This window comes from Mustela putorius, unplaced genomic scaffold, assembly GCF_011764305.1.
Source record: "Mustela putorius furo isolate JIRA1106 unplaced genomic scaffold, ASM1176430v1.1 tig00003901_pilon_pilon_pilon, whole genome shotgun sequence".
NCBI lineage: Eukaryota > Metazoa > Chordata > Mammalia > Carnivora > Mustelidae > Mustela > Mustela putorius.
The window spans coordinates 8193956-8304478 of record NW_025422049.1 but is presented as its reverse complement, the minus strand read 5'-3'; the positions used below and the strand labels follow the sequence as shown (position 1 = coordinate 8304478).

Genomic DNA, 110523 nt, shown 5'->3' with positions numbered 1-110523 from the left:
AAACAGGGGAACAAATCCACATAAACACCCATTCTGAAAGAGCAATGGAGGCTAAAAATGCTATAATACTAAGATCTAGCCAAAATGAATTACAAGATTTTTTTTTTTTTTTTACTGGTACCAAGGGAAAAGTCAAAGGACTCAGCCAAAGGAACGCAGCAATAGTTGTAACTGACACACCCTCTCCTTGCAGGATACTCACTGGGCTCACCCATGCTAAGTTTCCGAATACTGAAGTCTTCGGGGTTTTTGCTTTTTAAAGAGGTGTGGGAGCAGAGGAATGGAAACAATCATTCATTTTTAAGCTAGGGAAGGTGAGAGATCCTTTAATCTTTAAGGGAGCAAGTGCCACCCTAGATAAACTTGTAATCCCCCCCGTCATTTTTTTAGAGTTTTAATTAACCCAAGGAAGGGAGCATATCTATGGCAAACCATTTTCCACTCAAATCCTGAGTTAATGCTGCATGCTTTAGTTTCGTCTTCCCTTTCAGTTTTATAAGAACCTTGAAGTCACGTTTGTGATCTTTCTTTGGCTATTTATACTTTAGATAGACAGTACCTTTAAGTAGCAGTGTGGGACAAAGCTTGTACATGTTTTGTCTAATGTTCCATTGTCACCTTTTGTGCATTTGTCACTCTTCTAAATCTAACTTTGCACAAGTAACCCATGTAAAAAATGTACATTTTTCAAAACTTGTAAATAAAAATAACCTTAAAATTTTGTAGTCAAGGTATAATTATATTTTAGCTCACTATGAACTTTTAGTATTAACTTACTGGAATCTCATATCTACTCACTTTCCCCCTTGAAATAAACATGATAAAAGAAAAATACACATGCTGGGAGAGGGAAAAGAGTAAATACTGTTGGAGGGGACCTTCTTTCTTGTCATAAGTGTTAATGCTTTGTTCTTTTTTTAATGTTTTAATCAGAATGTAAAACTGTTAAATAGAACAAAGTTCCCTCAGCACATAGTACGGTCAATCAGGCCTGTGTTGGGAAGGGGGGGGATGATAGACACCAGTGCCCCCAGGGAACAAGATCTGCCTTGTTGATCCTGACATTCCACCTCTTTAAGAAGCCCTAGCTTAGGGTGCCTGGGGGGCTCAGTGGGTTGAGCCTCTGCCTTCAGCTTGGGTCATGATCTCAGGGTCCTGGGATTGAGGCCTGCATCGGGCTCTCTGCTCAGCCGGGAGCCTGCTTCTCCCCCATCTCTCTCTACTTGTGATCTCTCTCTGTCAAATAATATCTTTTAAAAAATTTTTTTAAGAAGCCCTAGCTTAAAAGCAAATAGTACCAAACTTATAAAATGGCATTTTAAGGGGTGCCTGGGTGGCTCAGTGGGTTAAAGCCTCTGCCTTTGGCTTGGGTCATGATCCCAGGGTCCTGGGATCAAGCCCCACATTGGGCTCTCTGCTCCACAGGGAGCCTGCTCCCCCCCCCACCCCCGCCCCGCCGCCTGCCTCTCTGCCTGCTTGTCATCTCTGTCAAATAAATAAATAAAATCTTTAAAAAAAGTTTTTTTTTAAAAATGGCATTTTAACTCCCCAGTGAAGTTTGGGAGTACAGGTATCCTCAATCTTGTTTTAACAAAATTGCTTTCTTCTGGGGAAGAACTGGTCTCATTTTAAAGAGCCAAGAACAGTGACTGTAGAAACACTTGCCTCTTGTCTGGGGTAGGGGGCTAAATGAAATTAAACTAAGTCTTTATATGGGGCGCCTGGGGAGCTCAGGTCATGATCTCCAGTTCCTGGGATGGAGCCCCACATCGGACTCTGCTCAGTGGGGAGTCTGCTTCTCCCTCTCCCTCTGTGCGCACTCTCTCTCAAATCCTAAAAAATGGGTCTTCGTGGGGTATGTACTATATTCATCCTTTAAGACATGGCCCCTAAAGGAACCCTAGTGCAGCAGAGTTCGTTCAATGCACGTACTGGTTGACCCCACCTAGGAGCATCAACCTTAAATGTGCTTCACACTTTCCCTTAAGTCCATTTCTGCTTCAGAGTAGAACCACATTAAATTGGTCTTTATTTGGTAGATTAGTTTTACCTTAACTTTTTCATCCTACTGTGGCTGGGTACCTTAAATAGTGACACTATTAGTCACACTTTTAAAAATTAAGGTGAGATCCACAACGTGCAGATTTAATTTTTTCTTTTTACACACCTCCTGAGAAACACCATCTTTTCCATGGGATTATCCATGTCTCCTTACAACAGCTGATCTCTAAAAGCATCATGTCCACTGTCAAAGACACTACACAAACCAAACATTTAATGCTAATTTGCCTTTTTTTCTTTACAATGTTTTTTTTCTTTTTAACAAATGCGACAGGCTGCCTGCATATAATTAGAATAGTAAGGTTAAAACAGATTTGTAAGGTCCCCTTACAAATGGAAGTCTGATTGGAACCTGAATCTTTAATTCTGCCCCTTCTGATATGGGGAAGGTGGCATGAGGGAGAACCATGAGGATTGTAATCAAGTTATAATCAAGAGTCTTTTATTTAAGACCCATCTCCAGCTTCAGGGCTTACTCACAGCAAAGTCCATGCACTGTATCCTACTTTAAAAAAAAAAAGTTTCCCAAAAGAATGCACGAAATTCCCATTAATTTTGCAATCAAAGGAGGAAAAAAAATCTAAAAAGTAGATCTGTGAGACTCGAGGCTATATATGTAACTGAAAGAGTTACTTCTTCAGTATAACTTTTTAGTTCAAATAAAACTTGAAGCAGTTCATTTATCTGTTGTTTTACAGCAAAGTTACTGAGCTACAAATGACTGCTCTTTACAAGAAAAGGAAAATAGAGGAGCCAAGAGAATGGGGAACAGAATGAGGACAAAACAGGACAGCAAGGTTGTCAGCAGCTCACTCTCAATGTATTTTATTGTCAAGCAGAGTTAAGTGACTTCAGCCTAATTCCACATCAATACCAAAGCTGATCTAAGAAGTCAACAAGAGCGCCTGGGTGGCTCAGTGGGTTAAAGCCTCTGCCTTTGTCTCAGGTCATGATCCCAGGGTCCTGGGATCAAGCCCCACATTGGACTCTCTGCTTGGCCAGGAGCCTGCTTCCTCCTCTCTCTCTGCCTGCCTCTCTGCCTACTTGTGATCTCTGTCAAACAAAATCTTAAAAAAAAAAAAAAGTCACCAAATCTGGACCCTCAAACCCAGAACCAAATGTACAGTTGGCCCAATTATTTGGGAGCCCTAACCCTTACTATGTTAATATTGTTCTGTTAAATTTAAGAAAACCAGATTTATGTCCCTAATCCCCGCAGGCCTTCCCCTGTCCAACCATTTTGGAAAGAGAAAAGAAATGTAAAGGGAGAAACGAGTTTTCACCCCACCCCTCCACCCGCCCTCAGCTCCCCTTGGGAAAAGAGAACTCTTACTCAAAGCCCCTCTTACTCAAGAGAACTAAGGCTGGCTTTTCTAACTTGCTAATTGAGCCACAGCTTCTCCAGGTTGGCATGAGCCCTCTAGGTTTAAAAAAATCCTATATATCTTAGCTTATGTTCCCTTTGCCATTGTTAAAACAGTAAGTTCCCAAATAAAATGCACACCTCATTTCTCTTCCTGCCAACATTGGGAAAGGGCAAGCATCGTAAGAGAAAGGGAGTTAGTAAAAAGCAAGTGTCACACAGTTTGAATAGCTGTAGATGACTAAAACCTAGAGATCCAGGTATAAAAGCCAATCCCTTTTTATTTTTTAAACTACTGATTTAACTACTGATTTAACTTTTTCATTCTAAAATATAAGAGAGGAGAAAGGAAATTACTGCTTATTGTGGGCCAATTACCTGTCAAGTGTGGTGCTAAATGTTTCCAGACACTGTGAACAACCTAATTGTTCTATCATTTCACTGGCGTGTTTAACTCTCGGTATTACTATTCATCTCTGAATAGTGACACTTGATTTATCGGAGCTGCAAGACCAAAATCACATAAAAGGACACAGCCAAAGGTTTGGTTGCGCCCAGTGTGTTGGTCCATAGGAAAGTGACGGACACCAGACCAGACTGATTCGGCTAAGTCATGACATTCACCCACGTGTGCTCTGGTGTTGAAACATTTTGTGCAAACGCCACTTCCTGTCTCCTGATAACCCAAAGTGTGGCTCCTAGGCTGCTGCCCAAAATAAGCACGCTGCCATTTTGATCAACATCAGCTCCTTTTTATTCAGGAAGCATACACTAGTTCTTTTTTATACATTTTTTTTTTTACATTCCAGAAATAAGCGAAAATAGCAGTTTTAAATATGTTACAAAGTTGGCTTTCGGGGCTTAATAAGCTGTGTGAGAGAGGGACCGGCCGACTGACCTTTTCGTCCAAGCACCAATGTGTCTGCGGTCTTTCACCCGGTCCTGCCACGGCTGGGCTGTGCCACACGCCCGGGCGGCAGGACGGCTATAACGCGGAGTTGCTGCGAGGCCTGCTGCGAGGCCCCAAGGACAAACAGCTCCAGCTTCCTTCCTTCGGGTTGGGTCAAAGTTTGTGAAACTTCTCAACGGCTCTCTCAAGTAGTGCTCTCTCGGCATGAAGACTAGGATTTGTTAAAATTCATATACCACAAGGTAACAGTAAATCACTTCCAATATTCCGGAAACCACATGGTAGAAGTTATAAATAAATGAACACTAAAATTACTTTAAGAAAGTTTTACATCATTTAGTCGGGAACGACATTTACACGTACAGCACAATTTACCGTTAAACATTCTTGAACTGGCTTCACACAAAGATGAAAATAGTAATACAAAACGACCCGGCATCTTCAGGAAGTCTGAAGTTCAGACTGGAGTTTGACCGTCATCGCGGTCAATGTCACTACTGTTGCAGGCTGCTGTGCTATGCCCTTTGAAATGGGAATTTCCTTCTCGGGGTGAAATTCCACTGTGATACGTGTTCTTGCTTTGTACAAACTACTGAAATCGGAGGGACACAGCAATATGAAAGACACAAACAGTAACTGCACAATATCATCTGCGGGACCCAAGCTAATACGGGCGGACATAATTCTTCAGGTTCCGATAGCTAATAGAGCACTATAGGAAATGAACAAGGTGAAACATCTTAAGAATGAATGTACTCTGCAACCAGGACATGTGGCATTTCTTTAATTCACAAATCTGCCTCCTTGGGTGTTTACAAAATAAATTAGTTAAGAGCTCAATTGGCTTGAGGCATCACGAGCTCGTAATGCCCCACTTGGCCTTCCTGTTTGAGCTGATCTAGTAGGTCTTCCTTCCGTCTTTTTCTTCCTACCACCAGGTACCTATCGTGGCCGACCCCATGCGACTTACTCTTAAGGCCGTACTTCTGGGCAATCTGGTGTATCTGCTTCCGCTCGTCGTTAGTCAGCTCCGTGGAGAAAGTCAAATCCGTGTGGCTCTCAGAGCGGGCGTAGTTGCGGATGATCTGCTCAATATCTCTTTTGGCGATTTTGTTCACCCTCTCCACGTCAAGACCGAGCCCTTCTCGCTTATGCTGCTCTTTGACAGAGATGGGTTCCCGAATGCCCTCGCCAGATTTACCTAAACCACCGCCCGTCCAGCCCATCTTTCTCAGCAGCTGGTTTCCTATGTTGTCTTCTTTGATCTGTTGTTTGTAAGCCTCCTCCGCTGAGCGGCCCTGGATTTCATTTCTGGAAATCACATCTTCGATAGCCCCCTTCTTCAAATTGTTGATGACGGTCGGCTGGGTCTTCTTAAGGGTTTTCACAGCTTCCCCCGCGGCTTCATATTTGACCGTTTTCTTCACCCCGACGGCTTCTGCGATCACTTCACTCTCGAGGATCACCTTGCATTTCCACCGGAGGCCGGTCATTCTTTCGTAGACGTACTCGACCGTCATGCGGTTGAACTGGGCCGTGTCGTTCAGGGTGCACACTGGATTTGAAGAATTCTCGTAAACTACCAGATCCTTTATATCTTTCTTCTTTCCAGATCCCCTGGGTGAAGAGCCTGTCTGGCACTGTGAACTTTTGACCGAGGGGTAGGTGGGCTGTGTTTTCTGGAGGATTTTCAAGGCCTCATCAGCAGCCGCGTGTTTACTTGTTTTTTTGGTTCCGTAACCTTCAGCTAAGCAGTGGTCTTGCAGAAACACACGGCAACGCCACGTGCGGTTTGGCATCATCTCATACTTGTACTCGACTGACATCTTGTTGTAGGAGGCGGAATTGTTGAGGATGCCGATCGCGTCGTTTGCGTTTTCGGTAAGGACAAAGTTGGTCCAGTGTTTGGCGGAAGCGTTAAAAATCGGCTGCCCGGAGGCATCTTTAGCGAGCACCACCAGCTCCTCCGGCGGCTTCAGGGCCGGAGGAAAGTCGTGGGTGGGCATGCCGACCTGACATACCACAAGGTCCTCCCCGACCATGTGCTTGAACTTCCTCCGGACGACTCGAACTTCAATACGCTTCTGTAGGAGTTTCACAGCTAGCTCAGTAGCTCGATCCCTGGACCCATTCTTGCTGCCGGCGTAACCCGTGGTTAAGTAGATATTTTGGCATCTGACTTCACACGCATAACCGTCTGTTAAAAGTTTTTTATTTTTGGGGATGTCAGCAGGAGGGATCTCTTTTAAAGGAGCGTATATGTACTCGGGATTCGTCTTACATGCCTGAATACACCGAGTTAACATATAGGTGTAATTGATTTTATCAGAGCCAGAAGTCATCTCCGGGTTCGAAAGGTTCTTCCAGATAGTCGCTGTCAATTTTTCAATAAAGTACTGCTTCTCGGCTACCACTGACTCAGGAAATGTCTGTGACGGGGAAGGCTCAGGGCCCGACTGAGGGTTTGCCGGCTGCGACGTGCTGCTTGGGGCGGGGTTCCCGCTGTCAAAATACATGTTGGCTGTTACGGGCTGCTCTTTTGTGAAAATAAATCCTGATGAATCACAATACTGAGAATTCCCGTCTTGCACACTGAAAGAGTCTTGAGTATAATCTTGGTAGATGTCTCTTGGCATGCCGGCAAAATGTGTTTGTTCATTTACCTCTTTTGTTTGAGGGCCATAGGGATCTTCCTGTCTCTCATCCTTTGAACTACTAGCTACAAAATGCACAGGCTCAAAACGAGGTCTCGCATGCAATTTGGAACCGGCTTGCTTTTTAGGAGGATTTTGACCTATAGAACAAGTGAAATTTAGAATTCATTAAAAATGAAGTATTTCAAAAGAAGCAAACAGCAAGACAGTACCAACTGTGTCATTTGCAAATTGCACTGTTGGTACAAGACACTTCCCATCACAAAAACTTCAGGGTATTTAGGGGAAGGGACTCAAATATCAACGTAGGATTCTGGCAGAAGAAGGGATGTTGCCTGTCCCACGTGTAAGGGAAGAAAGTTGACAGAAAATATGCCACCGAATCAGGTATGCAGGTCACCACCACATGTGACTGGTAGGTGCTTCTGTATCTAACAAGGTAAAGCACAGGTGAAGTGTACTGGCTAACAGGTTGTTCCAGGATAATCTCACCCCACCTGTGCTGGAGAGCGCCCTTCATAAAAAACTGCGAACAGAAGAGACGGCTCTAGCGCAAAAGAGGTGACGGCCGAGGCGTGTACACAGCCTCTCTCTTTGGCAGCAGACGTAACTCTGTCACAGTTCTTTATGTGGTTGTGGCTAAAAATCAAATAAAAAATAATAATCAAAAGATCCCAAAGGTTTTTAGCTTCAAAATCTTAGTTCTGACCCATTCTGCACAAAAGGGTAGTTTGGTCTATTTTATTTCTAGAACCAACAGCAGCTGGAGACCCGTGATTTACAGGGGACAGCGAATTGAACGCTGTGGAAGGACTCTCTGTTGAGGCTAGACCAGACACTGGAGCTTCCTTCCAACACCACTGCTCAGTAGAAAGCTGGTCTGTCTTGGACCCCTCCAAGAGCATTTAGTTACTTAGATGTTCAAATGATCAGAGTATAAGGTTGTTCTGCTTAGAGGGAGGTTCCATGGCATGGACTTTACAGATAGCATTATCGTTTGAATCCATATTCTTAGTTTTCAGTTCCTTTCAGCATCCTCAACACAAAACTGTACATAACTAAGTTAAAACTCTTTCACATTTGTGTAAGATCCAATGTTCCCAATGTTACTGAAGACCATATACCACACTCATACCATTTTTTAAAAAAGCCATGTTGTTTCTTCAAACCCCACCTTCCAGAAACAAGTATACTCACCGTCACATGCTGAGAGGTGACGTTTTTGACCTTTGGAAGGTTTGGACAGCATCAGGTCATATGAAGGCATCTCCCCAATATCAATACCTTCAGCCATTTGGAGAATTTTTTCCATCAGGCGTGGGCTGTACCTATTAATTAATAGAATCTACAGTTAAAACAGGTATGAATGCAGTTTTTAAAAAGCTTCTACATGAGCTCATCTTGTAATTGCTCCCATAGGACTATGTCAACAGATTATCTTAGCTCTAAAACTGAAGAATGTGGCCTATAATATTTACCTATCAAAATTTACCTATCTTACTGTCATTAGAAGACATAGGAACATAAAAGCAAGACATTTAAAGGAAGATCTTTTAATTTGAATTAGAAGCATCCATATCAACTCATGACTTCTATCATATATGTATATCCTGTGTAAATAACTGCATCTGTGTGTTTACAGAGGTACTCAGGTACTAAGAGTGGCTGGGATGTTGACATCCAGACTGCGGTCTTTACCATTTCCCATAAAAAAGAGAATCAGGGTCCTTACAGAAATGGCTGATTCCAAATCTGGGGGAGGAAATGTACAAGATGAACCTGGGAGATATTCCTGTGCCTGGAAACAAGGAAGCTGTGAAAGGCCTCAGGAGTTGTGTCAAATAGACTCAAAAGCCAATGTGAACACATTCCTACCGGCAAAGTGAGCCAACCAGAGTAGCAGTGAGAATAACGACCTGCAGTGGATTCAGACACAACAAATACACTAACAATCTGTTAGTTTACAATAATACTTACAAACTCATTACTGGTCACCTTTGGAAGACGGCAGGGAATCAAGTCATTACTCCCCAAACAGGTAATATTAAAGGAAGAAAGCAAGCATTTATCTGGTATTTTTCTGTACAAATTGTACATCAGAGTAACTAAGAGTCAATGAGAAAAATCTCTTTTATGGAAGCATTCCAGCTAGTAACTGCAGGAACAATAGACTACTGCCATTCTGCAACCCATCATAAAATAATCATCATCGATGGCTGCTAGGCCTATGAGGTGAAAAGCTGATGGGGAAGAACCCAGAAAGAGACCCCCAGAAACATGTTCAAGTCGCAAAAGCAACTCAGTAGAGGTGGCCTTGCTTTTCAGTAAATGGTGCTGGAGTAATTGGGCAACAAACCCCAACCTCACTTCTCATCCCAAAATTCACTGAAAATGTGTCACGGACCTAAATGTAAAATGTAAAACTAATTATTTAAAAAAAAAATAGAGCGCCTGGGTGGCTCAGTGGGTTAAAGCCTCTGCCTTTGGCTCATGTCATGATCTCAGGGTCCTGGGATTGAGCCCCACATCGGGCTCTCTGCTCTGCGGGGAGCCTGCATCCCCCCTCTCTCTGCCTGCCTCTCTGCCTACTTTGACCTCTGTCAAATAAATAAATAAATAAATAAAATCTTAAAAAATAGGGGAAAATCTTCAGAATCTAGGGCTAGGCCAACAGTTCTCATACTTGACACCAAAAGCAAGATCCATAAAAGGAAAAACTGATAAAATGGACTTCATCAAAATTAAAAACTTTTGCTCTCAAAGTCCCTGTGAGAGGACAAAAGACAAGCTACAGACTGGAAGAGTTATTTACAAACCAAACACCTGACCCGCCCCCCCTAAAACCCCACAAAAACTAGTATCCAGTATAACAATCTCTCAAAATGCAACTATATGTGTATGTGTGTGTGTACAAAAAGACATGAACAGAACATTTAACCAAAGACAACACATATATTGCAAATAAGCACATGAAAAGATGGTCAACATCATTAACCAGAGATGTAATTTAAAATCACAATGAGGTACCACTATGCACCCTCAGAATGGCTAAAGTAAAAAAGAGCCACAACATCAAATGCTGGCAAGGCCCACAGAGGAACTGGACCATTCATCAACTGCTGGAGGGAATGTAGAATCGTACGGCCACTCAGGAAAACAACTTGGAAGCGTCTTACAAAATTAAACATGCAATTACCACATGACCTAGCAATGACCCCCTTTTCGGGGCCATTTATCTCAGAGAAATCAAAACTTACATTCACACAAAAACCTGTACATGAATGCTCACAGCAGTTTTATTTGTTAACTGCCAAAAACTGCAATCCACTCAGAAGTCCGTCAACGGGCAGATGGTCAAACTGGTACACACACCCCTCAGAACACTACTCAGCAATACGAAGGAGTAAACTACTGATACACACAATACCATGGTGAGTGGGAAGGAAACGGATGTGATTTGTTTGTTTTTAAAGATTTTATTTATCTGTCAGAGAGAGAGAGAGAGCACGTGCACACAGCAGGGAGAGTGGTAGCAGAGAGAGAAGCAGGATCCCTGTTGAGCAAGGACCCTGATGCAGAGCTTGATCACAGGACCCTGGGATCATGACCTGAGCCAGAGGCAGATGCTTAACTGACTGGGCCACCCAGACGCCCCGGATGTGGTTATAAAAGCGTGATGTGAGGGATCCTTGTAGTACTGGAACTATTCAATATCTTGACTGTGACAGTGGATATACAAATCTCCACATGCAATATTGTTTCAACCAAACACACATGCATGCGTGCATACACACACACATACACACACACACACACACACGAGTACTAGTAAAACTGGGAGACTGAATAAAATCAGTGGATTGTTAACAGTATCACTGTCATAGTTTTGATATTACACAATAATTCTACAAAACATTATCATTGGGGGAACTGGGTAAAGAATGCAGGGCTTCTCTTTGTATTATTTCCTACAACTGCATGTGAATCTATAATTATCTCAATAAAAATTTTGATTAAAAAAAGTTGATGGGGGGGCACCTGGGTGGCTCAGAGGGTTAAGCCTCTGCCTTCGGCTCAGTTCATGGTCTCAGGGTCCTGGGATCGAGCCCTGCATTGGGCTCTCTGCTCAGTGGGGACCCTGTTTCTCCCTCTCTGCCTACTTCTGATCTGTGTCAAATAAATAAATAAAATCTTTTATTTTTTTATTTTTTTTTAAATTTTATTTTATTTATTTGACAGACAGGGATCACAGGTAGGCAGAGAGACGAAGGGAAGCAGGCTTCCTGCTGAGCACAGAGCCTGATGCGGGGCTTGATCCCAGGACTCTGGGATCATGACCAAGTGAAAGGCAGAGGCTTTAACCCACTGAGCCACCCAGGCGCCCCAATAAATAAAATCTTTTAAAGAAATAAAATAAAAATTAAAAAGTTGATGGGAACTTTATAATCTTAATATCACTAAAAAATGAGACAAGCAGACATGTGTCCCTTATATGATATGACAGGAAATATAACACACTATCTATAAAGTATTGTCCTTCAAATAACTGAACCTGAACCTAAGCAAGTCCTTCACTCCCAGAAATATATTAAACATCACCGTAAGAACATAGCCAGTGAAGGAAACAATCCGGTTTCTTTGTCAAATCAACAGCATGAAAATAAACAGATAGGGGAATGCGGTTATAGATTAAAGGAGACAGATAAACCAAATACAATGCATGGACCTGGTATGGATCATGAATCAAACCAAAATACAAATAAGGGGCGTTGGCTGGCTCAGTCCATACAGCATGTGACTCTCGACCTCAGAGTTGTTGAGTTTGAGCCCCATGCTGGGTATAAGAGATTACTTAAAAATAAAGTTGAAAAAAATATACTTTGTGACAACGGGGAAAACTGAACATGGGTTTTAAGAAATTACTGTTAATTTTGTTGAGTGTAAATAATGGTATTATGACTCTAGTTTTTAAAATATTTTATTTGACAGAGAGAGACACAGTGAGAGATGGAACACAGCAGGGGAAGTGGGAGAGGGAGAAGCAGGCTTCCCGCAGAGCAGGGAGCCCAATGTAGGGCTCCATCCCAGGACCCTGGGATCATGACCCGAGCCAAAGGTAGATGCTTAACGACTGAGCCACCCAGACGCCCTATTTTTAAAGTAGGCTCCACACCCAGCATGGAGCCCAACATGGGGGTTGAACCTACAACCCTGAGATCAAAACCTGAGCTCTGAGCTGAGATCACCCAGGCACCCCTATCAGGACTCTATTTGTAAAAATTCTTATCTGTGAGGCACCTGGGTGGCTGTGTTGGGCTCAAAGCTCAGCGGGGCCTGCTTAAGATTCTCTTTCTCTCCCTCTGCCCTTCCTCCCATTAAAAAAAAATAAAAATAAAAACTCTTGTCCAGGACAGATACATACTGAAGTATTCGCAGGGGAAATGATGTTAAGATTTTCTTTAATATACTCCAGACTATCTCCCACAAGAAAAACTGGGGGCACAACCGAAGACATGAGAAGGATGGCATGACATAAACTGTTGACACTGCTGAAGTTGACTGAGGGGACATGGAGGTCCACTAAACTCTTTAAAGTTTGTGTTTGATTTTTTCCCACAATAAATAGCTTTAAGATACACAATATTTAAAAGGCTTCCTTATAAAGTAGATTGGCTGCTTAACAGAAGAATATCCTGTAACTGCAGAGAAACAAACATAGAGGCTCAAGTGAAGTCCTTGTTTTTGGTTTTTTTTTTTTTTAAAGATTTTATTTATTTGACAGAGAGAGATCACAAGTAGATGGAGAGGCAGGCAGAGAGAGAGAGAGAGAGAGAAGCAGGCCCCCTGCTGAGCACAGGGTCTGAGGTGGGACTCCATCCCAGGACCCTGAGATCATGACCTGAGCCGAAAGCAGCGGCTTAACCCACTGAGCCACCCAGGCGCCCAAGTGAAGTCCTTGTTATCGTGGGGACCTACTCACCCTTCCTCCCTTGAGAGCCTTTCCTGACCTATGATCAAAAAAGAGATGCCTGGTGGCATTTGGGAAGAAAGTTCTGAATATGAGTTAACTATCAAGCCTTGACATGAATAGGTTCTGAACCTGAAGGAGGGTAACATCTTCCACTTTTGGCCCAACCGGTTCCACACCCAGCAGACATCTTTCCCTGCAAAGCTGAGAAGTCGGGACATGGTGGGCTTCACAGAGATCAGCACAAGCTAGCTCGGTTTTAACCCGCACTTCCCACTGATAATTGCTCCTACTGCTGCTGCTAACATCACTATTTAAATGCCAAGAGTAATTTTGTTTTCATTTTTTCTTATATAGCCAAAAAAAAGAAAAAAAAGTATAGCCTAAAACACTGTGCTTTCTATGTATCACTTCCATTCAGACTTGGGAGTCCAAATTCCAAGGCACAGGATGAAAACAGAAGATTATGAAAATGAAAGTCTATAAATGTTGAACTGGTGATGCCACTTTTGCTACCTGAATTGTACTACACTCAAGCCACTCACCGTGAGTTCCAGTTAACATTCTCCAGACTTCCACTCCAGCCTGATCGCAAATACGGTGTACAACTGTAAACGCCACGTATGTCAGACATACAGCCCGCACAAATGATGCATTTGGGGCTCATTCCATTCACTTTTCTCTCAGGCTTCTTCCAGCAGTAGTAATGATTATATACCTACTTCCTGTTCCCTATTCATTACATCTGCCACAAAATTCAATGTCACCCATGGGCTATAAAAATAAACCTTTGCGTAGGCTGTGAACACAGTCTGCTTCTCAGTCCTTTATTAGGAAGTCATAATACTGAGGAAACCCAACCAGCTCCAACAATAATGGAAAAGACTATTTAGCATCTGACTCTTGACTATTCAGAGAACAATGCAAAAATTAATCTAGAGTCTTCAATAAGACCACTAGGTCTTATTTTATTTTATTCCCATTTCTAAAATTCTTCAGAGAATAGCTATCCAAGAACAAAGAAGTGGTTCCACAAATTTTAAATAAGCCAAGCCAGTTAAACTTTCATTACTGGCTTCCATTATGTATTTTTTCATAGTAGATTTACTTGTTTTTAAAAGATCTGCTTATTTACTTTACAGAAAGAGAGAGTGAGCACCAGTTTCCATTATGTATTTTTTCATAGTAGATTTACTTATTTTTAAAAGATCTGTTTATTTTAGAGAAAGAGAGGGAGTGCACCGGCTGGGAGAGGGAGAGAAAATCCCAGACTGACTCCATTCTGAGTATAGAGGCTGAGGCAGGGCTGGATCTCAAGACCCTCAGATGAGGACGGGCTAAAATCAAGAGTCGTTCACTTAACTGACTGCGCAACCCAGGAGCCCATAAAGGCGTTACTTTGAAATCTGCTATAAGGGGTGCCTGGGTGGTGCAGTCGGTTAAGTGGTTAAGCATCCGACTCTTGATTTCAGCTGAGGCTCTGATCTCGGGGTCGGGAGATTGAGCCCTGCCTCAGCCTCTGTGCTCAGAATGGAGTCAGCCTGGGATTTTCTCTCTCTTCTCTCTCTCTCTTTGCCCCCACTCCTCCTCTCTCTTAAATAAACAAATAAATCTTTAAAAAAATGAAGGATCACCTTTCCTCCAGACATTTTAGAGAACCCACCAAGAAAAGCACCTACAAACCCAACCCCTGATACCTCATCAACATCTGGAGTTTACTTTCTTTCCTTTCCCTATGCTTTCCATATCGCCGCCTCCCCTCCATGTCTCCTACAGATCATCTATGTTGATCTGCACTCTGGTAGGGTGTGGGGGGGTGTTCTTAATTTATGAGATCATAGGTTTTTTTTTTTCTATGTCATTACCGCATGAGTTTTAATGGCTATATAATATTTTACCTTATGGAGAGACCATGATGAAAAGTATCATTAAGGCAAATCTAATACAGTAATTTTCAGATGCATGCATATTATATATTTAAAAGTCTGTTAATTTACCCATTTGATCATAAATGCTTAAAAAAACAAAACCAAGAAAGCCTCAGCAGGTCTTTAGGGTTTTCAAAGATAGCTTATTTTGTACCAAGCTTTTGGAAATCAGGATGCTATTCAACTGTCCCACCATGCCTGGCATACATAAAGATGAGTTATAATGGACAAAGCCATGTGACTTCATGAATCTTACATTCTTGGAAAAAGACAGGTGCACACTTATGATCTACAATGCACCTGAAATTTAACAAATATGTAGTAATGCTCCCCAAATTTTAAAAAATTTATTCAACTGTTCTTCTAGGTCCGAAGAACAGCTGAGGTTTGAAAACTAAATAAAGATCAGAATTTCCGAGTATAAAATTATTTATTCAAAACTATTAATAAGACTCTTAACATCATAAGGGAATAATCCACAGTCAGATTATTGGTAAATCTTTTGAAAACCCCCACTCCCATTTCTTTAGATGCAGGCCACCTATGTGCAAAGTTAGGTTCACAACATGAGCTCAACTGGCACCTGCCTTCCAAAAATCAGTCTCATAGCAACAAGGAAGAGACAATAATCAAGGCAGCAAACCTGGTTTCATTGTAAGATACATTTTTCCTATAAATATCTCATCAAAAATCAATAGGCCAGGATTCTGCTTCTAATCCTATTGATGAAGAACCATTGAAAACCTGAGGATAGATACATTATCTACAGTTTTTAAGTAAAAATTGTATGGTTCCCAGACATTCCTAGGAAAAATTACGTGAGTGCTATAGATACAGTTGCTTAGAAGACTGCACCTTTTTTTTGTTTGCTTGTTTCAGGGGTAGAATGTAGTGATTCATCAGTTGCCTCTAACACCCAGTGCTCGTTCCATCACGTGCTCTCCTTCACGCCCACCGTCCAGTTACCCCATCTCCCCACCCACCTGCATTAACCTTTCATTTGCCACAAGACATATCTTAGAAATTGCTTGCAGGAAAAAAATCTTTTGACAGGTTGTTTACTTTTATGAAACAGACAAACAGTGAAGAGAAAGAACTTCAGCTATTTGAACTTCCTGGTTTCCTAGACCATGAGGGGGGGGAAAAATGATCAAAAAGCAGACTGGAAAAGCACTGCTTTATTTTATCCTATAAAGCAGTGGTTCTCATGGTGTAATCACTGGACCAGCATCACCTGATCATCAGTATCACCTGGGAACTTGTTAAAAATGCAGATTCAGGGGTCCTGCTTCAGACCTACTGAATCAGAAAGCCTGGGCTGGGGCCCCAGCAATCTGTGTTTCAACAAGCCCGACAGATGACTGTGATGCTCACATAAGTTTGAGAACCACTGCTGCAGAATCAAGATAGTCAAGCTTGTACCATGAAAATCACTGCTATCACCAAAAGAAATGAAACACAGCTTGCCTCCCTGAACGTGTGAGCGCCTCCTGTCTTGGTCTTATGATGAAAGAGTTTTCAAAGATACCCCTGACCTAGGAGTTATTTTGGCCCTAACTAAAAGGGAACACAGAAAGCCCTTCATTTGGGCAGGGGAGGGGGGGAGTGCTACTGTTTACAACCTGTTCCCAAAGTCAAGGGATGAACCACAAAGCAACAGTTAAATTTAGAATAGGCTGCTACACCATGTATTCTGCAGTTCCCTTGAGAGAACAATCTTCTGTCATAGAAGAACACACCAGAAAATGAGCTCTGCCAACATCAACCTTAAGAAGTACTGGAATGTAGATTTACCCTCCCCCCACCCCTGAGCTGACAGCTGGATGAAGCCTGACTAACACAGAACACTGCACGTGGTCCCTGGCTTCCAAGATTCTTTGTTGCCCCTTCCCTTCTCCTATATCTATGCTATCAGATACAATGTAAACATTCTTCAGTTAAGCTATTTGATAATGTTATGGCAATTCTTGTACTGACAGAACTGACCTAACTAAAATGTGACATGGAATGCGTGTATGTCCGTGTACATATATATGTTCATTCATCTGGTTACACACCCACCCTACACACAGATGTGCTTGGGCGAGTGCACACACACACAAAATGTCCTGGATGCTTAAGCTTTTAACACCAACTACCATTGGCCTGCTCTGTGCTGGTTAATGCCCTGGTTATATAAAGGGCTGTTGTTCTTGGAATGAAATCCTGAGATATAATAATGATGAGGCTTGTGTCAGTTACTTGCTTTCACTCCTGGTCCATCCTTCCCAAATACAGCAGCCGTGTCTCAGTGGAAAGAGCACTAGAAGACCTGAGTCCTAGTCCCAACTGTGGGACCTTGGAAAAGTCACTTAGCTTCTTGTCCTCCGTTGATTTAGCTGTAAAAATGAGATACCACCTAATTCCCAAGGTTGTTGTATTAAGAGAGATACATAAATAAAATGTACATTATAAAGCTATATTCATCTGTTATCCCATACATATTTACTGAGTGGCCATCATGCAGAAGACACTGTTCTAGGCACTGAGGATAAAGTGTGAACAAGAGAGCAAAAACCTCTTTCCCAAAAGAGCTTACGTTCTTGTGGAAAGGTAAGATTTATTATTAACACAAAGGATAGCTATTCTCCCCCACGTAAATTTTTTTTCAGGATTCAGATTTCCCGTGGCCTTCTGTGATATCAAGGAGATGTATGATTATAGAATAAAGGTACCTTTTCAACTGAAAAAACAATATTGTTAAGTGAAGGTCAATTAGATTTATCCAAATTAATAACTGAGGCTTCCCCAGTTATAACCAGTTCCTCCAGTAAAATAATCATTGTCTCTGGAGGCAGAAATTATACTAACCTAGAGAAAATAGGAAAAAATAAGTTTTGGTGATCAGAGGAAAACAGTATACACTAGATGCTGTGTTCAAGAAATAATGGTAGACGTGGACAATACTATTTTTCTGTATCTGTTATGGTCATTCCTAGAACTGAATTGACTGAATTTGATCTGATCATTTTCCAGAATTTCTCATCCTTCCTAATAAAAAATTAACTGTGAGGCAGGAGTGTCCAAAAAAAGAAGCGTCTAGTCTTTCAAAGGAATGATTAGTCTAGGACCGATTTGGGGGTGCAGAAGGACAGAGGTCCAAGTAGTCCGTTAAAAAAAAAATGCGCTGGAACCATACTGCAGTATCCATTGAATTGCAAAGAGCTCTTAAAGAGGCCTGTTCAGAAGGCGCACCAGGTTCTAGGAAGGGGGGGTACACACGCGCGCACACACGCACACACCCCTAAAGGCTCACCCAGAGGCCAAATATTAATTCTCCTGATCACATTTATGGTAAAAGGAGAGCAATCCATTTTTAGAGTAAAATATATCCATCTCTTTGTTTGCGTCCAGACACATTATGCGCAAATCCACAAGCAAGGCGGACCCTGTGGCTGAGAGACCTCATACAAACCGCTTCCGCAGGAGAAGACAGTAAAACCCCGCCGGGGGGGCTGGTGCTATTTTATTTAATGGGGATGGAGAGAGGGAGTGGTCAGGAGGAGACTAACAGGGTTCCCTTCGTCCCCCACCCCACCCCCCCACTCCTCCCGCAGACCCTCGAAGCCCCTACTGTCGAGTATCTCTGCAGATACCGCATCCTTGCAAGGTCCTACGCAGGTCCGAGATTCTGCTCTTCGTCATTTCCCACGCCTTCCAAAACCACCGCCACAATGACCACCCCTCCACAATCCCCTTCCAGCTGCTGCTTCATCTCCATCCCTGGTCCTGGAGGAGCTGCTCCCGCGATCCCCGCACCCTTCCTCTGGCTCTTATGTCATCCTCCACCACCTCGCTCGGCCGATCCCCCAGACCAGTACTGAACCCTCTGGTGTCCTCCAGCACCTCCAGATCTCTAGCCTCTAAGCCTCCGTCCGTACCCTGCCCCCGTCTCTGTCCCGAATCCCAACCCCGAGACCCCTACCGGGTCCCTAAGCCGACCCTCACACTCTCCTCACCTGCAGCCCAGGAAAACGTGGTTGGTCCAGGCGGCGGAGAGAGCGAGGAGCTGGTCCAGGGCAGCCCCGGGATAGCTGTGCAGGTGGCGACAGATGAAGCTGCGCCGCAGAGCCCACTGCCAGTCACTTTCGTGGCTATAGCGCCACTGCTCCAGCACTGGCTCGGGCGGGGGCGGCGGGAGGGGCGGCAGCGGCGGCGGCGGGAGGGGGGGCAGCGGCGGCGGCGACAGGAAGTCGCCCCCCAGCAGCAGACGTCCGCCAGCCATCTTCTCCGCCCCCAAGCAGGGACCCCAGGGATGAAGCCGGCTACCCACCAGGAACGAACGGGGACGGGGGTCGGTGGGAGGAGTCGGGTGAGGAGGGGCGCGCCGAGGCGCGAAGACCAACTCGCAGGGGACTGGAGTGTGTGCGTTGCGGGGGGTGACCGTTAAAAAGGAAAAGGCGAGCACGAGCTCACGTCCCGATGCCGGGGCGCACGCCGGCGGCACTCCTCCAACTCGTGGAGGCGCAGGAGGACGCCCGTCGCGGTCACAAGCGCGCCGGGGAGGCCGGCCCGGCCCGTTGCTCCGCACCTCCAGCGACCCGCAGACCCACGCACTGCGCGGTGACCGGGGGACGGGGGAGACACCAGCACGCTCTGCTCCCCCTCCTCTGGGCTCTAGGCTACCTACCCGCGTGCCGCCCCGAGGTTGTGAGGCCAGCGCGCGTGCGCCGCGGCTGTTCCCTAACTTCGAAATCCCGTAGCTGAATCTCGCGCGAGGTCCATTTTTCCCTTCTGTGACGATGGGCCTTTGACGCACTACGGTGACAAGCGGAGGGCGGGGACTTTGGGAAGGGGATTTTGGAAGGTTCTCTAGAGTTCGGGAATATGATTCCCTCAAATCCCTGGAAGGCGCCCTCAGATGATTGTTGCCACAACGGCTCCCCTGGTGGCTTTTGCCTGGGTTTTTGAGCGGTGCGACAGTAGGACCGTGCCCTTTTTTTTGGGTGGGGGGGTAGGCGGGGACGGGGAGCGTAGGTTTGGATTTTACACTTTCTTTTTTTTTAATGTCAGCTCTCCAAGTCGCCTTTTCTTCAGAGGCTAGCCTGAAAACCTCTGCATGGTGTGTTATTAACTTTGTATTTTATTGTGTAAACATAAGGAAAATGTAATACTGTATTGCAAAGAAAATTACCACAGCGCTACTTCTCAAGTTAGACACTTGTATCATCCATATGCCATTCCAACTGCTGACAAATGCAGACACCATCTTTACACAGTTCTGATCGCAACTAATCTGATCGCAAATAATTCTGTATGTCATGTATGAATTTAAAACGTACAAAATACAAAACGAGCGCAAAGAAGAGGGTTAAAAGCTGCACAGCAGCAAATGGCTAACTCACTCGGTCGTCAAACGTATCACTTCACCTGTGGATCTGCTCGGGCAGTTTCTTCAGTCTCTGTCTGCCGCCAACCTGCGATATTCAAGTAATCAACAAATATCTCTCAGCGGGAATTTATACAGCACCTACTGTACGCTCGATATAGTAGAAATACAAAGGAAAAAGAAACAGGGTTTTCTCTGTTGTTTGTCCGAGAACTGACTACGATCTTGATGGGGAAAAATAGTCCTGCATAAAACTCAGGGTCCCAGGGGCAGCAGGACCATGGGATGAAGTGGTTTTGAACCATAGCCCTCCTTGCCTCTTTAGATGACATACTTTTTAAATGATATATTTCTCATTATATGACCCATCTTCTGTGTAGGGGTGTATTGGACTAAGAAGAGCAGAAGATAACAGTGGTTTTCACCCGGTTTCATAATGATTTATTTCCAGTGTCTGTCTCATTACACCAAGTGTGCTTTGTCTTTGACTCAATGGTAAGCATTCATGTTTATTGAAGTAATGGTCTGCAAACCATTGAATCAGAGAACTCGATACTGGGAAGGAAGCTTAGAGATCATACTCAAGTCATCTTTGTATAAGTGAGAAAAATAAGGCTAGAGAAGTGAACTGACTTGCTGAAAGCTGTAGAGACTATTACTGGCAAAACTTGAAATCAGATCTCTGTCACCTGACTCCTTATGGGGTGTTCCCCCAGTCATTGGCTATTGCATTGCCCTGGGTTGTTGTTCTTCCTCCTCCTCCTCCTCCTCCTCCTCCTCCTCCTCCTCCTCCTCTTCCCTCTCCCTCTCCCTCTCTTCCCTTCCCCCCTGCCCCCACCCCCACCCCCGGCTGCTGATGCTGCTGCTTCACAGTATGTATCAACTTGGGAGGTTTTTTTTTAAGTTTCACTTTTCCCACCCACCAAGAATGTGCACTTCATAAGAACAAGGAACTCATTCATCTTGCTTTTAGCACCTACACCTGGCTCCTGTAGACACTCTAGAGATATTTGTTGAATTAAATGAATCATGGAGGGAAGGAAGGAAGGAAGGCTCTTCCCAATGTCCCAACCTTGTGAAATTCATTTTCTTAGAGCCTACATTTTAAGCCGATTTGTTATTTCACAGCTGAATTAATTTCAGCCTAAACTGCCAACTTTGATCAAAATCAGCATTGTAGTCAATACACATAGGACTAGAAAAAGAGTTGAAAAAATAAAAACTACTTCCTGTCAGCTTGGATTAAAACATTTCCATCATATAGCAGCAAATAACTACAATCTGAGTTTTGAACTTGGATTACAAAATGAACGACAGTGAAACTGATATTAGAGGCCATTTGCTCTGTGACAGCCATAACTGGATTTCATGTGCAATTCTTACTATGGAAAAAGCAGTTCCATCCTCTAGAAAACAGAACCAAAATTTGCACGATTCCCCACGACCTTCCTTCCCTGGTAATCCATCTGATCAAAAAATCCTTCAGCCACAAACCATAAGTGACTCTTAATCTCACAAAACAAATTGAGGGTTGCTGGGGGGAAGGGGGTTGGGGGGAGTTATGGACATTGGGGAGGGTATGTGCTTTGGTGAGTGCTGTGCAGTGTGTAAACCTGGCGATTCACAGACCTGTACCCCTGGGAATAAAAATATATTATATGTTTATAAAAAATTAAAAAATATTTTTTAAAAAATAAAAAAGACACTGAAAAAAAAATCCTTCAGCCAACCTACATTCAGCTCATTCCATTCTCACAAGCCACAGATATTTTCTCAGTGAGCAGGAGCTGAGACCTCTAAGCAGAAATAAATTGTCTGAAACCTCTAAGCAGAAATAAATTGTCTGAACAGTAGGTGAAGAGAGATGTAGGAGGGAGCAATGATAAAGGCAGCCATCACAATCCTAAAATGATCCGGAAACTTCTGTTGTCATTCATCCTCTCCTCCATCATCTTTCTCTGCTTTAACACAGGCTCTTGCCACCATCTTTACACTGCACACATGGAGAGCTCTGAGTTTCCTTCCCTGCCCTTTCCTACGGAGGAGTCAGTGACTGTTCAAAGGAGGCAGACCTGGGGCTCCTGGGTGGCTCAGTCAGTTAGGCCTCTGCCTTTGGCTCAGGTCATGAATCCCAGGGTCCTGGGATCAAGTTATGGCTCAGTCTCCCTGCTCAGTGGGGAACCTGCTTCTCCCTCTCCTCTGCCTCCTCCTCCCTGCTCATGTTCTATCTCTGTCTCTCACTCTCTCTGTAAGATAAATAAATAAAATCTTTAAAATACATACATATGTATATATATATACACACACACACATAAGGCCCCGAGCCTGGCCCCAACCCCCATAAACTACCCCAGAAATTAACTCACCGAAAGTTCTTGACCAGAATAGTCTGCGCTGTAATATCCTCCTGAGGAATGTTTCCTGGAGGATTAAAAGCAAATCTAGGAGCTTCCACTGGCCAAATCTTGGTAATCTGAGCATCAAAATCATTATGGACAGCAATGACTACTGAAGAAATAGGGAGTCCTAAGTCCACAGTGCTACAAAGTAGCTAAAGAAGTAACATGGGACAAAGGAAGGCCTTGGCTTACAATAGAATACTGTGTGCTGATTGGTAAACATGAAGGGAGTGCAGGAGTTGGAAAATCATCATTTTGTTGATTGGCTCAGGCAAGAATTATCAATAGATGCTAAATCTAGGAGGAAATTTTTGATGAGGAATAGGATATCTGCATGGATTTATAGCTGCTTCCATACAGACTGTTTATTAGTAGCAAAGAAGGAGGGGGAAAAAAACCCAGTAATTATATAACTGAGAAATTGGGAAACACTTTTTTAAAAAAGATTTTATTTATTTATTTGACAAACAGAGATCAAAGTAGGCAGAGAGGCAGGCAGAGAGAGGGGAGTAGGGAAGCAGGCTCCCTGCTGATCAGAGAGCCTGATGCAGGACTCGATCCCAAGACCCTGAGATCATGACCTGAGCTGAAGGCAGAGGCTTTAACCCACTGAGCCATCCAGGCACCCCTGGGCAACACTTGACCCAAAATGAGAACAATCTATTTTTAAAATGGGACTTTTAAAATATCAATGTCATGGGGCACCTGGATGGCTCAGTGGGTTAAGCATCCAACTCTGGATTTCACCTCCTACACCGCTCAGGGTTTTAAGATCGAGCTCCATGTTGGGCTCTACATTGGGTATGGAGCCTGCTTAAGATTCTTTCTCTCCCTCTTAATCTGCCCCGCCCTGGCCCCCCCCAAAATATATATGTACATCAATATCAAAAAAGACAAAGAGGGGCACCTGGGTGGCTCAGTGTGTTAAAGCCTCTGCCTTTGGCTCAGGTCATGATCTCAGGGTCCTGGAATCGAGCCCCGCATCGGGCTCTCTGCTTGGCAGGGAGCCTGCTTCCCTCCCCCCTCTTCCTGCCTCTCTGCCTCCTTGTGATCGCTCTCTCTGTCAAATAAATAAATAAAATCTTTTTAAAAAAGAGCCATGATACATGTAAATGACCTTCAAATGGTTCAGAAAAAATATGTATAGCCATCTGTAGATCTATATCTGTATCTGTATATACAGAGCGCACAACGATAAACCAAAGGGGCCAAATGTTATCAGCTGGTGAATCCGAGTCAAGAGTATGCAGATATACTTTATAGCAGTCTCACAGCTTAATTCCAAAATTAAATGTTTGGAAAGTGCATTAGCTCCCTACATTGCTGAAGAATCTCAATCTTGCTACATCTTGGTGATTTTTGGTTGTGTGGCCGGCTCTTTGCGGAGCTCTCTGAAGGGCTGTAAATTATGTTCCAACCCTTTGGAAGCTTGACATCTCTTGAGGAGGGAAGTCTCTCAAATAGGAGGCAGAAAAGATCATAAAAGTTCAACTAGGAAGTTTGAAAATGGAGAAGAGATCAGGATATGTGGATGTGGACAGGATTAAGAAAGACTTCAAGGAGAAGTTGGGGTCTGAGCCCCGAAAGCAGGATTCAAATCAAATCGGTAGAGGGTATTTCAGACAAAGCCAAAAAATAGTTGCATATCTCCAGGAAAGGCTGGTGCAGACTGATGAGTGGAATGAAGGCTGGGTATTAGGAAGGACTGGAGAATAGTGCTGAGTAGATAAGATGCGCCCGGTCCGTGAGTTCCTCAAGAGCAGTGTCTACCTAGATCTCCTGCAACAGTATCCCCCGCAGCGGAGGGCACAGGGTCAAACTCATGGGAAGAGTTCAATATATTCTTTTTTTTTTTTAAAGATTTTATTTATTTATTTGACAGAGAGAGATCACAAGTAGGCAGAGAGGCAGGCAGAGAGAGAGGAGGAAGCAGGCTCCCTGCCGAGCAGAGAGCCCGATGTGGGGCTCGATCCCAGGACCCTGAAATCATGACCTGAGCCGAAGGCAGCGGCTTAACCCACTGAGCCACCCACGTGCCCCATCAATATATTCTTATTATTGGATTGAGAACAAGTAATTTAATCCCCAAACCAATCTAAGGAGTTTGGCCCCAAGTCTATATATAACAGGTCGATGTATAATTTTTTATAGATTTTGAGCCCAAGGCATGTTCCTTCTAAAGCTCAAGCCAGGCGAGCTAAGAGGTAGTGCAAGGGCTGGACAGACACCCATGTTAAGGTAGTTCCAGGTGGCAAAGCCACTGTGGGATTCTACTGTCTGATACACAGCTCTTTCCAGGGGAACCTGCATTTTAAAAGAATGACCTCGCAAGAAAGCTGCACTTTTGGTAAAGGGAGGAATCTCCCCAAGTGGGAGCATTTCAGATAGGAGAGGATACTGCTTAACCTCAGGGCTTACAGCTGGAGGCCTGGCTGCTAGGCTCTTTTGAGTGTTTTTGAGGCCCGGTTCTCTCCCTAGAAGCAGTTGGCATTGTCACCGGCTTCAAGAGTGTCCCAGGGGCAGGCCCACATTGCCACAGCAGGTCCCTGCCCACGTGTCCATGTTCTAGCAGAACTGTATGCAAATTTTAGTTAAACACGCCCCCCCCACTCACTTTCATTAAGTCTTCCGCCATTTGTCTTCATTTCTGATTTCTTTTATTTTTTAAAGATTTTATTTATTTATTTGAGAAAGGGAAAGAGAGCATAAGCAGGGAGAGTGGAAGAGGGAGAAGCAGGTCCCCTCGCAGAGCAAGGAGCCCAATGTGGGGTTCCATCCCAGGACCCTGGGATCATGACCTGAGCTGAAGGCAGATGCTTAACCGACTGAGCCACCCAGGCATCCCTATTTGCAATTTCTTTTAACTAGCCAGTTCCCTCTAATGCCTTTAGGTTCAATGATACACCAACCAACTCCCCATGGCTCACAGACCAAATCTGCTCCCCCTGCCTGCATTTGGAAAGCTTTTTGGAATGCTTTTTGCATTTTCCAGTGGTTGAAAAAAAATCAAAAGGATGATAATTCAGGACACAGGGAAATGAAATTCACGTGTGAATTTCAAATTTCAGTATCTACAAATACAGTTTTATTGGCACCTAGCCATGTTCATCCTTCTCTATATTATCTATGGCTGCTTTTGTGCTGGAGTGAACAGTTGCAGAGGCCACATTGCTGCAAAGCCTAAAATAACTTACTGGCTGGTCCTGTATAGAAGTTTGCTGATCCCTGGTCTACAACAATGGTTCTCAATATGGAACGATTTTGCCCTCCAGGAGACATTCGGCAATGTCTGGGGACATTTTGGGTTATCATAGTTTGGTGGGGAGGGAGAGTGCCAATCACGCTATAATGCATAGGACGGCCCCTACGACAAAGAATTCTCTGATTTATAATGTCAATAGTGCTGAGGTTGAGAAACCCTGGATTAGAGGAACCTAAGGTACTTCAAGTAAAACTCCATCCTTAATAAGGGATGTGGTTTATTGAACCAGGTTGTTAATTTTCATTTGCTCATGTAGATTTCACAATCACCCTGCAAAGCAATTACTTCTATTCTCCTTTTACGAAAAGTTTTAAACCCAACTTGCCCCAGAGCACACAGCAAGAGTGTCGGGCTCCAGCGCGCATATTTTTCCACACCCAGGGGCCTGCCACTGCTCAGTGACGTCATAGGCGAGTGTTGTCTGTGTCTCCCTACTACCCTCTAGTGGGAGAGCTGCGCAAACGCAGGACAGTGTTGTTTCCTCCGGCACGGGGTCTCCAGCCTCTGGCCAATCGGGAAATGAAACCGCGGAGAGAAAACCCCACCTCGACTGCAACCAGAATTGTAAAAAGCTGACCCTTCTCCCCTCTTGCCCACCTTAACGCTGGGGGCAAGAGGAGGCTTCCCTCCCTGGTAGACCCAGGACGTAAAGTCCTACTTGTTATCTATAGAATGCTTTCCGAGTCATGAAGCATGGTCCTATTCAATGAATTTCCAGGATGCTCACATCACAGGAATAAATGAAAGAAAGACATGCGGTGCAGAGTTCTTTTCCTGCAGGAATTAATACTCACCAGAATCTTGTTCTGCAGGATCTGGCATTCCACTTTCTCCACCTTTTATCCTAGGTGACAATCAAGCTCAATGCATCCGTTAAACCCATGCTAATAAAGGAAAACGGAGGACTTCCTGCCCCCCCCCCGTGGGAACTGTAGGCCCAAACGGCAAGATGGGGGCATGGCAGCCCGCTTGCCAAGATTATATATGCACTTGCCTCCCTGAGCCGCTGGGAGTCACCCACGTGGAAGGCAGCTACCCACTCCTCCCAGGGCAAATCGTGGTGGGACGCATCACCTAACGATTTAAGATCAGATCACACAGCCTTGGAGCATTTCTTTGAATTTTATTGAAAACTGACATGGACATTAGAAAGGTATCAAGCTAAACAGTGCTGGTTTTGGGGTGTTTCTCCTGGCAAATGAAAGCCCCAGAGGGGCGGTGACCGGTCACACTTTTGAGCAAAAAGAACAAAGGAGAAGAAAGAAAAACACACAGAGATTCTGGAAAACATGCAAAGAGGCTCTCTCAGGAGACACCAGACAGTGGAATGGCAATGATTGTAGGGATATACAGGAAAGAGCGCGCTTACATGGTATTTTGATGCAAGTTAAGCCAATGAATTCAAGGCAGATCTATTAACACGAAGCTCTCCTTGCAGACCCCAGGTTGAGCAGAAACCTCTCTCAAAACCCCAAATGGCCCTGGAGGGTTGAATGGAGTAGTTTTGCTCTTACTAACCTTAAAGCCTCTCCTGTCTCTCCCTTCCCCGCCTGAGGGTGAATGGATCCGTTTTCCCCCTTACTGGGGCAGGGGCGGGGTGAGTTCTGCAGAAGGCCTGTGAATGCTGAAGAGAGGACTGTCGCTTGACTTTCTCTTCCATATTCAGAAATATTTAACCGGCGAGTGGCCGTCGACAGTCAACCCACTGGACTGGAGAATTGGTGTTTAAAAAGGAAAACCAGGAAACTTGGGAACAGAGCTTCCACACCCACAGCTGTCTCCCGTCCTAGTCACTGACACTTGGGTGAGTCGTCCTGCAGCTGTCTCTCTCAGGTTACCTTTGGTCCGTTCTCCAGCTCGGAAGATTCTTTTCCTGCCTTGCTTAGGTTAGGACAAGACATTTCCATTTAAAATACCATGTAAGCCAGGAGAGCCCTTGTGGAGTGTGGTGTGTGTTACGGGCCCAGTTTGAGGGGAGAAGGGGATTGGTTGGTTTCTGGTTTGAGACAAGATAATGGCAGTCTTCTCCTGGAGACTTAGTGCAGCTGCTGAAGACAAGATTAAAAAAAGCTGGAGAGGGAGAGAGAAAGAGAAAGAAAACATGAAATTAGCCAAAGAGAAAGGACATTCAGAGTAAGACCAGGCAAGGGGCGTGGGTCGCGGGAGGCAGCACAGAGGATACTAGGAGAAGACAGGTTAGGAAAGGGGGTCACCGACAGACCGGAACCACCGGAAGTCTGCTGAGAAGATTTTTAAGAACACCACACACTGGTTTGAAGCTTCTTGTTTTAATTAAAAAAAAAAAAAAGCCACGTGTGAATGCCAAATGATTAAAACCAAAACCAAAAGTGATTTGCACCGCAGCGAGGAAAAGGAAACTTCTTGGCTTAAGAGGAATGGGGTGTGTGTGTGTGTGTGTGTGTGTGATCACATATAGGAATTTTTCAGGAAAGCCATTCCGTTCCAGTCTGGGAAAATACTGACTGGATTTGTCTCACCAGAGGTTAACAGAGTACTTAAGGGTATTTAAAACAACAACAATTGTACGAATTACAAAGAAAAAAACTGGTTCCGTCTACAGTGAGAAAACTACCCAGGAAAAGAACCATTTTTTTTTCCACGTCAGATGGGTAATGTGCCGAGGTCGTAACAAGGTTTGAGGGTGGCACATGTCACACAGGAGCGTGAACACCCTAATCATCATGCTTATGAACTACAAAAAGAACTATGTTAATCCTTTTAGTTGACTTCAGAAAGGCCTTCTGTTCCCTCGCAGGTTAGATTTTTTCCTTTACCAAACTTCCTTGATTACAAGGGTCCTGTAAGGCACCTATTCCACACTCACGTGCCTGGGCCCCCGTCCAGAGTTCCAGAAAAGCGGACCTGTTGTCTGGTCAACAGGCACCGTCAGCAGAAACGCTCAGCTCAGAAGTTGGCCTGGAGTCCTCTGCTTTGCCGGCCCCCACCCACTCCCTCCTCAGTTTCCTATGGGGGTAGGGGGAACCCTCAAAGGCCCTGTGATGTCAACTATCCGTTTTCTCCCAAAATCAAAAGACCTTGGTCTCCAGCAACAGAGAGGAACAGGCTGAATCCATTTGTGACACGGAGGCGGGATCAGGAGACACTGAATTTCGCCTGCTTTCCACCGCAGAACAGCACTGGGACATCGGGCCAGTCCCTCGACTTCTCCGGCTCTCCATTTCCTTTGGGTCGTATCTGTTTGATGAACCAAAATTTCTCCCTGGCCCTGACCTTCCCGCCTAGTCCCTGAAGTTCTCCCAAAGCTGGCTGGCGGGTCTACTACTTTTGAAGTTTTCAGAGCTCCTCAGGCCTCAAGTAGTTAATATGTAAACAAATGCAAATGAGAAGCCCCCCATTTGTGATGCAAATGATAACCCAGGGAAATGGTGATCGGCTGGTTGTTTGAGTTTGAGGTTCTTGGGAAAGAGCTGTTAAGACTGGACCCCAAGACAGCAAAGCTGCAAATGCAATGCCTTTCCCAAGGACACCTGCCAGCCCTAATGTCGGATCTCTCCGAGCTACTGGCGGAATATCGTTTTTTGTTTGTTTTGTTTTGAACCTCCACGCATGGGATCTCCTAAAATCCTCCCCTAGGAGACTTGGATTTTTCTCAAGAAACTCCAAATTTGCCTCTGGCCACTAACCAATGAGTGACTCACCCAACACTACACATAAAAACTGCACTCTTGCTCTGCCAACAAGAAGAGAGAACATGTGCGTACATTCGTTTCTTGTTGCTTCTACTTTTCACTTCCTGTATTATTTACAATCTCTTAGGGAAGAGAGGAAAGCCCCTCCCCATCCTCAGCACTTCGGAAAGCCCTGAAAATTTGGCATAGCCTGGTTTTACTATGTGTTTTGGGGGGGGGGGGGAAATGTGATACCCTCCCCCTCAAAAAAACCCTTAAAAAAAAAAAAAGTAAAGAAGAAGAAGGTCATGATCATTGCCAGCGGACTCGGAGGCAGAACTCAGAAGGAGAGGTGGAAGTCCGTGGCTGGGGTGGGGGTGGGGGGTGGGGGGTGGGGGGTACTGTCTGCCCCTTCCCCCAAAGGAAAGCTGTCAGTTAAAATAGGAACCTTGGCTTAAAAGGCTAAATGGAGTCCAGTCCAGCTGTAGCGGGGAATACTATTCAGTACACAGCCATGGATTACTGCAAAGGAAGGGCAGAGAAACGGCGCATTAGCCACACATTATTGCCACGTGACCTTCAGCTCGGTCTCTTGCTTCCTCTCTCACTGGACAAACACCAAAGGATGCTGTACCTTGTGGCCCTGACAGTGGAGGGCTCTCTACTTCAAAGGGGTTCCCAAAGCCACTATCCCATAGGCCCATTATAAAAATTGGGGCTGAACTACATTTTAAATATCACATCCAGATAAAGTTAGGGACCTTCCCAGACAGAACCCCTCTTCTCTCCTCCCCAGCAGACAGTCTCGCCTCTTCTTATGGGTGGGTGGGGGGGAGACACAGGTTAAAATTCATCCTATGCACCAACTAAAGACTGGAAGACGCATCAGAGCAAAGCTGAAAACATTGCTTCTTTGACCTTGCAGTCTGGCAGTTTCCAGCATGAACCTGCAACTAGGCCTGCCTGAGTAGAACGGAGATACTGAGACACCTCAGAATTCCAGAAGTCTATCATTGAAGACACTAGGTTGATAATAACATTCAGGTTTATTCTCCCTTCTGCATTTGTGGGTTATCTGGAATTAGAGAGAGCAGAGATTTATGTTCTTTTCTTCAGCAGTCATGTTTTCTGGAAAGGACTTGGTTCTGGATTTTTAACACAACTTGAGTACAACTTACTTGGAGCAACTCAAAACTGGAAAAGGCGGGGCTGAGAGGCCTGAAGAAAAAGGCACCAGAGGATCTCCTTTTGGAGCTCTCTGAGAAGGGGCCATGGCTCCTGTTGGGGGTTAGGAGGGGGTCAGGGAAGCCCAGTGCGTGGGGACTAACTGGGACTCACTGGCGCTTATGCAGCCACGGTGGAGGCAAATACTTCAGGGAAACAAGCAGCAATCAGAATTCGAACAGGGAAGCTGGTGGTGGAGAGTAGGAGATGGGACCCTCGAACATGTTCTAGTCTGGCAAAGATGGCGGGGGAGTGGCTGGCGGTGGTGGGGAGGGGCAGGGACTGGGATGCAGGAGGCATCTCCACTTCCAAGCCACGTGACCGCTGGCTTCTTGACCAGAGGCCAGACACCATCCTCAGACTCCCAGGCTTCTCTAAACTTTGGCAGGAAAAGGGGGGAGGGCATGGGTTGTGTGCCCCCTCAGGCGTGTTAAGAGGAGATTAGAGAAAGGGAGGCCCAGCTCTGTTGCGCAGGAAAAGGGCGTCTACAGGAAGCCCAAACTGAAAATGAAAAGAGAAGTTGGGTTAATGAATGGATGGATTAATGTACAACAACAACAACAAAAGGTTAGAAGGAAATTGTCGTGATGGCTAATGGATAAATTAGGATATAGCTATGTTAGAATAAGGTCTTATTGCATTGGCTCCTGGAAACATGCTCTCTCTCTCACATACCCCCATACCTCTCAGAGTGACAGGAGAGTGGCTTTAGCTAAGCAAAATAATTACCAACAGCCAAAGAATACTTTCTCTCTTCTTAATTACTAGGCCCTGATGCCCTGCCCCAAGACACTGTACAGGAGTCCAGTCAGCAAATCTCCAACCAGGGGGCCTCAGGCCACTGGGCAGAGTGCCAGGCTCTTGGCCACGGCTTGCCTTGTCCCACAGGGAAAGTAGAGGGGGTGGAGGTTTCTCCTCAGGTAGACTCTGGAGCAGCCCCACTTAACTAACTGGTACCCTGAGGCAGGACTGGGAAGTATCTGGAGATGGTTGAGGGGTGTGCAGTAGGGTCCAGACCACACTACCTGCCACTATTTTGGGAGCCTCAGTAAGCCTCTGAAATTCCCCACTCCTTCATCCATTTGTCTTGCAAACTAAAGACTATTCTTTTCTTCTCTGCCTCACAGGATTGTTGCAAGGGGAAAATAATATGTCGTCTGGAGAAACGCTTTGGAAAGTATTAAAATGCCACACAAATGCTCACCCCTTATTCTAGTCTTTGTCTACTTCCCGGGGGAGGAGAGACCTAAACAACATGGCGACGGCCTATGCTCGGGGCAGTGTGGGCGGGCGGACATATTTTGGTACGTGTATCCTGTCCACATCCTGTGTGTGCGCGCACACACACACACACACACACACCCCACGGGCCAAGGGGCCAGAAACCATTGAGATAACAGTATGGGCAACTGTGTAGGGGTCCCAGAGGAATATCTCTTGCAAGTGCAGACTGTGGGCCCCTAGAGCCTCCAGACATTTCAAAACCAGGGAGGAACAGCGAGCCTCCCCTTGCCCGTGCTGCAGTTAATGAGGGGTGGCCTTTGTGATCTGCCCCTCGAATGAGGGCTTTGGAGGAGGGGACAGGCTGCCCTTGTGGCTTTCAGATGCCCTGGAGCCCAGCCCCCCACCCTTACTTGGTTTGGGACTGTCCTCGCAGTCTGCTGGGGAGAAGCCTGCCAGGAAAAGCTGATCTACGTGGGGTTAGGGTGGGCTGTTCCCACTGGTTGCCAACTGTCTCTCACTTGCACAGCATGGCTTTAATTATAGTTTTGCCAGAATTCATTTTCGTAATGGCTACTAACAATGATTTACCCAGGAAAACATGAACCAAACTGTGTCAGGCCCTGGGCACTGCAACCAAAGTCAACCAAAGTCTAACCCACCAGGATTCGTCTTTGCTGCGGTCCTCCCTGAAAACAGGGAGGCAAATACGCAGAGCCCCTAGAGGCGTCAGACACTTTGCTGGAGGCATGAGAGCCACAGCAGTCACAGACGCTCTAGGAATTCTAAGTCTTCCCAAATGGAGATCTGCAGCTTCATACCCATCAACTAATAGGGGCTCCAAGACTTGCCTTTAAGCCAGACAATAAATTATTGCATTATTCTTTTAGGGTTGTTTCCTTTGGCCAAATTTCAGGGGCCTTGTGTTTCAGAAGCCTCTGGGGACTTCCTCCTGGAGATCTGCTTGAAATTAGAATGTCTTGCCAGCTGCCTGAAGTCCCCAGACCGATACTGCCAGCCACGGATTTGGCGAATAACAGCAGGCTGTCCATTTAAATCATAAACTACATTGTGGGGAGAAGCCTTCTTGATAGTTTACATTCCGTGATCCAGACAAGCCAAATGCAGAAGGCGTTTATGAGACAGCTGGGGTATTCGGAACACTGGCTAGAATGTGATGGTAACAAATTGTGCATTTTGTAGGTGTGGTAACAGTGGCGTTGTGGTTATGGGTTTTTTTTTTAAAGAGTCATCATCTCTTAGAGACCCCTGCATAAGTACTGACAGATAAATGATATGGCTTTTGCTTTACAGGAATCCAGCAGGTTTGGGATTAACAGATGAGATGGCATTGGCCATATCTGGGGAGTTTTGGGGGGACCGGGCTGTGGACACACAGGGTTACATTATACTCTCTTCTCTTGTTCTTGTCTGGAAGCTTCTATGGCCAAGTTTAACAAAATAGCAGTATGCCTAATTCTGTGAAACATATACTTATGTTCCCTTGCTACTCACAGAGTCTAGAAGAATAGATAAAAGGTGCTTAACCATTGCTATAATTAACTTATAAACTACATGATGCCAAGGACTGTATTCACTCCACAGACATACCAGCCCTCAGGAATCCATGCTGCCAAAGTTTGCCTACTTGCCTTCTTATCGAAGGAGTTCAGGCAGCTGGTCTTTATAGAATGACATGTAAGGAAATCTCTATAATATCTTAAACCTCATTTTCTTCCATTTTTATTATGGGTTTTTTTGGGAGGGGGGTGGGCACAGAGCCAAAGGCAAATTTGAGAACTTGAACCCCTTGGATAAGAAACGGCCACCAGAGGGAAACAGAGAAGCAAGTTTCTGTTGACTTGGAACAGTCCCAAACCTGGGGTTCAATGTCAACCCTGACATTACAGGACAGACCAGCGAGCCCATTAATCTCCCTCATCACTACCCATTAGTTAATTCTGAAAGTGATGATTAAGGGCATTTTTAAGAGAAAGAAACAGCTACAATTGACACCTCAGCTACCCGTCACAGAATCCACCTAGGCTACCCAGCCGTCGCAGCGGCAAGTCTGAAAACACTCCGCTTGTCCCCATGCAGGCCAACATTCCACACGTACCCTGGAGACTACAGCAAACTGTTGCTTAATGCTGTCAGTCACAAGAGCTAGGACCGTGAAGCAGCTTTTTGGTGACTGAGTATGCGTGTTGAGTGGAGAGAGGGATTTGGGGAGATGTGTTCTAGAAGCCACCGCCAGTTCTACTGAGAGTTAATAAAGCTTACCAGGACCTGGGTCTCATGCAGCATGCGGCAAACAGCAGAGTTAACTGTAAAACAGTAAGAGCTGATGAAGAGAGAGTGAGCTTGAGGACAAATCCAATTTTATGAGTTGACGCAAACAATGAAGGGTTAGCGATCAAAGGAAATGAGGAAGAGTGGGGTTGGGGGAGAGGGAGGGTGGTGGGTACGGACCCCTGAATCATGGGCACTCTTTCTTAACCTCTGGAGAAGACATGTCCCGCTATGGAGGGTCTTCTGCCTGGAGCGGGAGAGGGGGGATCTGTCCACGTGAGACCACTAGGAGGGAGCGCCTGGTCTGGGAGGAACTTCAAGTGAGCGTCGGAATAGGAAATATTTACAGTTTAGTGTCAGTTTAGTGTCAGGCTGTGAGGTTAGAGCTGGAGGACAGATTTAGTTTTTCCCAATCTTAAAAATAGGAACCCATTCTTGCTGGTGTGACTCACACACAATCCCAGATCAGTTCATAGACAGCGTGTCCAAAGACGCTTTTTTCTGGCTAGTTAAACTTTGTCCATCAGGTAACACCAAAACAAGTTCATTAGTCCGTGAATCTGACACAGAGTCTGGGGACTCAGTAACACAAATTTCTGGGCTCATGGGTGACAATGTTCAAATTATAGTTTTGAATAACTGGATTGGGGCACTGGGTGTGTTCAGATAGTAACTACTTCACTGTTGTGCCGAAGCCACTGTTTTATTCCTAAGTGATCAGTTGAGGCAAGAATAAGTCGCTAAGAACAGAAGGTAAAGATCGTGGACACCTTTTAGATCCTGGGGTCCCTTTGGTAAGGACGTGGCCCAGGACTCCCCGTGAGGGCTTCCTCACACTGTGTCACATTGTGTCACACTGTGCAAGCAACTACAGCATAGAGGACCCCTGGATAAGTCCCACTGGGAATCCTTTCCTCTCCTCTGGCTCCAGGATGCCGAATGGGGAGCTCAGGCCAGCAAAGCCACAAGGCAGCTCAGGGTTATGGGCCCGCACGGGAGCAGGAGCCCATGCTGTCCTGCCTTATCAAGTACCAGGGGGACGGACAGACTCTATAGTCACTGCCAGCTTGAGGTTGGGGCACATGGAGTCTACTAGCACCTGGGGGCTCCCCACCAAGTACTCACCACCCGACAATGATGTGGCCAAGAGGGAGGGATGGCACAAACTGGGAGACCTGGACTGGGCTGCAGCCTTCAGTAAAAGCAGTTAAACTGCGGGCTGCGGCTAAGTGAGAAGCGGGTCGGGGGGCTAGAGGCATGGGGAGGTGAATGCCTCAGACACGGGATGAACAAGCAGGCCCATAAGCCACATTGGCACCAAGCTCTTGGGGAGAAAGAGGGTGCCTGGGGGCTTTTGCTAAGGCGGGCTCTCTCCTCTGCCCTCTGAGTGCTCCTCTTCCTTCACCTGTTCCTTGCAATTCTGCAGATCTCAGGGTTTCCTCCTTTCTTTCTCCCCTCCCATGCTCCGTTTGCCCCACTTGGGTCCCTCCTTCCCCTGCTCCCTGGACCTTGCCGGGCTTTCCCACCCAGCTGAGCAGAGGGGCTGGGGCCCCTGGGACCACAGCCCGCCCCTACTCTCAGTTCCCCAACTCAGGGGACACGGAGACCAGTGATAGGGACTCAAACGCAAAATGCACCTGTCAGCCCACAGCCCTCACCCCCTGCCCAGTCTCCGGGCCCTGTGCTGAGGGGATGAGCAGGAGGAGAGAGAAGCTACAGCCCCGAGCAGCCCACCACTTACTTTTTCTTCTCTTTGTCCCTTTTCAGAGTCTGTGAGCCTCCAGCTTGGGAGCCCTGGGACTGGAGCAGCTCGGCCGCTGTCTTTCTCTGTTTGAAGGCGTTCACTTCATCGTCCAGGGACTTCTTCTTATCCTCCAGCTTCTTCTTCTCATCCTGGTGTAGCTTCTTTAGACGGTCAAACTTCTCGTGCAGCTGGCAGGGAAGCACAGGGGGTCTGAGGAGAGGCCCCCTGGGAGCGGCTCCTCATGGAGCCAAGTCCAGGGCAGGTGGGGACCGGCGGCACCGGCGGGGACCTGAGGAGACATTTCTGCCAGGGATTGCTGTGATGGCACCAGAGGGCATGGTGTCTGCGGTAGGTCCCTCCCCTGCCACCTCATCTCCATGTCTCTGCTCTTGAATGTGGTCAGGGGACTGTTATTAATGTCTATTAATTAAAAATTAGTATTAAGAACCGTTCTGGTGTTATTTGTATTTTATGAGGAAACTGGGCAGAGAAGTGAAGGAATTTGCCCAAGGTTAATCCATACTTCAGAGGATTATATGACAAGATGGCCCAATATGAGAGGGGGCCTCTGCCTTTCCTTACTCCCTCTGGTCAAGGAGGATCACCATGGGTTGCAGGAAAAACTTCAGCAGTGCCGAAGCTGGCCAAAGAAAATACTTGTCCTCAGACATGGAAGGAGATGAAAGGATTTTATAAAATGGAATGAATGCAGAGACCTCAGCTTTGACCAAGGGGAGACTCAGCTAGCCCTAGATAGAACCCAGACACCCGAAGGAGAACGGTAAGAACATTCTGGCATGCCACTGCGCTAACAAACCAGAACGTGATCAAGTCCCCTGAATACCAAGTATAACCTCACTTTCTTTTGAGGGTTCTGGAGAGAATTTAGGATTCCATAGCAATCAAATCACACCACAGAGGAGGACAAGTCTCCGGGTCCTACAAGTGTTTGGGACTGTCACTTAGTAAGGGGAGATGGATGACAGGCTGGCTGAACAGATCGGCTTTTACTCGTCCCCTGGGGTACAGTGGTGGAAGCTGTGGCCATCTGTTTGCTCTAACCTGGCTTTCATTCACTGGCCTTTCACTCATTTATCTTTGAGAACCCCTCGTGTCTCCTCCAATGTACCAGGTGGCATTTTGCTTTTGAAAAAGTGAAACTGAAAAACAAATCAATATCCATGCCATGGACTTTTCCCTTGACTCTTGAGCAGCACTGCCGCATAGAACTTTCTGTGGTGATGGACATGTTCATAGCTGGGCTCTCCAATATGGTAGCCACCACTACAGGAGGACTGAGCATTTGAAACAGGGTTAATGCGACTGAGAAACTGAGTTGTACATTTTATTTCATTTTAGTCCATTTAAGTGTAAACAGCCACACGTGGTTAGTGGCTATGGGAGTGCGAGGCTCTAGAGAATTAAGGGACACAGAATGAGAACACATCCCAGCCTTGGGGAATGAGGGATCAAGAAGACACAGATCTCACAGCATCCTCGGTGCCAGTCAAGGCAGGGTTGCTGATGCCGGGCCCTATTCCTGCCTGGAAGCTTCGAGACTCCTGCCGGCTGTGTCCTTGTGGCAGAAGCCTCTACTGAATCCAAGCTGAGCCCCCTCTTCCTGTCTGTTGGGCAGTCAGGGTCACATTTACCTCTTTCTCAGCCTCTTTAAGTTCAGCTTCTTTCTCTTTGACTCTCTGGACAAACATCTGTCTCATCTCCTCTTCTTTTTTCTGGAGCTCCCCCAGGAACTCATTCCTTTTGGCCTCATATGTCTCCTGTAAGCTGCGAATATGGTCAGGTTAATTCCCCTGCCTTTGGAATGGCCCTTCGTCGATGAAAACTGGCCCCAGTGATCCTCCCTGGGTCCCCCCACCCCCCCTTTCCCCCATTCTGGGAGAGGTGCAAAGACAGAACCATAAAGCTGCAGGCAGCTGGCTTGGCGTGTGACCCGCAGGGTCATGGGCTGCTCGAGGGGGCTGAGGTAGCCCTGGGGAACTGACAAGACACTTGGAACTAAAAGTGACTCCGAGCATCTGTTTCTCTGACCCGGTGACCCAGGTGAGGAAAGAGGACCAGAGAGGTGAGGCGATTTGCTCAAGGCCACATGGCTAGATAGAGGCAAGGCAGGAACCAGAAGCCGGGTCTCTGGTCTCTTAATCTGGGTCTTTCCTCTGCACCTGGCTCCCATGTCCTGGCTCCGAAATGGACCACATTAGTAGAATATTTCAAAAAAACATGTGGTGAGACTCCACCGTGTGCTAGACACAGGCTCAAGTGACGCTATGCTAGTCATTCAGCATCTAGAGCCAACAGCCACTGGGCCCACCACCAAGGAACTCACGGTCGGTCTACTGGGAGGTGCCCAGGCCAAGTCTCCCTGCCCCCAGCCTCAGTTTTAAAACCACAGGAGTCAACCTAGTGAAGAAGAGGAGGGCTCATGCTCTGAAGAGGGCAGCAGGTGGAAGGGCACATGTGGAGAAACGATGATGCACTTGGGGAGCTGGGCGGGTCCAAGATGGCCGGAGAGGATCGCAGAAGCTTTGGAGCAGAGGAAGGTGAGGTTCCCAAGTCCAGCGGGAGAGAGCAGGTGTTGGAGGTCGCCCTGCGCACTTGGCCTTTTAGCCACTGCAGGGTTTCAAGCAGGAGGACTGACTTCACACCATTTGAAAATGAGAAAGACCCCTCCGGCTGTTGCGTGAAGGACAGGCTTCCCCACAGTCCAAAGAAGAAATGACAGGATCGCTCACTCCCACAAAAAAGCCGGAAAAAAACAATGAGATCTTGCCATGTATCACAAGACAGAGGGAGCCGAGGGCAGGCGGGGGGGCGGAAGCCTAAGTGAAAGGAGTCGGTCAGAGAAAGACAAATGCCAGGTGATTTCACCTGTACGTGCGACTTAAGAAACAAAAACAAATGAACAAGGAGAAAGGAGAGACAGACAAACAAAAAAACCAGACTCTTAAATACAATGAATCATGGAACACTGCATCAAAAACTAATGATGTACTATACGGTGACTAACATAACATAATCTAAAAAATACGGAGAATAAGGTTGCCAGGTGTGGGCTGGGCGGGGGGTGTTGGGAGGAGATGGGTGGGGATGGAGGAAATGGGATAAAGAAGGAACAATGGGGGGCGCCTGGGTGGCTCAGTGGGGTAAGCCTCTGCCTTTGGCTCAGGTCATGATCCCAGGGTCCTGGGATCGAGCCCCGACAGGCTCTCTGCTCGGCAAGGAGCCTGCTTCCCCCTCTCTCTCTGCCTGCCTCTCTGTCTACTTGTGATCTCTCTCTGTCAAATAAATAAATAAAATCTTTTTTTTAAATCCAGATTTGAGGGAACCTACAGGACAGTGAGGGAAGCAGAAGGACGTTAGAATAATTTGAGTTTTTTGGCTCAGGCAACTAGGTGGACAGTGGACCCAGGAAGTGCAGCAAGGAACCCTGGGAAAGGGGTGTGTTTACGAGGGGACAAGACGGAGTGAAGTTTAGACCCCTGCACTTGGGGGTATGTCCTCCATGGGGCGTCCAAGTCAGACTATCTGGTTGGCAGTTGGAGCAATGAGTTTGGGGCTCAAAAGTACGATTCCGGCATGGGAGTCATCTCTTTCTAAGCAGTAAGAAGGGCTGATGGTAAAAAGAACTTGCTGCCAAGAGAAGGAGGGGCAAGAGCAGAGGCCCTAGGAAGGAACCCTGGGGTACCCCAACATTTAAAGTGAGCTGAAGAAAAGGTGCCTGCCAGTGTGGCCCAGAGGAAGAAGTGGAGAGAAGGACCCGACCCTGCCCGGCCAGTGTGAGGGAAGCCAAAGGCAGAGAGAATTTCGGGAAAGCAGCGGTGGGGAGGAATACTGAACGACTGAATGAGCAGGCTGGGGCACACAGCAGCAGATTAAAGCTGTGGGAGAGGGGTGCCTGGGTGACTCAGTCAGTGAAACGTCTGCCTTCAGTTCAGGTCATGATCCTGGGGTCCTGGGATGGAGTCCCGCGTCACCCTCCCTGCTCAGTGCAGAGCCTGCTTCTCCCTCTGCCCCTTCCCTCCACGCCGTTTGTGCTCCCTCTCTCTCTGATAAATACAGAAATAAATCTTAAAAAAAGATAAAGCTGTAGGAAGGGAGAGGGAAAACTGAGGGAGTACCCACCAGAGAGGCGAGCACAACTTCCCCCATCCCCAGGAGCTCCAGCCGCCCCTGTCCCCGAAGGGGAGCGAGTCCACTCCTTCGGAACCAAGCCTCCCTGCAGGACTGGCCACGCTCTGCCCCTAGGCCGACTTCATGCTGGGAACAGGTACTGTGGGATCTCAGGGACCATCTGAAAACCTGGACCCACAAGCACCCCCCTCACTTCCTAATTGAGGCCCGACACTTCCTAAGAGGGGACTGAGCTGTAAAATAAAGGACATCCCATCGTGATTTCCAGTGTGGGACTTATGTCACACATCATGCAGACAGATCAGATGGCTGCTGTCGGCATAGGAAACCACTTTCAGAAACATGCCTCTTGAAGAAAAAAAATAAAGAAAGAAAGAAACATTCCTCTTGTCTGAAAGCATCTCAGATTCTGATTTGAGAAGTATGTCAGAGATTATCAACATCCCACGGTCGGAAAAAACCTTGCCCTTGAACGCAGACACTAAGGACAGTGCCTGAAGAGCATGAAGGTCATCGACAAGTGCGCAATGACTGCTACCCGGTCCCGTCATCTGGGCTTGACAAGGGGAAGGAGGGGACGGAGCAGCTCAGAAATCTGGCGGGGCAGCCTGAGTCCAAAGAAGCAAGCGGGCCCATAGGCAGGGTCCGGGGCAAGCCTTCCACAGTCACAGGGTGGGCCAGGCTGGCTGGAGGGGTACCTGAAGGGTTTGCTGTCGGGGTCTGTGTCCTTGAAGCCCATCTCCTCCAGCTTACAGCGCCGGTAAAGCTCGTAGTGCCGGCTGTGGGTCTGCTCCCGGAGGTCCTCCATGTTCACCCGGATCAGCATCTCCCGAAGCTTCACGAAGTCACAGTGGGCCTCGTTCTCCACTGCACGGCAGGGGAGGGGGGTTGAAAGCGCACTGAGAGGAGGGCCAGAAGCAGCGGAAACGGACCGATCGAGAGGCCAGAGGCCTCCCGGCCACATGGCCCCTCCATCTGGGTGTACACAGCCTGCGAATTGGCCTCCTGATCCCCTTTTCCACGGAAAACACACATGAACAGTTACGAGGCGGACAATAATGGAAAACTACAAAACCATAAAAAAAAAATCTAAGAAGGCATTCCGTGGCACCTCACGGGAACGTCTGTTTGCTCTGTGCCGCCTTTGCATTCATGGGAAATGCACATTCAGCCATCCGTCCCATGAAGAGTTCTGGCATCTCTGCTCTCAGTATTGTGTGAGGCACCAGGAATTCAGAAACGAAGTCACGGAGCCTTGCCCTAAGGAGCTTACAGTGGAGTGGAAGATTGGAAGCAAACAGGCAAATACAATGCAAAAATTACCAAAGCGGAGGCCTGTATGGTGCAAGCCCAGAGGACGGGTGGGGGCCGAAGGTGCCCCAGCAGAGTGAAGGCTTCACTAGAGAGGCTCTTGAAGGAAAAATGAGAATGTATCAGGCAGATCGGGAAAGGGTCCACACAAGGTCTCAATAACGTTAGGCAAGTTTACGTGGCTAGCAAGTGGCGGTTGGGCATGAAATGCAGGTGAGCTAAAGGGGGGGCTCTGAGCAGGCGCCAAGTCTCCAAAGAATAAAGGGAAACAACTAGGACCTCTGTACACTGCAGTGACCAGGAAGGGTATGAACCAAGGTATGACTTGCCTGAATGGTAGGTCTGAGATTCAAAGGACGTGTGTTTTAGAGGGCAGAGGGTGACAGACAGCAGTAGTGATGACCGGGCGAAGCGGATCCCACTTTCTGGCCCAAATGAAAATGCTCCCCGTCAAAGGAGTAGGGCAAAGGTCTGCAGTTGGGGCAGTGGCCGAGAAGGACAGAAACAGAGACTAAATCATAGCCAAGTGGACTTGTGGTTGGAACACAGGGCTGTGTGCCTACGCTGGATGACGGTGGGGGTGTCTGGCCTGATCATGAGGGGACAGTGCTGTCTGAGATGACAAACTGGCCTAGTCACCCTAGGTTCTGTCTTCCAGGGCCTGGGGGAGGGGAGTGAGGGCAGGGAGGGAGTCTGAAATGACAGAGTGACCTTTTCAACGCTCACGTCAGCTCATATAACCCCTCTGCTTGAGACCCATGGCCCTGGGACACTGGGCGGGCTCACTGAAAGAGCATGCAACACTAGATCTTGGAGTCGTGAGTTTGAGCCCCACACTGGGTATAGAGATTACTTAAATAAGCAAATAAGCATCAGTCAGGCAATTCTCCGGACCAGCTCTTCTTCCTCCATCTCCGCACAGTGATGCCTGGTGGCCGGTCAGAAGGATTGACTCCAAGGTCACTTGAACAGAACAGTGAACTGCAACTTACATGAAACACCTTCAAAAACCCCTCTGCCGGTTAGGTGTGCACGATCTAAATGGCAGGAAGTCACTGGAACCAGTTGGCTGGTTTCTCCTCATTTTACTCCACATGATTGTCTCTCAGACCACAAACTCATTCCCAGCTAGGACTATGGGTCCAGGAACCATTCACAAATGTTCCTAGCAAAGCATCTTGGCCCCAGATGGCAGAGAAGACCAAAACCTAGCACGGCTCCAATAACCAGTCCTGTCCTACCTATGGAAAAATCCAGCGACCGCTGGAGAGGCTCCGGTGTGCCCAGAAGCATGCCAGCTTTATATGCAAAGTGGATTAACTTCCCACCCACTTCCGGTTGTTTGTTCAGTGGCAGGGATGAGCATATAGAACACCAGTGGCCCTCTTGCACATGGTACCCCTCTAAAACCCAGCTTAGAGCTGAAGATTTGGAGGACCAGAAGCTTCTTCTACCCACGGCCAGCATCCCAGGCCTTGCTGTATCCACAGAACTGACTAGTTCCATGGGTAACTTACCACGGGTCAGGCAGACCACAAAAGGAAGTTTCCTGAGTGTATATATGTCTGTTTTGAAATTGTATAATATTTATACACACACACACACACACAGAAATAAAGAAGAAAAAATGAATACCAATGTATCTACAATTCCAATGAAACAGTACCAGCACCTTTGTGTCTCTGCCTGGACTTGAAAAGAGGCTGAACCACTATTCTGACTTCGGGCTTTGCCATCCTTCCTTTTTCTTTACTGTTTTGCCACTTACGTATGAATTCCTAAGAAGACCAATCTTCTTCAGTGTCGTCTACTTTGGGAATTCACACCAATGGAGCCATACAGCATGTATGCTTCTCTGATTTATTAAGCCCAGTCTTATGTTTCTGAGACTCATTCGTGTATGAGTAACTATAATCCATTCATTTTCGCCACTGATATCCCATTAGATGAATGTTTTGCAATTCATCTGATCTATTTCAGATGGCTTTCTGGGTTGTCTGCTACTCATCTACTATATTCTTGTACGTCTCCTGGTGCCCTAGGCGCACCTGAAGCCAATACCCATGTTTTCTTGAATGTTTTTGTTCCAGGAACTTCTCCATTAGAGACCAAGAGACCTGCTCATGGCAGAGAATTTGGGGGCGGGGGGCGGGGCGGAGCTGCTGGAAGCCGCAGCCATTTGAGTAGAGACCGGGGATGAGTTAGGGACTAGTCGCACAGCGGCTGGACACAGGGAAAGGGGCCCTATCTCCTGGAGACTCACTCACCCTGCACGGTGCCCCAAGGATACTGCCGCGCCTTCATCATCTTGTTGCCGATCTTCAGCTCCTCTGTGCTGCCGATGACAGCGAACGGCAGGTGCGCCTGGAACAGAAGGCAAACTGAGGCTTAGAGCAGTGCTCCCAGAAAAAGGCGCCGAGGGTCCCTTGATACAACCGTTGCCTGACGGGGACTTTCCCGTCACCTTCTGTCAGCTGCTCTCAGAGCATCTCCTCAGCAACCCCCTCCACCCCTTCCCACTCCGCTCACTGTGCCTGAAGTGGGGACAGAGGAAAAAGGAGGTTAAGGGTACATGGAACACCGGCTGGGGTGGCCGTGGGAAATGTTGCGTTGATCCTAGGAGGGGACTGAACTGTGAGGGTCGTTGGGTGTGTAACACACGGGGCGCAATGGGGGCACTGAAGTCGGAGGGACATCCGGGCATTCCCGCTCAGGACCCCAAGACAGGTGGGGACCCTCAAATCCACCCCTAAGCACTTTCTGGGAAAATGCCACTCCTCCTGCCAAGAGCCAGGGCTTCAGCCACAAGACACAAAAGAGCCAGAGGGCAGCGATGGCAAAGGGCTAGACCGGGGGAGGAAGTGAGAAAGAGAACCTTCTGGCGCATTCCCGGCTCTTAGCCGAAAGCGATGGAGGGGGCTGTGTGAAATGGGCAGGGATTTCTCTGGGCTCACGAGGAAAGGAGGGGAGAAAAAAAAAAACTCAAGGAGAGAAAAAAGGCATTAAAAAAAGATCAGTTTGTCTTCCCTTGGGCCTGTTAGATTTCTCCCCACAGGCCTTGGTTAGTTAGGGAACAGGGTCACTGGCTTCCCCTCTTGCTCACCGCACAGTCATTCTAGCCCTTGCCCATGGTAAGGAAGGCCCAGCCCCCGCCAGGGCTCCTGAGACCTCTCACGGCACACGCTTGGCAACCAGCAGCAAAGTCTGCTCTGATAAGCATCCACAAACGGAATTTTCAGGGCGCTGCTGGGCAGCTCTCACTGGCTTCTCATGACAGCCCTATGGGGCAGTTCTCATACTCTCATCCACTTGCAATCTGGGGAAAACGACTCGCCCAGGTCCCTAACTCCTGGGCCCAAATCTTGCCAGGGAACAGTAAGGCCACCGTGCTTTTGCTGCCGGGCCCTCCTGGCCCCCCGCTGCCACCCGCGTGCTGCCTCCTGGTTGAATGGCATCTGCTGGAAGCCAGCTAGCCACAAAAGGCAGAAAAGCATGGGGCCGGGCTTTGGCCCGCGTTCTGCTGCTCTTGAGTGTTGGGTGGTTTAGACGACCCACAGAGAGTCAAGCAGAGTAGGGTCAGGGTACGCCCTCCAAGCAAACACCCTCCCGGGGGTGGCACTTTGCAGCTATGGGCCCAGGAAGGAGACTCTGATGGCAGCAGGATGGCACTGCCCCTGAAACGTGGGTGGGGAGTGGTGGAGTGTCCCCTGATGTCAGACAGCCAGTCTCCAAAAACTGAGAAGCTCTCAAGCCTCCTCTTGGGAGTCTGTTCTCAGATTCACCACCTTTCCTGTCTTGTGTCTACCTTGCATTCCTCTCAGTATATTTTGAAGGGTTGGATAGGGGCACCTGGGTGGCTCAGTCGGTAAAGCGTCTGCCTTCAGCTTGGGTCATGATCCCAGGGTCCTGGGATCGAGCCAGGCGTCAGGCTCCCTGCTCAGCCAAGAGCCTGCTTTTCCCTCTCCCTCTGCCCGCTGCTCCCCCTGTTTGTGTTCTCTGTCTCTCTCTCAAACAAATAAAAATAATAAAATATTTAAAAGTAAATTAAAAAAAAAAAGTCTGGATGACCCAGTTGGCATGAATGAGTCTATTCCAGTTCCAAAACATCCATTACAGTTGGGAGGTTGGATGACCTTTCTCCTCTAAGGGCCTTCTAATAACGAACGCATCTCGGGGGTACCGACGGGCACCAAGGCGGGAGGACACAATGACTTGTCGCCCCGCTATGCTAATTTGTTTGCCAAATTCTAGAAGGTAGCAGCTGATACCGTAATGATAACTCAGGGGCGGTGGCAGCTGGAAAGTTTTCTAAAAATGGCTTTTATTACCAGTCTTTCCTGAGCCTGGCTATACCCGGGCATTATGTCATTAGGAAAAACTGATGCCTCTCAACAGAGAGAGAAAAAAAATCTATTCTCAAAGCAGAGGCTTTCTGAAAGCTATTAGCTGTCTCCTTGAAATCACAACATTGAAGAGTTCACAGCAACAGCATCAACACATTGTAAAGAAGCTTGAAGAGATGTTTGACTCCGGCCTTGCACATTACTCATTCTTCTGGTGGGGGGGGGGGTAGTGTCGTGGGATTAGAGAGGAAAGATGGCAAGTCGGGATGCTGTTTTTTTTTTTTTCTTTTTGATTCATTCACACTTAATAAAGCAAAGCATCACCCTGAAACTTAAAAATAACATTTCTCTAGTCACCAGAAAAATTGGAGGCTATATGTCATTTTTTCCTCCCTTGGTGGGGAGAGGGTTCGATGATCCAGAGTCTCGGAAGCCAGCCAACTTTCCCTGCTGTGGTTGTCATGGCATTGTTTTGGTCAGAGAGGAAGACTGTTTGCCTTTCTGGCAGTCCCGGGGGCAGGGGGGAGGGCTGGTTTAGACCCAAAGCAGCATCAAAGAGGAGGCTGGAAGGAGAGGTCCGAATCTCCAGCTCCAGACTCTCCCTAAAGTTGGCCTTTCCCTCCCTCTGTCTCTGGCTATTAATCTCTGCGTCTCTGAGGCTTTGAAGCAGCCAAGGATAAGGGAGAGGAGCTGTTTGGGTTCGGGGTTCTTTCTCATAAACACCCGAGATTCAGACGATGGAGAGTTGACTGCAGTAAAATGGATGGTATTGTTCGACTAGTTTGTAAAATAATAATAATAAACACAGGGGCGCCTGGGCAGCTCAGTCAGTTAAACGTCTGCCTTCAGCTCAGGTCATGATCCCAGGGTTCTGGGATCGAGCCTCCCATCTGGCTCCCTGCTTCTCCCTCTCCTTCTGCCTGCCATTCCCCCCTGCTCATGCATGCTCTCTCGCTCTCTCGCAAAAACAAATAAATGAAATCTTTCTAAAGAAGAAAAATAATAAAAAATAATAAAAATAAACAGCAAAGTCAGCAAGTTGAATTCCTCTGCCCACACTCACGTTCATGGTTCCATTGATCTCTGCCACTGATTCATCATCTGTCGGGAATTGGTAGATCTGGACCCCGTTGCTGACAAGTTCGCTGGTGATTTTGATTTTGAACTTGGTTAGCTCACTCTTCGAAATGGCGTCTGATTTGGCAATGATGGGGATGATGTTCACCTGCCGAAGGGAGGCGCAAAGCAGAATCTCTGTTGGTAATCTGCGACCGATAGCGGCGTGACAGAGGACTCCCACGAGCTCAACCCACCAGCCCAGGACTGGCCACCTCTGTAGCCAAATCACAGCATAATAAATGATGATGGGGGTCGCTTACTCAGTGCTGTGTGCTGAACTAAGTGCTTTACATGGATTACCACAATGAATCCTGAAGACACCCCTCTCACTTTACTGATGAGAAACCGAGGCACAGGGGGGCTCGGTAACTTGTCCAAGGCCACAGAGCAGTAAGTAGCAGAACTGGGATCCAGATCCAACTTCGGCCTTCTTCCTAATTCCAGAATCTTAACCAGCTCAGCTCCAAATCGATGAGCTGTGTGATACCTTAATATCGAGGTCACTTCTTGAGTGATTCCAAGCAGAAAGATGACAGTTGGGAATCTGTGCTTGACAAGAAGGGCAGGGGGCCTCTCCTTGTCAACAGTAAATTGTTCCAACCTATCTGGGGCAGGTTTGCCCCAGTGTGTTAGGGACCCACCTCCTTTCTAGCAGTAAACTTATGAACCAACCCAGTTGGAGGGAGAGGACCCTCTCAGTCTCCAGTGTGATCTGACACCTCATGCAAACAAGAGTTACCCTGCCTGTTTTGCGATTAATTTCTGTACAAAGCAAGCAGGTGGATATGTCCTATTGCCGACAGCAGGACAAAGGCCTAACGCCACACCAAGGTTCAATCCACCTGAGCCCTGGCCCCTGAAATGACTCCAAGGAGAGACAGGGATTTTGCAGCGGGAAGGTAAAGAATTGTGACACGCACGTGTCTTCGTGAGACAGAGCACACCTGGGCTCAGGTTCACGTGCGGGGCAGAGGTGTTGCCACCAGCAGACTTGGGGCAGGGGATGGGAAGCATCATCGACAGTCCTTGGGCCCCAGGAGGAGCTCTACACTTGGAGGCTAAAGACAGCCTGCTTTATGCTTTACCTGAGGAGTACCCGCAAAGGTTGTCTCCAGTGTCATGCGCAGCTCAGAGAAAGATGGGACCCTACAGGTACGTTCTTTGAAGTCTTCGAAGGACACAGGGCAGCGGGGGGTGGTGGGAGGGTCAAAGCCATTGCCAAGGTGGAACAGCAGACAGAGCCAATTCTCCTTGTCACTTTCCACGGTGTCCCCATGGACTCAGGACCAGCATGTGCCAAAGGCTGATTAACTCCACCCAACCCACCCACCAGACCACCGGTGCGTGGCTCTCTGCTGCCCTATACAGGACACGCAGGGCATAGCGACCTTTCCAGAGCAGCCCAGTTCTCGTGGGTGGTGAGCATCCTGGGGCAAAAAAATCAAAAATTTGCTTCTATTTTGATTTGACCTGAAAGTGTCTTTTTATCATGAATAGGCTACTAAGTAATGCATATAAATTTGAATTTCACAAAATAAAATACCTCGGAGTCAGAGACAGCCAGGTCCAAATCCTGGACCCCTTCCTTACAAGTTGTCTGACCTAGGGAAAGCCACTTGGCTCTCTGTGCCTCAGTGTTCTCAAGAGGAAGTGGGCATAATGGTAACCACCACCTTGGATTCTTGGAAAGATGAAATAAAATAATGCATATACGGTACTCGCCCCAGGGCCAGGCACATAGGAAATTTTAGGGGGAAATTGGATTAGGCTTTTTAAGGAATCTTGCCTTTATTCTTTTGTACAGTAAATAGTCCTTTCAGAGGACGAATCCTTGTCTGATTTCCATCTGACGTGGGACTTACATTTTTGAGTTCCTTTCAGGGAAGGACACGACTGATTCCCGCAGCCACCTTTCTCAGGCCTGGAGGCCACAGAACATGGCGCCAGGGATCTGAGTTCAAATCTAAACTCTGCCAGCTGCATGACAACAGGCATGTCCCTTAACCTCTTAGAGCCTCCATGTCTCCTCCGGTAAGTGGGGGATAATGACGGTGTTTGCCTTACTGGGCTGTGAGAATTCCAGGAGACGTCCAGATGGTGCTTGCCTCAGAGTGGCATATAATGAGGATTTAGCAAACATTAGCTGCTGTTACTAAAATTATTACTGATAATAGAAATAGTAACTTTCAAAATCCAGTTTGCCATGTCCGATTCTGGAACAGGCCAGTTAATCTTGGGGCAAAGAAGAAAACACCTCTCCGTTGCCAAAGGCTGAGCCCCTAGGCCCAGGCGGCCATCTTGCTTGCAGCCACCCTTAACCCTCAGAGGTTAACCCATGCCCCACACCAGGAAAACAGATCACAAAGCATACAACGTGGGTGCTGGATCAAGAACACCATCTCTCTGGAGGATCAGGGAATGAAGGGGAGGATGAGGAGGCCCCAGAGCATCTTCTGCAATCTGGCACCTGCATGGCCCGAGAGACGGGTAAGGGCGATTTCCATGTGCCCGGCCTCCCGCCCGCCCTCACCCCTGACTTCGTACCTTACTGTCCAGCTTCTTCATCGTCACGAGGTCCAGAGACTTCAGGGAATGGCCCGTGGGGGCAATGAAGTACAAGCAGGCGTGGATTCGGGAGTCGTGGTAGGTGTGCAGTACCCTGCGGATCTTTAGCTCTTCCTGCAGGTAAGCCTCGAACTGGGCGTCAATGAATTCCACAATGGGCTTGTAGCTGGGGGGTGAGGTGGGGAAGAGCAGAGACATGGCCCAACTGCTTCCAAACCCGCGCTTTCGGGACAGTCCCTTCTCGAAGTTTAAAATGCCCTGGGTCATCTGACTCTCTTCATCCAGTTGGGTTCCTCCATACCCCATTGATTGGCCTGCCTGTCCCGTCGGGCCCAAGGGCCCGCCACCTCCTTGGTCCAACTTCAGCTCCGGGCGTACCTTCGCTCTGGACCACCTGTGTCTCCCTTCTCAGCCCAGTCCTGCCCTCCCACCCCTCAGGGTCATGGACTGTTCACCTCCTCTTCCACAAAGCCTTACCCACTTTTGCCAGAAATCCCTTCTCTGACCCTGGAGCATAAAATAATAATAATAATAATAATAATAATAAGGCTATCGGATCACTTACTGTCACTCGCCAAGGATGACCACTCCCTCAAATAGACTGTCCCTCTGAGGGCCAGAGGCCACAGAGGGCACTCCTCTCTCCCCCATGGGGGCCCGAGGCAGCGTGGGGCCCATGGGCAGTCCCGGGGGTGGGCTGACTATGCTCCAGGCTGGTTCTGCGTCCGTGCTCCCTGCGTCTCTCCCCAGTGCCTAGTGTGGGAGCTGGGGACCTGGTGGGGGCTGGGACCGCTCCTTGACCCACTGCAGGGGGAGCTTTTCAGAACAGCCTGGGTTCTGCTCAGTCTCACTGGGTTTATGACACTGCCCACTAGCTCCCCTAAGGTCCACATATTTTTCTGGTTTTCATTTCCTCCAAGAGTATGACTTTAAAATCTAAGCAAGTGGACAACATTTGGTAAAGATTGTCCACCCCCACACACATGTACACACACACACTCACACACACACACCCAGCTCACAGTCTCTACACATAGTCCCCTTTATGACCCCAAGTCTTGCCAGGGTGTCTGAAACCAGAGCCAATCCTCTGCTCCTCCCTGTCCTGGGAAGCTTCTCTCTTCTCTCCGGGGCCATTTCTGCCACCTCTGCAGCCTGCCTCAGCTCTAACTAGGTCAGCACGGCTTCAGCTCTGCCTCTGCACGGTGAGCTGGCAGAGACAGAAACAGAATCAAAGAGAGCAGGGCCCGGCCAATGCTTCCCACCGGCCGCAGCTCCCAAGTGGAACCTTTCTGAAAGATCCCCCTGCTACAGAAGGGAAAATAGCTTACAAAAAAAAAAAAAGAACCCCTAAATCCTAGATTCTGAACACTACATACAGAGGAGAGATCCAGGTGCAAGGTATCTTGGAGTCCCAGAGAAAATTCTAAAAATAAAATCCTTTTTTTATTCCTTCCTTTGATGCCTCTGAGCCAAACATCATTCTGAAGGGGAACAGCATCCAAGAATCTCTTGGTTGCTGAGGTCCTTAGAAGGTTCCTGAAGAATTAGGAGCAAGGGAGGGGGTTGCACCCCTTTGACCTCTCTAAGTAATTTTTGGATGATTGGCTCATTTGAATTATCAAATTATGGCACTGCTTCTTTTTTTTTCCCTCCTTAACATAACTTTTTTTTTTAAGATTTATTTATTTATTTGACAAACAGAGATCACAAGTAGGCAGAGAGGCAGGCAGAGAGAGGAGGAAGCAGGCTCCCCGCTGAGCAGAGAGCCCGATGTGGGGCTCGATCCCAGGACCCTGGGATCATGACCTGAGCCAAAGGCAGAGGCTTTAACCCACTGAGCCACCCAGGCGCTCCAACATAACTTTTTTTTTTTTATTAAACTTCATTTTTTTTGTTCTGAAAAAGGAACCAGAGGAGGAAAGAAGAGAGTGCGTTTTGAGTTTTTTCTCGCCCTCCCCCACCCCTCAGTCTCTGGTGGTGCCCTGGGCCTATCTTTCTGCTGCCGCCTCAGGCCCTTAGGAGTCTCTGAATCAGACCAGCCAAACCGGCCAGTCCTGGGTGATTCATCTTCTCCTCGGTGTCCAACTTACCCGGAATATAGGAAGAATTCCCCACCCCATTCTGCTGTGCTCACTGGCCTCCAGTCCACCATACACCAAATCCCTCACTCCCACAGGCAGTGTGCACAAATGTTTCCTTCTCCCGGGCGATACCCGACTCCCCTTCAAAGACAAGGCTTCCCTCATGTGCCTTCTCAGCTGGAAATTTCTCTGTCTCTCACACCCAGGTTCTGTGGAACGATGGAGAAGACAGTTTTCTCCTCCCACTCATCACTCCCCGGCCTCCTGCAATGGCTTCCAGCTGCTACAAAACCCAGTTCTAAGGGGCACCTGGGCGGCTCCGTGGGTTGGGTGTCTGACTTTGGTTTTGGCTCAGGTCGTGAGATTGAGACCCGAGACAGCCTCTGCGCTCAGCAGGGAGTCTGCTTGAGAGTCTCTCTGTCTGCCCCCCCCCCGCCCCCCCCCCGCTCATGTGCACGCAGGCGCACACTTGCCCTCTCGCTCTCTAAAAGAAAGTCTTCCAAAAAAAGCCCAGTTCCAACGTAACCCATCCCTCCTCGTCACTACTGTGTGTCTTTCACATTTTAGGGCACGAGCTCTTAACCTGGGGTTCACAGACTTCCAAGGGGTCTATGGAGAGAATTCGTAGATTCCACCAACTTGGGTAGGAAAAAAACACATAGTTTCCACGGAGCCCTCACCGAGGCTTAGCGGTTTTTCAGGTACAAATGTAGGTAATGATCTACAGTAATTTTAGCAATATGTGTGATTTCACAGTCAATAGAAATCACTGATGCTTTCGCTTCCTATTACAGTTATTACAAATAGCTCAAAATAGCATTTATACTTACACACCCTCTAAATTATGATAGTTATTCAAGCTGCATGTAGATATTACTTCAGGAACTAATAAAGTAACAGGGGTTACTAAATCACAAATTGAAAATATTTTGGGAAGTGTATTGTTAGTATAATGGGCATATTTTAGGCATTTAAGATGGTTATCTGAAGAATGAGTCCACAGACCTCACTAGATTGCTAAGGAGTCCAAAGGCACAGAACAGTTCCTGGTCTGGGGCGCCCGGGTGGCTCAGTGGGTTAAGCATCTGCTAAGGAGTCCAAAGGCACAGAACAGTTCCTGGTCTGGGGCGCCCGGGTGGCTCAGTGGGTTAAGCATCTGCCTTCGGCTCAGGTCATGATCCCCGGGTCCTGGGATCGAGCCCTGAGCCGTACATCTGGTTCCTTGCTCAACGGGGCATCAGCTTCTCCCTCTCCCTCTGCTCATGCTCTCTCTTAATAAATGATAATACTTTAAAAAATATTTAAAAAAACCAATTCCTAGTCTGGATGCTACTTCTTATTCCTTTAGATAACAGGGATAAAAAGTGATTGTGAAGGCTTCCCTGACAATGTGACCTTTAAGCTGCACTGCATGGACAGGTATAAGACAGCTGTGGGAGAATCTGGGAGAAGAGCATTCCGGAGAGGAATAACAAAGGTAATGGTCCAGAGGCAGAAACGAGTTTGAGGAGATTTTCAATAGGAAGAAGGCAAGGGAGCTGGGAGCTAGTACAGAAAGGAGAACTATTCACAATTGCTAAAAGATAAAAACGACCTGGTAACCATCAACTGATGCCTTGCTAAACAAAATGGGGGAGAGCCAGACAATGGAATATTACTCAGTCTCTAAAAGGAAGACAATTGGGGCACCTGGGTGGCTCAGTGGCTAACCCTCTGCCTTCAGCTCAGGTCACGATTCCGGGGTCCTGGGATCGAGCTCCTCATTGGGCTCTCTGCTCCACGGGGAGCCTGCTTCCCTTCCTCTCTCTCTGCCTGCCTCTCTGCCTACTTGTGATCTCTCTCTCTCTCAAATAAATAAAATGTTTTTTAAAAATGGCTACCTCACCGCACTGGTATTCATTAGAATTGTTTTCCAGATGACTACCTTGGGTTTCTTAAACAGCCGTATTCTAGAAAACTAATGATTCTACCCCCTCAGCAAGCACTTTTCTTTCTTTCTTTCTTTCTTTCTTTCTTTCTTTCTTTCTTTCTTTTTTTTTAAGATCTTATTTATTTGAGAGAGAATGAGTGAGAGAGAGCAGGAGAGAGGAGAAGGTCAGAGGGAGAAGCAGACTCCCCACGGAGCTGGGAGCCTGATGCGGGACTCGATCCTGGAAGTCCGGGATCATGAGCTGAGCAGAAGGCAGTTGCTCAACCAATTGAGCCACCCAGGCGCCCTCAGCAAGCACTTTTCAGCTGTCATCTTTTTAGACACCGATGACAAGTCCCTTCCTGAAACACTGCCCTCTGGCTTCCTGCCTCCATTCTCTCCTGCCCCCAGAACTCTTCTTTCTCACTCACCCTAAATATTGGCCTGTCTCGAAGGTTCCGTCCTGGACCATGTTTTGCCGTCATTGTACACATTGCACACACGTGATCCCGGGGTGGTCTCGTGCATTCCATGGCTGCAGTGCTCACCGCCCCCCAGTCACGCTTCCTAGACACCTTCCTAGACGCCTCCTAGACACCTCCAGGTCACCCCAGTCTCTTCCCTCTCCCACGTGCCATCCTCTGTATAGCCACAGCCATCCGAGTGCCCTCCACAACCACAACCCTACAAGGCCTGGTCACATCCGCTGTGCTTGACACAATCGTCTCCGCCAGCAAAACCAAGGAGGCACAAGGTCAGAGCCGAACGTGCTGGCTTGTAGGAACTGCAAACTCCCCGGTCCCACCCAGAAGTCCTCTCCCACAGCCTGTGTGCCTTGGGGTCAGCAGGGTGGGCCTTCCTGCAGCCGCCCCATGCCACTGCGAGACAATTCCTCCTCTACCTCAGCGTAAAACCTTTTTTTCGCTCGAGACCTATTCTGTCGTCTTCTGGCGGCGCCTGACCCATGCGGTCTCTCTCCCAATCTGGGTGTCAGCAGTCAGCAGTGTGCTCCTGGACAACCCGTCAGACTTCAGCCTCTTTATTCCCTGACTGTGCAAACTCCACAACTCTCGGGCTCCATCTGCTTCAGCCACCGACACATCTTACCATTGGCCGCATCAGCTTCCCCCAAGACATCCTCTAACCCCCCGCTCTCTGACCATGACCTCTCACCTTTCCAACCATCTTACACCTTGGACACCTTGGATCCTCCTCCACCTGACCTTTTGCCTCACGGACTCCTGGGGTACCCTGACCTCTCCATTGTCTCACCAGCAATCAGCCCCTCGCTGGCCTCATCTCCTTCTCCACCCGGGCCGAACCTCATGACTGATGACCTGAAACACTCTTTTATCAACGTCTTCATCTCCCCTCCACCCTAGCGGGCCAGCAAATTGCTATGCTGAAAACATTTCGGGATCTGCCCTCTGCTCCCACACGGAGGCTGGTGAAGTTAGCTAGAGGCCATCACAAAAGTCTTGGCACTCAAAGCCACGGCCTCCAACCTCAGACATAGCAACCTTGACCTTGACTGGCTGCCTTCCCATGGCCTCCACGGACCCTTCCAAACTTTCACTGCTTTCCTCGAGCTCCAAAACTTGCTCGCGTGTGACATCTCCACTTTCGAGAGACGTCTCAGTTGCAACATTACCAATAAAATTGGGGCCACCAGCCTCACAGCAGCTCAATTTCCTGCCAGTCTCTCCCCCCTCTAAAACGGAATCAGCCCTTTCCAACCGCCCTCTCGTCTCATCATGTGCAGGCCCATCACCCTCTGGGCACTCGCTCTCATTGCTTTCAGGCTCTTTGAGAATCTTGTTTCATCTCCGGGGTCCTCGCCCCCGACTGACTCTTCAACCTGTAAATGTGCTGAACTCTTCCCTCATCTCAAAAGGAAGATCCTTCCTCAACCCAGCCCCCTTCAACCACACATTTCTATCCAACTACTGCCCTATGCCTTTGTTCCCTCAGGAACAGAGCTTGTCTTCTGCACCTACCACAGGGCCTGGCATATAATAGAAGTTCAATAAATATTTAATGGGTAAATGGAGATCTTTTGGAAAGAATCATTCATTCACTCATTCATTCATTCTCACTCAGTCTCCGACACATCGTAGACTGTTTTCTACCCTCATTAGCACCCTCATTAACAATGTTCAGTGGATCCATTTTGTCTTGAAAGATAAAACCTTAGAGGTATTTAAAAAAAATTTTTTCCCCTTGAATGTATGTTTCACTCACTCGACAGATAGGTACCGAATACCCACAGTATGCCGGTTGGCTAACTTGTGCGCATCCCACACGATTTCAAGACTTAGCTCAGCCATTCCTGACCCCCCCCTCCCCACCTTAAACCCCCACCAGGCTCTGCTGATGGCTACACTTTTCCCCACAGCTCTCTCCATGTGCCTTTGTTACGGTACTCACTACACTGTGTAGAATTTGTAGGTTACGTATTAGTCCCTTCCATTAAACCACAACTTGCTTATTTCTTAGTATCCCAGGCACCTCACACGTATCTGGCACACAGTTGACATTTAGTGTAATGTTATCAACTGAACTAGATCCCCTACATCAATTAGGTTACTAGGTGTGGATTCTCTCTCTCATACCTGCTTCCTTCTCTCTGTCCTCGAAGCTTCCATTCCCGTTCAAGCCCTCACCCTCTCTCTCTCAGCCTCAAAAACAGAGAAAGTGGGTGTAGACCACTCCTTTAAAAAGCTTTCCTGAACTGGGAAAAAGAGATAAGGCAGTGTGTAGAGGTCAGGAGCAACTTTTTTTTTTTTAAGTTTGTATTTATTTTTTGTAGTAATCTCTACACCCAACCTGGGACTCGATCTCCCCTCCTCAGAGGTAACTACGATTTCAGTTTGTTTGTTCACCTCACAGATCTTTTTCTCTGCGTTGATGGGGGGGGGTGTGTTTGGTGTTTCATTGGGAAGGGTGGGCTTATACAAATGGCGTCATGATCTGTGTATCATTATCATTCTGCAACCTCTCTTTTCACTTAATAACATCCCCACATGAGTGTACACAGATTTGCCTTTTTTTAAACTGCAGCTCATTTAGCTGCTCTATTGGTGGAAATTTCAGGTGCTTACGAATTTTTTTTTTATTCCGTATCCAACGCGGCAGTGAACACCCCTTCTGTATGTTTTTCATGAACGTGTGCAATTGTTTCCCTCGGCTGTATTCTTACAAGTGGAATTGCTGGATCATAAGGTAGCCACATTTAAGATTTTAGTATGTCCCACCACATCTGCCCTTTAAAACATCTGTATCCAGTTACATTCCCCAGCAACATGAATGAAATTAGCTGGTGTTAGCAGCCATTGTCTCTTTGTCTCTTATTTTTGCAACTCTGATGGATAAAAAATCTTTGTTTCATTTTGCTCTTCCCTAAACACTGGTGACTGTGGGATGAGTCTGGGTTTGTAGGTTAGTTGTCAATTTCTATTCCTTTTCACTCCCCCCCCTTCTGTCAGTTACCTGTTTATTTCTCACTGAACTGGAGAAGCTCTTTTCACACTTGAGAAGAATCATTTGTCTGTGACATAGGTTGCAAATCTCTTCTCCTTGTTTGTAGTTTGTCTTTTGTTTATAGCATCTTTCAGTATGCAAAGGGTTTTTTTTCTAATTTTAGAAAGTTTAAATGTGTCAGTCATTTCTTACATGGCTTTGGGATTTTGTGTCACAATTAGAAAAACCTTCTTTGATCCCTAAAGCTATAAAAACATTCTTCTATATTTTCTCCTTATATTTTTAGAATTTGTTTTTAATCCATCTGGAATCTATTTTTTGCCTAGTGTTTGTGTGGGACAGTCTCGTTTTATTTTTTCCTGATGGATGACCTATTTTTCCAGCACATTCTCTTGAATAGTCCATTCTTTCCCTGCTGACTTACATATGGCAAATTCCCATGTAAACATGCATTTGATCTTAGTCTCACTTTTCTGTCCTGTTGCTCTTTTTGCTACTCTGATGCCTTTACTTACTTATCTTCGATTCACTCATGGCCATTTAGCTTCCACCCACAACTTCCCTGGAATTATTATTCCTTAGTGTATTAATGACCTTCATATTGCCAAAGCCAATGGATATTTTTCAGTTCCATTTGTTATTCTCTCCCATTATGCTACATGGTACAACTTTCCCTCGATTCTTCTACCAATAAAAGTAATGATCATAACAATATCTTCTGTTCCCTAGTTACTCTATGTTGGGCACTGCTTTTTTTTTTAGGTATTTATTTATTTATTCGAGAGAGAGAGGGAGAGAGCTCAAGTGGGAGGAGGATCAGAGGGAGAGGGAGAAGCAGGCTCCCCACTGAGCAGAAAGCCTGATGCGGGGCTCAATCCTAGGACCTTGGGAATCATGACCTGAGCGGAAGGCAGGCACTTAATGGACTGAGCCCCCCAGCGTCCCTGTGCCCGGCATTGCTGGACCATTCCATATGCCAAACACAGCAAGTATGCCTCACCACAGCCCTCTAGGGTAGATACTAGTACTATCGTCATTCCCACTCTACAGGTGGGAAAACTGAGCTATAGAGAATTTAAGTGTCTTATGGTGTAAGCTCCGAGGGTTGGTTTTTCTTTTCTGCCATGCCAAGTGCCTGATTTAAGTTTTATTGCAGAAGTATCCACTTCAAAGAAAGCTGACTATCTGGAATAAACACTGCCAGCCTCCTTCAGGTAAAGAGTCAGCCCTCCCTCCACTGCCACCACCCGCCACGGGGCTACTTTGTTTCAGAAATCTTAGTTGATTTCCATAAGAGACCATTTGGGCCACATGTTTTTTCTCTTCTCCTGCTTAAAATTCTCTTATGTTTTAAATTTGCCCAACTAGGGGCGCCTGGGTGGCTCAGTAGGTTTTGCATCTGTCTTTGGCTCAGGTCATGATCCCAGGGTCCTGAGGTTGAGCCCTATGTCCAGCTTCCTGCTCAGCGGGGAGTCATCTTTTCCCTCTGCCTTACCCGTACACTTCCCCCAGCTTGTGCTCTTTCTCTCACTCACTCTCTCAAGTGAATAAATAAAATCCAATAACTAACTAACTAAATAAATAGATTCATCCATTTAGAGCAAGCCCACCAAATCCTAGACCTAAACTCTCCATCTCAATAAAAGCAGAACGCCAGACCCACACCCGGTTTCTCTTTCTCTATCCTGCGACCTCACTGTGTGGTCCCAGCTGTGCCATGTGCTTTCCAGGACCTGCAAATAATAAACTTTTCTGGTCTCCAAGTTCCCTGGTCCTTATTGCTGAGACCATCTTGCAATCGTAAGAAGCCACAAGCGTGGGACCAGCCAGGACAATAGTTATCAATAAGCCAAGAGCAGCACAGAACACTTGTACCAACATCGCTCATGAGTAGCAAGATGAAATTTGAACCCAGGTCGGTCTGGACCAAAACCTAAGTTTCTCAACACACCTCTTTCTAGCCTGTCCTCTGTCTCCTTCTTCAGTTCCTGTGCTCCTGCATCTTTTTGGATTTTGAAAGATTGTATCTATTTATTTGACAGAGAGAGTGAGTTAAGAGTGCGAGGGATCCACGAGCAGGTGGGGAGAGGCAGAGGGAGAAACAGACTCCCCGCTGAGCAGGGAGCCAGATGCTTGGCGCGATCCCAGGTCCTGGGATCATGACCTGAGCTGAAGACAGACGTTTACCCAACTGAACCACCCAGGCATCCCATGCTTCTGCATCTTTTATTAAACAGTGGCTTTCCCCAGGGTACGGCCTTAATCACTGCTCTTCTTAGAAGACCATGCACCATGGGTAAAGGATTGCATTCTGGTTCTCTGCTTCAGTGCGGCTGCACTGACTTATCTATGCCCAAATGATCCCATCAGTATGGAGAAAACACTGCTTTTTATTACAAATCCCTGGAGCTTGCCCCACCTCTGCTCTCCCGCCCAGTTTCTGAGAGGCTTTTCATTTCTACTTATTTGAGTTTGTATTATTTGATTTTGTATTAGTATGCATCATGTTTATAATCAGGAAAAACAATAAGGATATTACCAGTGTAATGGAAGTAGATTAGCCTCTAAGGGACCGTATCAGCTCAGTCCTCCCAAACTGTCATTACCAAAGCAGTTTCCAATGTCAGATATGTTAAATGCATGTTGCCAAGAATCGTGAAAGATTTAATTGAAAAGTTCCCGAGCCATCTGCAGCTGAGATGACCCCAAATATCCATCCCCTTTGCCCAGAGTCCGATTTATTCTCAATGGAACAAAATTAGCATAATAAGCAAAGCTATAAAAAGCAGAGATGTCCGTCTAGAATTTCCAACGAAAAACCAAATTCAGTTCAATTATTAAGCTAAATATATTTACTCATTATCGGTAAATGAGTACAATTGTTCGAACTTCAAGGGAGAAACAGGCGAACTGGAGATCCAGTTCGGCTAAGAAGCAAGAGGATCCTCAAAGGATGAACAGACACTGCTCAGAATGATGAATGGCTTTTTCTGAGACGGGCCGTGTGCTAACCATGTGACATCTAGTGAAATGCACATGGCACCTGACCCCCTCCTTCAACACATCCTGGTGCCTAGCCATCCCACCCGCCCCCCACCCCGCACTCCACTCTTAACACAAGCTGCCCCCCCCCACAGCCCCGCAGTCTCTCTGTGTATTCCTGCTCGGTCTGTTTCCGGAACGGGTCCTTTGCTCCATCTGCTGACTTACCCTTAGCTTTTTGTCGGTACCCCAGTGTTTACCACACTCCACTCTGATCCCTGGGTGATCTTGCATGTGTCTGCGGCTGGAACACAGCACCTCTACCTTGACAATCCCAATCGATATTTCCAGGACTGACCCTCTGCCGACCTCTAACCCCTGCATATTCAGCTGCCTACCACAGAAGGTCATCAGGGGGTCTCAGTAGGCCACGGACAGCTCAACCTCAACAGGTCTAAAATTAATTCTCCTGCTGAATGCTGCCACCATTTGTCCACTCTCCAAAGCCAGAAATCTGGGCCTCATTCTAGATCCTTCTCCTGCCTTCACAACCCCATACCAAGTCTCTGCCGAGTTCTGTTGATTCTACCTACTCCATATTTACCAAACCTGCCTCCTCTTTCCTATCTCAGCACCTGTGTTAACTCTGGCCTCCATCTAATTGGTCCAATAGTCTCCTAACTGGTCTGCTTGCCCTCCCTACCCTTCCAAAGAACCTACTTCAAGGCCAATCAGACTATCTCCTTCTCTCTTTTTTTAAAGATTTTATTTACTTATTTGAGAGAGAGAAAAAGAGCACACACAAGCAGGGGCCAGGGAGAGGGAGAAGCAGCTCCCGGATGAGCAGGAAGCCCACCTCGTGACTCCATCCCAGGACCCTGGGATGGTGACCTGAGTCAAAGGCAGAAGCTTAACCCACTGAGCCACCCAGGCGTCCTAAGACTATCTCATTCTACTTCATAAAACCTCTCAATGGCTCCATGTCTGCACATTCTAGAAATTGCCCCATGACCTGACTCTGCTTCCCTCTTCAGGCTCATCTCCCCCGACTTTTCCCTCGCTCACGCCAAGCCCCAGCCCAGGGGCAGACATAGGTACTGTGGGACATCAAGCTTATGCACTTAGAAGAAGGGCCCTCCAGAAAGTCAAAACAACATTATGATGAAAAATTAGTTCCAGGAACTTGGCAGGGCCTATGCAAATGAGGGCCATGAAGCTTAAGCTTCATTAGCTCCACAGTCTATCTGCCTCTGAGCTAGCTAAACCAAGGAAGCCATAGATCTCTAGAATATTCCATAGTCTTCCACACTTCGCCTTTGTACAAGCATTCCCCCGGCCCGGACTTCCCTTCCTTCCATTCCCTTGTCTGTCTGGCAAGAGTTCATCCTTCAAGGTCCAGATGAGGAGGGAAGGCTTCCCAGACCTTTGTTGTCTCCTTCGTGTGCTCTTTGTTACTTGTCCTTTACCTCTTTGTGCCTTGCTCTTCCCAGAGCATATCACACTTGATGGAACTTATTTGTTCAAAACTGGCCTCCCCTGTGAGTGCCTCAGGGCCAGAGACAAAGTCATTCCTTTTTAGATTGTCGGGGCACAAGGTAGGAAGGACTCAGTACGTGTCTGCCACATGGAATAGAGACCTCATCCACGTATCTCGGAAAGATACCTTTCTTTTGGCAGAGTGCATGGACTACAATGATTGGTGGAAATGGAAACCTGGGGTGGAGGGCAGCGCTTGGTACATGTCCACGGCCATTTTGGGGGGAGATCCAGGCAGGTCCCCACGGTGGGCTCCTCCCCATGGCCTCCCACCAGCCTCCACACCCCGCCCCCTTCCTTACCTGTCCTCCTTGTTGATCTGGTCCCCAAAGCCCACCGTGCTAACGATGGTGAGCTTCAGCCCCACGTTACTCTCTTGGAGGTCGTAGGTGTTGGACCGGAGCTGGACACCCGGCTGTGTGTGGGTGGCCGGCTCCCCCTCAAACTTGGTGTTGAACAAGGTGTCCATGAGGGTAGACTTGCCCAAACCTGTCTCTCCTGAAAAGCAAAAGATTAAATTATGGTCCGTTCCCAACGGCCCTGCAGACCCCACATTGGGTTTTGGACGTGTGTTCATTGACGTGGGAGCACGTGCGCGGTCACTGAAGAGTGTGTGAAACTAGATAAGACTGTTGGCTCTCAGGTAAGTGGAAGACACTGAGAGGAACTGCATCAATGTATCAGCAGGAACATCTCAGGAGAGTGGAACCTGGGTAATTTTCCTTTTAGTCTTCCTATTTTTGTGTCATTTCAAGGTTGCAGACGCACGGCTTTTATCGTCAGAAAAAGAACTCTGTTGCAGGCAGTGATGGAGAGGTAGCAGTTATACCTGGAAAAAGTCCAGAAGGGCACACAATACACTCTTAGCAAGACGGCTATCACTGCGTAGTGGGGGTGATATGCGGTTTTCCTTTCTCTCCTCTTGCTTCTGTGTATTTTCCAAGTTTTCTAGGTGGAACATGCATAGCTTTTGTGATAAAAATTAAAGGTCTGTTTTCAGTTTTCATCGCCACCTCACCTCCCTGCCGGGCCCAGACTGCGCTCTGCATAAGCCCGGATGTGTATCCCAGTGGGGAGGCCATTTTTAGCTAAGGGGGAGGGAAATTAGCAGGCCACACATTCTTCTTCTTAAATTTCAAACAAACCAGTCATTTGTTTGTTTAACTAACAGGCTGCGGGATACTAATAAACTAAACCATTGGAATTTCAAGTCTTGACTTTCACACCCAGGGAGAGGAGTCGGAGGAAAGCCTGCGGACACCGGTGGAAGTTTTGTGGAGGTCATTCCTGAGAGACCCGAGGGAGGTCAAGCCACTGCCAGGAGCCAAGGGGTCTTCAGGGAAAGAAGACGTTGGAGGAGAGTTAGTTGGTGGCCTGGGAGTTGGAGAGGAATGTGCCAGAAGGCCCCAAGCTGGGCTGGGCGCTACAGAGGCTTGTCATCTCCAGAGATCCAAACCGTATTTGGGCTTTCACCCTGCCCGCACCCCCCCAACCTCCAGCGAGTCAGGAATGCCAGGAATAAAGGGTTCAGTAGCTAATCACCCCGGATTGCCTCTTCTGGACCACCCTGCTCTTCTGCTCTCCAGGGCTAGGGTTAGAGCCGCACCACAAGAACGTGTAAACGCACGTGCCCTTCCCCTTCGGCCCTCTGGGTGTGTCTAGCTCTGCCTCCTGCCTGCCTTTCATCCTGAATGATGAGCCATGAATACAGGGGGGGGCTTTTTCAAATCTCTCTCAGATGAGAGCTTTCTGTGTGTGTAGCGACTGATGAGAGAGATTGAGAACAAGAAGAACATTCAACTCAGCCTGGCTCCCCAGCCCCCCAACCCAGCTTCGTAGCCAGGTCTCACTACCATGGTGGATTGCCAGGGTGCAGGGAAATGGTCCCTCCCCCCAGATCATGTTTCCAGCCAAGGTCTGCTATACCTATTAGCGGCAAAGATTCTCCCAGAAGAGGCCCTCCATTCCCCCCCTCCCTAAAGGAACAGGAAGTATTTGGGTCTCCAGAAGGATTGAGTGAGATGGGGCCTTTGCCATGGGAGGTGACACATTTGGCCAAGCAACGGAATGTATCACCCCCTCTCCCCGCCCCAGGTGGGGGTACAGCTCCCTTGAGAGGAGACAAGAGCCGCTGATGTGGGGACACAGCGGGTAGCTCCCTCACCTCCCCTCTGGGCCCCTTGGAGCCCATGTTTGTGTGCGCCTGATGAACTTTCCAGGGACGTCCCCACCTCCTTCTGCTCCGTGAGCTCTCAGCTAAGTTCCCCGCAGCTCCTAGAGTGCTGAGCCCTGTCCCCTAGCACCCAGAGCTGGCTCCCCAGCCCCTGATCCCAAGATCCTCAGAGAACAGGGATGGGGCATCTTCGGTGCTCCTCAGAGTAAGTAGCCCAGGCGTGCCCGTGCCCAGAGGCAGCTCAGGCGGCTGCTGTTTGCACAGCTGGAGGAATGGAGGGCCGCCAGACAGAGCAGGGCAGGGCAGGGCAGCGCACAGGGGAGGGAGCGGCGGGGCAAATGACCATGCGAATGCCTGCCAGCACAAAAGGGCTGTGGCTATTGGATGCCCAACGATGAGTGGAAGACAGGAACCCGCAGGCGTCCAGGGAATTGTGATAAATGCAACCCGAGAAGAGGACAGAGAATCAAGCGAGCTCGTCCATCAGTGTGGAGCCTGCAGGGTGTGGGGGTCCCTCTCCGTGGTTGGCACGGACCCAGCCTGAGCCTAGGATGCGGTCCTCTCCCACGCTGCCCTGGGGACCCAGCATGGAGGAGGATCGGGTCAGGTCAGCAGACTCCACACCCCTGCAGGAAGGTGGGGGACTTGGCAGTTTCCAACAGGAAACCTGGGGAGTCCCCAGGGTTCAATTTCTCTCTCCTCCTCCCTCCTCCAACAGACAGCAGGATTTCTTAACCCTTTTAAGGTCGTCATCACGGGCCCAGAAGACTCCATCTCGCTTTGCTTGATGGAGATAGGATGCTGGAAACACCCGTTTTTGGTTTTTTTTTTTAATTTTTTTTTTAAAGATTTTATTTATTTATTTGACAGAGATCACAAGCAGGCAGAGAGAGAGGAGGAAGCAGGCCCCCCGCCGAGCAGAGAGCCCTATGCGGGGCTCGATCCCAGGACTCTGAGATCATGACCTGAGCCGAAGGCAGCGGCTTAACCCACCGAGCCACCCAGGCGCCCCAACACCCGGTTTTTTAAACAAAGAATTTCCATTGGAAACGTGTAACGTGAGATCCGCTTTTTCAAACTACACTGCCTGGGATAATCCACCCTTTTTCCCTGTCTGCCGCTAATGTCCACATCCTTTGCCCGGACAGATGCATCCCCCAGAAAACGAACAGGTTCAGACTAATAATGATAGCGGTGGCTTCTGGAGCACTTTCAACGTACCAGGCACAGCTGTGACATGAAACTTTCCTTATTTGTTCCCCACAATGAACCTAGGAAGTAGATATTACTATTTGACTTTTGGTTACGAAAGGGTTAGCCAAGCCACTTGCCAGCCGTGTGAATTTGCCCTACTCCCCAGTCTCTCCATTCCTCTCCTTCCTCATCTGTAAAAAGTGGGAGGAAGGAACTGGTCTAGGGTCCCTGAGGAGTCACTGGCAGAGCGGGCCCTGAATCCAGTCAGACACTGGAGCCCAGACGTATAACCAATAAGCCCAAGTGCGTCCCACGGGCATGCAGTATCAGCTCATTTGTCACTCGACAAATGTTCACAGGGCCTCTCACTGGAGCCATGCATGATTTTAGGGACGAAAGATACAACAGTGCACAGGATAGCCACAGTCCTTGTTTGCAGGGAGCTCGTGGTCCCCGCAGCGGAGGTCTCTGCCAGCTGTGAATGAAGAGAACCGTCTCCCAGGTTCAACAAGGAAACTCTCCAGGAACCCTAGGGAGACTAACGACAGGAACAAGGTCATAGTCGGCTCTGTAACCTTGCCCTCTTCTCCTTCCTAACCTTGCTGAGGCCTGGCCCGGAAGGGTTGTGCTGAAGCAGCCTGTTGCAGATCTCCTTCTCATGTGTGTTTTATTCCAAGTTCAACACGGCCCAGTTGAGCCTGGAATCCTGAGCAGCTTCAGAGTAAATATTATCATTATGACTCTCTGCACTCCTCATGGGCTGGTACATTTGGAGGGCAGCGTCCCTCTGGAGCTCCTTCCTGGCAGAAAGGAGCAACCAGCCCCGGGACATTGGTCCTGCTGGTTCTGGTGGCCGAGGCCTCCTGCACTAGATCTAGGCTCCTGGGATCTTTGCCATTAACAGAGCTAAGCGATTAGTATATGTTTTTTATCAGGGGTGGGGGAGGGTTGGGGATGGAGAGGGCAACCTCAGCCCACTCAGTAATTATTCCATAATAATAATTATTATAGAAGTCATAACAGGAGTCATAACAGGCCCTCTATTGGGTGCCATTTATTGGTAGCCTTACATATGAATTAGGCTCTGGATTCACAAAACTTCTGTCTCTCAGTCCCACCACGCACTTGTGCTCTCGGGCACACACTCCCGTCAGGGTAGAGGGTACTCAGTCTGCTGGGGCTTGGACCCCTACGGCCACCAGCCCAGCACCCAGATAAACAATGCTGTGATCCGAATGTCCTAGGTCTCTATTCATAACTGAAGCTAGGGCTACTATCAGTTCGACCTTAACATGCCCTCTGAGAAAAGAAGAAAAAAAATCCTTCGGGAGGACAGAGGCTAGGCCCAAACAGACTTATCTGAGAACAGTCATTACAGGAGTAAACCTGATAGTTATGCACCAGCTGTAGGCCTGAAGGCACGGCCACCGAAAGTCCTGCGGGAGAAAAGGTCACCTCCCGCAGGCAAGCTACAGACCCCTGTCCAAGCCAGTGACAGTACCCATTCCCATGGTTGAGCTGAGATTGCAGCCTAAGAGCCCATCTAAACCGCTCATGACCTCGGCCCAAATTGTGGGTTCTCTGAGCAATGACAGGGTTGTGAGAACAGAGAGCAGGAGGTGTGCGGGCTGCCGGCTTATTTGGATCAGGGATGGGGAATGAAACGAACCCAGTCCAGGCCGGGGCATCCATGAGGCGCCCCCGCAGCACCAAGAGGGGGGCTACTAGGGTGATTTCCTGGGACCTGGCAGGTGCTGCAAGAAAAAGAGGGGGTGACTCTTGGGGGTGAGGATCTCCTTCCTGCTCCTCCCCTCTTGAAGGGTCTGGGGCGGTGGAGAAATTCTACCCCAGCAGGGGCACACCGAGTGGCTGCCGCTGTCCCGCGCCTGGGCGGGACCTCGAGGACAGGGGTTCGCTCTTCCTCCCACTCATTTGCCTTGAGCTTGGCTGCCTCCTCTTCAGGACCCTGAGGGAGCCCATGGTCCGGCGGTCCAAGCGCACTACACTTCCGGCCCTCGGAGGGCCACTCCGATTTCTGCAGCCTCCCTCCTAGAGCCTCAGTCACCCGCCAGACGGCCCCTCATTGACAGGTTGATGAGGGTGGGTCTGTCCTGTCACTTCTGAGCTCCTCGGCTTCAGTGCAGGTCGTACGGTGCTCTGGGAGGGGTACCAAGGGAATCCAATATGTTTGCGTGGAAATTTTGCGGTAATCAAATATTATGCGAAGTAAGCTGGCCAACACCCAAAGATCAGAGCAATTTGGCAGTGCTGATATTGGACATGATGGCACCTCGGTGTTGAGCACTGTGGCTTCTGTTTATTTTGTGTCCTTCTCCTAATAGCATCGCATCATAACCACGAGTAGTAGACTTCTAGCACTTGAAGAACTGCTGGCCTAGCTCTGGATGCCAAGGCCCACGGTATGTAATTCTGTGACGCCTATATTGTCATCTCCTGGGTTCCCAAGCTGAAGTGTGGGGGACAGTCATTTGGCCAGTAAGCGATCCTAGCTGACTGCCTGTCATCCATGCTAAGAAGTGGCCTCCTTGTTGTCTACTTGTCCCCTGAGTGCCCAGTTATTCTCCTACAGGAAATGATTGAGAAAGAGTGCTAAGGGAGCCCCTGGGTGGCTCAGTCAGTTAAGAGTCTGCCTTCGGGGGCGCCTGGGTGGCTCAGTGGATTAAGCCGCTGCCTTCGGCTCAAGTCATGATCTCAGGGTCCTGGGATCGAGTCCCGCATCGGGCTCTCTGCTCAGCGGGGAGCCTGCTTACCCCTCTCTCTCTCTGCCTGCCTCTCTGTCTACTGTGATCTCTCTCTGTCAAATGAATAAATAAAATCTTTAAAAAAAAAAAAAAAGAGTCTGCCTTCGGTTCAGGTCATGATCCCAGGGTCCTGAGATCGAGCCCCGAGTTGGGCCCCCCGCTAAGTGAGGAGCCTGCTTCTTCCTCTCCCTCTGCTGCTCTCCCTGCTTGTGCCCGCTTTCTCTCCCACTCTCTCTCTGTCAAATAAATAAAACCTTAAAAAAACAACAACAAAGAGAGCTCTAAGGATGGAGGAAAACAAAAAGAAAGAGTCCAAGAAAATGAATGACCCTAGTTAGAAAATAGAACTGTAGATGACATTAAAGAGTAAAATATCCAGGGTGCCTGGGTGGCTCAGTGGGTTAAAGCCTCTGCCTTCGGCTCGGGTTATGGTCTCAGGGTCCTGGGATAGAGCCCTGCATCGGGCTCTCTGCTCGGCATGGAGCCTGCTTCCCCCCACTCTCTGCCTGCCTCTCTGCCTACTTGTGATCTCCCTCTGTTAAATAAATAAAATCATTTTTAAAAAGTTATAAAAAAAAATTTTTCAAAAAGTAAAATATCCAGTTCAACGGGAGTTTGGAGCCTCAACATACACTCTCTAGAAAACTAAGGGCAATCAACAAGAGTGTCTGAGTGTTCCAACCAGTGGACAAACAGACTCTATTATAGTATTTCTACAGTCATTAAGGTTTGGAAGAAGGGCGCTGAAAATGTGCAGGTAGACTTTGCTGCCCAATAGAATGAAAATCGTATGCTATCATCGTGTTTGCAAATCTGGGACTTTGGAAAGCCTAAGAATGTCAAGGAACTGCTGTTCCTCGTGTTTGTGTGGCTGGTGCCTGATCATTTTCGAAGTGCCTTTGTGTTCTCAAGAGATGTCGTTGGCAGCAGTTAGAGAAGCCATGAGAGGGTCAAGGGGTCACAGCCAGACCTCAGGCCTTGTCCGTGCTCCCCCACCTACTCTGCATTGCCCCAGTCAAGTCTCTTATCCTCCCCAGATGTCTGGGTCTCCATCTGCTCTGTGAAGATACAAATGGTACTCACTCCGCTTGAACCACAGAGTCCTAGGAAGGACTTGAATTGCTACTACACAAAGTGTTTGAGAAATAGAACGAATGGTGCCCGTGGGGTCAACTCATTCATTCATTTCACAAATATTACTGAATTCTCTTGGCGCTGTGAGTAGCACATGAGAGGTGATGAACACCTGGCTCCCACATTTGAGACTAAGGGTCCACGTGGAGATATACTTTTTTTTTTTTAAGATTTTCATTTATTTATTTATTGGTCAGAGAGAGAGAGAAAGAGCAAGCACAAGCAGGGGGAGCAGCAGGCAGAGGATGAGGGAGAAGCAGGTTCCCTACTGAGCAGGGAGCCGGAAGCTTAACCACCTGAGCCACCCAGGCATCCCTGAGTGGAGATATGCTCAAAGGGAAGAAAAGAACTTTCGCCTTGAGCTCAGACGGAGCACCACAGGGCTGCAGAGGAGAGCCCCACCCCGCTGCCCACAGCCGATTGGCAGGCATCCTACCACAGCCATCATTCTCCCTCCTAGTCCTGCCCTGACTCCCATTTCCTGCAGTCCAAGTGAACTTGACCATGGTAGCTGAGCCAGCCAGCTTCCTTACAAAAATTTCCACTGGGTGTCACACGGCTCAGTTTCCCTGCAAGGTCCGGCCTGGTGTTCTGGTCTGAGCAGGGAAAAACATCATCAGGGCTGGCTGTTCACAAAAGCAAACAGAGGGATTAAAGAGGAAGAAGGAGGAAGACACTTTTGCAAATGGACCGGAATGACACTGTATTTAACCTAATTACCTGCCAAGCCACATGCAGCCATTAAAGGATCCATATTCTGTAATAGCGTTTCCTGCTGTGGAAATACTCACCCACGCACAGGATGTTGAAGCAGAAGCCCTCGCTGACGGACTTATTCACCAGCTGGTCAGGCAAGCTGTCAAACCCCACGTGTCCAGCCAGGGGGACCGTGCGGCAACCTTCACCCTAATTTGGGAGAAAATGAAAATGTGCTTAAAAGCAATCTGGGTTCTCCCTTCTCATGCAAATGACCCACAAGCGAGGAAGTAGTCCCCCAAACCCAAGCCGGGTGGGTCCCCATCTTCCCTTAGCTCCTCCCTGCCCCGAAGCAGAAGGGCCACTGGCTTAGAAGTCATGGCTTCTCAAGTGCAGGCCTCTGTGGGCTCCACAGTGAAGGTCACCATGGGTCCACGCAGAGCAAACTGCCCAGGTGGCTTCTGGGACAGTGGGGGAGGGCGGGGTCAGGGGACGAGGTTCATGGTCATGGGGTTACGCTCCACGCCACCGCTGAAAAGCCAGGTCATCTCCCCGTGACTCCGGTTCCTTGCACATCTGTCCATTGGTCGGGGGACTCCAAGGAGCTTCGCACAAGGCCTGGTCCGTGCCTAAGCATCCAGTAAATATTACAAAAGGACTTCAGAAAGCAATTCCTCCTCTCTCCAGGCCATCGGGGGCAAACAAACACAATGGGAGCGCAGTTTAAGGGGCAAGAGACTAGGCTTGGAAATGAGACTCAGTGAGAGTCCCACCCCCTTCACCTTCTGACCTCGGACAAGTTACTTAAGTCCTCTGAGTTTGCCCATCTGTCAAGTCAGGGACAAGTAGTGACTAGCTCATAGGGCTGGGGTGAGGACCCCACGGACGATTGGTCCATGAGCTCTGGGCGTGGTGCCTGGGATGTGGGGAGCCTCCCATTGACAGATGCTGCTCCTGCTAGGGCTCCGGGAGGCTACCCCTCTCCTCAGAGTCCCCAAATAACACGTGATGCCATGGGACACTTGGGAATCCCCCTCACCCCCGCCAGCTTGAGAGAGCTGCCTCCGTGCTTGCCCCCACCTGGGTCCCTGGTCTCCAAGGTCAGCCAAGCCATTCTCAGCCCTGGGAAGCAGAGGGCCCTTGCTTCACCTGTTAGTCCCAGCGCTTCTAACTGTTAGTGGTTTTGTAAAGCAGGGAGAGCCTCAAACTGGGGCAGGCTTCCAAGGAGCCAGGGGGGAGGAAAAAGAGGCCTGCGTGTACTCAAGAAAAGTGCTAACTGCCAACGGCCCCACGGGAAGAGAGAAGGGCAGTCCGAAGCAGCTAGACAGGAACCACCGGCGGGCTATGTAAGGAGTTGGGAGTTTCTGGTGGGTGGGAGCTCCACCAAGATTTCAGGGAACTAGAAAGGGACCCAGAGCAAGCCAAGAAGGGCATGGTCCGTGTCAGGAGGCCCGCCCCAGCATCCCGGGCTGTGTTAACCGGCAGCACTTTCTGCTGCCTGCACCTGCTTTCAAGCTAGGTCCCTAAGTGCGCATTTGCACTTGGAGAGGGATGGGCTGAGCCCCTCCACAGCTGCTGTTGCCAGAACGGCGGCCCAGGTAGCCCCTTCACCCAGTCATGCCATCGGGTCTTCCAAGAGCGAGAGATAGGGCTAGGGCCGGGACTGCCATCTGGAAAGTTCGTTACCCTCACACGTCTTCCCCCACGCCCTCCCAGCGGAGTGTTCCTGACACACAACCATATGCCAAAGTTCAGTCTGAGCTGGCGTCTGCCGGGCCCCAGAGGGGCACCTGAGAACAGCTGGGTTTCCTGCGTGGGCCACGGCCCTTGGGCTCTGGTTCTACATGCACCCCTTTCTGCTTCCCCTCACCCCTTCCTCCTCCTTTTTCTTAGAGCAAACAAACGAAGATGCAAGTTTCCCACCAGTTGTTCTTGGTCCTCAACATGGCAGGGGAGACAGAGACTTAAGAGCCAAAGTAGGCTTTCTCCGCGGGTCCTCCTACATAGCAGGCATCGGAAATTGGGACACACTCGGAGCTGAGGTTTCCTGAGCCATATTTTATCGGCCCTGGCTGCCTCTTCCTGTCTCCAAATTCAGCACCATGAAACTCTGGCCTCTGGTCCAAGCGCCAAAAGGAAAGAGAATTTTCAAACTGAACATAGTGGAGACGTGGGAAGAAAGCTACTCCTTTTCTTTTCAAGATTTTATTTATTTAAAATATTTTATTTATTTTTTGAAGACAGAGATCATAAGTAGGCAGAGAGGCAGGCAGAGGGGGGTGGGGGAAGCAGGCTCCCTGCTGAGCAGAGAGCCTGATGCAGGACTCGATCCCAGGACCCTGAGATCATGACCTGAGCTGAAGGCAGAGGCTTAACCCCCCGAGCCGCCCAGGTGTCCCTAATATTTTATTTATTTACTGACAGGAAGAGAGAGAGCCCAGCAGGGGGTAGCAGCAGAGGGAGAATCAGGCTGCCCACAGAGCAGGGAGCCCATCACGGGGTTTGATCCCAGGACCCTGGGACCTGAGCCAAAGACAGATGCTTAACAGATTGAGCCACCCAGGTGACCCTCCTCTTCTTCCTACTTTTTTTTTTTTTTTTTAATTAAGAGAGGGAGAGATGGGTGCCTGCGTGGCTCAGTGGGTTGAGTGTTAGACTCTTGGTTTCAGCTCAGGTGAAGTCATGGGATGGAGTCATAGGATGGAGCCTGGGTCAGGCTCCACGCTAGGTGCAGAGTCTCCTTGGGTTCCTCTCCTCTCTCCCTCTCCCTCTGCCCCCTCCCAGCACTTCTCTCTCTCTCTAAAGTAAATGAACAGCTAAATCTTTTAAAAAGAGAGAGAGAGGGCAGGGGGAGGGACAGGAGAGAATCTTTTTTTTTTTTTTTTAAGAGACAGAGAGGGAGAGAGAGAATCATAAGCAGGCTCCACGCCCAGTGCGGAGCCCTACAGAGAGCCCGACATGGGGCTCCATCTCACGACCTTGAGATCATGACCTGAGCCGAAATCAAGAGTCTATGCTTAACCGACTCAGCCACCCAGGCCCCCTTCCACACCTTATTCTTAAAGACTTCCTACATTGTCAACAGCTCACCAAGAACCTCCCATGTGCCCCCCTCCCCCTGCCACTGTTCCCTCCCACCTAGCACAGTGCTGTAAAGAGCCTTAAATAGAAGAAGAAAGAGTATGGGCTTTATTTCCTAGGCAACGGCATTTGGGGGCCCTTTGAGTGTTTTTGAGCATGATACAAGTGGCGTTTTTTGAAAGATCATTCCAGCTGCAGGACGTTTGATTGACTGGAGGAGAGAGAGCTGAAGCAGGAAGACAGATGACTCCAATAACATGATCCTGGCAGAGTGACATCCAGGCACGGTGCCAATAAATGCTGGTTGAACTGAGCTGCTCTGACTTGGGACTCAGGAGGTTGGAACAGACTTGAGACATGTCCTCCCAAAGGGTGATCGCTCCATCAGTGATCGGGTAAGTGGGAGTGAAGCGCAGGGCAATCACAAGGTTCTGAGCCTGGGAGCTTGGATTGGTGGCACCATGGGCAGAAAAAAGAGAAGCCAGGAAAGGGTGCTTGTTCAGTGGGGGAAATGGAGGATTCTGGTTTTAAATAAGCTATTAAGAAACATTACATTTATGGGGGGTTTTAGTTTCTAAAAAGCAAGTTCACTGTAGAAATTTTACAACACAGGGAAAATGATAAAAGAGAAAACAACAAACACTCATAACATTCATGTGTTCTGTATACCTTTTGTTTCTTACAAAATAGGGATAATTCTATATATTCCTTTTCGTAGCCTGACACTTAACAAGAGTGTGGATGTTTTCCTGAGAAATTAAGCATACTTCTAAAACATTATTTGTACTGGCCACATAGCATTCTACAGAACTAATCTTCCACTGCTAGACATTCCACATGTTTCCAAGTTTTAAACAATAGAAACAATAATTCTTGTCCTTACAGGTTTGCATAGATCTTTGATTATTGTCTTAAGTTAAATTCCTAGAACTGAAGCCCACTGGGTCCAAGGGCACACACCTTTGAAAGACTTTGGTACATATTGCGAAATCATTCAATAGAGAATAGTACAAACGTCTTATTTCCATCACCAATACAGGAGGGGGTCTGTTTACCTATACTTAGACCAACCCTAAGTTTCTGAGGCTTTTAAACCACTGTGAAAGGATCATTGAAAAATGGCATCATGACGTTTAACCACTTGTATTAGTGAAGGTGAACATTCTTTTTATGGTTCAACTCTATACATGCATGTGTATAAGGTACACATATATGTGAGTTGCCTATTCATGTCCTTGCCCATTTTTTTTAATTTATTTGACAGAGAGAAATCACAAGTAGATGGAGAGGCAGGCAGAGAGAGAGAGAGAGGGAAGCAGGCTCCCTGCTGAGCAGAGAGCCCGATGCGGGACTCGATCCCAGGACCCTGAGATCATGACCTGAGCCGAAGGCAGCGGCTTAACCCACTGAGCCACCCAGGCGCCCGCCCATTTTTTTTTAATTGGTGCTTGTCTGCTTGTCTGGATTTGTAAAAGCATGTTTTTAAAGACTTTTATTTATTTATTTGAGAGAGAGAAAGAGCAAGAGCACGAGCCAGGGGAGAAGCAGAGGGAGAGGGCCAAGAAGACTCAGAGCTGAGCACAGAGCTCAACGCAGGGCTCGATCCCAGGACTCTGAGATCACGACCTGAGCTGAAATCAAGAGTTGGACATTCAACCAACTGAGCCACCCAGGTGCCCCAAAGCATTCTGTACATTAAGGAAAATATGACAGTTTTGATTTTCTGGTGAGATATGCAGGAGAAGAAATCCAACAATTACTTACCCATATGGGACTGTAGGCTCAAGGAGAATTCAGGACTGGGGTATGAATTTAGGAGTGGGAGGTATGAAACTGGATGTGTTCTCCAAGAGATTGTACAGAAAAGATCTGGAGATTGAATATAGGAAATGCCGACAAGTAAGGAATGGGAGGATGGAAAGGATTCTTCCACACGACGGAAATGATCAGAAAAATAAGACATGACCCAGGGGCGCCTGGGTGGCTCAGTGGGTTAAGCCGCTGCCTTTGGCTGGAGTCATGATCTCAGGGTCCTGGGATCGAGCACCGCATCGGGCTCTCTGCTCTGCAGGGAGCCTGCTTCCTCCTCTCTCTCTCTCTGCCTGCCTCTCTGCCTACTTGTGATTTCTCTCTGTCAAATAAATAAATAAAATCTTTAAAAAAAAAAAAAAGACATGACCCAATAATTTTCTAGCACCAGAGGCCAAGTTGGAAGTCAGGAAGAATTACAGAGAAATAACCATTAATCTGAAATTTGGTGAATTTGGTGACTTTAGAATCCTTATTTCTTCTGTGTCTTTTTACCTAGAGTCTATCCAATACGCAAAAATTAACTGGGAGGTTTGGGGACGAGGGGACATGGGATCTGGTTACTGTGTTTTTCTTGCTAAGATTTGAGAAGGAAACTTTTTGTCTCAGTGCTTGTAGTTGAGAAAGCTTCAAAAATGTATTTGTGTATATATTTCCTGCTTTAGGAAATCCTGTCTAGCGAGCACCATTGGCTCTTGTTTTGATAAATCTTATAAGATGTCAAGGTCATCATTATGAGTATTAGTCCTCATTGTTCAGAGCTAAATATGTAGAGGCAAAAAGGACATTGGACTGAATGTACACTGACCCCAGGACAGCCCCTGGAAGTTTCTGTCCTCTCCCTCATTAAAGCTCTGCTATCTTATCTCTTTCCTCTTTCTTCTTAAGGTGGCCTGATTACCCGAGGCCTTAATTACTCTGACTGCAGTTAACTGCCCATTCCCTGGATTACAATGTGTGCAAGAGAAGATGGAATTGACAGCTTGGCCCAACAGTAATACCTCAAGTTATCATCTGGAGTAGCAGGTGGTGGGTGCCATGTTTAAGGCTGGAACTGAGATGCCAGAAGGGCCACAGTCACCCATCTCTGGGGCACCTGGGTGGCATCTGCTTTCGGCTCAGTTCATGATCGAGTCCTGCATCCGGCTCCCTGCACAGCGGGGAGTCTGCTTCTCCCTCTCCCTCTGATCCTCCCCCATCCCCAACTTAAGTGTTCTCACACCGTCTCTCAAATAAATCAATAAAATCTTTTTTTTTTTTTTAAGGGCCCATCTCCTGTCACCCTGCAACCTCCCTAGGAATCTATTCTGCAGAAAGTCAGTATCTGTACAAAGATCCATGTACAAGGAACTTCATTACAGCATGATGACAATACTGAAATACTAGGGGGAAAACTCATAAATGTCTGAAAATAGAAAAATATTTAACTAAATTATGGTACATGTATATTCTAGAATATTCTGCAGGCGTTAAGAAGAATGCGGTAGGTCTTGGGGCACAAGGGTGGCTCAGTTTCTTGAGCACCCAACTCTTGGTTTCTGCTCAGTTTGTGATCTCGGGGTTGTGGGATGAGCCCCCCCACATCACTCAGCAGGGAGCCTGCTTGAGGTTCTCTCTCTCCCTCTCCCTCTGCCCTCCCCCCACTCATGTGTACTCTCTCTCTCTCTCTCTCCCTCCCTAAAATAAATAAAGAGGGGCGCCTGGGTGGCTCAGTTGGTTAAGCGTCTGCCTTCGGTTCAGGTCACGATCCCAGGGTCCTGGGATTGAATCCAGCGTTAGGCTCCCCACTCAGGGAGGAGCCTGCTTGTCTTTCCCTCTGCCTGGGGCTCCCTCTACTTGTGCTCGCTCTCTGTCAAATAAATAAAATAAAAATCTTTTAAAAATAATAAATTAAATACATAAATAAATCCTTAAAAAGGAAGAAGAATGCAGCAGGTCTGTATGTTCCGAGGCAAATATCTCCAAGACATATTCCAATGTAGAAAAAAGAGGCTGAAGAACAAGCAGCACAGGGGGAGGCCACATGTGCAAAAAAAAAAAAAAAAAAAAAAAAAAAAAGCCTGATATATGTGTGCTTGCGCATAAATGGTTGTGAATGCATAGAAAGAAGCCAAGAAAAAAGTCCCACCAAACCCAGGAACGTCGGTGGCTACCTCGGGGGAGCGATACGGAAAGAGGGGCTTACACAAGGGGCTAGTCTGTATGCTTCTGTATTATTTGATCCTTTTACAGCATGAATGTATTCACACAATACCCATGTCATTTAAAAACATTTTTAATACAAGAAAAGAGAGCTCTCACTCAGCTTTGCAGCAGGGGTAATTAGGATGCCAAATCTGAGAAGAGCTAAAAGGAAGGCAAAATGAAAGAGTGCTCCTGAGAATTGGGAGAGCCCCCCTCTCCCCCCAATTACATTTCCTGTTTTCTCCCCATCTGCAGTCACCTGTGGTTTGAAATACGTTATACCACATTTCATATCACGGGCAGAAACACCGCTCTCTTTCTCTTCCGCCTCGTCCCCTGGGGACACACCAATTTCATTTTTTAATTGAATATTCTAAGGTGCAAGTTACTAAGAACGAGTTATGGCGGTTCCAGCTGTGCAACTTGCTCCCATTGCTGTTATTCTGAAAACAGAGTCTCATAAGCACCCTGATGGGCAGTCCCTGTCTCCCTGTCCCCCTCCCCCACCCCATCCCTCTTCCAGCCTTGGCGGGATAGGAAGCAAGAGGTCCAGGAGGCCTCTGGGAACTGAGGATCCATCTGTATCAGTGGAGTTTCCCCGCCTCCGCCTCGAGTTGGGGGAGCTGAGTTAGTAGCTGATAATGTTGAAGAAGGAAACCAAAACAAGGCACCTGGCTGGCTCAGTGGGTAGAGCATGGGACTCTTGCTCTCGGGGTTGTGGGTTCAAGCCCCATGTGGGAGGCAGAGATGACTTAAATCAATAAAGAAGTACAGAAGTATGAGGCCAAAACATAAAAGTTGGAACTCATCGCGCCTTTCCCTAAACTTTCTCCTCTGGCCTCTGCACCTTGTAGATACACTGTACAGTCTCACATGTCACTTACTGGTGGGCCTGATCTCTCACACCTTTCCTTTCTCCATCTCCGTCCCAGCCCTGAATGCCAATCTTTGGGGAAGGGACAGAGGGAGAGAGAAAATCTTAAGCAAGTTCCACACCCAGCATAGAACCCCACTCGGGGCTCGATCTCACCACCCTGAGATCATGACCTGAGTCCAAATCAAGAGCCAAAGCTTAATGGACTGCGCCCCCCAGATGCCCCTAAATACCGATCTTTTCTTTAATTATTTTTATTAACATATAAAGTATTATTAGCCCCAGGAGTACAGGTCTGTGACTCATCAGGCTTACACATTTCATAGCACATACCCTCCCCAGTGTCCATCACCCCGACACCCTCTCCCTCCCCCAACCCCAGCAGCCATCAGTTTGTTTCCTGAGATTAAGAGTCTCTTATGGTTTTTCTCCCTCCTGGTCCCATTAAATACGGATCTTTGATAGATCCTGCAACCCTCAGGATGATCAAAATCAAACAATAGTTCAATGATGCACAATGGAATATTAAGCAGGTGATAAAGACATTTTCTAAGAATATTCAGTAACATGGGAAAATGATCATCCAATAGGCAAATAACAAAACAAAACAAAACCCTATATATACAGGATCATTCCAATCATGGGGGAAAGCATATATATATATATATATATATATTTTTAAATTTTTATTTATTTGACAGAGAGACACAGCAAGAGAGGGAACGCAAGCAGGGGGAGTGGCAGAAGGAGAAGCAGGCTCCTGGCCAAGAAGGGAGCCCTATGCGGGGTTTCAGCCCAGGATTCTGGGATCAGGACATGAGCCAAAGGCAGAACCTTAATGACTGAGCCACCCAGGCACTCCGCCTGAATGTACTTTTTAAAGTTCGGAAGAATATACAGTTGACTCTTGAACAACGCAGTTTGAATTGCCTGGGTCCACGTATGCATGCATTTATTCCCCATAAATACAAGAAAGGACTACAAATGTGTTTTCCCTTCCTTATGCTTTTCTTTTTTTTAAAGATTTTATTTATTTATTAGAGAGAGCGGGGGAGGGGGAGAGAGAGAGAAAATCTCAAGCGTACTCCGAGCTGAGCAAGGTCTCAGTATGAGGGCGGAGCTGATGTGGGACTTGATCTCATGACCTCACGACCTGAGCCGAAATCAAGAGTTGGACACTTAACCGACTGAGTCCCCCAGGTGCCCCCCTTATGGTTTTCTTAATAACATTTTACTTTCTCTAGCTTACTTTCCTGTAAGAATACAGTGTGTCATACAGATAACATACAAAAGATGTGCTTGTCCTGCTATTCCTGTTACGGGTACAGCTTCCAGTCAGCAGTAGGCTTCTGAGTAGTTAAGTTTTGGGGGAGATGAAAGTTATACGTGGATTCTTGATTCTTCACTGCAGGGGGTTAGCACCCCCAACCCCTGTGTTGTTCAAAGTCAACATTATACCAAAACGGTGACAACAGTTACTTTTGGGGGCGCCTGGGTGGCTCAGTTGGTTAAGCATCTGCCTTTGGCTCAGGTCATGATCTGGGGTCCTGGGATCGAGCCCCGGATTGGACTCTCTGCTCAGCGGGAAGCCTGCTTCTCCCTCTCCCACGCCCCCTGCTTCTGTTCCCTCCTTCACTGTCTCTCTCTGTGTCAAATAAATAAATAAAATCTAAAAAAAAAAAAAAAGATACTTTCGGGTAGAGGGAATGTGGACACTGTTGCTTTTCTGTGTCTTCCAAATTTCCAACAATAGGCATCTTTTACCTTTTGGGGGGGCAGATTTTATGTTTATAATCAGAGTAGAAAAATGTCATGTTTTCTTAAAGATTTTACGACGATGCTTTCCAAGACAAGAGAAGTAGCCTCAGATATTTTAGCAAAATCTTCAACCACAGCTACGAGAAAGGTGCTTTACATATAGGTAATCAGAAAATCCAGTTAAGTAGTCCACTTTGGGGCAGTTTTATTGTATGCAAACATTTATTTTCCCAATATGAGAACAAAGCCCTATTATTGTCCTCACTATAACATTATATATATATATATATATATGTATATATATATATAACTTATAACTTATTATACGGTATAACTTATTATTCTAAGGATTCATGGGAACAAGAAGTCAAATCACATATCCACAAACATCCAGAAAAACTGCTTGCTGCAGCAATCAGGTGGCTGAGAGCCCTCTCCACGGCCTCCAGTCGGGGAAGTGGACGCCACTGTATTATTGGCCCTAAGAACCACAAAAACACTGATAAGTTCCCAGAGATTATTTAAAAAAAAAAAAAACCCTCCAGTGTATCTCCCACGGCAAATGTCAGGATTTCCCTCCTGCCGATTAAGCCAGGCTAAGAGGAAACTGACAAGAGTAGCAATGCCCCGAACTGGGAGAGAGACGTTTGGAAGGGGGAGCCCTTTCCAAGGAAAGAGAAATCTTGCCCACCTGGGCCTTTCAGTGGGGAAGCAGCTTCAGGGACCCTGGGGAAGCACAAAGGAAACCATCTTTACCATGCAGGGAGAAGGCCCATTTTTGGCAAATCCAATAGAAGAAACTCTGGATTTTAATACACCAGATCAGTTCCTGAGTGGCTTTTCATTCTATAAAAGGATTCGCAGCAGGATTCCATTAAATGGCCAGCTCTCCTAGTGCATTTAAAATGGGATTCAAATAGACAGAAATTCAGCCGTCATGTACCTTTATAGGAAGACAATAGCTCACTACACCTATGGGCAGACCATCTGAACCGCTGTTTCTGTTCCGCTTACAGAGATCCTGCTGAGCTCAAAGCACAGACTTGCCTTTCCCTCAACTCTCTCCCCACCCTGCTCGCTCAGGAGTCAAAGCAGGGAAGAGGTGGAGTTCAAGTCGTCCACCTCGGACGGATATAGAAGCAGGCTAGAGCCTAAGAGAAATTAAGCTGGAGAACAAGGAAACAGAGGACCATACAGCGTCAGAGCTGGTCGCGGCCCTGAAGGCTCACCTACGCCAACCCGCTCATTTCGCAAAAGGGGAAACTGTCTGAGAGCGAGGAAGTGACTTGGCCCAAGTCACGGAGGGGTTTGGGGCAGAGAGCGGAGGGGTGCAGGGCTCCCGGCCCTGGTGAGCGCAGGGCCGCTTTAAGGAGGGAAAGCTTGACTCCAAGTTGGCAGGTATTTTCTTTCAAGCTGCTAAAGTTCTGGGGGCATCGGGCTTGTGGCTTAAGGACAGTCAAGAGGGACAAGAGTCACAGATCACGACCTGGACCCCTGTGTGCTCACCGAGGTGGGTCTGGCCCATGGAGGGCAACTGAGGCAGTCTGATTTGGGCCTAACTAAGCCTGAGCCCCAGGGCGACCTAACCCAACTAGCCAGATTCTAGGTAAAAGCCAGTTCCATCTCAGGCCAGGGGCCACTCCTGCTGGTAGCAGGTCACCTTTCCCACATAAAGCCAGATTCCCTCCGGGCTGGGCTCTTTAAACAGAGTTTTCGAGGTGTTCTGGCCACTGTTATCTCTAATCTGCTTTAAAAAAAAAAAGAAAAGAAAAGAAAAGAAAAGAAAAAAAGGTTTACTCACAGGCCTCTGGATGAATGCCCAGCTGTCCTCTAGGGAGCCTGAATTTGCCTCTGCCTCCATCTGGTCTCATTTAAAGTGGATCTAAGAAAACCCAGTTCCTGCCTCCTCGCCGGTGCTCAGAGCCGGGGCCTCCGCTGGGAAAGGAAACTCGGCACCGCCTCACACCTCATCAGGGTCACAAAGCAGAGATCTGTGGCTGTTACCCCAGGGCCTTCTTTAGGGGGTTCCAGGGGGCCCTGCCAGGAGAAACCTGAGCCCTGATCCTGTCTCCCACCTCCCCACCCCGGAAAAGGCCTGCAAATCTTTTCCCCAGTCACCTTTAAGTGAGTGGAACAGATGACCCAAGTCCAGGGCCAGCACGGAGCACGCGGCATAATTCTCACCCTCCTTGAGCACATATGTGGCCTCCTTCCTCTTGTAGGCGGCGGAGAAACCCACGGTTTCAAATCCCAGCAGCAGAAGCCTCCTCCTGCCAAACCGAGGAGGAAGGGTCTGTGTTTCTAATTTATTCGGCTCCTCCCCCCCCCCAGTTGTTACTTAAAATAATCCATCATTACACGGCTGGTGGCTCCAAGATTTTTATTTAAAGCAATATGGGAAGAGAGAAAAAAGAAAACCCACACGTAACCCATGACTGAGCTATCTGGGATTGAAGCGGAGAATCTTTTCACCATCACGGATCGAGGCATCCAAGGATAATCTTCTCTGAGCTACACCCTCCCCCCTACGGGTGCACTGGGGTGGGAAGGAATGCAGTGAAGAGAGGGGAAAGTTAGGGTCTGGCAGGATTTTTATTTCTTAGAAACTTCGCGAAAAGGGCAGGTTTGGTTGTTTTGAACGGATCTGTGTCATCCGGTGTGGGTCTCACTGTTTCAGCCACTAACCCTGTACCCATACAAGAAGAAAACACAAAGACTCGTCTGGGAAATATAGATGACAGCATTTGGAGACCGTTGAAAGAAACCTGTTCCACTTATCCATGGTATTCTCTTTCCTTTCTCTTCTCCTTCTCTTTCTAGAATGTGTTCCAAAGAGTACACACCACTTACAAGCCCTTCTCAGTTGTTCGCGCTAATATAAAACCATGGCTCTGATAATCCAGAAACCCAGGCAAGTCTAGAAATCAATCCTGTTTGGTTTTGGAATACCTTTTTCCAGGGGACTTATCTTCCTAATTAGTTTTGCTCAGGCTCCCTTACAGTGCACAAAGGGAGGGGCCCTGCTGGGTAACAAAGCCCGCAATTAACGGAAAATTTACAGCACAGGCTCCGCAAGGTAAATGCTATGCACATGACTGCAGATCAAAATCTCATTATACCATACAGACAAACCGCTCAGCTGTAATGCAGTTTTGTAATAAGAACACTGCTAACACTCAACATTTCCAGGATTTAGGAAATGAAAGGAAACGGGGATGATTCTTGCCTGTCATGGGAGGGGGGGGCGCTCTCAGAGGGCACGGTCCTGTGAATGAACAAATTTGTTCATGAATGAACAAATGAAATGCTCCTAGGCCAGGAGCAGAGGGAGAGCTCACCCATCTTCACACCCACCCCCTTTCTTAGCCAAAGCCCTCAGGAGGCCTTTCCAGTCACCCACCGCCTGCGCTGGAGGCGGGATTGGGTCCGGCTGGTAATGAATTCTTACAGCAGGCCACAGCTCAGCTGTGTAGTACTGATCACAATGATAATTATATAGTTATTTAAGTCTGCCTCCACTACTAGATAGTAAACTCCCTGAGGGAAGGGACCGTATACCTTTGGTGGGACGGAACATTGTCATTTCCTGCCCTCGCCAGCTTTTTTTTCTTTTTAAAAAATAGTTTATTTATTTATTTGACAGAGATTACAAGTAGGCCTAGAGGCAGGCAGAGAGAGGGGGAGGGAAGCAGGCTCCCTGCTAAGCAGCGAGCCCAACTCCCGCCCAGCTTGTCTTAACCTGACCCCAAGGCAGGGGCTGAGCCACCCGCTTGCCCCATCCCCCCAGCTTTTTCTTTGGAAAAGTCTCAAACACAGAAAAGTCAGAAAATAGTACCATGATCAGCAATGGTTTAGATCACCTTGGTTTAGATTCAATGAATTCTAATATTGGAGGCCATGTGAATTTTCTTTTTATGTTTAAAGATTTACTTATTTATTTGAGAGAGAGTGCAGGAGTGTGAGAGCAGGATGGGGGAGGGCAGAGGCAGAGAGAGAATCTCAAGCAGATGCCCAGCTGAGCACGGAGCCCTCCTCCATGCCGCACTTGATCCCATGACCCTGAGATGATCATGATCTGAGCTGATAAGAGGAGATGGCTGCTCAACTTCCTGAGCCACCCAGGCACCCCAGCCATGTAAATTTCCCTCTGTGCTGTGTCCTCAGTGGAGGTATGGGTACATACTGGGGTTTTGCTCTCCCCGCTTGGAGCAGGGAGCTTCCAGGGGGAATGGAGGGTAAATGTCATTTGGTAGCAAGACCGGAATGCAGAGGCAGGCATCTGCCAGCCTGTAGGCACTTCCCCGGGTAGGGCAGAGTTAGTCCCTGCAAAATCTTTCATTAGGGAGAAAGACCATTCCCCGGCTGCCACCGGGGGACAGCATCACTGTCCACCTTGTGGGACTGGTTCAAGCCAGACTCAATGAGCTGTTCCTTTTACAGGCCAGCACTTAACAGTCTGGACCTAAAAATGCAACACTGAAAGAAACAGCTCAATGAAAAAGCCAGAAGATGCAGCCCCTGAGGCCTGCTGGGCTGTGGCTTTCTACGTGACCTTGGACGAGTCATGTACCCTTAAAGAGTATATATTAATAGCAGCCCAAGTCACCTCACAGGTAGGGGCTGGGAGTGGGGACAGCCCAAGAATCTTCTAAAGTTCTCTAATTATTTCACAATGTCCACAGTCTGTCTCTCCAACTATAGACCATAAGCTTAAAAGCTGGGCGCCTGGATGGCTCAGTCCATTAAATGTCTGCTTTTGGCTCCAGTCACGATTCCAAGGTCCTGGGATCATCCCAGATCCGGCTCCCTGCTTAGCAGGAAGTCTGCTTCTCCTTCTCCTCCCCACTCATGCTCTCTCACTATCTCTGTCTCTCAAATAAATAAATAAATAAAATTTAAAAAACAATTTTTTAAATTTAGGGTGCCTGAGTGGCTCAGTGGGTTAAAGCGTCTGCCTTCGGCTCAGGTCGTGATCCCAGAGTCCTGGGATTCAGCACCCCCCCCCCACCGCATGGGGCTCTCTGCTCAGCGGGGAGCCTGCCTCCTCCTGTCTCTCTGCCTACTTGTGATCTCTGTCAAATAAATAAATTTAAAAAAAATTTTTTTTTAATTTTAATTAAAAAAAAAATAAAAGCCAGGAATTATGTCTGCTACTTTTTTTTTTTTTCTGGTCAAGTTCACCAGGGCTAGCCACAGTGCTGGACACTTATTGGGGGAAAGTCAACGAGTGGACACAATGGAGAAACGGTTTTGGCATGCAGAATCTTCGTGGTGTTTGTTCAGATGGGACAGGATTGGACTGCGTACTCAAGAGCTGAACTTCCAAGCAGCATGCATGCCCAGAGAAGGGTCCTATCCAACAACTCCATGGCCTGTTTTAAGTCACTAATGATGTTACCTAACTAGCCATGGTGACCTTCAACTGATTCTGGAAAGAACACCTCCCCCGTCACGCACACAGCAAGAGTGCTGCTTGGATGGCACCATGTCTCAGAGCTCATTCAAAAGAACTCCTACGCTAGGCACACTTAAGTTGATTCTCCAGTCTTCTCTTCCCGAACCCTGGATACGTGGTCCTTGGAAGAAACAAGCAGCAACCAGACACCCAAGGTCTCCTGAGTTAATTCCATCTTGCCCTGGTGAATTACAACTTCTTGCAGACACAAAGGAGAGCAGAGAGACAAATGACACATAAACAAGAGCTTTACAGACTGGGGGGGGGGGCAGGGAGAGTGACGTCAGTCTTCCCAGAAACCCATTTATCCTGATAACAAGGTCTCAAGTGCTTGGGCTGCTCTTTCAGCTCTGGAATCTGGCTTACAATTATCTTCTTCATCATACAGTATAGGCAAGGCCAGCCAGAGCAAACTGGAACCACGCAAAGCAAACCAAAAGGCCCTAAATCACCCCCATCCACCCCCCCCCGTCTGCCAAACAAAGGGGACCTCTGGGTTGCCTCAATCTGCCTGAGGTGAAACACAACCTTCTGGAATGTTCCCCATTACGACATCTGCCCTGCAATCCTAATCCAGGCAAGGGGGACTGGTGAGGGAGCAAGGACAGGTCGATGCAAATTAATTAACTGACAAGAAAAATCATTAGTGTCCTTTTTGGTCACTAAAGACAGGGCAAGTGTAATCCAAGAGACTTAATCCCTCTACTTAAACCATGCCATCTCTAAAATGCAGGTAACAGGGAGCAGAAAAGCACTCTGGGAACCTTCAAAATGCTACAGCAATAAATATGACAGTGCCAATCTCAGAGAGAAGAGAATTCTATCAAATTCCATGATCACAGAGCCTTGTCTACCTACTCCTGGTCCTCCTGCATCATGACAATGTAAAGATCTGGTTCTGGGGTCTGCAGGGGTTGGGTAAGTTCAGAAGAAATCATCCTGCCCTTCCAGACAGAGACAAGAGGGTGGAAAAAATTCATATATATCCTGTGGAGAAAATACAACCAGATTCTGGATTCAGATTTTGAAAACAAAAACGAATCAATTTCAATTACAACAAATACCTAGAGGTTTGGGTTTTTTTTGTTTTTGGTTTTTTTGGTTTTTTGTTTGTTTGTTTTTGCTCTGGAATTACAGTGCATAGACTATTTCCCTAAATAAGTAAGCCACAAGGTTTAAAAACTTTTGTGTGTGTGTGTGTGTGTGTGGCTCGGAGATCTTCATCCAGTAGTATATGGTGTTGTGGGGTTCACCTACCCCTACTTCACTCTACCTCACCATAGAGTGAGTGAGGGTAACTGCGGGCTTCTGAAGACCTCCGATACCACGGAGGAAGAGAAAGGTTAGACTGTTCCCCCAAATGGAATCACCCCCTCCCTTTACAACCAAACTTCTGGTCTAAAAAAAAACCCAAACAAATATGGAGCCTCTGGTCACTTCAGTTATGGTTTCTCTGAACATCCCGGGCAGGAAAACTTCAGTTCTTTAACAGAAGGTTTTGTTTGTTTGTTTTTTGTTTTTCCAGAGTCTGTTGCCAACAAAATGAGACGGCACCGCTTTTGCAAGCCTCACACTTAATTCTCCTGCGTCCCCATAGAAAGAAGCGGGCTGCACAGGTTTTGGCATACAAGCCCAGTTACGCGCAACACGCACCGGAGGCAGACCCCTAGGGGCTGGCAAACCGCCGGTCAAGGTATCCAGAAACATGCCAAAACACGCAGCCACCCCCTCCAGACCAGCGAGCTGCACACACACGCACACGCACACACGCACGCACGCACACACGGGACCCAGAGGCACCCGGCACAAGCAGAGAGGGGTTGGGACACAGGGACACACACCACGGAGGTGAGCGCCCACAGAGAAACAGGCGGACTCATCTAGGGTCACAGACAGCCCCGGCGCCGCCGCCCGCCCAGCAGGCACGAGTGCGCGCGCGTGCACTCGGACGCTTACGGTGATACACACACACACACACACACACAGACGCAGTCACATATGTAATGCATATGGAGAAACCCTACCCCAGCCAGTCACCTCCCCGCCCCCCCCCACCACCACTCACCGCCTCCTGCCCCGGGCTCACCCCAGCCCCGCTCCCCTCTTCCGCAGGAGGCCTGGGTCCCGGGGAGGGGGTTGCTGGGCGCAGGGGGGCGGCCCGACGGCCGGAGGAAGCGAGACCAGGGAGCCTGGGACCTCGAGGGCTGCGCGGCTGGTTCGGCCATTCATTCGGCAACGCCCCAGTGGCGCGGCGGCAGCTGCAGCGAGGGAGGCGGCGGCGCTCACTGCAGCCCTAGGGCAATGCAAGTTCAGCGGCCGGCCCGCAGCCTCCGCCAGGCCCCCTCATCCGTCCGCCACCCGCGGGGACAGGTTGGGGGAGTGAGCCGCGGACCCCGGGAGCAGAAGTCCCGCCGCGCCTCGACTCCTGGATGCTGCCCGCAACCCTCGCCGCGGCCGTGGCGGCGGCCAGGTCTCCTCCACCCTTCTCAGTCCCCCGGCCCCTGGCGCCGGCACCCCAGCCGGTCACTCACCACCTGGCGAGCTATATCGGTCGCTGCCATCGCTCCTGCGTCCGCCAGGGCTGCCACGGGTGCCGCCGCCACCAGAGCTAGAGCACAAGAAACAGCGGAGCTTCTCCGACAAAGAGAAAGTGTTACACTTCGGGCGCGACCAAGTCCGGTGGGGGGAGGTGCGAGGGAGGGGCCCCCGCGCCGCTGCTCCAACCCCGACCTCCCCTCTATCGCCCACCCCCTCGGAAGTGGGGTGTGGGGAGGGGGCGGATTTCACGCCCCGCTTCCCCCTACAGCGAACCCAGTTCCAGTTCTCCCTGCAACCTCAGCTGTAGGCCTTTGAGAAGGGGGGCGGGGGCTCCCCTCGGTGACCACGTCCTCTGCCCCCCCCCCGCCACTGGCTCCGTGGTACGTCCCGACCTCTGCTGAATTGTCACACCCCCCTGCTCTCGCCTTACATCCCAGAGTCCCCAGACCCCGGAGGCTGGAAGGGAGCCCCCGCCCCTCCCCCTCCCGCGCACAGCTTGGCGGCTGAGCTCTGCAGTCCTCCTCCCCCTCCTCCCAGCCCCCTGTACCCCCTCTTCCTCTCCACCGAGATCTCAGGGTGCTCCGATGGGAGCGCCAGCGGCTGGAGACGCGAAGCTCCTCTACACCTCCTCCCACCCCCCCCCCATGGCCCGGGAGGGGGCAGCTGCGGCACCTGCCGCTCCACAGTGGAGCTTAGATAGAGGGGGCAGTTGAGGGGATCCGCACTGCGGCCCCGCAACTGAGCTGTGACGTGCGGAGTCCGAGGCCCGCAGACTCGAGGTCCCCTTCTGCCCTGGGGTTTCCAAGCCTCGGATGCTGTAGGCTGTAAATTCGTGGAGCCGAGCTCACCACTCCTGGGTCCTTCATACGGACAGACCCCTCACTCCTCTCCCCACCAAGCCCTAGAAGCTCAGCGTGTGAGCGGGGGTTCAGACCACGACCCCCTTCTAGCGCCTGGGTCTCCAGGGAGTCTCAGAGGAGGAGCTTGGGGATGAAGACCCCCAGCTCTGTCGAGCGGGATGTGGGAGTGACCGGGAGCGGCCTCCGGTGGCTCTGTCCCGCCCGGATTTCCCCTTCACCTTCGCTCAGACCGGGAGAAGGCGGCCGGCGGTGCGCCGAGAGAGCGTCCGAAGGCAGAGGCTGTGCCAGCCCGCTTTCCTTTTCCTCCTGGCCAGCCGCCGCCGCGGGCCCTCTCCCTCGCCCTCGGCACCTCTCCCCCTCTCCAGCCCTGACGCCCCCGACCCCTCCTGGGGAGTGGCCCCTTGCTGGCTCCCTAGGACTCGAGAACCTTAGCCGACTTGGCGTGCCCGAAGCCCTAGCTGGCGGACACTGCGCTCCACTCCTCCGCAAGGCTGGTGCCCTGGTCTCCGAGAGGCGCCCAGACCCCCAAGTGGGACCCGGGACCTCAGGGGGGAGGCAGACCCATGAGCAAAAGCCGGACAGCGACGTGGCCCGGATAGGATAGAGGAGGTGGTCCCACAGCGGCCCAAAGTCAGGAGCGGCTGAGGGGGAGGCAAGAGGGAGGAAAAGGAGAAAAACAGGAACCGGGGAGAGAGAAGAAGGGAGCCGATGCAGAAGCCCGGGCCTGGGGAGAAGGAAGGAAGGCAGAGAAATGGGGCGGCCACGTGAGGTGCTTTCCTGGCACTTGATTCCACCTGGGGGACAGAGCTTTTCACACCGCGTCAGGGAGCCCTCTAGGTGCGTGTGCCCCTTGAGAACAGGGACTCCACAAAATGCACCCCCAGTGCCTAGTTCGGGGTCTGGCACTCAGGAAGCTTCCAATTCAGCGTTTCCTGAGCAAGGGGGCGGAGGATTGGAATGGGAGGTGGGGGAAGGGGGCGGGTCCAGAAGAAAGAGACACAAGGAGGGGGTAGCACAGCCATGAAGAGCCAAGTATTGAGGGTGCCCCATTGAGGGTGCCCTCTGTGTGCCGGTCATTGCTCTAGAGACCCAGGAGAGGCCAAAAGAGAGGAGCCTGGCACAACCAGGGACCAGCACGGGGGCGGGGGGGAGACAGTGTGGGCCCTCGGGCATATGGTGATGGCAAGGAACAGGGGCAGCTGTAGTCTCCAAGGCCCACCAGGATGCTGGGGCAGGGCCTGGGGGAGGCGCCTGGCCCTGGATTGGGGTGGCAACAGGCGGGACCAGCGCTGTATTTGAGGAACCGCTGTAAGGCTGTGCCCAGACCGGATGGGGGCGGGGAGTCAGAGGTGACGGCCCGCCTCCCGGCTGGGTGTCTGTGAGGGAGACAGGTCCTCCCTGGCAAAGGCATGGCTGTGGTGGACAGAGAAGGGCCCAAGGTCACTAAATGATCAGGAAGTGGGACTTGGGTGGTGGCGGCACCAGAGGGGTGCATCTAGAAGCCAGAGACGAGAACGATACCCAGAGCATGGGGGGGGGGGGGCAGGGGAGCCAGGAGGGGGGCCTGATGCAGCTGGGCTTTCCAGGAATCCTGCCTGCTCCCTGGGGTACTGCCCACCCCCCAGCGCCCTAACTTCCCTCTACCAACTCTTCCCCACACACACGCCCGTTCCATCCCCCACCTTAGCACCCGGTGCTGCCCAAAGCTCGGTACATTTCTGCCCTTCCAGGAGGTATCTTAGCTCAGAATCCTTGGTGCCCTGCGGAAGTGATCCACTCCACCTGCCTGTCCCTAGGGACTCTCAGAACCTGGAAGGCCCCCTCCTCCAAAAATCTGGACTTCCAGACTGGAACCAAGTGTGTAATTCAAGTCTCCCTCTCTGAGGTCTGCTTCTTCAAGCTCTTGCTAGGTCCTGGGCATCCGGGTTTCTGCGGGCTGTGGGGTGGTATTGACGTGGGACTAGGTGTGCATTTGTATGTGTCAGTGTGTGTGTCAGCTATGCGTCTGTGTGTTTCAGCGTGTCAGTGTGTGTGTGCATTGGCTTGTATTTACTCCTTTTGTGTTCGTTGGTGTGTGTCTGCCGGTGTGTGTCTGTTTCAGTGTGTGTGTCTGTGTTGATGTGTATGTCAGAGTGTATTTTCAGTGTGTTGGTATGTGTGTAAAAGTGTGAGTGCCAGTGTTGTGTGCGTCCGAGTGGGTATGTGTATGTGCAGAGAGGTTTCAGCTCACTGTGTTCTGGGCTTTACATACCTCGGCCTCACTCAATACAGCGGGCAGATCACTGAGAGGCGTGGATTACAGCGTTTATTTCAACAAAGACCCTCCCGGACCCTCCCTGGGTTGGTGTCTCCCAATCTTTGGTCCCGGGTTACCTGCCCAGGTACAGCGACAGCAGGAAGGCTGAGGCAAGAGGGCTCACAAGGAATCAGTTTCTTCCTTGAATGTCTGTCCCCCTTGATGAGTGCTGCAAAAGATCCGCTTCATGAAGAGGCGTGGTGGGCCCTGGGGCGCTGCTGTGAACCCATGACCATGATCCATGTGTTCTGGGGGGATCCCTCGGCCCCAGCGCGGTGTCTGGCCGGGTGCTCAATCCATGTTTGTTGAGTGAATGAATGAACGGAAGCATTTAAACGTGCTGTTTTCAGTGTTTCCACTGTCCTTGAGCCCTGGCGCGCTCAGCGGCTTCCCAGGGCCAGCAGGTGACTGTCATTAGCATGCTAATGTTGTTTGTGGAACCAGACTGCCAGGGAGGGGAAATGGCTACCCTGCTACTTGGGAGTGGATCCTAATCAGAGCCAAGCTTTAGAAAGGTCAGTCCCTGCTGGGGTAGGGGAGTGGCTAAAACTGAGTGGGGAGGAAAAAGAGGGCGATGAAATGGAGCTAAGAGCTCAGGAAAGCTTTTGTCCTGAAATGGTGGCTTTATGGAAGGAGGAAGGGAGGGATAGTAGCATTGGGCTACAGAACAATCTGAAAAGATCAGGAAGTTGGAAGAGGAGGACAAAGCAAAGCAGAGGGGAAAATGATCTGGGATGAAACAAATCCAGATGTGCTAACAGAATCAGAAACTCAGTGAAGGGGCGGAGTCAAGGCGAAGTAAGGATTCCTTTGTGCTTTATTCACCGCCGCCCCTGGTTTTGCACTGATGTATCCCAGTGGTTCTCGAAAATGTGGTCTTTGTCTAGCAGCATCCCCTAGGACGTTAGTAGAAATGCAAGTTCCCAGCCCCCACCCAAGACCTACTGAATCAGACCCTAGAGGGCTGGGACCCAGCAACCCGGGGGTTTGAACTTAACTCTGAAGTGTGAGAACCACCGGTTCATCTGAAATCTAGCCCACGGAGGGATGCGACACAGGACTGGTAAGGTATGGTAGGATACCGAGGGAAAAGCTTGGAGCCTGGGCTCCAGGAACAATGGCAGATCCTGGTGGATTTCTACATGGACAGCATAAAGTTACAGAGTCCGTTGGGTTGGGGAAGGGGTGCCAAAAAAGGGTACAGATGTCGCCCCTGTAGGGAGCTAGAAGATTCTAAAAATAAACTTCACTCCCTTTGCAAATGTACTCACTTAATCCACAAATATGCCCCAAGTCCCTGCTGCATATCAGCCAGAGACCACAAGGAAAGGTGGGTGACGAGAATCCCTCCTGCGACCGACCGGAGGGAGCTCCCAGACCAGTTGGCAGATAGCTCCACAAACAAGCAGTGACGTCATCAGTCCGGAGCAAGACCTTGGGGAGATAGAGACCCAGAGAGATGGAGAAAGTCACCTGAAAGGACAGTCATTGGATAGAGTCTTGAAGAATGAGTAGTAGGTCATCTGATCATCGAGGGGGCAGGGGTTGAGGGAGGGGTAGGCAGTAGAAGAATGGTATTTGTAAAATCACAAGACAGCAACCATTTAGCAAATTCCAAGTCTCGGCCCCGGGGAGGTGAGGGGTGCTGTGGCTATAAATGAATCTGGAAGATAAGATGGGGTCCGATCTGGAAGCATCGCATTGGTCATGCCAAAGAGTTTAGACTTCCCACTCCAGAGTAAGGGTTCTCAAGTTGTGCTCTCCAGGGACAAGGCCTGTTCAGTCTGGAAACATGCCCGCCGCAAATGGATGGATTCTCAGAGTGGGGAAAAAAATCAGATAATGGGTAGAAATTTCTCTATTTTAACTTTTTTTAACCATAAATTTCCCCTAAATCTTTGACAGATGCTCCTGCTTATCTGCTAGCGAGCAACAAAATGAATGAACAAGAAGCAAATGAATATTAAACAGACAATCCCAGTATTGATCGTGCTTAATTCAACAGTTTATTTTTTTTCATGGACATCTGTGTCTGTGGCTATGATTTCATATTGCACACACATAACATGGACATATTTTCTGCTAGCAGAAGTATTCTTTTGAAAAGTGTTTTATTTCTTTTTTTTTTAAAGATTTTATGTATTTACTTGAGAGAGAGAGAGACTGAGCGAGAGAACGGCAGAGGGAGAGGGAAAAAAGCAGACTCCCAGGCGCCTGGGTGGCTCAGTGGGTTAAAGCCTCTGCCTTCGGCTCAGGTCATGATCTCAGGGTCCTGGGATCGAGTCCCGCATCAGGCTCTCTGCTCGGTAGGGAGTCTGCTTCCCCCTCTCTCTCTGCCTGCCTCTCTGCCTACTTGTGATCTCCGTCTGTCAAATAAATAAATAAAATCTTAAAAAAAAAAAAAAAAGCAGACTCCCCGCCAAGCAGGATGCCGGTTATGGCAGGGCTCGATCCCAGGACTCTGGGACCATGACCTGCAACAAAGGCAAACACATAATCTACTGAGGCCCCCCAGGCACCCCTCCTCCACAGTGCTTCTTATGGAGGCAGCGGCCTAGACCCCACCTTGGACCTGCTGACTCAGACTCTGCAGGGGTGGTGGTGGGGGGGAGCAGGTTTGTAACAAGCCTCCCAGGGGCATTGCTGGAGAACTGAATGGTCATTGAGCAGTGGCATGACACGATGACATTTGTGTCCACACAGGTCACTTGAATCACCACCTGAAGAACTGATTGAACAAGGGCATAGACGAGAGACCCAAAGGCCGGTTGGGAGGCTGCCCCAATAGTTCTAGGCTGGCTCTCTACATTGGGCAAGAGCCAGAACTCAAGAGAAGGCTGAGCTGATGGCCCACATCGTGATAAACTAGCTATCCTTCTACCCTGATCTGGACTCAAAGATTTAGACAAACGATACAATTTTGTGTTCCCTCCAACAATTCTCGTTTGCCAAAATTAGCCCTCGGTGGTCTTCTTGGAGTCACAGAGTTCATCTAAGATGCAGAATCCTGTAAAATGCATTGCCCACCTACCATACCTAGGGCACTCACCACACTAGGCACTGTGGGAGGGATAAAGAAATATAACATGATTTCTGTTCTCAGGGAAATGTCTCATCAAGATGATTCGCCTTGTGTGCGCGAAAAGTCCGGTAGTAAGTACCAAATGTGCCATAAGGCAGTCTCTAACATGCACCATAGACATAAATACCAGGGCTTTATTTCTTAACCTGCTGGTGGTCATGGGAGTATTTGCTTTCTAAATACCGATTTTTGCTATATATGCTTTAGGAACTCTTCTGAAGTGTGTTACATTTCACAGAATAAAAAACGGTTCAAAAAGACAAGGGGTGCCTGGCTGGCTCTGTTGGCCAAGCGCACAACTCTTGGTCTCGGCATTGTGAGTTCAAGTACCACATCAGGTGTGGAGACTACTTAAAAATATAAAACCTTCTAAAAAGATTCTTGGGGGGCGCCTAGGTGGCTCAGTGGGTGAAAGCCTGTGCTTTTGGCTCAGGCAATGATCTCAAGGTCCAGGGATGGAGCCCCACATGGGCCTCTCTGCTCAGCAGGGAGCCTGTTTCCCCCACCCTGCTTGCTGCTCTGTCTACTTGTGCTCTCTCTCTCTCTGTCAAATAAATAAAATCTTAATTTTTCTTTCTTTCTTTTTTTTTTTTTTTAGGGATGCCTGGGATGCCTGGGTGGCTCAGTTGGTTAAGCATCTGCCTTCGGCTCAGGACATGATCCCAGGATCTTGGGATCGAGCCAGGAGCTCGATCCCAAGATCTTGCTCAGCCAGGATCCTGCTTCTCCCTCTGCCTGCTGCTCCCCCTGCTTGTGCTTTCTCTCTCTCTGACAAATAAATAAATTTTTTTTTTTAAAAGACAGTGAGTTCTGTGGTTTGAATGATATCACTCGACAGTCCCTAGACGTGGTACAGAATCTAGAGAAACAAGGTCTCTACCCACTGCCCTTATAGTCCACAGATGAACCACGCATACCATGAAAGGTCTGCAATATGAGACGGTGGCGGGGGGAGGGGTCTGTGCCTGGAGGGCTCATTTGGTGGAGCATGCGACTGTTGATCTTGGAGCCCCATGTTGGGGATAGAGTTTGAAAAAAAAAAAAAAGAACTGAAAAAAAGATGGAAATGACACATGGATAAAACACCAGCTTCACCATCACCACTGGTTAAGATGAGGTCTTAAAAAATGGGGCGAGGGGGGCACCTGGGTGGCTCAGTGGGTTAAAGCCTCTGCTTTTGGATCAGGTCATGATCCCAGGGTCCTGGGATCAAACCCCACATCGGGCTCTCTGCTCAGCAGGGAGCCTGCTTCCTCCTATCTCTCTGCCTGCCTCTCTGCCTACTTGTGGTCTCTGTCTGTCAAATAAATAAATAAAATCTTTAAAAAAGGGGGGGGCGAGGAGTGCAACTGGGTGGCTCAGGTGGTTAAGCATCTGACTCTCGATTTTAGCTCAGGTCATGATCTAATGGTCCCGGGATCGAGCCCCATGTGGGGCTCTGCACTCAGTGGGGAGTCGGCTTGAGGATTTTTTCTCTCTCTCTTTCTCCCTCCACCCCTGTGCATGCACTCTCTCTCTCTTTCTCTAAAATAAATAAATAAATCTTAAAAAAAAAAAACAAGAGGTTTTTTTTTTTTAATCAATTTCTCAACACCTTGCATTTAGGGACTGATTTATTTTTGTATCCATATATATGTTCTCATGCATGTTGCACACACAGGCACATGTACACACAGCATCTTATGCCAAAACCGATGTTACAGGTCAATAAACTAAGAATAGAACACCAAGGTTACAAGAGATGATTCACATGTGTTATTTATAGAGGGTTGATATGATTACTGTGATTAAGCTTTAAATATGATTCTTAGCTTCCTGGAAGTCTTAATAAAAGAAGAAATGCTAGCTGGCCTGGTTTTGTGAGTTTCCTATACACAAGAATCACTGATTCATTAGTCATGCCGATATTAATTATGTACCTACTATGTGCCAGGTCTTCCCCTAGGTGCTGTAGATCAATGATGAGCAAAAAAAGACTTAGTCCTTGCCTTCGTGGAGTTTCTGGTCTGTGGGGAGAATGGACAATAATCAAATAATCACACACATAAATGCAAAAATAAAACTGTAATAAGAGCAATAAAGAAGATGTTTAGTGTACCCTGAGAGTCTATAATGGCAGGGTGGGACCAGGGAGATGCGGACTGCATTTATTCTAGCATGTCCGTATAGGAGGCTCCATGGAGGGAAGTGACATTAGAATTGAGATGACAGATTAGATAGATAGGAATCAGCAAGGTGCAGGGAAGACAGGAGGGGAAAGAGCATTCCGGGCAAAGGGAAGAGGATGTGTGAAGTCTCTGTTCTAGAAACCAAAACAAAGCTGGTGTGCCTAGAGTACAGAGGGACTGGAGTGATATGAGATGAAGCTGGAGACATGGGCATCGAGCCAGATAATTCAGGGCCCTAGGGCAGTGCAATTTTTTTTTTTTTTAAATCCTAAAAAATGGGAAGCCATTGAGAGGTTTAAGGCAGGAGTGTGACAGGATCAGACTCCTGTTTTGAAAAGTTCCCTTGGCGGGGTGTGGGGTGGGGGCTAGGGCGGAGGCTGGGTGGTTCAGCGGGTTAAGTGTGGGGCTCTTGCTTTCAGCTCAGGTCATGATCTCAGGGTCATGAGATCAAGCCCCCCATCAGGCTGTGCACTCAGTGGGGCGTCTGCTTGAGTTTCCCTCTCCCTCTGCCCCTCCCCCGTGCACTCATGCTCGTGCCCTCTCTCTTTCACCAAAATGAATAAATAAATAAATCTGAAAAGGAAAGAAAAAAAGAAAAGGACTCTTAACTGTGGAGAGCATATCTAAGGGAAGAAAATGGAGGCAGGAAGACCAGTGAGGAGGTTGTCCACCGGAAAGATCATGGAGGCTTGTACTAGGGCAGTGGAAATGGACATGGAGAGAAGAGAACTTACGTGGGAAATATCTGGAAGCCAACGACAACCCAGTGATGTGGAAAATGAGGAAGACAGAGATGATGGCTCCTAAGTTTCTGGCTTATATCATGGTGCATTTTATTGAGATGGGGAACACTAAGAGACCTCTGGTTTGAGGGAAAGAGAGAAAGTCTTCGGCTCCGGTTCGGAATATATTAAGTCTGAGATGCTTTTGAGACACTGAAAGGGTGACATTGTCAAGCGGGCAATTGGAACTCAGAGAAGAGGCCCGGCTGGAGATACAGACCTAGAAGTCATTTGCATAAAAGTCGGGAATGGGGGCACTTGGGTAGCTCAGTCGGTTAAGCATACGACTCTTGGTTTTGGCTCAGGTCATGATCTCAAGATCCTGAGAATCAAGCCCCAAGTTAGGCAACCCACTCAGCGGGGAGTCTGCCTCCCTTCTCTTTCTCCCTCTGCCTCTCCCCCCGCTTATGTGCGTGCTCTCTCTCTATCTAAAATAATAAATAAATCTTACAAAATAAAATGAAGTCACAGGAATGGATGACATCACCTAAGGAGAGAATAGAAAAGAGAAGAGGACTCAAGACTAATCTCTGGAAAACACCAACATTTAGATGTGGGAAATGGAAAGACAAATCTGAGAAGTGAACTGAAAAAGAGGAGTGAAAAAGATCAGAGGAAAACCGGGATCATGTATCACACGGAAGCCCAAAGACAAGAAGGTTTTAAGAAGGTAATGGTTAACAGAGTTGAATACTGGCAAGAGGGGCGCCTTGGTGGCTCAGTCGTTAAGCATCTGCCTTCGGCTCAAGTCATGATCCCAGGGTCCTAGGATCGGGCCCTGCATTGGGCCCCTCATCAGGCTTCCCGCTCAGCAGGAAGCCTGCTTCCCCCTCTCCCACTCCCCCTTCTTGTGTTCCCTCTCTCACTATATCTCTCTCCCTTTCTCTCTCTTTCTGTCAAATAAATAAATAAATAAAATCTTTTTTTAAAAAAAGAATACCTTCAAGAGGTCAGAAAGGTAAGAAAAAATTCTTCATAGAATTTAGGGTTCGCAGATGTCACGGAGCTGAGCAAAAGTTGTTTCAAAGGAGTGGTGGTGGCAAAAAATGGCTTAAGTGTGTTGAAGAATAATTAGGAAATGAGTAAATGGATTCAGCAAGTCTAGTCAATTCTTTGAAGAAGTTTGATTAAAGGAAGACAGAAATGGTACGGTAGCTGGAGAAGGATAAAGGATGGGTTCGAGCTTCTTTAAAGATGGCTGTGAAGACTTGAGAGCGTTAACCATAGTTGGAAAGGAACCAGGTGAGAGAGAATGACTGAATATGCATAGTAATTTGCTGGTAAATGTTTACCAACCTGTTCTCTAAGGAAGAAAACCAAACTCTGATACGTAGTACTTGCTTGTTTCCATGGTAGAAATACTCTCCCCATGACTGATTTCAAGTGATCGATATGAGGTCTCAAACCCTCCATTAGGGTCCAGCATTTCACTAACAAGAGAAAGAAGGATTGAAATGTTCACTTATCACCCAACTGTATTTTTTTCTTTTATGAGTTTCCTGTTCATGTCCTTTGCCACTTTTATATTGAAACACTTATTTTTCTGTTAATATGTACAAGCTCTTTATATATATAGTACAGCTATTAATCCTTTGTCATTAATTTTATGATGGATTTTGGTGTAAAGAAATTAAAAATATTTATACAGTCAAACTCGATCAATATTTCTCTTTATTATTTTTCCCTTAGTGTTCTAGATTTCTTTGTAAATTGGTAAATTGGTACTCTGCTTTAATTAATGAACTGGGCTAATGACTGGGTTAATTAGTGAACTGGGCTGCAGTGAGCTCATTTTCCTGGTTTGGAGTATTTTATCTTTTGTTCAATTTTGAATTTTTTATTATTAGTTTTTGGTCATAGAAAAATAGACATAAAATTTAACATTTTAACCAAATTTTTTGAAGATTTTATTTATTTTTTTTGACAGAGAGAGATCACAAGTAGGCAGAGAGGTGGGAGGAAGCAGGCTCCCCGCTAAGCAGAGACTCCAACATGGGACTCGATCCCAGGACCCTGAGACCATGACCTGAGACGAAGGCAGAGGCTTAACCCACTGAGCCACCCAGGCACCCACATTTTAACCAATTTTTAAGCACACAGTTCATTAGCACTAAGTGCATTCACATTGTTAGGCAATCATCACCACCATCCATTTCCAAAACTTTTTTCATTTTCCAAAACTGAAACTCTATACCTATTAAATAATAACTCCCCATTCATTTCGCTACCCAGCCTTTGGCAATCACCATTCTACTTTCTGTCTCTAAGAATGTGATGACTCTAGGACCGATCATGGTAACTGACTTACTTCATTCAGCACAATGTCTTTAAGATTGGTCCATGTTGTTAGCGTGTCAGAATTTCCTTCCTTGGGGCACCTGGGTGGCTCAATTGGTTAAGCATCTGCCTTCAGCTCAGGTCATGGTTCCAGGGTCCCGGGATTGAGTCCCTTATAGGGCTTCTCGCTTGGTGGGAAGCCTACTTCTCCCTCTGTCTGTCCCTCCCCCTGCTCGTGCTCACTCTCTCTCTCTCTCTCTCTCTCTCTGACAAATAGATAAAATCTTTTAAAACAAAAAAGAATTTTCAGGGCACCTGGGTGGCTCAGTCAGTTGAGCCTCTGCCTTCTGCTCAGGTCATGATCCCAGGGTCCTGGATGGAGCCCCACATCGGGCTCCCTGCTCAGCAGGAAGCCTGCTTCTCCCTCTTCCACTCCCCCTGCTTGTGTTCCCTCTCTCGCTGTCTGTCTCTCTCTCTGTGTCAAATAAATAAATAGAGTCTTTTTGTTTTGTTTTTAAAATTTGTATTTATTTATTTGACAGAGATCACAAGTAGGCAGAGAGGCGGGGCGGGGTGGGGGGGAAGCAGGCTCCCTGCTGGGCTCAATCCCAGGACCCTGAGATCATGACTTGAGCCGAAGGCAAAGGCTTAACCCACTGAGCCACCCAGGTGCCCCAATAAATAAAATCTTTAAAAAAAAAAAAGAATTTTCTTCCTTGTTCAGACTAAATAATATGCCATTGCCTGTATGTAGCACATTTTGTTTATCCGGAGACTGGAGTGTTTTAAGTTGCAAAGGCAAAGGACAGACCATGGATCTTAGTACTGCCATCCTGTGAGTTCTCCTGGTGGCCAGATCAGTCCTCTGATCTCATCTTTTCTACTAATTATTTCCAATATTGTAGTAGGTCAGAAAGCACTTGCCAAGAGCCTGCGTTCTTCTTTTTAAATTTCTCCTCCAGTCATATGAATCAGCATTTCGATCACCTGGCCTGATATTCTCCCCTACCATGACAAATAGACACGGGGACCTTCCGAAGGCTGGTGACATGATTCTATCATCACCTGTCAAGAGGTATCTCAAAAGCGAATCTGTCATGGTATTTTGCTTCCATTAGAACTAAGAGGAAATTGGGGTGCCTGGGTTAATCAATGGGTTAAAGCCTCTGCCTTCAGCTCGGGTCATGATCCCAGGGTCCTGGGATCGAGCCCCCCATCGGGCTCTCTGCTCCACAGGGAGCCTGCTTCCTCCTCTCTCTCTCTGCCTGCCTCTCTGCCTACTTGTGATCTCTCTCTGTCAAATAAATAAATAAAATCTTTAAAAAAAGAATTAATATGAAACTGTAATCATTGCCCTCAGCACATATTTTCTGTGCTCAACTAGTCAATATTAAATAACTTTATAAAGTGGGTTTGGTGACCTGGGGGCCTACTGACTTGCAGCTAACCCAACCAAGCCAACTCATGGGGAAGTCATGTTACTTAACATCAGACATTTCCTAGTGTTGATCTCTAGCTAAGGGTTCAAGTCAAGGACACAGGCAGGGTTTAAAGGAGTGGGTAAGTCAGTAGAATGAGTTCGCTTATTTGTTTATTCAGTAAAGGTTGATGGGGCCGTGCTGGGCACTGGGTCTGACCCCAGGGGTGCAGCAGGGAATGAGCGCTATTATGGAACTTACACTCTAGGTGGGTGTGGGGGAGAAAAAGACATAGAGGCTCTTTCTTTAAAAAAAGATTTAAAAGATTTAAAAAAAGCCTCTGCCTTTGGCTCAGGTCATGGTCTCAGGGTCCTGGGATCAAGTCCTGCATTGGGCTCTCTGCTCATTGGGGATCCTACTTCCCCCCCCCTCTCTGCCTGCCTCTCTGCCTACTTGTGATCTCTGTCTGTCAAATAAACAAATAAAAATCTAAAAAAAAAAAAAAAGGCTCAGGAGTGAACTCCAACGGTATGAGTCCATTACCTCGAGCTGGAATCAAAAACCAAAGATGAGCAAGGATGTTTATCTGGGAGGTGGGGAAGAAGGTTCTAGAATTAAGTGTGCACTTTCATATGGTGTGCCCCACCCAACGGGGGCCTATGTGGTCTTTCCTGAGCTGGAATAGTATTGAGGTGACTGGTTAATTCCATGCTTCATATTGTGAAACTCAGGGACTCCGCCAAGCACTTTTTGACAGGCTGGCAAATAGCCAAAGTTACATCCTGAGGAAGATCTGGGCTTCATTGTAAGTAGCTTCATGGCCCACCTCCAGAGGTCCTGTGACCTTCCATTTAGGTGAGACCAGAGGTTAAGCTTCTCAGCTTCCAGAACAGAGAATCTCCCAACCATCTCTCTACTGGCTTCCAAAATAAATGGATTAGCCCTCAATAAACAATAGAGATAAAATACTAGCTCTCTAAGTCCCTTATCAGATATTACAGGTTTTAAATGACTTCCCATGTAGTTCTGATCACAAATCTAGACAAGAGAACCAGAATTTCAGTAAAGTTTGTTTAAGCTGGGGCATCCACATTTTCCCACCAGAGGTCACTTAATAAAAGATGCGGATACATATAAGCCTCAGAAATGGATAATGACAGTGAAATATGGCCCATTGGCTCTTCAAGGATAGGGACTATAGGGACAGGAACCCAGAAGCATCCAGAAAAAGTTAAATCAACTGTATTCACTCAAAAGTGTGCACTTATAGGCCTATTGTCAGTCGCTGGTCAATTTCCACTGGTTCAATGAGAATAGAACACTGATATTTACCAAAATGAATGGGAGAGGGGGAGCTATTCAGGCTGGGCCTGTCTCTTGCTGACTCCAGAGACAGACCACCCAGGGCTTCAGTTTGGGTAGTTTTAAGAAAGAGAGCGCACTTTTCATCTGCATCAGGAAGACCTCAACCTTGTCTAGAGATGGGCGATCCAACTGGAGAGGGTGGGATGATGTTTACCTGCAAAATTCCTGGCAGATCCAGTTCACTGAGCCAAACGATGACACACACTCGTAGTAGTGGGTATGATCATTAAGCCACAAGCAGGATATACACACATAAATGGCAACCTAATATCTGTACTCTCAAGGCAATCATAAAAAAGTCTTTTAAATTGTATTTTGTGGGCGCCTGGGTGGCTCAGTGGGTTAAGCCGCTGCCTTCGGCTCAGGTCATGATCTCAGGGTCCCGGGATCGAGTCCCACATCGGGCTCTCTGCTCAGCAGGGAGCCTGCTTCCTCCTCTCTCTCTCTGCCTACTTGTGATCTCTCTCTCTGTCGAATAAATAAATAAAATCTTAAAAAATAAATAAATAAATTGTATTTTGTGTGTTTATGAAAATTAAGGACTGTTCGCACTCCTCAAAACATATAAGCCCAAAGAATTGTGTGGTATGTGAATTACAGCTCACTAAAAGGGTAATAATGGAGAAAACAAAACCTAGCAGCCTCTCCTGACCATCCTACCCCAAATCATTAAATTCATCTGGGCCCTCTGCACCCTTTAAAGGTTGCTACAGAAAATGCAGGCCAATCAAGCATGCTTGGTGCCTGCCAAGCATGGCCCAGGCCTGGAAGTTGGCTCTGGTCCTGCTGTTACCGCTCTGGCGTTTTTGGCTTACAGATCACTGGCTCTGTGTGTCTAGTCCAAGGGAAGAGACTCCCTCTCTCCTCCAGTCCTGGGCTCTCGGGATCCTGTGGTCTAAACTGTCCTCAGCACCTCTCCCTCTGCATCCAAGGAAGAAAATCTTCACACACGTTGACTTATTTTCAACCCAATGGAGTGCAGCATCCTTCAAAATCTATGAAAGCATTGAACTTGAGCTAGCTTGGTAATGGAAAACGAGCAGCTTCCTGTCACCATCTGCCCAATCCACATGTCCAGTTGGAGCCTTCATTTCCTTGAACAAATCAACAGAGCTTTTGTTTGTCCGCTGAAGATTCAAGTTCAATGCATTTAGATGTCTTGTCACATCCATACAAAAATACAATCTTGTGAATCACTGGCGGTCTAACAAATTGGATTTGGGAACTCTTATTCCAAAAGCCCTTGATTGGAGATGGCAGCTCAGTAAATCTCCATACTTGAGATCAATCTCTTCTAAATAGCTCATAAAATGCTCATGATTAAAGGCATGAGCCCAGATAAAATTCATAATCTTTATTGCTTTCTCCAGCACATCACGTGGTGAGCCGGACTTGCAAAATTCATGACATGAGGCATGAGGCAATGACAGCTGGGCCCACCAAATTTCTCTTGGCTTGAATAAATTGTTTAAACGTGGGTTTAAATTTTAGCATGCCTCTTACTAGCTATGGGATCTTAGGCAAAAAGAACCTCTTTGTGCCTTGGTCTCTTTTCTTCCTGTAAAACTCAGATAATGATAATAACAGTACCTATTTTATAGGACTGGCATGAAGATGTAATTGATTGATTGATTTAGAGAGCATGCAAGTGGAGGAAGGGTCAGAGGGAGAGGGAGAGAGAGGGGGAGAGAATCCCAAACAGATTCCTTGATTAGCATGGCGCACAACATGGGGCTCGATCTCACGACCCGAAGATAATGACCTCAGCCAAAACCAAGACTCAGGCACCTAACCAACTGAGCCACCCAGGCACCTCGAAATATATTTAAATTTGCAAAATGCTTAGGAGAGTATAGACATACAGTAATGTCGTATGTCAATTGTATCTCAATTTAAAAAAAGGTGAAAAAATTAAGCAAATGATCTGAATAGACATTTCTCCAGAGAAGACAGACAGGTGGCCAATACATTTGTGAAAACATGTAAATGGAAACCACAAGGAACACCCACTTCACACATACTAGGATAGCAACAATAAAAGAGCCATACAACAGCAAGTGCTGGCAAGAAAGTGGAGAAATTGAAACACTCCCTCATAGCTGGCTGTAATGTATAAGACAGCAGCTGCTTCAGAAAGCAGGCAGGTGGTTCCTAAAATGTGAAGCGTAGTCATCAGATGACCCAGAAGAATGACCCAAAAGAAGTGAAAACACACTTCTACCCAAAAACTTGTACGTGAAATCACATAGCACCATTCATGGTAATGACCAAAAAGTGGAAATGACCCAAATGTCCATTAATGGACGGATGGAGAAAAAACATGTGGTATGTCCATACAATGGACTATTATTCTGCCTTAAAAAGGAACGAAGTTCTGATATGTGCTGCGACATGAATGGACCTCGAAAACATGATTCAAAGTGAAGGAAGCCAGTCACCAAAGACGACACATTGTATAATTCTAATTTTACTAAGTGTCCAGAATGGGAAATCTATAGAGACAGAAAGTAGATTCCTATTCGCCTAGAGCTGGAAAGGTTGGAAGGGGCGGGGGGAATGACTGTCAATGGCTATAGGTTTTCTTTTTGGAGGTGAAGAAAATGTTCTAAAAATAGATTGTGACAGTGGTTTCACATATATGTGAAATGCTAAAAGCCACTGAATTGTACTTTTGAAATGGAGAATTGTATGACACTTGAATTATATCTCAATAAAGCCATTATTAAGAAAAACCTCTGGGGTGCCTGAGTGGCTCAGTCAGTTAAGGGTCTGCCTTCAGTTCAGGTCAGGATTCCAGGGTCCTAGGATTGAGCCCTGCATTGGGCTCCCTGCTCAGCAGGGTGTCTGCATCTCCCTTGCCCTCTGCCTCTGCCATTCGCCCTGTGTGTTCTCTCTCACTCTAGCTGTCTCTCAAATAAATAAATAAATAAATAAAATCTTTAAAAAAAAAAAAAGAAAGAGGGGCACCTGGGTGGTTCAGTGGGTTAAAGCCTCTGCCTTTGGCTCAGGTCATGATGCCAGGGTCCTGGGATTGAGCCCCACATCGGGCTCTCTGCTCAGCAGGGAGTCTGCTTCTTTCTCTCTCTCTGCCTGCCTCTCTGCCCACTTGTGATCTCTGTCAAATAAATAAATAAAATCTTTAAAAAAAAAAAAGAAAGAAAAATCTTTGCTGTGACAGGTCCAGAAAAGGAATGGGAGGCCATGGAAGTGACTGGTGCATGGTCGTGGCAGGAGAGGATGAGGTCTGAGCTGGAACAGGGTTGATGGAATAGATTCAAGAGAGAGATTCCAGATGGAGATAGGCCAGGACTCAGTGATGATTGGGTTTTGGCTTGATTCTTAGTTCCATAGTATATGTCCCGACACTTACCAGAGTTTGTGTCTGTGCGTTGTTCTCCATATACGAAGCCTCCACACTGCTCCAAGCCAGCACCATCATCATTCATCTGAACTACTGCCCTCTTAGATGGCCTACCTGCACCCACTCATGTTCCCTGCCAATCTCTTGTCTACCCTAGAGCCACGGTGATCTCTTCACGCTGCAGATCTGATCATGTCATCCTCCTGCTCGTCAATGATTTCCCTTTGCGCTTCAGTTAAAGACCAAAATACTTAACCCACTTGACTAGCCTGAATGCGTTAGCCTCAGCCTACCTCTCTGCACCTGTCCCTCACTCTTTGTGCTCTGAGTCCACTGACTGCTTTTCAGCACCTCCCCGTGCCCTCTCCTACCACAAGGTCTTTGTACATGTTGTTTTCTCTATGGAATATTTCCTTGCTTTGTTTGATGACTCCAACTCTCCCTTTAGTTACCAACCTCACCATCACCTCCTCCAGGAAGACTTCCCTGATGGCCCAAGTCCCCTATTTTACATCCTCCAAGCTCTTTGTACTTCTCCTTCATGACCCTTGCATCCTTTGATTAATGTCTGTCTTTCATTCAATTGTAAGCTTCATTAAGATGAGTATCTGTGGCCATTTTTGTTCACCATCGTGTCTCTGGTAACTAATACAGTGTTCAGCACATTATTGGTCCTGAATTATATCTATTAAATAAATAAACATCAGGAACAATTTCAGATGCTCATTAAAGCCGACAGTAATCTACCCTATTGTGCCCATAGGTTGGTGAAGTTGAAAAAGATTAAAAATACTCAGTGTAGGCAAGGACTGAGGAAAATGGGTGTCCTCATACTCTGGGTGCTGGGTGTGTAGATTGCTATGTCTTTTGTGGAGGGCAATTGGACATTCAAATGTTCACATTGTGGGACCCCACAATTCTACCCATGAAAATTTATGCCGAGAAAATGATCACTCATATGCATAATGGTCTACACAGGAGGTTGTTGAAAACAACCTAAATGTTCAACAATAGGGTATTAGTTCAATAGACTATGGTACATTCCTACAATGAAATACCATGCCGCCGCTGAAAATAACCATGTAAATTGTATTTATTGACATGATACAATGTTCACGATAGGATCTGTAATAAAAATAAGCAGTTACTAGCACATGTGACAGAAGGGATGCAAGGTTTTCTTTTCTTTTTTTTTTAAGATTTTATTTTATTCATTTGACAGAGAGAGATCACAAGTAGGCAGAGAGGCAGAGAGAGAGAGGAGGAAGCAGGCTCCCCGCTGAGCAGAGAGCCCGATGCGGGACTCGATTCCAGGACCCTGAGATCATGACCTGAGCCGAAGGCAGCGGCTTAACCCACTGAGCCACCCAGGCGCCCCCAAGGTTTTCTTTTTTAATAATATGTAATGCTGATCTCTAAATTCAGAGAAAAACAGCTGCCAGGACAAATGCGAAGCCATTTACTATGAACTGCTTCTGGGGTCTTTCACAATTTACCCTATATTTTTCTATATTGTATTAGAAGCTTTTATGAAAATGTGCTCCTATATAATTGAAGAAGTTTCAAATAAAAAAAAGAATGGAAAAAAAAGAATACTGAAGGTAAACTGATGAAATATGGTAAAAAAAAAAAGTCTTTGAATCTAAAATAAAACCACATCCAATCAAAAAAAAAAAACAGCGAAGGTAAATATTCACATATGACCGTAGGAATAACGATTGTAGATAAATTTACATATTAAAAAGATCCGAACTCATCACACAAGTACCAACACAAAATCACAAAGGTATGAACAGTGGTCGTTCTGGGTTGTGGGCCTTATGGGTGATCTTTATGCTCTTGTCTTGCTTATCTGTATTTTCTATAATTAGCACCTATTCCTTCTGTAATAAGAGGACATCGCAAAAAAATATTTCATTTTGAAAAAACATTACAATGAGAGAGAAGCACTATTTATACAGGCTAGCCAGCCCATTATGCCTTCTGGGCAGACCTACGAGAGGGGCCACATTTTAATGAGAAGGTTGCTTAGTGACTGTAGAAGCAGAGCAAAGGGCTTAGCTGGATGGATTTCACGTCCAAGGGCAGTAAGCAATGGTAGAGGTAGCATGCTACATTCACCTTCACTGCAGTGAGAAACTGCCTGTCCCCAATAAACTGCCTTTAAAACAGCCTGACACAGCTAGGGCCCCAAGAATGCTCCCCAGGGTCGTTTGATCCCATTGCCCTGGACCTCATTGCTCGTGTATATATACACGACTTCACATACAGGCGGACAGTAAACTCGCGGCTGTGCCTCTCGGGTTTGTGCCCATTTGAAGTCTGGCGTCTGAGCCTCTGTTGTGCCTTTGGACTTCTTGAGGCTTCATTTGCAGCCTTTCCCTAGTGGATTTCTCTTTGGACTTACTCCTCCAGTCTTCCTTCTAAGCTTCTCCAGCTCTACAACCCCAGTAGGGGCCCTGCTTCTACCTGCCCCACTCCTGGGGTGAGGGCAGGGTGCAGGGATTCAGCCACACCCCTGACGGGTGACCCAGACATTTCAAGAAGCTGAGGGAGCCCCTCAGACATGAGGGTACTGGGTGGGCCCTGCCAACTCTTTTTCTAATTCCCGCATCTCTGTGTCTTGGGTTGACGGCTTCCCTTCTGAGCAACACATCCTCTCCCAGCTTAACTCTGTTAAGTTACAGTCAATTTCTTACTTTCCCTGCTTTGGGCCTGGGAAACATTTTGCCCTTAAAATATTATTTGTAATGTCTGATCTTCATCATATGCTGATTTTCTGACTTCGAGGGAGTGATTGCCCTGCAATTCTCCTACCCAGATTTAAAGTTGCTCATCAACAGAAACCAAAACACATTTTAAATTTCTTATAAGCCCTTAGCGTCTAACACAATGCCATGCATACAGCAGGTGCTCAGCAATAACTGAGTGGAAGAATAATTCAATGAGAGTGAATCCGAAACATATGGACAACAGAGTGGGGATACGGAACAAATCAGCCTTTTAGAGTTTGAGTCTTAAAACATAAATGTATTACTAATTGCACAGATAATATATGAACCCGATGTTATAAAAAAAGAAAGCAAAAGGCAAAAGAGTAAGGTCAAAGTTCCCCAGGGTGCCTGGCTGGCTGGGTCCTAGGAGCATGTGACTCTTGATCTCCGGATTGTGAGTTGGAGCCCTACACTGGGTGTTGAGATGACTTAAATAAATACTTTTTTAAAAAGTCAGGCTCCAGGGGCGCCTGGGTGGCTCAGTGGCTTTAACCCTCTGCCTTCGGCTCGGGTCATGATCTCAGGGTCCGGGGATGGAACACCGCATGGGGTGGGGGGGGTCTCTGCTCAGCAGGGAGCCTGCTTCCCCCTCTCTGCCTGCTGCTCTGCCTGCTTGTGATTGATCTCTCTTTCTCTCTCTCTGTCAAATAAATAAATAAAATATTTTAAAAAATAAAAAAAATTGGGGCACCTGGGTGGCTCAATGGGTTAAAGCCTCTGCCTTCGGCTCAGGTCATGATCCCAGGGTCCTGGGATGGAGCCCCGAATCAGGCTCTCTGCTCAGCAGGGAGCCTGCATCCCCGCCTCTCTCTGCCTGCCTTTCTGCCTACTTGTGATCTCTGTCTGTCAAGGTAAAAAAAAAAAAATAAATAAATAAATAAATAAATAAATAAAAGATTATTTTAAAAAATTGTCAAAACCCCCAACATTAGAACCAAAGAGGCTCCTAGTACTCTTATCAAAATCACGATGGTCCAATAGTCCCCAGGGACAGGCAGCAGGGCTAAACATATATTTTTTTCTGTTATCTCACAGCTCACCCCCTGGTCTCTGGCCACAAAGCCCCTACAGCAAAATGATACACAAGTCAAAAGGTACATGCTCCTTACTAGAACCTCCCACAGTCATTCATCCCTTCCCGGTCCATCATCTTACCGTAGGAAAACATCTCCCAGTTCAGGGCCGCTCAGGCATGCGGGCTTCCACTCGGTCTCGTCCCAAAAGCAAGAGTGGTTTCAGCAAACATATGGTCTTGCCATTTTAGGCATCTGGTATAATTAGCTAAAAGCCAATATCTTCTTTTGCTCGGAACTTCACTCGAAGTGTTAATGTAATATTGGATTTCCCGTTATTACATAACCTGTGTATTTATTTCTTTACTCTTGAGGACTCTTTTTCCTTCTTTCCTCCATTTAGATGCAGACTTTTTCACCTTGGGGAGAGAACACCAGGTCCAGCCACCGGACTGGTCTAGAACGCAGGCAGCACTATCCGTCTGGCAACTCACCTGCCCCCAGCCCACGGCTGTGGACCCAGGGAATGGGTCACGGGCCAGAGCTCACGGGCTCTCTTCCCACAGGCGGTACAGAGCTGCATTTGCTGCTCATTCCAGTTTTGCCAGAAGACGCAAAGATACATCCTGCCCCGTTAGGCACTTAGAAATTCTGTCTGACCTACAGGTCACAATCATAGTTAACGGTGTCTCGTTCCGAAATCAGCCCTGCTTCCAGCCCGTGGAATTGCAGCGCCGGTCCCATGACCACTGTTCCAATTGGGGGTTGGGGTGTGGAGCAGGAGTTGAGGTGATGTGGTGAAGAAGAAAACAAAAAAGCAAAAAGCATAGCCGTGATACCTGTGTCTTCCCTTGGCAAGAAATGCATCAATAATGTAGGATGCTAAATGAAATAAGTCAGAGAAAGACAAATAATGTATGATTTCGCTTCTGAGTGAAGTCTCAAACACGAAACAAAGGAACAAACAGAACAAAACAGAAACAGGCTCGTAAGTACAGAGAACAAATTAGCAGATGCCAGAGGGGAGGGGGTGGGAGGTAGCCACAGGCACCAACTTCCGGTTATACAATCAGTAAGTCACTGGGATGTAAAATACAGCACCGGGAATGTGGTCAGGAATATGGAAATGACTTCGTAGGGCAACTACACTTACCAGAGTGCTCATTTTGTAATGAACAGAATTCTCCAATCACTATGGTGCATGCCTGAAACTAATTTTTTAAAAGAATTGGATATTTTGGGGTGCCTGGGTGGCACAGTGGGTTAAAGCCTCTGCCTTCGGCTCAGGTCATGATCTCAGGGTCCTGAGATCGAGTCCCGCATCGGGCTCTCTGCTCAGCAGGGAACCTGCTTCCTCCTCTCTCTCTGCCTGCCTCTCTGCCTACTTTAGATCTCTGTCTGTCAAATAAATAAAAATAAAATCTTTAAAAAAAAAAAGAATTGGATCTTTTAAAGATTTTATTTATTTATTTGAGAAAGACCATGGGGGGAGGGACAGAAGGGGAAGCAGACCCCCCCCCCACACCGAGCAGGGAGCCCACCACGGGTCTCAACCCCAGGACCCCCAGATCATGACCTGAGCCAAAGGCAGACGCTTCACTGGCCGAGCCACCCAGGCGCCCCAGACAGCCACTGTTTTATTTATCTCTTCCCTTCTCTGTCAGATCAGAACTCCAAGCACATCTCTCTGCCCACGACTGGACCTTATGGGCAGCAAACTGAGTCCCGTTGTCTGAAGAAATGACAGGCAGCTGTCCAAACCGCTGCAGTGTCCTCTGTTCCGGTTCCTTTAGAACACTCAGAGCCCTCGCCTCTGCCACTGGGCCTTCCCACCTTCAGCCACACAGCCATCCACAGTCTCTGTCTCTCTAGATGGTGGACAGAGTCATCTGCTTTGGCATTTTGTGCCTCAGAAGGGGCAAGAGGAACCTGTCTACACTCGCCCCA

The 110523-nt window shown here is 47.9% G+C and overlaps 2 protein-coding genes and 1 non-coding gene across 13 annotated transcripts; all 3 read right to left on the bottom strand.

Moving 5' to 3' along the window:
• Nucleotides 1-4154: 4154 nt before the first annotated feature.
• NKRF (NFKB repressing factor) lies at nt 4155-19626 on the bottom strand. The gene is made up of 3 exons (XM_004762088.3): nt 18883-19626; nt 8186-8316; nt 4155-7128 (listed from the first exon to the last, which is right to left on the bottom strand). Exons 1-3 carry the CDS (start codon nt 19146-19148, stop codon nt 5171-5173), a joined length of 2355 nt encoding a protein of 784 aa, XP_004762145.1. The 5' UTR covers nt 19149-19626; the 3' UTR covers nt 4155-5170.
• Nucleotides 19627-27016: 7390 nt separating this feature from the next.
• On the bottom strand, nt 27017-87454 carry SEPTIN6 (septin 6). Of its 11 annotated transcripts, none has more exons than XM_045068237.1 (12): nt 86708-86882; nt 81306-81457; nt 69577-69691; nt 61825-62020; nt 49511-49697; nt 46911-47072; nt 43772-43868; nt 40892-41060; nt 37697-37829; nt 36042-36232; nt 30012-30085; nt 28186-29129 (listed from the first exon to the last, which is right to left on the bottom strand). In XM_045068237.1, the coding sequence occupies exons 1-11, from the start codon at nt 86865-86867 to the stop codon at nt 30061-30063; spliced, it is 1587 nt and encodes a 528-aa protein (XP_044924172.1). In that variant the 5' UTR covers nt 86868-86882; the 3' UTR covers nt 28186-29129; nt 30012-30060. The 11 variants fall into 11 exon arrangements, with proteins under 11 accessions (XP_012916689.1, XP_044924172.1, XP_012916687.1 ...); XM_004762079.3 differs by lacking the exons at nt 28186-29129; nt 30012-30085; nt 86708-86882 and adding exons at nt 30591-31288; nt 34292-34352; nt 87174-87454; XM_045068238.1 differs by lacking the exons at nt 28186-29129; nt 30012-30085; nt 86708-86882 and adding exons at nt 30591-31288; nt 34292-34352; nt 87174-87452 and having other exon boundaries at nt 81372-81457.
• On the bottom strand, nt 28534-28638 carry LOC123388582. Its single transcript, XR_006603057.1, has one exon. It is a non-coding gene; the product is annotated as a small nucleolar RNA U13 (small nucleolar RNA).
• Nucleotides 87455-110523: the final 23069 nt, after the last annotated feature.

Excerpts from the sequence above, each read along its gene's own strand:
- NKRF (XM_004762088.3), bottom strand. The coding sequence starts at position 19,148 with ATGGCTGGCGGACGTCTGCTGCTGGGGGGCGACTTCCTGTCGCCGCCG. Across the intron at positions 8,317-18,882 it reads CACGTTTTCCTGGGCTGCAG|GTACAGCCCACGCCTGATGG; the intron begins GTGAGGAGAGTG and ends ATTAATTAATAG. Across the intron at positions 7,129-8,185 it reads TCACCTCTCAGCATGTGACG|GTCAAAATCCTCCTAAAAAG; the intron begins GTGAGTATACTT and ends CTTGTTCTATAG.
- SEPTIN6 (XM_013061231.2), bottom strand. The coding sequence starts at position 86,867 with ATGGCCGAACCAGCCGCGCAGCCCTCGAGGTCCCAGGCTCCCTGGTCT. Across the intron at positions 49,698-61,824 it reads CAGATCAACAAGGAGGACAG|CTACAAGCCCATTGTGGAAT; the intron begins GTAAGGAAGGGG and ends CTCACCCCCCAG. Across the intron at positions 41,061-43,771 it reads TCCTTGGGGCACCGTGCAGG|TGGAGAACGAGGCCCACTGT; the intron begins GTGAGTGAGTCT and ends CCTGCCGTGCAG.